At 35.5% G+C, this 144,179-nt stretch overlaps 1 long non-coding RNA gene and 1 other non-coding gene across 3 annotated transcripts; one reads left to right on the top strand and one right to left on the bottom strand.

Moving 5' to 3' along the window:
- The first annotated feature begins 65,205 nt into the window (after positions 1-65,205).
- On the top strand, positions 65,206-65,278 carry TRNAR-CCU. Its single transcript has one exon. It is a non-coding gene; the product is annotated as a tRNA-Arg (tRNA).
- Positions 65,279-70,037: 4,759 nt separating this feature from the next.
- LOC113938616 lies at positions 70,038-138,341 on the bottom strand. Of its 2 annotated transcripts, XR_003524911.2 has the most exons (4): positions 138,252-138,341; positions 129,775-129,975; positions 100,278-100,340; positions 70,038-70,342 (listed from the first exon to the last, which is right to left on the bottom strand). It is a non-coding gene; the product is annotated as an uncharacterized LOC113938616 (long non-coding RNA). The 2 variants fall into 2 exon arrangements; XR_003524910.2 differs by lacking the exon at positions 100,278-100,340.
- Between the last annotated feature and the right edge of the window lie 5,838 nt (positions 138,342-144,179).

Raw genomic sequence — 144,179 nt, 5'->3', positions numbered from 1 at the left:
TTGTAGTTATCTTCCTTTTTTCACCCAGCAGGTCTATGGTGATGCCAGGACTTGGGCCTCTATCTCCTGACTCCTAACCCTATAATCTTTCCAGCCCTATCCCAGCTCCTGCTGTAGGAAAGCCTGCCAAGGAACAGGCTATGGATAAATGTTGGCTTCTTTAAAATTTTATTTGGATTGGCCCAGTTATATTGTGTCCCTAAACTCGAATGTGTTGCCTTATTTTTACTGTAATTGCAAAATAAAATTTGGCTTGTCAGAAGCCAATCTGAATAACTGAATAACTGAATAACTCAGCAGAGGTATAGATAAAATTCTTCTGAATGGCACATTAGCTGTTATGATCTCTTGCCAGAGAAGAGAAAGACAATTCAGAAATAAATGAGGTTTAGGTCAAAGAGATGTAGAAACAAACCAGGATCCTGATTTGAGGCTTCTTGTCTTAGAACAACTCTAAATGTTGATGAGGTGAATACAAGCGTGATTGCAGCAGGTTCCATTTTTCAATGCAGAGTCAGGACGGAGAGGCTGGAAGAGACAAAGTATTTAGACATCCATGCAGCAGTCTCTGGCATTATATGAAGACTGATTTGACAGTCTGATAGAAGGTTAAAGCTATCAGAGGCAAATTCCATTCGTGGGGAAAGAATTAATTATGAACTAGGTAAAAGTTGTAAGAGTCTCAATAAATGTGCTAGGGTTTTAGACTGGCATTCCAGGGGGGAAAAAAATCTAAGCAGGGGAAAGCAGATAAAGTAATAGCAGGAGTCACATGCACAAGCTTTTTTACCTACATTCAGGGCAGAACCCAGCTTTTAGCCTCTGAAGGTAGGAACTAGATAAGAATGCTTTTGTTTGTTTGTTTGTTTGTTTAATTTTTTATTGTTATGTTAATCACCATATATTACATCATTTGTTTTGGTGTAGTGTTCCATGATTCATTGTTTGTTCATAACACCCAGTGGTCCATGCAGAATGTGCCCTCTTTAATACCTATCACCAGGCTAACACATCCCCTACCCTCCTCCCCTCTAGAAACCTCAGTTTGTTTTTCAGAGTCCATCATCTCTCCTGGTTCGTCTCCCCCTCTGACTTACTCCCCTTCATTCTTCCTCTCCTGCTATCTTCTTCTTTTTCTTTTTTCTTAAGATAAGAATGCTTTTAAGAACATTCACTGAAAGGCTGGTCACAAAGTCAGTAAGCCAACATTTTTTTACAATGTAAATTGCATTATTTTTGGTGTTGCGTACATGAACCATATTGGCTCTTGAGTGTTGGGGTTAAATAGCAAACCGACAAGGTCACATTCTGTCTCTCTCTCAGGACCCACATGTGAGGATTCCAACAATGTTGAAGGACTTTAGCCTTGCCTGTAATGTCCTGGATTCATCACGAGAAACTCATGAAAGATAATATTTCTCCATAGTCTTAATGAGATTTGCCTGCATCATTCCAAGGGCATATCTACAATTCTTTTAAGAACTATGGCATCAAGAGGGTCATTCCCTTTGTTTCAGGAGGAAGAAAAGTTAATTTTATGTTTTTAGCCACATTTATATCTCACAGAAAGGCATATGTGAAAAACAGATTCATTTTCTTCATACAGAGAGAGAGAGAGAGAGAGAACACAGACCAGAGGAAGAAAGCAATGCAGTTTCTCAATCCAATAATTTACCAAATAAGTTATTAGTTTGCCCTCTGTGGCAAAGATGTCCTTCAGTCTGTGCTTTGCTGGATAATATTTTAATTTTTTAAAATTTTTATTGTTATGTTAATCACCATATATTACATCATTAGTTTTTGATGTAGTATTCCATGATTCATTGTTTGTGCATAACACCCAGTGCTCCATGCATAGCATGCACTCATTAATACCCATCACCAGGCTAACGCACCCTCCAACCCCCCTCCCCTCTAGAACCCTCAGTTTGTTTTTCAGAGTCCATCATCTCTCATGGTTCATCTCCCCCTCAGATTTCTGCCCCCTTTATTCTTCCCCTCCTGCTATCTTCTTTTTTTTTTCTTAACATATATTGCATTATTTGTTTCAGAGGTACAGATTTGTGATTCAACAGTCTTGCACAATTCACAGTGCTCACCATACCACATACCCTCCCCAATGTCTATCACCCAACCACCCCATCCCTCCCACCCCACCCCCACTCCAGGAACCCTCAGTTTGTTTCCTGAGATTAAGAATTCCTCATTTCAGTGAGGTCATATGATACATGTCTTTCTCTGATTGACTTATTTCACTCAGCATAACACCCTCCAGTTCCAACCATGTCATTGCAAAAGGCAAGATCTAATTCCATTTGATGACTGCATACTATTCCATTGTATATATATATACCACAACTTCCTTATCCATTCATCTGTCATTGGACATCTTGGCTTTTACCACAGTTTGGCTATTGTGGTCATTGCTGCTATAAACATTGGGGTGCACGTACCCCTTTAGATCCCTACATTTGTATCTTTGGGTAAATACCCAGTAGTGCAATTGCTGGGTCATAGGGTAGCTCTATTTTCAACTTTCTGAGGAACCTCCATACTGTTTTCCAGAGTGGTTGCACCAGCTTGCATTCCCACCAACAGTGTAGGAGGGTTCCCCTTTCTCCGCATCCCCACCAACATCTGTTGTTTCCTGACTTGTTAATTTTAGCCATTCTGACTGGTGTGAGGTGGTATCTCATTGAGGTTTTGATTTGGATTTCCCTGATGCTGAGTGATGTGGAGCACTTTTTCATGTGTCTGTTGGCCATTTGGATGTCTTCTTTGGAAAACTGTCAGTTCATGTCTTCTGCCCATTTCTTGATTGGATTATTTGTTCTTTGGGTGTTGAGTTTGATAAGTTCTTTATAGATTTTTGGATACTAGCCCTTTATCTGATATGTCATTTGCAAATATCTTCTCCCATTCTGTCGGTTGTCTTTTGGTTTTGTGGACTGTTTCTTTTGCTGTGCAAAAGCTTTTTATCTTGATGAAGTCCCAACAGTTCCTTTTTCCCCTTGCTTCCCTTGCCTTTGGTGATGTTTCTAGAAAGAAGTTGCTGCGGCTGAGGTCGAAGAGGTTGCTGCCTGTGTTCTCCTTTAGGATTTTGATGGACTCCTGTCTCACATTTAGGTCTTTCAACCATTTTGAGTCTATTTTTGTGTGTGGTGTAAAGAAATGGTCCAGTTTCATTCTTCTGTATGTGGCTGTCCAATTTTCCCAACACCATTTTTTGAAGAGACTGCCTTTTTTCCATTGGACATTCTTTCCTGCTTTGTCAAACACTAAGTGACCATAGAGCGGAAGGTCCATTTCTGGGCTCTCTGTTCTGTTCCATTGATCTATATGTCTGTTTTTGTGCCAGTACCACACTGTCTTGATGATGACAACTTTGTAGTAGAGCTTGAAGTCTGGAATTGTGATGCCACCAGCTTTGCTTTTCTTTTTCAACATTCCTCTGGCTATTCAGGGTCTTTTCTGGTTCTATACAAATTTTAGGATTATTTTTTCCATTTCTTTGAAAAAAGTGGATGGTATTTTGATGAGGATTGCGTTGAATGTGTAGATTGCTCTAGGTAGCATTGACATCTTCACAATATTTGTTCTTCCAATCCATGAGCATGGAACATTTTTCAATTTCTTGGTGTGTTCCTCAATTTCTTTCATGAGTATTTTATAGTTTTCTGAGTATAGATCCTTTGCTTCGTTGGTTAGATTTATTCCTGGGTATCTTATGATTTTGGGTGCAGTTGTAAATGGGATTGACTCCTTAATTTGTCTTTCTTCTGTCTTGTTGGTGGTGTATAGAAATGCCATTGATTTCTGTGCATTGATTTTATATACTGCCACTTTACTGAATTCCTGTCTGAGTTCTAGCAGTTTTGGGGTGGAGTCTTTTGGGTTTTCTTCATAAAGTATCATATCATCTGCAAAGAGTGAGAGTTTGACTTCTTTGCTGATTTGGATGCCTTTGATTACTTTTTGTTGTCTGATTGCTGTGGCTAGCACTTCTAGTACTATGTTGAATAGCAGTGGTGATAGTGGACATCCCTGCCATGTTCCTGACCTTAGGGGAAAGCTCTCAGTTTTTCCCAATTGAGAATGATATTTGCTGTGGGTTTTTCATAGATGGCTTTTATGATACTGAGGTATGTATGCTCTATCCCTATACTCTGAAGAGTTTTGATCAAGAAAGGATGCTATACTTTGTCAAATGCTTTTTCTGCATCTATTGAGAGGATCCTATGATTTTGTTCTTTCTTTTGTTAATGTATTGTATCACGTTGATTGATTTGCGGATGTTGAACCAACCTTGCAGCCCAGGGATAAATCCCACTTGGTTCTGGTGAATAATCCTTTTAATGTACTGTTGGATCCTATTGGCTAGTATTTTGGTGAGAATTTTTGCATCTGTGTTCATCAAGGATATTGGTCTGTTATTCTCCTTTTTGATGGGGTCTTTGTCTGGTTTGGGGATCAAGGTAATGGTGGCCTCATAAAACGAGTTTGGAAGTTTTCCTTCTATTTCTATTTTTTGGAACAGTTTCAGAAGAATAGGTATTAATTCTTTTTTAAATGTTTGGTAGAATTCCCCTGGGAAGCCATCTGGCCCTGGGCTTTTGTTTGTTGGGAGATTTTTGATGACTGCTTCAATTTCCTTAGTGGTTATAGGTCTGTTCAGATTTTCTATTTCTTCCTGGTTCCGTTTTGGTAGTTGATACATCTCTAGGAATGCACCCATTTCTTCCAGGTTATCTAATTTGCTGGTATAAAGTTGCTCATAATATGTTCTTATAATTGTTTGCATTTCTTTGTTTTGGTTGTGATCTCTCCTCTTTCATTCATGATTTTGTTGATTTGGGTCATTTCTCTTTTCTTTTTGATAAGTCTGGCCAGGGGCTTATCAATCTTGTTAATTCTTTCAAAGAATCAGCTCTTAGTTTCGTTGATGTGTTCTACTGTTCTTTTGGTTTCTAGTTTATTGATTTCTGCTCTGATCTTTATTATTTCCCTTCTCCTGCTGGGTTTCGGTGCTATTTGCTGTTTTTTCTGTAACTCCTTTAGGTGTAGGGTTAGGTTGTATATTTGAGACCTTTCTTGTTTCTTGAGAAAGCCTTGTATTGCTATATACTTTCCTCTCGGGACTGCCTTTGCTGCATCCCAAAGATTTTGAACGGTTGTGTTTTCATTTTCATTTGTTTCCATGAATGTTTTTAATTCTTCTTTAATTTCCTGGTTGACCCATTCATTCTTTAGTAGGATGCTCTTTAGCCTCCATGTATTTGAATTCTTTCCAACTTTCCTCTTGTGATTGAGTTCTAGTTTCAAAGCATTGTGGTCTGAAAATATGCAGGGAATAATCCCAATCTTTTGGTACCAGTTGAGACCTGATTTGTGACCTAGGATGTGATCTATTCTGGAGAATGTTCCATGGGCACTAGAGAAGGATGTGTATTCCGTTGCTTTGGGATGGAATGTTCTGAGTATGTCTGTGAAGTCCGTTTGGTCCAGTGTGTCATTTAGGTCTTTATTTCCTTGTTGATCTTTTGCTTAGATGATCTGTCCATTTCAGTCAGGGTAGTGTTAATGTCCCCCACTATTATTGTATTGCTGTCAATGTGTTTCTTTGCTTTTGTTATTAATTGGCTTATATAATTGGCTGCTCCCTTGTTAGGGGCATAGATATTTACAATTGTTAGATCTGCTTGTTGGATAGACCCTTTAAGTAGGATATAGTGTCCTTCCTCATCTCTTATTTCAGTCTTTGGTTTAAAATCTAATTTGTCTGCTATAAGGATTGCCACTCCGGCTTTCTTTTGGTGTCCATGAGCATGGTAAATGGTTTTCCACCCCCTCACTTTCAATCTGGGGGTGTCTTTGGGTCTAAAATGAGTCTCTTATGAGCATATCGATGGGTCTTGTTTTTTAATCCAATATGATAGTCTGTGTCTTTTGATTGGGGCATTTAACCCATTTACATTCAGGGTACTATTGAAAGATATGAATTTAGTGCCATTGTATTGCCTGTAAGGTGACTGTTACTGTATATTGTCTGTATTCCTTTCTGGTCTATGTTGTTTTTAGGCTCTCTCTTTGCTTAGAGGACCCCTTTCAATATTTCTTGTAGGCTGGTTTTGTGTTTGCAAGTTCCTTTAGTTTTTGTTTGTCCTGGAAGCTTTTTATCTCTCCTTCTATTTTCAATGATAACATTTTAATTTTATTGAAATTCTCCCCAAAATACTTCTGATCAATTTTCTTAGAAATGAATTGAGTTTTACAACTAGGCTCTCCATTCTTTGCTTGTACACAGATGTTTTTTTCTGACCATATTCTCCCCAAGTGTGTGAGCTATACTCTTGATATCCCAAATCAGCATTTGCCACAAAAAGCTATAGCAAGTTTTCACGGCAGCTGTCAGTGTTACTTCCCCTTAGTTTGGCTGACTGGAAAATGCATTACTTTCCCTATTCCACAATGTACTTCCTTGGTATGTAAAACAATTTCTCTTCCATAATATACTTTCTTTTCCACAAGGTGAAGTCAAGGAATAGAAACAGAATTTAAAAAATAGTAATAATAAATTTTTTAAAAAGCCCTTCTATCCACAACAGTAAAATAATCATGGCTTAAGGTAGACTTTGCATACATGATATTTGGCAGTAAGTGTATCTGAGTCATAGGTCATTCGTGTAGAAGGGAGGGGACAGGGAATTCTTGGAAAAAAGTATCATTCAATAGTATTACTACCTTCAACTCTAAAAACTCTTATGTGACTTCCTGATCTTCATTTTAATAATAAAGACATTTATTCACTTAACAAATACATATTAAATTATTTCCAAATGACAAACCATGCTCTTGATACCTGAGCATATAACAGTAACATAACACACAAAAATCCCTGCCTTCATAGAAATTAAAAACTAATAAATAATTTAAATATAAATAAGGGTAAGAAAAGATAGCAGGCCAGATTAAGTTTAAACATCTTCACCAAGAAGATAATGCTCACACTAGAAATTGACATTTCAAAATTCTGAGTAAATTCCCCTGCAGGCAACCATGACTAAAGCCATTTTAAGCCCACCTATATTCATAGAGAGTAGAAAATTCATTTAAAATCAATTTGAACAAAAGGCATTTTATAATATTCAAGCCAAATCTCTGTCCTTAAAGGGTATTTGTTAATTAAGATATGAGTACAATTGTTAGTTCTCTCTGCCCATTGATGTCCCTCGAAAATATCCAACAACAATTGAGAATAAATTGTTTCCATTCCTTATTACAACCCAGGAATGTAGATTTATTTTATGGAGAGGTAACTTGAGAAATGTAAGTTTTCATTATTTCATAATCAGCATTGAGAGCCAAAGGTTGGGCCAGTCCTAATCTTGAGATGAAAGGATGAGAAGCCACAACTGGATCACTAAGATTGAATGAAAGGGCAGACTGTAGAGGATGAGATGTGGTAGGAGGCCATATCCTGGTAAGCTTGTCACCAAAATGTGGCGTGAAGGTGAGAGAACAAGAGCTGATTTGAACTGGTGCACATGAATATATTTTGAATGAGAAAAAATTGAGTAGACACGAAGCCAAAGCCAAACTGATAACTAATCCAAAATAAATAAGATAATAAACCTGAAGAATAAGCAACATTAACACTTTTCCCAATGTATCAGCTCTAAACCAACATATAACAAGAGTTTACATTTTCTACATTACTAATTTCCTCAAATATACTTAAAAGTTAAATTTTGAAAGGCAACTGATATAATAAATAATCTTCAGGAAAAAAAATTGTATTTCTCATAAGCAGTGGCTTCTTGATGTACAAGTAGGAATCTCTGGGCCCTGCCTCCTGATCTTCTTTCCCTTACTCCACTTTGGAAAATTCCCTATACCTGACCACCATGAACAAGTTGATGTATAAGAGCTTTGAGGACTTTTCCTTCTATAACTGAGAGTTCTGACTTGTAGCTTAAGAAGCATGAGCTAAGTGGACTGTGCTATTCATACCCCACCCTATTCCTGATTACACCTCTGCTTCTACCCCAACACCTGCCAGCACATATCTGGTGAATAGTACTCCTCGGTGGATTGCTTATCCCCACTCCTGGTCTTTCCATTATCTGCCATCTGGTCTTCCTGTGCCAGATGGAGGGTTCTTGGATGTTGAAGATGGAGGGGATGTGTAAGGAGAGTGAGAGAGATTAGAATGCTGAATCACCTGACAACAATGCAGTATCACCTGATCCTTTTTTCCTTTGGCAAGGAACTCTCTAGAGGACCCTTCTTTGCTTTGTGATGATGAAGAAACAATTGCAGTTCATTGAGCCAACTTGGCCACAAAGACTAACCATAAATTTTCCTGTTTCAGTCTAAAGCCTTTCCCTTGTAGTCAAAGTTGATAGGCTCTATTGCCATACATTATCAACTTAAAATAAGAAAAGAGCCTTACTGACATTTGTTACCCTTCTCTGACCAGATTCCCTTTGGGGGAACTGCTTTCTATCCTGAACACCATGTGATTCCAGTGGGATTGCCAGTGACAAATTCTTGCCAGACCAGTAACAACATGGCATAAGCCAAGCTAGCCACCATCCCTCCCTATTATCTCATAAACAGATGCTTTGTGACAGAATCCTGTTGTTTCTTCTGTGATCATACAAGCCTAGAACTATCTGTGGCTGTCCCTACGAAATGATTAAAAATTAATCAGGAATTTGAGAAAATGAGGTCAGTACAGAAGAATAAGGTGGAAAAATTAAAGTGTGCTGAGTCTCTGGAAACAGTGAGATCAGGTTGAGAAGACTACTATTATTTTGATCATTTTTTTTCTTTCTCTAAAATAGTTCAAGTTGGGTTAATTCTTTCACTATCTACATTAAAATACCTTGGATAATATATTCAGTTTAATTCTAGAAGACTTAACTTAAGATGTGAAAGTCCATTCAAGAGTTACAATGATTTATGATGTGCAAAGATTGCAAATAAGAGGGAAGTTACAAAGCTGTGGTTGGGGGCTCAATAACAAGTATGTTCTCTATTATAAGATATACAAATCTTTTAAGTGTGGTCTATCTTGAATCTATAGAAGCTGTTAAGTGGAAGTACCCTTTTTAAGTAGGAGTGATATATTTTGATGATAGATCAGGAACAAACCAGGATCATCCACCAAAGCTTTCCAATTTTAGTATATGTGCTGCCAAAGCGAGCACATCCACCAAAGCTTTCCAAGTCCACCTGTGTTGCTGTGATCCAAGTCACTGGACCATAGCATGCTGATTCTGATCATTGCAACTGTTTCTAATCTGCCCATATTGAAAATGACCAGCCGTATGGAAACTTTACATAAAGCTCAAGAGGCACATCAATGGCAACATTTGAATTGGTTGATTGCATGCAGGCAAGGATTAATCTGTAAAGGCCAGGCACAATGTTTTAGATATACAAAAGAAAAAAATCTATTCGGGAGGAAATATCCCTCTTGCCAACAAATTTAACATTAATTTTAAGTCTAATATTATAGGTTTACCAATCGAGATTTGCAATTGGCTTTCTATTTGATTGCTTGGTGTTATGTATGAAAAATTGTAGGTATGTTGTATTTCTTGACTTTCAGTTTAGCTTCTGATTTTTTTAAGGTAATTTCCTGAGTTTATTTAGGAATCTCAATTTGTGGAGAGAATTAGAAGAATGTTAATATCAAAAATAGTATTTCTTTGTGTTTTCTTCAACCATTATATTGTTATTACATGTTGGGTTAGAGCAAGTTTCAGATTCAGATCATGTTCCATTTTACAAAAGTATTTATTGAAACATTTTGAGAAAGTTTAATTTCTTTTTTTTCATTGTTATCCTTATGATGGATTTAATGATTTGTATATGACATTATTCTTTCACCAATTTTTCTGTCACAATTCTTGTTTCAGTGTAAATGATGTTTACATTTTTTTCAGATTAGCGACCTTTTCTCTTAGTAAGGAACAGAAAACGCAGATACAGGCATAGACAGCATCATTTGTTGGTTCAGATACTCTGTGTTTTGAAAATTCACTAAAGACCTTAACATTGTGTCTCAGAGATTTTATAATATGGATAATGTCTGCATTTATTCATGAGGGAAAAATGATAGGCAGTGTATATCTGCTGAATTAAAATTGTTTTTTTTCAAATAAATCACAAAGGTTAAGTCCCTAAAGACCTAAAAGAGTTCATATTCTTTAAGATACCTAAACCTCATGAGTGCTACAGAACCTACTAAACCTTTTTCTTTGTTGCATCCAGGAGAGGGGATATTTAATTCAAACTTAGTAGTGACAGAAATAAAGACGAAGTGTTATGTTCAAATTTGATATTTTGCTAAATGTGTTTCAAAAGACACCTTACATTCATTCATTCATTTATTCATACAACTGATTTTTAAAACTTTTTATTGAAGTCTAGTATACACAGAGAAAACTGCAAGAGAATGTATAGCTTTCTGAATTTTTCAAAGCTGAGCACATCTCTGTAGCCATTACCCAGATTTAAAAAGTAGAATGTAACCAGAACCCAAGAAGTACCCCTTGTCTTCCCTTCTAGTCAATGCCAATTCATTCAAATCACCCTGATTTTGAACACTATATATTATTGTTACTTGTTTTTGTATTTTCTGTGCATGGAATCATACAGCATGTACTCTTTTATATCTGGCTTCTTCCATTTACACAATTGATAAAATTCATCCATTTTGTCAATTTTCAGTAAGTTACTCTTATTGCTGTATAATAGTGATCTCCAACCCAAGTGATTTTGCTCCCAGGGGACATTTAGCAGTGTCCATCAAGGTGGTCAAGAGTGAGGTGTGAGGTGTAATCTCATTATGGTTTTGATTTGCTTTCCTGGTGATCAGTGATGTTGAGCAACTTTTCATATTTCTATCGTCTGTATGTATATCTTCTTTTAAGAAATGTCTATTCAGGTCATTTAAAAAATCAGATTGTTTTCTTGCTATTGTTTTGTTTGAGTTGCTTATATATTTTGGATATTTACCCTTTATCAGATATATGGTTTGCAAATATTTTCTTCTCATTCAGTAGGTTGCCTTTTAATTCTATTGATTGTTTCTTTCGCTGTGAAGAAGCATTTCCATTCAACATAACCCGTTTGTCTATTTGTGCTTCTGGTGTCATATCCAAAACAAAACAAAACAAAACAAAAAATCATTGCCAACAAATATTAGAAGCTTTTTCCTTATGTTTTCTTCTAGTTGTCTTATGGTTTCAGGTCTTACATTTATTTCTTTTTTCCTTTTTGTTTCATTTTTACATATTGTGTGGCATAAATCCAATTTCACTCTTCTGCATGTGGATATCTAGTTTTCCCAGCACAATTTATTGAAGAGACTATTCTTTCCCCATTGTGTGTACTTAACACCCATACTGAAGATCAGTTGACCATTTCTGGGCTTATTTCTGGGCTCTATATTCTGTTCCTTTCGTATATGTGTACGATTTTATGCCAATATTATACTGTTTTGAATACTGTTCTTTTGTAATATATTTTGAAATCCAGGAAGTATGAGCCCTCTACCTTTGTTATTCTTCCTCAAGATTGTTCAGGATTTTTGTGGTTTTGTATGAATTTTAGGTTTCCTTTTTTCTGTTTCTGTAAAGAATGGGATTTTCATAGGGATTGCCCTGAATCTGTACATCCCTTTGGGTAGTTATAGACATTTTAAGTATATTAATTCTTTGAATTTACAAACATGGATGTCTTTCCTTCTGTATCTTTTTTAATTTCTTTCATCAATGTTTTATAATTCTCAAGTATAATTATATAAGTCCTTTACCTATTTTATTAAGTTTATTGCTAAGTGTTTTCTTATTTTTGTTGTTCTTGTGAATTGGAATGTTTTAATTTCCTTTTTGGATAATTCGCTTTTTGTGTATAGAAATGTGACTGAATTATACATTGATTTTGTGTCCTATAACTTACTGAATTTACTTATTATTTCTAACAGGTGTTTCATTGAGTTTTTAGGTTTTGTACATATACAATCATGTCCTCTGCAAACAGATAATTTTACTCTGTTTACAGCTCAGATGTCTTTTATTTCTTTTCCTTTTATGTAAATGCTCTTACTAGGGCTTTTGGTACTATGTTGAATAGAAGTGGTAAAAGTGAGTATCCTTGATAGAAGTGGTGAAAGTAAGATCCCTTGTGCAGGATCTTAGTGGGGAAGCATTCAGTTTTTCCCCATTGATTATGATATTAGCTGTGGGCTTTTCACCATAAATGGGTGTTGAACTTTGCCCAATGTTTTTATGCAGCTGTTGAGGTCATTATGGGTTTTTTTTCTTTCATTTTGTTAACATAGTTTATCACATTGGTTTATTTCCTTATATTGGACTATCCTTGCAAACCAAGGATAAATTCTACTTGATCATCGTGTATAATCCTTTTAATGGACTGTTGAATTCAGTTTGCTAGTAGCTTATCAAGGTCTTTTGCATCTATAGTTTTCTTTTCTGGTAGTGTCTTTGTCTGGCTTTTGTATCATGACATTAGCCTCATAAAATCAGTTTAGAAGTGTCCCCATGTCTTCTGTTTCTTTGGAAAATGAATAAATTCCTGGAAACATACAATCTACCAAAACTGAATGAAGAAGAAACAGAAAGCCTGAACAGATGAATAACAAGTAAGGATATTGAAAACCATGATCAAAGAGCTCCCAACAAATAAAAGCCCAGGACCACATGTCTTCACTAGTGAATTCTACCAAACATTGAAAAAAAGACTCAGTATCAGTTCTTCAATCCTTCTTTACCCCTTTTAATGATATGATATGTTCATGACCTCCAAGGTGGATGACTTAAACATAGTGAATGATATTATCAGGAACATATTTTAGAAAGAAGCAGTAACTGGAGGAAGGTTGGGTTATTTGACTATTATGACCTTTCCCAGTCCTTTGATTGAGCATCCTGCCTAGTTCCACTTCACTGTTATGGAGGTCAGGTAGGGTGGATTGCACTGGTGTGGTTCCTGAAAGAGGAAAAGAATAAAGGAGGCACATTTTAAAATATAGCAGGTAGAAATCCAGAGCAAAAGTGCAAATCATCTTTCAAAGAGAGTGTTAGGTGCAGTCCTGATTTACTTGACCACAGAGTGAAAGGAGCAGGATTGGAGGTGAGCATGAATGAAGAGAAGGGGAAAAACAACACATCAGAAAATCAAATATAATTTAGAAAGAAATAACACGTTAGAAAAGGCAAGCAGATGGTGGTCAGAATAAATCTCAGGGCTAGGCTAGTACTCTTCCTGAGGAAAGTACTTGTTTGGGCTACATAATTTGTTAAAGTACTCTCTTTGAAAGATGATAATTTGGTAAAGCATGATCTACCTTGTAAGTTTGTAACTCCCTTACAAATGCTAATATCTAGCAGAATGTTGTGTAGGTAACCATGGCATAGAAAAATTATTTATTTGGGTAGAAAAGTTAGTATGCCAGGTCCTGTTCAACACTAAGATTCTATCTATTGTTTTATTGAATATTTACAATGTGAGGAGCACAAAAGGGTATGTGTGTATGTGTGTGGAAGTGATGGAGGGTTTGGGGATAATAGAGAAAAAGGTAGAAAATTACTAAAATGGCAGAATAAAGGTTACAATGCAGTTGATATATACTGAGTAATTTCTATGGATCAAATTCTTTCTAGGCAGGTTTCTATATAATTTGTAAAATTCATATTTTAATAAACTTTATTTTTAGGATAGTTTTGTAGTTGCAAAGTTGGTTCAGGAAGTTCCCATATACAGCACACTGAGCATCCCCTCTTATTATATCTTTCAGTAGTAAAATACACTTGTTGCAATCCTTGAACCAACATTGATACATTTTTTTTAAAGATTTTACTTATTTATTTGAGAGAAAGAAAGAGAGAGAGAGCATGAGCAGGAAGGGAAGAGGGAGAGGGAGAGGGAGAGGGAGAGAGAATCTCAAGCAGACTCTGCACAGAGCCCAAAGCCTGAGGCAAGGGCTTAATCTCACAACCCTGAGATCATGACCTGAGCTCAAACCAAGAGCCTGATGCTCAATTGACTGTGCCACCCAGATGCCCCTTGATACATTATTATTAACTAAAGTCTATATGTTATTCAAATTTACTTAATTTATAACCTAATGTTCTTTCTCTGTTGAAGGATTCCACCATGATTTCCCATTGCACTTACTTGTCCTATTATCTTAGACTCCTTATGGCTGAGACATCTTCTCAGATTATCCTTGTTTATAAGGACCTTGACAATTTTGAGGAGTACTGGTCAGGTATTTTGTAAAATTCCCCTCAAATGAGATTTGCCATATGTTTTTCTCATGATTCAATCAAGCTTTGGGTTTTGTGAGCAAGACCACAGAGTTTGAGTGCTATTTTCATCACATCTCAAGGGTGCGTCCTATCAACATGACTTATCTCTGTTGTTGATCTTGATCACCTGGCTCAGGTTTTCTTTCAGGTTACTCCACTAAATTTGAGACCCCTTCCTACCTTCTTTTCTATTCTGTACTCTTCACCATGCCCAGCCATTATGTCCCCACTCCTTGAAGGTGGAGTGTCTATGCAAATTATTTGGAGATATTCTGCATGGGAGATTTGTTTATTCTCCAAATTTATTTAAATTATTTATTCATTATATCAGTATGGGCCTAAGGATATTTATATTATGCTTTAAGCAATATTCCAGTACAACTTTATTTATATTGTTCTCAAAATGAATAAAGCTTTGGCCATTGGAAGATCTTTCAGTTTGCTTGACACATTCCAATAGTGTGTTTGTTGTTGTTTAGCATTCTCTTATTTCTGGTATGACAAGATGTTCCAGGCCCACTGTGTATATTTCCTAGACCAGTTCCAAAATCATCCATTTCTCCATGAGGCCCTGCTTCCTTTGTGTGTGTGAATGTTATTGAAACCAGGATCTGGGTGCTAGTAGTGTTTATTTCTACTGGGATATCATTGCTTCCAGGCCCTATCAGTTGGCAAAAGGAATGTATATATACTAACCCATGCACATACACGTATCTATAAATATTTCTGCATGCATCACTTTTATTTATGTTAAGATAAACATGACTTCATACTGATTTCCTCAACTCTAATATGGTAACCCGTGAATCATTCTGAATTTGTTCCCTTTTTATTTGTAACTCATACTTCAGTAGTGAGAAACCTAGTTCTCATCATCTGCTAATCATTTTCTTAATTGTTCATTTCCAATGTACATGAATTACAGTATCAGAATTACTAACCTGTTCCCCTGTGGGATACAACATTCTCAACAAGAGTACAGTGCTTATGCAGAGCTTTTTTTTTTTTTTCTTATGTTATGTTCATCATCATACATTACATCATCAGTTTTTGATGTAGTGTTCCATGATTCATTGTTTGCATATAACACCCAGTGCTCCGTGCAGTACGTGCCCTCTTTAATACCCATCACCAGGCTAACCCATCCCCCACCGTCCCCCCTTTAGAGCCCTCAGATTGTTTCTCAGAGTCCATAGTCTCTCATGGTTCATCTCCTCCTCCGATTTCCCCCCTTCATTCTTCCTTTCCATGCAGAGCTACTTTTATCTCCAGTCTGATAGAGCCACTCATTTTGTAAGTTATTTGTCAGCAATTTTTGCTTCCCCCCATCCTCCAGTAAGGTTGTTTCATGCATTCTTGAAACAGATGCTTTTGTCACTGTCTTCTTTCTATCATGGGATTCCTCAGACATCCTAAATGATTTTTTTTTAATTTGCATGCCTTAATATTTGCATTGTATATGTAAAATATTTTAAAGGTCAACTTTAGGGGCGCCTGGGTGGCTCAGTCATTAAGCGTCTGCCTTCGGCTCAGGTCATGATCCCAGGGTCCTGGGATCAAGCCCCGCATCAGGCTCCCTGCTCAGTGGGAAGTGTGCTTCTTCCTCTCCCACCCCCCTGCTTGTGTTCCGTCTCTTGCTATATCTGTATCTGTCAAATATATAAATAAAAATAAAAAATAAAGGTCAACTTTAAGATACTGATAGAAGTGTTGATAATAATAATAATAATAAACTTGTAGTGTAGAGAGATTAACTTACACCTGATTAAAATACTAGAAAATGATGAATAGAGATTTAAATCTACTGTATCACCGCTTCAGTTACATATATAAAGCAGTCTGCATACCATCAGATGTCAGGTCTAACTTCCTAAGAGGTGTCTTAGGGTCTAAATTCTGTAAGCCAGAAATATGAGAATGTTGCTCTTAATGGGCTGATTTTTTTTACTAGCAAGAAATAAGAGAACCAGGCAGCACATTTTTCCCTTTGCCATCCCTCTTATGGACTATGGCAGGTTAAATTCTGTCCTTCTAATACTTTTGGAGAAATGGAGTGTGCAAAGTAAACGGAACTGCTGAGCAACCTGTTCTGTCTCATTATGCTTCTTTGTGAATCAGTTTGCCAGCAAAGTTTGTATTGCATCACATTTCAATTACATCTTTGCTTAGTTTTCCTTTTTCCTTCATCTTCCTGGCCTTGGTCTTTTACAAGAAGGTAAAATGCTAAACCCAAAATGTGTTAGCAACTAATATTTGTCTCAGGCTCTACTTTCTAGAGAACCCAGAATCAGACAATGTTTAAACCCTTAATCACTAGGACTTCAACCCAACTAATGAAACAGTGATATTTCTTAGGATATTGTCATCATCATTTTTGAATTATGAAATGTTATTTTTGTGATTTGATTTGTGTGTGTGTGTAGAGAAAGAGAGAATTTTAATTCATACTACAAATTTAGTAAATCCAGTTTCATAAGGATTCAAAGACAATAAAATTAGTATCACTATTTTTATTTCTAATGTGTAAAAATAGAAATTATAGTGGTTTCACCTTCTGAAAACAGAATATTGCATCTTCTGTAATTTATGTATAAAGTTTACATCCTTCCATCATAGCATTTCTAATTATGTAGGGAAGACTGCATTTTCAGTGAATTATGACTTACTTCAGTTCTGCATCTAAGTAAAAGAACTGAAGACACCTATGAAAGAAACCATGTCCCAGGCACATTATACATTCTGTAGACCTGATAAACCAATGATACCCAGAGTTTAACTGCTATCTTAATGTCTTTTCTTTGGGGTTATTTTTTACCAATAATATTACAACTGAATACTATATATAATGCATGATTTCTTCATGTGCATGAAAATGGGAAAAAAATAAATTTTAAAAGTTAGATATTAAGAGCAATCTTTACACAAATGTACATACATACCTACACAGATTTCTTGAACTTGCCTTCAAGTTTCTAATTTTTGTATTTTATTTTCTCTGAGTGTATACTCAGGCTCTCCCAAACTATTAGATGTGAAGAAAACAGGCTTTGAATTTCCATGTTCAGGTTAATTAATTAATCAAACCAATCAAATTAATTGATTATTAATCAAATCAATTGATTTATAAATTTATTTCATTGTATACTATTGAGTATTATATCATTATATTTTATTCATTCATTTATTTATTTATTTATTTATTTATTTATTTATTTGATTGCATGCCAGTTAAGTCCCAGGCATGCAGCACTCTAAATTCCAGGAATCCCACAATGAACATTTTTTTTTAAGACTTTATTTATTTATTTGACAAAGACAGATGTAGCGAGAGAGGGAAAACAAGCATGGGGGAGTGGGAGAGGGAGAAGCAGGCTTCCCGCCGAGCAGGGAGCCCAACCCCGGGATCATGACCTGAGCCGAAGGCAGACGCTTAACCGACTGAGCACCCAGGTGCCCCCCACAATGAACATTAAGAAAGGGTCTCCTTTTATGGAGATTACAGTCAAATAGGGGAAAATAGATAATCCATAAGCAAAGAAACAAATGGTTCGATAAATAAGCAAGAGAGTATAGCTATGATTTAGAGTCATGGGTGTTGAGAAAGATGCTATTCACTAATAGCTAGTTAAGGTTGTTGGAGGATGACTAGAGAAGAGAGACAACAAAAATCAAAGGCAAATCAAGGATAAGGCCTCTGTACAAAAAAGGAGCCTAGAGAATTTTAGGAATTCTTTGAAGAAGGGCAGCTGGAAATTATTTTTAATAGGAAGGTCTGAACGAGGGATGTTTCAGTCAAGTTCACTGTCTTTCCTCCTGTCAGAGGGTTTTCATACTCAAATCCCCACCCATTATAGCCTACTCTAAAATACGAGGCTGGGCCATAAAACTTCAAGAATGGCTTTAACACACTTTAGTTTCAGGCACAAACCATAGACCTGAAAAACACTCACTAATATGGAAAATGAAACAAAAGAGAAAACATCTGACCTCTCAGGAGGTCTTGAAGATAATGTGTAGTGGTCAGAATATAATGTTAATCCCCCAACTCCCTTCCACACCCCTTTCTCCTGCCATGGACCCTTATCTCTATAGCTTATTCTTTATGCTTCTATTTAATCCTGGGGGTATATCTGAGTATAATGAAAAACCACAGGGACGATGTGTGGTTAATAGAGAATCTTGACAACCCATTCACTCATTCTGTAAAATAACAACTAAGAAAATAATTTGTATAACTTAAAGTAAAATTCAATTCCCATCTCTGAGTTGTTTCTCCAAGACCTATTGGGTACCACAGAGAGCCCCAGGCATTTTGTTTTGTTATTTGGATTGTTACTTACTATGCAAAGGCACTTGAGAGAACCTCTGTGATAATCGTGACGATAACCTCCATTACTCTGCTTCCCATCATGTCACTTTTTTTAAGTTTTTATTTGACAGAGAGAGACACAGCGAGAGAGGGAACACAAGCAGGGGGAGTGGGAGAGGGAGAAGCAGGCTTCCCACCAAGCAGCCACCCAGGTGCCCCCCCATCATGTCACTTTTATTTAGCATTGCAAAATTCTAACAGTAGCTCATTTATTCTTTCTATGATGCTCCAGCCGAGGTGAATAGGTGCATGCCACAGTAGGGAGAAGTGTGAGGAAGGAGGGAAAAGTCTTGTTTGATGTTATCCTTGATCATCTGCTGTCTTCCCAACAATGCTGAGATCACCGAGTATGATGAGAAACACATAGGAGACAAAATCCCTTTCTTATAACTTAGATGCACAACAGCCTGTTACAGGATAAACAGTGCAACAGAGGGTGAAATCAGAGAGGTTGCATTCACTACAATTTCAGTTGTTTCACTCATACATTTCTCTATCCTGTTTAAAAGTTTGAAAACCTTTCTCTAACCTTCTGAATACTTAAGATTAAAAATTCTTTGAGAGCGAAGACTAAATTTTATTCACCAATATAGTCCTGTTGTTTAACAACCTATCTGGGACACTGAATGCACTCAAGTATTTGTTCAATTAATAAATTAATTTCTATCAAAAGCTGCTGTGCCTCTAAAAGAACAAAATTGTGTAGAGGGATTTGAGGTAGATCACTGGTCAGCCTATTTCTTTCTTGGATATAAGTGGTCAATTTTGATTCCATCTGGCTTAGGGAAGAGGGAGGGAGAGTGACAGTAATAAGAGGGACACATTTCCACCTAATGACTTACACTTGAAAGTGGGCTGTGACTATAATAACATCCTCATGAACAGGAAACCTTAGTCTTACCCTATTCATCGAATTTTAATACAAGGAATATGGAAAAGTCCAATCTCAGAGTTTTTCAGAGCTACTACTCGTACCCAAAGTTGAAGGCCATTCTGAGAGTTTGGGAAATGTCTGAATCTTTATGTAATTGTTAATTGGCCCCACTTAGGGAAGGAGAGATGTAGAGATAGAAACCATATATAATTTGCCATAAACTGGTGTTAATCCTTTACAACATAGACATTTCTAGGGTTTGCTTAAACACTTGCAACGACAAAGGAAAAATAAAGGGAGGTAGTAAGAAAGGCCACCATTACAAATAATATGTTCTGTAATAGCTCTTTTAGGATCTTCTTCTTTTCAGAATCTTCAAAACTTTGTTGATTCTAATTCTATTATCTATTTAACATGAAATATTTCTGTCTCACAGTATAAAGCAGCAACTCTCAGAGTTTTCTTCCTACCAGACACAGACTTATATGCTTCCAGTATTCTGCACATATTTTCAAATTATGTCACCATCTTACTTTATCAATATGTCATTTAAATATGATGTCTTTAACAGTTTGAAAAGATAATTTGATTTTCCTCATCCCATAACGTAGTTGTCTTTTGCTTCATCTATTATACTCAGTACTGTTAAATGATCCAACTGTTATATACTTGCTGTGCTTGAGGTCCAGTTTATCCTTATATCAATCCTGACTTACACTGAAATGGTAGAATTAAAATAGATGATTTGTGAAATTCTAGTTTTAGGCATGTTCAGAAAAATGTATCACCTTTTCATATAAAAGTTCATCTTCACTGGTGTGATGTATACAATTCTGATTCCAGTGGAAAATGGGTGTCCCACATATCTTTTTTTGTATTTACACTTTATAGAGGACTAATTTTAATTGCAATGAGAGTAAAACTCAGTGGTGAGATTGCCTCTCAGAAAATGTTTTGGCCTTTTTCTGAGGTTTAGAGAGGAGGATTTTCTTACAGTAAGAAACCACTGACTCTTTAATGACATGGCTCTCATTTTCAATCACCTCTACAGGAACATAGGTTGGTTGGTGTTAATTTTATTCAGTTTTTTTTTTCCTTGTGGACATTGACACTCAATTTCCATTTTCCCTTCCCAAGATTTTTAGTCTCCATCTTACCATATCCATGGCAATTCCTATCCTTACTGAATCTCATTGAGAGTAGCTTAAATAATGATGCAAGTACCAGCACCCTCACTAGCATAGCCCTTTCTCTCATACTTCCCTTTTTTGACATATCAGCACACAAGATATTGCCCATTGGGTAAGAAATGGAGGGCTTTAAAATTTAAACTTGATATTTTGAAATTATACTGCATGTGGATAATCTTTGATAGCCTCACAATCAGGATGGAATCCTCAACTGGTCACTCATTTTTCAGTTCGGATGCCAGTGATTGAAATGCCCCACAGGTTCACACTATTTTTTCTCTCCCAATGTCACTTTTTACATTTTACCAAATTCTTTCAATCATATTTATTTATTTTTTTTAAAGATTTTCTTTATTTGAGAGAGAGGGAAAGTGCAGGAAGAGGAGCAGAGGGAGAGGGAGAGGCAAGCAAACTCCGTGCTGAGCGCAGAAACCCCACACAGGGTTCCATCCCATGACCCTGAGATCATAACCTGAGCAGAAATCCAAAGTTGATACTTAACTGACTGAGCCAGCCAGGTGCCCCACTTCAGTCATATTTAGAGACCACTAATATCTATCAAAAGTAGTTTGTTCTGGCCTCCACAGTACTTCCTTGGGGAGCTAATTCATTTATTCGACAGCTACTTCCCACATCAGGAATTTTTTTTTTTTTTTATAGTAATGGGGTATATAGAAATAAATTAAGCAGGCGATACCCACCCCCTCTTCCATAGCTCCTATTTTCTCTAGAGGGGGAATGAAGGACAAAACAAATATAATATCTGTTTCGGTAAAAATAAATGTTAAAAAGACACTTAAAACAGGTTAAGTGTCTTTGCTACCAAGATCCAGGGCGTGGGGAGGAGACCAGAACTGAGGAAGGGCGGTTAATAAAGGCTTCCAAGGGAGAGTGCCATATAAGCGGAGATGTGAGTTACGTCAAAGAACTAGTCACGGAAAAGCTAGCGGCGCAGCACTGAGAACCTCAAGTATCAAGGCTGTAAAGGTGGACAGGTTCCCTGTGGCTGCTATTTTAGGGTGTGCCTTACTCCTTCAGTGATTTGGGAGAGACTGTTTATATTTCCCGTCGCTTTATTAGGGTGGGATAGATTGAGAGTAAGCCCTTTAAAATGGGCCATTGTCTGGGCTGAGCCCTTTGTGTCACAAACCTTCATAGGGCATCATCCGTCTTCAGTGCAAGCTCATATTGGGATGGGGGCTCATCTTTGGTAATAATATCCTTCCTACTGCAAAGCCCTCAAACAGATGCCAAGTTGTATGCCCTCCACAGAAAATGAGAAGGAGCTTCCATACATCTATCTCATGTCATGATCCTTTACCCCCCATTAAGCAGTTGCCCTAACCAAAAGGACTGGAATATTACCCGATGAATCAAATTTCCTTGACCAACTATTTTCAATAAGATAATATAATGTAATAAATATAATATACATAATATATATACATACTATATATATTTAATTCTTAAAGATATGTATTTAGTTGTTTGGGTTTTTTTAAGATTTTATTTATTTATTTGACAGAGAGAGATAGCAAGAGCAGGAACACAAGCAGGGGGAGTGGGAGAGGGAGAAGCAGGCTTCCCGCGGAGCAGGGAGCCCGATGCGGGACTCGATCCCAGCACCCTGGGATCATGACCTGAGCCCAAGTCAGTTGCTTAGCGACGGAGCTACCCAGGTGCCCGATATGTATTTAGTTCTTAAAGACCAATATGTGTAGTCCCATTCATGCCTTTTTGAGGCCCTGTGAAGTGATTAGTACTCCAGGCACACCTTGTAAGTTGTTGCCGGCACTAATATCCAAAGCAGAGATGTAATTTTGCAGTTGTTTTTTATTTCCCTGCAGATAATTCCTTTTACAGGATTATTTTACCCAGTTATATAATTCAGAGGTCGGACAGGGTGATTTATCCACAGTTACAATCTCAAGATCACTCTAATATCCTCAAAGTGAATACCAGTGAATACTCGACATCTTTATCTCTCTCTAGCACATATTGTCAGATCCACCTTTTAAACCATCAAGAGATACTCATCCACTCTTGTAGACCTCTTCCAGGGACCAGCAAACGTATTTCATCTCTTTGGATACAGATTAGCAAAATTATGTCTCCATTTGCAATCACAACCCACCCTCCGTATGAAGCATGAGAGGAAACTCTCTACAAACCCTGCTGACTTTCATACCCCTCTTCTGCTAGTCCCCCAGCACATCTGATTTCTATGGAAATCCTCAAGGCTCCTGCTGAAACAAAACAAACAAACAAAAAAAGGGATGCCTGGCGAAGGACATTAGCACAGATAGAGAGGAAGACTTGCGGTTGCAGTTAATAAGATTTCCCCAGCTAGTGAAGATTATAGCCGTTGTTGGTTGGCTATTTTGAGTTTTGTTGATGTTATAGCTTCTGCTACATTTCTACAATATAGGGGATAGCTATTGAAAAATGTCATATTATACAGACCCAAAACTGTTTGCTATCCATTTGGGGTGACAAAACTCCCTCTCTTTTCTCTCTATAGATAACACTAATGTGTGCCACAACATATTTCTGGGCTACAATGATCCACAACACATTTTTTTTTTCTCCTGATGAGATAGATTTTCCTCCAGAGAAACTGAGTGTGCATTTCCCTCTCATAATTGCCTATAGAATGTATACTTCCATTTTGGACTCACATTGCTGTTCACAATTCTCATCTGCCTAATTCCAGAAATTCACCCAAGTTCCACATATCCTTCAAGACTCTGTCATAAGCAATGGCTATTTTCAATGTATATACAGAAACATGAACAGTTTTAATGTATCTTCTGCCTTGCACTGATTCTTGTCAGATCTGATTGCATCCCACCAGGACATTTTTAGATCCAGGCTCTTCTCCCTTATAAGGTGTTACATCCTTGGAAACGTGAGAAAACATGGAAAAGCTACAAAACAACATCAGTTCATACAACTTGTGATATCTTAACATACCTTCAAAGTTAGGTGACACCATAAGAAAAAATAAAGTGCCATTCTAAGTCTGTCTCAAAAGTATACATATTGACCCAATTTTATATAAATTGCAGAAACATTTTTCTCCTGGTTATAGTAGGAAGGGAAGTCTCCAGTTTCTCCCTTTTCTGGTCCACATGGTCTATTTGATGCCCACAACACAGAACACTCCAGGACATTTTCTGTGCATTTAAAATTTCTGTTGCCAAGGCTGGCATCTCACTTTTGAAGTCTCAAATTGTCTTCCTCAGTGCAAGTTGCCTGGTCTCCCTCAAGCACACAGAACCTGAATACAGACAGATATCTGGGCATTTAAGGTTTTCCAAAATTAAGTAACTATCCAAAGGGGAAGAAGGAAGAATAATAGAGTTTCTTCATGTCTGTACAATTTAGTCCATTTTGTTTTAGTACTAATGCATGTTAACTTGGTATTAAAAATCTAAAACTCACATTTGTATCTGACTACCAATATCTAAACAGATTTAGTATGTACTTTCCACTACCTCTTCCTCAACTTAAAATTACTGCAGAAGTTGATCATCATGATTGTTATAAATGCCCTAAGTGCAATATTGATAAGAATGCTGAATAGGACCTGAGAATAAAATCCAGTAGAATACCTCCAGGAGTTGGCCCATATTGAAGTTTCTCTACTTAGAAAAAGGACTTGTGTGCTTTTAAAAGATGGCTTATATACATATTTTTTTTTTTTGCATTTTGCTTGATATAGAATTTCAGCTACAAAGAGCAAAACTAAGGAGTTAGTATTAGATTCAGACATGCAAAAGGACCTATTATTATAGAGAAGAAAGTCTATCCTATCTTTGCAAAGCAGAGGCAGTGTTCTACAAAAAACAAGAACTTTCATCGTTAGTACAAAATGTTCCAGAATTGTATTATAGATGCTTTATCACTGCAACTAGTTTATAAGCAACTGGAGGCGAAAAGATACGCTTGTTTTCTAAGCCCTTCTTGCCTCCCACTGTTGGTCCCAGATATCTAACAAAATAGACACACGAAAACATGCTATTTCAGTTGAAGTAGGGAGAAAAGAGGACTGTATTTATTTTAAAATATAAAATCCCATTATATCTATATTTGTCTGTTCTTTTCATAAGATCCAGTCTTCCCAATCTTGCTATCTGCAAAATAGGAAAACAGGTTACTCAGGCCTTGACTAAATAGAACTTTATTGATTAGTATTTCCTCCCCTGTAAAGTGCATTGTGATGATAATTCTTGTTCTGAATAGTAAGCACCATGCCTGCTCTAGAGTCCCAAGTCCCTCAGGTATCATTAAAAGCCTGTCAAGTTCCTGCCTCTCTTTGAGACATATGGTAACTTTCCATTAAATAGGCAGTTGATTCATCTGAACAACCAATTTCCTGACAATTTCAAGAAAAATGAGTGGATAGTTATTTTCTATGTGATCTTTCTATAATCAGCTTCTCGTAGGGGATTATAAAGCAGGGGGCTTCTAACTGACCCCACCTGTCTCTTGCGTGTACCATTCACACCACTTCAGGTTTATATTATACAACAGTGACCCAATTATGCACTTTTCCCATCTGAAATTTTGTCCTCACTCCTTAGACCTATAGAATGAAGTCTGTAATGTTGATGGTTTAATTAAAAAACCTAAATAAAATTAGGCTTTGAACAACAAAACCCCCTTAAGCACTAAGTTTTATCCTCTGATTGTTACCCAGGTTATATTTTTAGAGATTTTAACAACCATATTTTCTTACTGATATATGTACAGGGCCACCAATCAGTAATTTAGATTTCCTTTTTCTTGAATTGTGTTGTAGTTATCATTACCTTACTTGATATATAAACTGCATTTAATCGTTTTATTCCATTTATAATGGGCATGCTGGTAGGAATGACAATGGAGAACAAAGAAAATGAACTTAAGAGTGAATATTTTCCAGGATGTTGAGAATATTCACATCCTTCCAAAAGCAGATTCAGTTATCCTAAGTGGTTGTTACATGTCACTAGATGCATTATAAATGTGCTGATTAAACAATGCCTGCTCTATGCCATAGTTTATCATTTAAAGCAAAAGAAGTTGAAGGCAGAAGTTTTAACTTCATTTGAAATTAAAAAAGAAGAAGCAGCATGCTGTGAAGATGGGCTCTACAAACTTCCAATAAAACAACCCCAGGCCTGCAATTAATAGGAGTCATTTGGGTTGCACTATTTGGGAAAACTGCATAAAAAATGAAAAGCAATTCTAGGGAGCATTCAAACCTTTCTGATAAACTCTAAATCCCACTCATCATGAAGCCTTAATTCACCACCAGTGAATCAGCACTCCTCTGGATGGTTGATTATTTCCAGATATATTTGAAATGGAGCCTTGCCTCCTTGTTAACTAGGAAAGCAACAAATTACATGGTATTTTATTAAAGCAGAGAGAAAGGGAATCTTTAGCCTAAAGGCAGATATAGGTATATATCTATATATATAGATATAAAATAGAAAGAGAAGAATATATATATATTTCCCAACTATATATATATTTATATATATATATGGAAGATATGAAACATCTTTTTAAAAATCAGCACTATTTTGAAGTGTTACACATCGTATCCCTATACCCAAGCAATTTTTAGCTTAAATAATGTACCTCTGTATGGGATGGAGATGAAAGTCTAAAGGATATGAAGAGGAATGAGACATAGTTTTCCTCCCAAGAGACTCGTGAGGGAGACAGATCCATGTCATAGAGGTAAAAGAGAAAGCTTGTTGAACCAAGAGGAGAGGGACCTAACTCAATTTGGGACTGTCGGGAGAAGTGTCCCAGAGGATAACATTGAGCATACTAGATAAATGACTGGTAATTCGGATTTATTAAAAATTATAGCTAACAATATACTGAGAACTTGCTGTGTGCTTGTTGTTGTTCTAATGCCTTAAGATCAGTTATCTAAATTAGTCCTAATACCATTTTGAAGTAGACATTATAATTATCCTTATTTCATAAACAGGCAAACAGATTGAACAACTTGTCTAAGATCACAGCTAATAATGTATGGGGTTTCTTCAAATTCATGCTATTATATGATAGGTAGTCTTCTAGGGACTCTGTACAAAACCTCTTCTTTAATAAAGTGGTGATTAAGATGGATATATGTCCTTCCTCTTTCTCTTATACATCTGAAGAGTCACAGTCATCCAGTAGAACAGTGGTGGAGGCAGAGTTGAATTCCATCTTTGCTTACATCTAGACTTCACACTTTTCCATTATAACACAGACTGTCTGCACTTGATTTAATCTATGTTTATTTGTTTTCTTAGAAAAAGTATATAGTCAGGTGGTATTTCTTTAACATGATAAAGTATTTCTCTTCATTTCACATCATCTACAAATTTCTTACATCATTTTGATGAAATGTCTATCATAAATTTGCAGTGTATAATCTCTACATCCTCCTACTATTTTATTTTATTGTAAACAAACAGCATTCAGAGTTTCCAAGTTGTTTCTAGAAAATAAATAGAGCATTGCCCAATCTAGTTTATCTTTACTAAGAACGTCATTAGAGGTACTAAAACTGCTCTTGTAATGTTTTTCTTCAAAGTTTGGGTTAAATGCAACACCTTCATTTTCAGCAAAAACAAAGCAACAAAATTTTCTTTTTTTAACTTTTTGTCACCATGGAATTGAGAGATTTAATTCAAGTCAGTAATTGTAACTCAGTGAAACAACTATTAACTTTGGCCTAAGTTTTACATAATCCCACAATCTGATAGTACACTAGTCATTAGGAACAAAAATTTAGTTCAGTGTCAAATGAAAAAAAAAGTATATTGAGAAACAATTGTGAAGTGTGCAGCTGGTTTGTAAAAAAAAACACATCTAACATACCTCAAAACATTTAAATTAAAAAAAAAAACCTTAAATTTCTAGCTTTTTGTCAATTATCACTGTGGTCTGAGAGATAATGCATTTGGAATAAATGTTTTGCCAAGCCTAACTTTCTAAAGTATGAAGCCCTTTCTTAATTTTAAGCTGTACTGACATATCTTGTATTTTTTAAGCTCACTATTTTTGAACCTAGATCACAGATGCTTTTGTTTTCTTGGTCCTACTCCAGAATTCCTCTATAAGAATGATACAGTTCTTTGCACCCGTGGAGTTAAGGCCACTTTACCATTTTAAGCATAACCATGACTCCCCTCTCTCCATCCCCACTGCACATCCAGAACAGAAAGACATTACCCGTGACTAATCAGTCACCAGGGTCAGTGGGAGACAAAAATTAATGATCTCATTCTCTTGGTGACAAAGTCGGATACTGCACATGTACTCCCTAAAAACCTGGCTTATTGTTTCCATCTCCGCTAAATCTGCCTAAATTCCTTAACTTTCCAACATCGCAAACAAAATCTTACTGACTCTAAAAGGTTCAATTACCCAACCTAGAATTAATTTCCCCCACCTGTAAATCCCACTTTATCTTCTATTAAACAGTTTCCCCTTAGGATACACATTGTGAAGTACATGGTTATAAAATACACAGGATCCTGCATACTCAAATATACTGTAGGCTCTTTGAGGAAAACAACTGTATCTTTTATTTCTATTAATCTTCCAACATCCAGTTGTCATTTCCTGGGGCTACGATGAATTATATACTTTTTAATAAATTATGTGCACCCATCCCCCATGGACTTGGCTTAAGGCTTCACCTTGTAGGGAAAAGATTTAGTTGTTTGGTATTTAATGTAGCAGCATTTTTCTAACTTTCAGTTCAGCTAGAAGCAGCCATGTGTATTTCTGGGGTTATTTGTTCGCTACCATAAATATTTAAGAATATACTAGCAAAAGGAGATCGCAATATTCCATACTGCATGTATATTTCCAGGTATCTCAGACTTCCAGCTGGGACTATAATATGTCACAGCATGTCAATCTCTTAATTGCTCCTGGGAAGTGTAAAAAAAAAAAAAAAAAGTTGACCTTAGTTTGCTCAGACACAATTTTCAATGCTAGATTATGTGCACATTTTCTAAGCACGATACAACAGATCTTAGTTTTTAAATAACTACGTTTTTTTCTAAAATTTGTAACTGCTTGTTATGCAAGGCATACTTTAAGTTCTTTAGCTATATTAATTATTTCAATTCTCACAACTCTATTTACTTGATATTATTGTTGTTATTGGTTTATACCTGATTAGACTTTATCTCAGTGGGAGTTAATGATTTATTTATGATCGTACAGCTAGTCGGAGTTGGGGGCAGATTTTTAACACAGTCTGATTTTAGATCCTGTATCTCAACCATTATTCATAATATTTGGTCTTTATCACAGTAATGTCAGTTGGTTAATACTTTCAAGCAGACCCTTTTAAAGATGGTCTCTTTTGTTACTCTTTTAAAATGCTAGAAAGTTTATGTTTGATTTTCCTGAGAAGAGTAGTTTATCTGAGCAAAAGTTTGCCCCAAATTTATGTTTATTCCATCAAAAAATTATTTAACTCTATAGGTAATATGTGTTCCTCTAGCTAATTGGACCATTTGAAAGAGGACAAAGTGAGTTTAAATGTGTAAACTCAGAAATCTTTAGCAAATATTTCTTTGATGGAGCAGAGAGCCTCATAAGTAACAAAACACTGCTGAGAGTAGAACTCATATTAGACATAACAGCTGAAGTTAGGGAAACAGATGAAATTATTATTTCTGACAGTCAACCACACCAGAATTAAAAAAAAAAAAAATCCACAGTGGAAGAAAAACAAACCTGTGACTTAATATTTCAAAATATATTTAAAATTTAGGAAAGTGAGCAAATTTTTCAAAAAGCAACATAAGATAGAAAATAAAGACAGTAAGGGCACCTGGGTGGCTCAGTCAGTTAAACAGCCAACTTTTGATTTCAGTTCAGGTCATGATCTCAAGGTCTTGGGATCCAGCCTCATATCTGGGCTCTGTGCTCAGCGGGGAGCCTGCTCAAGGATTCTCTCTCCCTCTCCCTCTGCCCCTCCCTCTGCTCATGCTCTCTCTCTCTCTCTCTAAAATAAATAAATCTTTGGTGGGGGGTGGCCGGGAAGGCATCAGAGACAGGAAGTGAAAGCCAGATAATAGAAGGATGTGCAGTGAGACCTAACAAAATTCAGAAAAGAATAAGGAAAAGAAATTCCAAATTGAAGAATAAATTACTAGGAATACAAGAAAAAGAGAAAACTTTAGAAAGTTCAAAAGACATTGCAGAGAAAAAAAGGAGTATGGAGAAAAACAAACAATTTAAAAATGGGAAAAATTATTTTAAAATTAAAAAAGAAAATAAAAGAAAACAAGCAAAAGATTAAAATTTAAAACCTTTGATTTTTTTTCTACATTAACATTTGATGCAAGAAAACAAATGAACAACCCCTTCTGATACTAAGATAAAGATTTCAATCACAAGAACTTATTGGGACAGTGATTTCCTATATTCTGAACTATTGATGGGACTGTTAGAGTTTTTTACTTTGTTTTATTTTTGTTTTTCATAGGGTTTATATATATAATATATATATGTATATGTATATATATACACAAATAATTTAGGTTATAAAGATATTTCTCCTTTCTTGCTAGAAAACTAGTTGAAAGTTTCTATCATCTAACACAAGCTTTATTTTTTTAAGGAAATGTTATGTATAAATTTGAATCCTAGTATTTAAATACTGTAGCTTACACTTAACATTTTGCTAAGAATGTAGATCTTATGTTAAATGTTAAGTGTTTTTATCACACACACACACAAATAGGGCTGGAGGAAACTTCTGGAGGTAATGGATATGTTCACGGCATAGACCGTGGTGATGGTTTCACTGAAGTATATTTATCTCCAAACCCATCAAGTTGTATACATTAAATATGTATAAGTTTTTGTATGTCAATTATACATCAATTAGGTGGTTTAAAAATAAGCTAAATTTTGCCAACAATCATAAAACCATTTTTTCACTCTACTTGTAGGAATGGATATAAATCTCTGAAAGACCATATATAGATTTGTAGTTTTGGGTGGTGATAGCAAAGAAAATATTTCTGGCCTTCTATTATTAAAGTCACATACAAAACACATATATACACAGGCACACTCGTACACACACATGCACACATATTTGAAGCTCAAATCTATGGAGAAAAAAATAATTCTTTCAATTCCAAAGTTTTTCTTTCCTAAGCCATTTTTATTTCAGGGTAGCACTACACTTTGTTTTCAAATTCCATTTACCTCTCCTTTATCTGGACTCTTCTGTTTCCTCAGAATGCCCCTCCCCCGCTACCTCCTTTTGCATTAACAAGAATGCTAGCTACGTGAACTTGAGCACTTAATGCATTACTCTGAACTTTATGGTTTTTTTCATAAAAGATTCTAACTTGCCACCTTCTCTGAAACTTACTTTGTTTCATGAAAGTTGCTAACTTGCCTCTGACATTATCTTTCTCCTCTCTGAGTGCTTCTATAATCTCTCTGCACTCCCTGATAACACAACTCTTACTCTTATTTATTCTGTGTTTTACAGTTGCTCATGTACATGCTGGTCTTCCTCTACTAGATTCCTTGGATGTAGAAACAGGGTCTTTTATGTCATTACATTCTTAGAGTAACATCTTATGCTTAGCAAGTATTCAGTAAAAAAATTTTTCATTGACATGGAATAAGGAACAGTGAACACTAAGAAAATTCTGCAGTTTTGTAAAATAAGTGTGGAATTGAGCAGATTTGTAACTACTTCCAACTTGATTCTTGTTTTAATTAACATCTTTGGAATTCTTTTAGGATAAATACCCACCACATTATACCTTTGGCTAATTTTTACCTCTACTTATATCAAACGCAGAAAAATATAGGTATATATTTTGTTATGAGATAACAAGTTAATGTTATTTTTTTTATTGGTTTCTGGAGTAAAATTTAGTGATTCACCACTTACATACAACATCAGATGCTCATCACAAATGTCCTCCTTAATACCCATCGCCCATTTAGTCCATCCTCCACCCACTTCCTCTCCAGCAACACTCAGTTTGTTGTCTATAGTTAAGTCTCTTATGGTTTGCCTCCCTCTCTGTTTTTATCTTGTTTTTCCTTCCCTCTCCCTATGTTCATGTTTTGCTTCTTGATTTCCACATATGAGTGAAATCATATGGTATTTGTCTTCTTCTGACTGACTTGTCTTAGCATAATACATTCTAGTTCCATCCATGTCATTGCAAATGGCAAGATTTCATTCTATTTGATGGCTGAGTAATATTCCATTGTATCTCTATACACCATTTCTTCTTTATCAATTCATCAGTCTATTGACATCTGGGCTCTTTGCATCATTTGGCTATTCCCGATAGTGCTGCTATAAACATTGGGGTGCATGTGCCCCTTCAAATCAGTATTTTTGTATCCTTTTGATAAATACTTAGTAGTGCAATTACTGGGTTGTAGAGTAGTTTTATTTTTAACCTTTTGAGAAACCTCCATACTGTTTTCCAGAGTGACTGCATCAATTTGAATTCCCACAAACAGTGAAAGAGGGTTCCCCTTTCTCCACATCCTCACCAACATCTGTTGTTTCCTGAGTTGTTAATTTTAGCCATTCTGACAAGTGTGAGGTGATATCTCATTGTGGTTTTGATTTGTATTTCCCTCATGCCAAGTGATGTTGAGCAGTTTCTCATGTGTCTGTTGATCATTTGTATGTCTTCTTTGGAGAAATGTCTGTTCATGTCCTCTGCCCATTTCTTAACTGGATTATTTATTTTTTGGGTGTTGAGATTGATAAATTCCTTATAGAGTTTAGATACTAACCCTTTATCTGATATGTCATTTGTAAATATCTTCTCCCATTCTGTGAGTTGACTTTTACTTTTGTTGATTGTTTCCTTCACTGTGCAGAAGCTTTTTATCTCGATGAAGTCCCAATAGTTCATCTTTGTTTTTTTTTTCCCTTGCCTCCAGAGATGTGTCTAATTAAGAAGTTGCTGCGGCTGAGGTCAAAGGGGTTTCTGCCTATGTTCTCTAGAATTTTGATGGATTCCTGTCTCACATTTAGGTCTTTCATCCATTTTTAATTTATTTTTGTGTATGGTGTATGAGAGTGGTCCAGTTTCATTCTTCTGCATGTCACTGTCCAGTTTTCTCAACACCATTTGTTGAAGAGACTTTTTTTTCCATTGGATATTCTTTCCTGCTTTGTCAAAGATTAGTTGACCATATAGCTGTGGGTCCATTTCCGGGTTCTCTATTCTGTTCCATTTATCTATGTGTCTGTTTTTGTGCCAGTACTATACTGTCTTGATGATTAATTACACCTTTGTAATACAGTTTGAAGTCCAGAATTGTGATGCCACCAGCTTTGGTTTTATTTTTCAACATTACTTTGGCTATTTGGGGTTGTTTCTGGATCCATACAAATTTTAGAATTGTTTGTTCTACTCTGTGAAAATTGCTGGTGTTATTCTCTTCCACTCCGCCTGCTTGTCTTCCCTCTCTCACTGTCTCTCTCTCTCTGTCAAATAAATAAATAAAATCTTAAAAATAATTGCATTGAATATGTAGATTGCTTTGGGTACAGTTTAATATTATTATTATTTTTTTTTAATGTTTTATTTATTGATGAGAGTCAGAGAGAGAGAGAGAGAGAGTCAGAGGCAGAGAGAGAAGCAGGCTCCCCGCCGAGCAGGGAGCCCGATGCGGGACTCGATCCCAGGACCCTGGGATCATGACCTGAGCCGAAGGCAGACGCCCAACCATCTGAGCCACCCAGGCGCCCTACAGTTTAATATTATTAAGTGATTATATATATATGTATATATATATATATGGCTATACACACATACATACACACTGTCCCTCAACTATCTTAGTGGCTAAAAAAAACATATTAAAAGTTTTAATGAGTATTATGGGAAAGTAGTAAATAAAATATGTCAAGTATTAAATCTGTGGGCTTTGTAATCCTATCTAACCTGGATTAAATTCTTACTTATTTTTCCCAGCTGTTCATATAGGCTACCTTATTAACTTTGGGGGGGGGGAAAGTGACAAATAATATAAATACATATAATAAAAAGAACACAAAATTATATGTATGAGTCAGTTATAGGATCTTATGGATAAAAAATTAGAAAAATTGCGTGAAATCTATTAAAGTATTTCAGAATGTTGGCCAATCCAAATTTAATAACAGAAATTTTCCACTTTACCAGCAACATTCAAATAGTTAATAAACAAAAATACATATCTTAACAGAAAATAATCACCCAATAACAATAAAATATCATGAAATGTAATATATCAACTATTTTATGCATTATAGGGAGATAAAAGAAAACGTCAAAAAGAAGAAAAATAGAGTAGCTTCCTGAGTAAGTCCTTATGTTTTGATGTACACAAATGGGTGAAAAACTGTCAATATCATTAGTAATAAACTAAAATTATATTTTTTTGCTGTTATAATAGAGATTTCTGAAAAACAAACAATAGTTTAACCAAAGTAATTATATAAAGTAATTAATGACACTTTTATTTTTTTCCTGTTAAAGTCTTTGCCTTGATAGATTTCTATGAATTTGGTTTGGTAACAAATACATAATAAATATTTAATTACTAAAATTAAATCCCATCTGTATGACTAATATGTTAGAACATTTGTAAAACAAAACAAAATGAAAAAACTACTTATTCACATGAGCTGAAAATATAAAATATTTAAGAATGATCTTGGAAAGAAAATTTCTATAAGAAAACAATAAAAGCTGTAAACTGTTCCTGACAGATAGAAGTATTTAATGAGTGGCGATCACACCATGATTAATAATTCTTTCAGGGAAAACTGAATATTGACATGATGTCAGTTCTTTCAGTAGTTTAAAGTAATGTTCAAATAAAAATCTTTCTCCTGCCGTTTCAGCTGAAGACTCAAAGGTCAAAAACATATTTGTTTTTCTAACTTTATTGAGATATAATTGACATATAACCTTGTGTAAGTTTAAGGTGTACAAGATGATGAATCCTTACCAATAACATAGTCAAGTATACATATTTTGTATGGTATATGTATTAGTATACATATTATTTACATACATATTATATGATGTATTCTTGCCACAAAGCAAGCTAGAGAAAAGAAAAAATGTTATTAAGAAATCATAAGGAAGAGAAAATACATTTACAGTACTGTACTGTATTTATTGAGAAAAATCTACATATAAGTAGACTCATGCTATTCAAACCTGTGTTTTTCAAGAGTCAACTATATTAATTTCCAATAAACTGGTTTTGAGGAATCAAGAATGCCCTTTGTTGGGGCACCTGGGTGGCTCAGTAATTATGCGTCTACCTTCCGCTCGGGTCATGATCCCAGGGTCCTGGGATAGAGCCCTGCATCCGGCTCCCTGCTCGGCGAGAAGCCTGCTTCTCCCTCTCCCACTCCCCCTGTTTGTGTCCCCTCTCTCGCTGTGTCTCTCGCTGTCAAATAAATAAATAAAATCTTAAAAAAAAAAGAATGCCTTTTGTTTGTTCATTTGTTCATTCACTCATTCATTCAGAAGTTGAGTATAACTGTATGCTCAGCCCTTCATGATACGCTCCTCTTATGCCTTAAATCATTCTGTTTCCTCTGCCTAAAATGTCCTTCCTATCCCTGTTCATCATATGTCTATTCATCTTTCAAGGCAAGTTCTACTGCCTTTACTTTTAAGCCCTAGCTAACTACCCATAGCTTGATATGCTCTCATTCCTTAGGATACACCATGATACATACAGATGCCTATGTGGTTAATTCCATGTGTTGATTTGACTGAGCCAAGGCGTGTCCAGCTATTTGGTCAAACATTATTCTGGGTGTGTCTGTTAGAGCATTTTTTGGATGAGATTAACATTTGAATGAGTAGACTGAGTAAAGCAGACTGCCCTGCCCTCCTGTGGTCAGGCCTTATCTTCCTTTTTATCTCCCTTTGAACTCAGACTGAAAAGTAAGCTTCTCCTGGGTCTCCAGGCTGCTGACTTTTGGATTGGAACTACAGAAATAGCTTACCTGGGTCTTCAGCTGTCCAGCTTGCCAACTGCAGATATCAGAAGCTGTTGGCCTCCATTATTGTGGAGGCCAGTTTCTTTCTGGAGAAACGTGACAAATATAATGCCTATCTTATCTATTTTATTCTGTATTGGCTTTTAGTTATTTATTTTCCCCCTGGCATTTTTGGGATCATGCAGTCCATTAATTAATATCCATGTAAATCTGGAAATAGCGTAGACTTTTTAAAAATATTTTATTTTATTTTTTTTATTTGTCAGAGAGAGAGCAAGAGCACAAGCAGGAGGAGCAGCAGGCAGAGGGAGAAGCAGGCTCCCTGCCAAGGAAGGAGCCCAATGTGGGACTCGATCCCAGGACTCTGGGATCACGACCTGAGCCAAAGGCAGACGCTTAATCCACTGAGCCACCCAGGCGTCCCATAGACTTTTGTTTGAATTGTATAGGACAGCATTCACGTTTCAATTCTACTTCTTAGTAAGTGGATTATTTGGATAAATCATTTAACTTTGGTTTATTTGATCCTAAAATGCCAATAATTATGATTTCTAAAAGGACTCTGACATGCTAATTTATACAGTAATAGGTACTCACTCCCTTTCTAGACTCTATAATACATAGTGATTCAAATGCATGGTGAGCCAGCTATATTAAAAATAGGATGTAGGTGTCTGTTAATGGCTTTTTGGCATACTATTTCAAAATAATACAAATTGCTGTATTAAGAGGGCTTTCAAAACCTTTGCTGAAATGCATTGTTTGTATGGTGGCGTAGTGAGTACTGTGGACTGTCATACGTAAAATTTTGAAGAATACATTGTCTCTTTCCAACATCACTCCACGTTTTTGGATCTTCTGCTTCTTTGCTGACTCTCAGAATTCCAAAGAACTTACATTATCACCAGCACAGCCTGTCTGAAACCTGCCAGTCAGGTGCCCAGTTAATGACTGATTTCTAAGCCTCTCTAAGATAAATTTCTTTTCCTTCTTTCCTACTCCCCACCCCAAACAAACAAACCTGTCCTTTGTGTTTTCTCCTCAGGTACGGGACTCTTAGTGAGCTAACTTAAAGAAAATAAAAAGTACTTAGAGATGATGTTTGCAAATAGATTAATGATTAGGAATCCTCAATTATTTGCCGTCTTTCTTATTTTCCCTGTAGCCCAAATGTAAGTTCCCTTCAAATTTCAAGTTAAACACAAATTCCTTGGGGAAATCTTTCCCTAGACCTCAGGCCAGTTTTGGTCTCATGATTATACACTTCCTCAGAACCCTTAACAATTCTCTCAAAATGTTTATCATTATATAATAAATGTCCTTCTTTATATAATTATTGCCTGTGTCTATAGCGCCACTAAATTGTAAACCTAAGAAATGTCAGTAACAAATATTTCTTATCAATTGATCTAATCCAAATGCTGGCACTAGTCAGGCTCTCAATTATGTAAGATAAAAGAAAAAAAATTAGAATGACTATTTGTATCATTTCAGGAGATAACATTGCAATCTATTTTGCAACATATCCTATAACAAAAAGCTATATAACTCATATTACTGAAGACTTTGATTTGCTCTAAAGAACTTCCTTACTGAGGAAGAGCAAGCATTTTTGACTTTTTTAGTTGATCTTAATTCCATCCATTGGAGCTTCATGGACTAAGATTTATTTTGGTATCAACATTGAATATTTAAACATTTAAAGGAAGATATCATTTATCCTCTATTTACTTTTATCCGAGATAAGATTCTTCACAACTTCACCATTTCCCTTCTGTGCTGCTCATTTCAGGAGGGCAAATAGAACTGAGTGCTGAAAAAAAGAAAATTATAATAATTTACAATTTAATTTAAATAATACTACACGTTTGCATGTATCTTTTGTATTTTGTAGTAGTTATTATTTTGTAGTATATTTGTCAATCTCTCTTTTAAAGTCATTGACTATTTTTGTCACATTTCTCCTCCTGATTTCTTTTGGGTCTCATATGAGAGTAACACTTTTCACAGCAAACGAATTAGGAGGAAACAAAGGAAGAGGAGACAGCATAAGCATATTTTCTGTTTATTAGTTTATGCTGCTGCCTGGCTAAATCGCAGTTCTGCTGTGCAGCCATCAGCCCAGCCCCCGTGCAGTCTGAGACTGAGGGAGAATTAGGGAGGAAGAGATGGATGGATGGATTCAGATATGGTAGGTTTAGGAGGTTTGTAGGGATTCTGATTCCCCTGACTCACTTTATTCATGCATATGACCACATTAAAGTTATTTTAATTCTTTCTTGAATAAAGCTCCAAGTGGTTGTATTAGTATAAAATTGTACTTAAATGAGGATATTCCTCCAGCAAAAATGAAAGAGGAAATGTTTGATGGAATTTGTTCTTTATATATCATTTTTGGCCTGCTTAATTATACACACACACACACACACACACACACACATATATACATATACATGTATATATATATAATCTCAGTATAATCTGATATAGTACTGGTCTCTTGTTACTGGTCTCAGTTTATTTAGTTAACATTTTAGAAATATGGTAATCAGAAATTTGTACCCAGCACCAAGCCTGGAAAGAAATGTTACATAATATCATTTTCCCTGTATGTTCTATCTGTAAAAGTAAAACTTATAGTTTCAAATGCTAATATTTTATTTTACTCAGGACTTAAAAGCAGTGGGTTTTTGTTTGTTTGTTTTCAAATGAAATCTATACTTTCTTTTTTTTAAGATTTTGTTTATTTTTATTTTATTTGAGAGAGAGAGAATGAGAGATAGAGAGCATGAGAGGGAAGAGGGTCAGAGGGAGAAGCAGACTCCCCGCCGAGCAGGGAGCCTGATGCGGGACTCGATCCGGGGACTCCAGGATCATGACCTGAGCCGAAGGCAGTCGCTTAACCAACCGAGCCACCGAGGCGCCCAAATCTATACTTTCTTAGCAGTTGTATCTTATCTCATGTAAGAAATCTTTCCATATTGGAAACAAAGAAGTAAAACTATCTCTACTTGCAGATGGCATTATAGAACCAACTAAAAGAGCAAACAAACAAAAAACTAAAGAATCAACTAAGAAATAAAAACTATTAGAGCCGATAAACAAATTCAGCAAGGTTGAAAGATACAAGATGCCACCTCAAACCTACTAGGGTAGCCATAATCATAATTTTTAAAAAGTGAAAATAACAAGTGTCAGCACGGATGTATGAAGAATCTTTATACATGGCTGGTAGGAATGTAAAATAGTACAGCTTCTGTAGAAATTTGTCATTCCTTAAAGAGTTAAACGTAGACCCAGGAATTCTACTCTTAGATATATACTTCAAAAATCAGAAAAAAAGTGTTCATACAAAAACTTTTACATGAATATTTATAGCAGCATTATCCATAAAAGTCAAAAAGTGGAAAGGACACAAATACCATCAACTGATGAAGAGGTAAAATGTGTCTATGGATGGAATGTTATTCAGCCATAAAAAGGAATGGAGTATTGATAGGGGCTACAACATGGATATGTTGTTTAAACATAAACATCATGTTTAAATGAAAGATGACAAACATTAAAGGTCATATATTGTATGTTTCGATTTATATGAAATGTCAGATTAGATAAATCCATACAGATGGAAAGTATATTAGTGATTGCCAGAGGTTGCAGGAAGGCTGGAATGGGGAGTAAGTGCTAATGGATATAGGTTTCTTTTTGATATGATGAAAATTTTCTGGAATTAGATAGTGGGGATGATTTTACAACCTTGTGAATATACAAAAACCACTTACTTGTACACTTTAGTTTGGTTAATTGGATCATATGCATCTTATTTCTTCCTAAAAATTAAATGCAGGTATTACCATTCAATTCTATGAGATATCTCTTTTAAATATTACTGTAAAAAAAAAAAGAAAAAGAAAAAAATGTTACTGTATTTCTAGAAGCCACATGGTATAGAAGAAAAGTCATATGATTTGTGGCTGGCCAGAATGGTTTTGAATAAGAATTCCATGATTTGGGAGCTCTGTGTGTGAGGACAAATTCCCTAACCTTTGTGATGTTGGATTTTCTCATCTGTAAAATATTAATACAGTTGACCCTTGAACAGCATGGTTTTGAACAGTACAAGTCTACTTACAATGCAAGATTATTTTCCATAAATACAGTACAGTGCTATAAATGTTTTTTTTCCTTCCTTATGATTTTCTTAATAACGTTTTCTTCTCTCTAGGTAACTTTATTGTAAGAATATGGTATATAATACATATAACATGTAAAAATATGTGTTAATTGTTTATGTTATCAGTAAGGATTTTGGTCAACAGGACACTATTAGTATTTAAGTTTTGGGAGAGTCAAAAGTTATACACAGATTTCCAACTGCGTGGGTTTTGGCACCATGTTGTTCAAGGGTCAACTGTAGTTACATTTACCTTTCAGGTTTTGGTGAGGATTAAATAAGATAATACATGCAAAGGGCCAGAGTTAGAAGTGCAATAAGCAAAACTCTATTTGCTCTCTATGTCCATATGTCTGCTTCTTTCTCTCCTTCCCTTCACATTTTATAGCATTAAATTATATTCTGCTCCTTGGATAAATTATTCAGAATGGGAATATTTTAATTAATTCATTTTTCTTTTTCATATGACCTATAATTATATTCTCCTGTCCTTCTTTATCCCTACTCCAATTCTCCTCTGGAAGAATGGACTACCAAGTGCGGTTCAGTGGGCTTGCCCCATAGTGGCGCAGTAGTTTTTGGTCCTAGTTTAAAAGGAGACACCAACTTTAAAGAAAAGAAATTGGCTCTAAGAACTTCCTAAAAGTTCTGGGTATAGAATATTTAGCAACTACATTGAACTTCTGTTACAAATAAATAACACTTTGGAAACAATGGCCCACAATGAAATGAAGACGAAGTTAAGATGACTTTGAGGTTATCATGCTAAGGGAAATAAGTCAGATAAGTCAGACAGAGAAAAACAAATATTGTATGACCGCACTTATATGTGGAATCTTGAAACAAAAACAAAAACAAACTCAGAAGCACAGAATAGATTTATAGTTGTCAGAGAGAGGCAGGGGGTGGTTGGGGGTGTGGCATGTTGGGGTAAATGTGTGAAGGTGGTCAAAAGGTGAAAACTTCCAGTTATAAGATAAGTTAAGTTCTAGGGATATAATGTACAACATGGTTACTATAGTTAACCATGTACAAAGTATTGTACATTTAAAAGTTGTTAGATCTTAAAAGTTATCACAAGACAAAAAATGTAACTGTGAGGTTATGAATGTTAATTAAACTTAAGGTGCTCTATATATAATTATTTGTTATATATAATAATTATCATTATTATATTGTATATTTTATTTATTTTATTTATACTTATTTTGATATATATATATATATAATTATTTGCTAATCATTATTATGTTGTATACTTGGACCAATACAATGCTATATGTCAATTATATTTTAGTAGAACTAGAAAAGGTTAATATTTTTTTAAAAAGGGAAAAAAAGAAGAAATGACAAAAGTACTAGTGACTTTGCTGACAGCACTGAAACAATTGTCTGAGGTGCCAAATATATACAGAGATACATAATTTTACCATTTCAAAACTGGTTTTTATTCAGAAAACATTAATGAAAACATTAAACATATCTGAGGGAAAAAAGACAAAGTTCATAATTTGTATGACATTTTTATTCCCATAAAAATTTCAGGTTTCAATAGCAGAAAAAGACAGAGGCAGGGAGGTGGTACTTTTGGATCAGGGGGTTTTCAATGTGGGGGACAATTGTACAAGCATCATTTTTGGAAGTTAAAGTATATTTGTACCAAAAATGATATTTTTAGAATTTTTTAGAACTACCATAAACAAAACAAAAAGAGGAGAACAACTCTGGGTTATAAGGATATAAACCCCCAAATTCCCCATCAAACAGCTCTCACATCCATTGGTGACCTCCAAAGGGTCTTCATAAGATATATTTTGCAAACAACTGTTCTAATGTAACTTCTTCATTTAAAAATAAGGAAAGGAGGGGCGCCTGGGTGGCTCAGTTGGTTAAGCGACTGCCTTCGGCTCGGGTCATGATCCTGGAGTCCCGGGATCGAGTCCCGCATCGGGCTCCCTGCTCGGCAGGGAGTCTGCTTCTCCCTCTGACCCTCTTCCCTCTCGTGCTCTCTATCTCTCATTCTCTCTCTCTCAAATAAATAAATAAAATCTTTAAAAAAAAATAAGGAAAGGATGGAGCACCTGGGTGGCTCAGTTGGTTGAGCATCCAACTCTTGATTTTGGTTCAGGTCATGATCTCAGGGTTGTGGGACTGAGTCCTGCATCAGGCTCTGCTCTCAGGAAGGAGTCCGCTTGAGAATCTCTCTTACCCTCTCCCTCTGCCGTTACCCCTGCTCATGCTCTCTTTCTCAAATAAATAAACCAATCTTTTTTTTAAGATTTTATTTATTTATTTATTTGAGAGAGAGAGAGCACAAGTAGGCAGAGTGGCAGGCAAAGGGAGATGGAAAAGCAGACTCCCCGCTGAACAGAGAGCCTGACACGGGGCTCCATCCCAGGACCCCAGGATCATGACTCAAGCTGAAAGCAGATGCTTAACTGACTGAGCCACCCAGGAGCCCCAAATAAATAAATCTTTTTTAAAAATAAGGAAAGGACATCTAAGAAGATTCAGTTACTTATTTAAGTCTCCCGAATTTGTCAGAACTGATCGTAGAATTTATATTTCTGGATATCCAGTAATGTATATTATTTCCACTAAACAATGTTGATTGTAGAGTAGGGGAAATTAAAAGAAAAAAAAGAAACAATTACCTAATTTAACAATAAATTAGTAGGACTCAGAGCCACTCTATTATTTAATTCTTACTAAATTTTTTATACATATCTGTATGTATCTCAGGGTCAAAGATAATCAAATGTACATAGGTTGCATTAGTCTTATTCTAGTGACCCCTGTAAATATCTGAATAGACATTCAGACCAGTTAACTAAAAAATTCACTGTAACAGTTTGTCTATAATTCAAGATAAGATGTGCTGATCACTATGAAACAGCTGGGAAAACCAGCACCTTCACAACAAGGTCTCCTAGTAATCTATAATAAGCTCTTTCTTTGTAGATTTCAAAATAACTATATTCAAGATTATGTTTTATTTTCTTTCTTTTTTCCCCAACAAAATTTATCTCTACTACATTTATTAATAGAAGACTTAACGTTAATTTGTACATATATCTAATTTTATATATTGAAGATATAGATTTCCAATTGACATATATAGTATATGGTATTGTATATATAATGTATGCTATATTATATAAAATACATACAGTACTTATAAATATAATTTTATTATATACACATACATGTATAATTATCGAATATTTCATTTTCTATATGTACAAAATATAATTTTTTAAAATTTATACTGAATTTTTTTCATTTAAATTCAATTAATTAACGTATAATGTATTATTGGTTTCAGAGGTACAGGTCTGTGATTCATCAGTCTTATATAATACCCAGTGCTCATTACATCACATGTCCTCCTTAATATCCATCACCCAGTTACCCCATCCCCCCACCTTACTCCCCTCCAGCAACCCTCAGTTTGTTTCCTATGATTAAGAGTCTCTCATGGTTTGCCTCCCTCTCTGATTGCCTCTTGTTTATTTTTTCTTCTCTTCTCCTATGATCCTCTGTTTTGTTTCTTAAATTCCACATATCAGTGAGATCATATAATTGTCTTTCTCTGATTGACTTATTTCACTTAGCATAATACCCTCTAGTTACATCCATGTCATTTACTTTAAGGGAAAATGACCAAAAATCCCCAAAGAAATATTAAGGATATATATATACAAATATTTGCAACTTAAATTTAATCAGTATGAAATTAGAAGGAACAAGAAACTTTATGGAATTTAATTTGGGAACTAATGGGATTATGCAAAAACCCCTTCAATTATACACATTGCAGTGAAAAAAATAATTCAAAAAAATGAGTTAGTGCATGCTTGGCCTTCATTAATCAGTCTTCTGAACATAGTGAATCTCTTATTTGTAACTTGGGATTGAAGAGGGTCTTAAGGATGACATACTGAGAATCATTACTCTTTTCCAGACTTCAATAATGAGGAAAGACTAGCGTACAAATGTGAACAAATCTTATAAGATATTCTGTGCACTGAAGAGCACTCCGCTGACATCTTCAGGAGTATAAAAAGAGCTTAAGTCTACTCTTCAAACTTAGAAAATTAAGGAGAGAAAGGTTCTCCAACACGGAAAGGAAACACTCCTTTGGAACTTCTTTTTTCAAAGCAGAAATAGATTCAGTCTCAAGAAAAAAAGAAAACAGTCTATAGGACTATGTAGTCCTAAAATGGTGGATGGAAATATTGCAAGTCTTTGTTCTAGTGTCCAGGCCTATGGACATGAACCAGACCAACAAGTCTTCTGCCCTTCTAGAACTTACATTCTATGGAAACATCATATATTCAACAATACTGGATTCCTTTAATGCTTCAACATACAATGTCCATATACATTTGTCTTTCTCTACACCTAATTTCCTCCCTCAGAAATTAATATTCCTCACTCTGAAAACTCCTATCTGGCTTCAAAGCATACAATGAATATTACTTCCTAAATGAACTGTTTCCACCTATTGTCTAGCATCTCACATTATTAGGTTGAAAGTGACCTTAAGATGACATAAAGTGACAGAACTTGGGTGTAGAAGCAGATTTACCTAGGTATCCCATGACATTCTGTGCTAATTCTAAATACTTGGTGTTTTTGTTAAATTAAACTGAAATTTGCCTTTCTTAGAACATGTTTCTAATTCTGGTCTAAGAGGCGACACGGAGAAATTTTCATTTCTCTTCCACATATAGCACCTGCACCTCCTACACTTCATGTTCTCTTTACCGAGATAAACACCCCAATTCTTTTACCTCTCCTTTAATATTACATGACTTTAAGCTACTTCTGTAGTCCATTCACTATCCTCTGGAAAATCCATTAATAAAAACTTCCTTAAAGTTTAACATCAAGAACTAAAACCACTGTCATGTCCACTGCCTATAGATAACCTATGACCACTCTATCTTCATGTATCTCTTTTAGTATAATCCAGGATTTCAGTGGTTTTTCAAATTAGGAATTTATGGGTTATTTAAAAAAATCTATATTACCTATTGTCATGATCACCCTATGAAGGCACACACACGAGTTGTGTCTTTCCAGTGTCAGCTTTATTCAATCACAAAGCAGAGTTAAATCACAATTAGAAAGCAGGTTCAGGATTCTAAACTCAAATGACATTTCACCATGTGATTAAACTTGGCTTCTTACACAGCACACAGAGCAGAACATAAGACAAGCCGCACAACAAACAAGCTAACAGAAGGGTGCAGGAAGTGAAGGAACCAAATGCGAAGTCAGTCTGTGGGCAAGCAGTTGAGATAAGGTCTCAGTCCCATCTGGGTCAGCTCTCGGCACTTCTGATAGTTCAAGCAGAAAGGCTCTTGGTTCTGCTTCCTTCTTCGGCAGTTGCCTTTTTCAAGTGGTCAGATGTAGAGGGGTCGGGTGTGAGGAGTCTAACAGTTTGCTGCCAAAATCCTTCCCCTTTTAAAGGGATTTAATTGGTCTTGGGCCCCCACAGACCTCCTCTGGTTCTGCTCATTTATCAGTTCTGGGAAGTCAGCTGATGCTGGTCCCGGTAATCTCTCCTAGCTGAGTACCTTACCTGCTTGCGTCATTGCTTGACACAGGCCCTGCTTGACGTGAGAGACTCCATTTCACTCTCTACACCTATATAATCATGATGTTGCACAGGAACAAGTCATGAAGCAAAATGAAATGTTTTTGCTGTAATCTACCATCTCTCAAGCTGTATTTAGTGGGAGAAATTTTACCTGCCTCTAGATAAAAATCAGGCTCCTCTTGACTTCTCTACTCTCAATAAGTAATAACATACTCTGGAACTCAATTCAAGAGTAAGAACGTTCTGTCTCATGAAATGGTCAAAACTTCAAACTTGGCAAATCCCTCTCGCCTTCTCAGCGTGAGCCTGCTTCAGACCAGAAGCCTATAGGGAAAGGGAATTAGCACCTTATATAACAGACATATCCTCTGCCGTTGGATGTACTTTAGCAAAAGAGTATGTGGTTGAGCATTGTGCAGTATCAAAGCTCCCTTGATGGTGACAGTATCCTAATAATCTATGACATTCTGAAATAAAGTGATAGACTGAGCAGGCTTTTTTTTTTTTAATTATCGAATATTCAAAAGTAACACATGACCCCATCAAAAAAAATCATTGGAAATTAGAGCTGGCAAGTGTTTTCTTCATCTTCTCTTATTTCAGAGATGAAGAACCTTTGAGGTTAAATATATGTAATCATATAGTCAATGTTACATAACTATCAATTAGTTGTCTGATTTCTTTCCCAGAAAAGCAGAAGTCTAGTGGCTTTATTTCTCCAGCAAAAGCCATGTCATCAAGGCAGAACCATCTCTGGTAAAAGGGGTTACTAAGAATCCCAGTGTTGCAGGATTGCCGCTACCATCTATGGACAGCAATGGCAGAGCAGTGGTGTAGCTGGTAGATTCAACCAACATCTCAGACATTATATGCAGTCAGAGAATGTTCTTAGGCCACTGAGAGTTGATAGGAATTGGAATCTGAAATTCCTCCAGTCATAGTTCTCTCCCAGCCCAGTCATTTCACAACTGATAACAGCAACAGGAGTTTAGAGACTCAACAGGCCGGCTGTATTGGATCAGGGTCACTATATTCAGCTATGAATTTAGGAAGTGAGGCTCCCAGAATAAAACCTGATCTCCATTTGCACATAGACTGCATGGATGAATGTAAGAAATAATGGTATATAAGCATGGGATGTAATGTTTTAGGGAAATAGCTTCCTAATTAGCTTCCTCAACTTAGAATACTTATCTACTAATTGCTGCCTTTAAAAATCCGCCATTAGAGCTGCAGTCCTTTAAGACAGGAATGCCTTTAAACAGCATTAATGCTATTCTGAGTTATTTATACCTCACTCTCAACCTCTTCATTACTCATGGAAGGCAGATAAAGTAAAAATTGTGAGAACAATATACAAGTACGTGCTGTTGAGAGAAACAAACCTAAGGTACTGAAAACAGTCGTAGCCAGAGTGAAGAAAAAGTTCACATCCATCATTACTTTAGGAAAAGGAGCGATTTCAAAACAAACTTTGAAGAAAGGCATTTATTTTCTAGACGTCACTGCATAGTCTGTTGTTGATTTGCTTAAGAAAGAAAATTATTTGTTCTTCGTCCAAGTGTCCATGGCTTGGACAGTAGGAGATGTCATCCATGTGACACATTACAATAAACTTAAAGAAAATGGACTCACCCATACATGTATTTGCGTATTGTTATTAATTGAATAAAATTCACATTTGAGTTAATTTAGCAACACTCAAGTGGGTTCTCGGCCATTGATAACATTTGTCATTTATATGTCACTTGTAATGAGAGGCCGTGCAGCTTGACCCAGGGAATGAGGGTAAAGGAAGCAGGGCAGAATGTCATGGTGGTAAGCAACTGGCCACAGAGCACTGTGAGTACTTGTTGCAGTCTGAGTGAAATGCAGAACCATCAGAAACTCCTATTTTTAACTTTTACTGAAGTATAACTCATGGAGAACTACCTAATTTATAAGTACACAATTCAATGAAATATCCAAAATTAACACTCTTAAGTCACCAATACTCAGAAAGGAATCAATGTTTCTAGCACCCCAGTAGCCTCCCCAGTGCCACCTCCCAATCACTACTCCCACTCTGTGTCATTGTTTTATACATACCCTTAAAGACCTGAATAAGTTCCATTCTACTCCTACAGAACTAAAAATTTTTGTCACAAATTTATGCTGAATTTTAGCAAATATTTTTATGGCATCAACTGAGATAATATAATTTTTTCTCCTATATTTTATTAATCTAGTGAAATACACTAATTTATTTTGAAATTGAAACTAAACTTGTGTTGCTGGACTAAACCCAGCATAGTTGCTATGCATTTTCCTCTTTTTAAAATATATTAACTCCAATTGGTTTGCCAACAATTGATTTAGGGTTTTCTACATCACTGATCAAAGAAATAGCTTATTATTTTATTTTTTTAATATTCTTGTTAGATTTTGATACCAACTTTTGTCTGCCTCGTAATGTACACAGTAGTATTACATCTGACAAATATTTGGTGGAAATAACTAAGGAGGCCAACTAGATTTGAAATTTTCTATTGAAAAAAATTCAAAATTTGGATTCTATTTAATAGTTATAGGGCTTTTCAGCTTTAATATTTCTTCATTTTAGGTTTCTTTTTGCGTGTTGGGTTTTCTAAAAAAATATATTTTCTTTTTGGTATTAGGTATTATTTTGTGTTACCTCTTCCTTCTATTCCTTTTTAAAGCCAGTTGCACTTTATGTTTATGCATTTTATTAGTTTTTTTTCAAAGAATCAATTTTGGCTTTATTTATTCATATATATATGATTATACACATATTTGTAATATATATGGAAATATATACTTATGTGTGTATAGATTATTGCCATTGTTGTTCTGATCTCTATTACTGCCATTCTTCTAGTTTCTTTGGGTTTAATTTGTTATTCTGTTTCTAGCATTTTTTTTTAAGGTTTTATTTATTTATTTGACAGAGAGAGAGACAGTGAGAGAGGGAACACAAGCAGGGGGAGGGGCAGAGGGAGAAGCAGGCTTCCCGTGTAGCACAGAGCCAGATGCCGGGGCTCGATTCCAGGACCCTGGGATCATGACCTGAGCCGAAGGCAGACACTTAGCAAATGAGCCACCCAGGCGCCCCAATGTTTCTAGCACTTTAAAATTAACACTAAGACCTAGCCTCCACCTTTAAGGCAATGCAATTTTCCCTCTAAATAGATTTGGCTTGTGATTTCTTCTTTGACCCATAGTTTATTTAGAAATACACTTTTTAAATAATTTTCAGTTTCATAAGATATCCTGCTTAATTGTTGTAAGTGCCTAACTACCTGAATTCTAACTTTGTCCAGCAACATGGACGGTATAAATTTGAGACATGTTTATAATCTGAACTGGGTTTTCATGAATGATTTGTGCATGCTTTAAAGAAAGTGTATTGATGAATGTTGTGTTGTCAATTTTTGTTGTCCTATCAATTACTGGGAAAAGTAGTATTTTCTACTCTATGTGTTCATCTGTATTTGTTTTAGTTCTCTTTATTCTTTATATATTAGAGGCTGCATTATTTATAAACAAGTTTATATAAATTAGAACATTTTTATCTTCCTGGTGGATTAAACCTTTATTATTATGAAATGTCTATTTCTAGGTAGAATTTTCCCTAAAAATCTAATTTATCTGACATCATAGTGTTTTTTACCCATCTCAGACTATCAATAACCAGTGTTGTGGTGGGACCAGCCCTTGTGGTTCTTATCATGATGTTAAGACACGGTTCAGCAGTAACCACCAGGGAACTTTGAAGAAAAAAAAAGAAAAAATTACAGGACTGGAAATTACACATCACACCTAGGGCCACACAGCTAGGTTTCAGATAGAGAGAGAGCATGCTTGGGCCTTGGGTTCTGCTTTTATTGGGGTTGAGAGTGGGGATCTATGGTTTTGTGGACTCACTATTGGTGAATTTAAAACATAAGAATAGTAATTCAAAGCATAGGAAGAGGGGGAAAAAGTGATCCCCCGATGATTAGTTATCCAAATCAACCCAGATCTCTAACACAAAAGAGCCTATGTGTAGGGAGGCAGCCCGGCTCCTCATCCAGCCCTGTAGCTGGCAATGTGTTTATTTAAAACAGGTATCTTTGAAGTGGATGCCTCTTTGAAATGTATGTCTTGGCAATCAGCTTAAGTTGTACACTTGCATTGCAAAAAGACAACACAAAATAGCAATTGTCAGGCTAACACTACACAAAGCCACAGTAGCTTTTTTTTATTATTATTCAATCACTTTTAACACTTTTTCATTGTCAATCAGTTATGACAAACTCTACCTTTTTATAGATCATTAGGTACATTTACATTTAACTTAATTATCACTAATAAAAACTGGTTTAAGTCTATAATATCACTCTTTGCATTATTTATCTTACATGGCTCGTCTCTTCTTTCTGTTTTGCGTTGCAATTTTATCTTCCCATTCCTCTATTGTTTTGTTAGTTATACCTTGCTTTAATTTAATTTTATTGGTTAAGATTACAAATTGAATCTTCAAATTTTCAACAACTATTAGAAATGATCAATGTTAATTCCTGTTGGAAATGCAAAGACCTTAGAGGTTTTTAACTTCACTTACCACTTAATCTCTGATTTACATGTTATGCTACTTATGGGTTTCAATTAGGAATATATTTTAAACTAATATGTTAATATTATTATTTTATATTCAATATTCATTTGGATTTGCCCACATATTTATTCTTTTTAAAGTTTCCTTTCTTTAAACAAGATGCTTCACTGTGGGCCTCCTCCTGATACATTCTCTGTTTTGTCTATTAAACTCCATCAGCTTACATTTATTTTGAAAAGTATCTTCTCTGGCTTTAGAATTTTGAACTGCTAGTTATTTTCTTTAAGGTACGTGAATATGCCACTCCATTGATTTCTGGCTTCCTTTGTTTCTCCTTCTGCCTATCAAGTTCTGTTTCTTATTATTCTTTCTCTGTTTGTTTTTATGAATTTCCCTTTGTTTTGTGGCTTTGCAGAAGTTTACTGTGATGTGACTAGGTGTGGTTTATATTTTTTGTGCTTCAGATTTGTAATCCTGCTTGAATATGTGGCTTTGATCTTTCGTCTATAAACTTCTCAGCTTTATGTAATTTGCAGATGTACTTGGACCTTTCTGCAAACAAAACAAAACAAAACAAAAACAAGTTACCTGTTTCTTATAAATTTTAAATATACAGTATAGTTAGCAAATGATTCAGCAAATGAAAATATATGGGTCACACAAACCTGGTGATAGCAGTTTTATTCATAATATCCAGAAAACCTGAAACAACCAAAATATCCATCATCTTGTGAAAGGATAATGCATTTAGGTACATCTGTACAATGGAATGCTACTCAGCAATAAAAAAAGGGAACAAACTGCTGATATACTAGTAACATGAAAAAAATTATTCAAAAGAATTATGACAAATGAAAGAAGCCTGAAACAAAACAATATATGCTGTATAAGCTCATTTATATAAAATTTTTGAAAGGGCACGACTGTAGTGACAGAAAACAAATCAGAGGTTGCAAGGGGCTTAGGTCGAGGGATAGTCTGTATTGCAAAGGCACAGGAGAAAAATTTGATGGAATACCCTTTAACACAATTGTGGTGGTGGTTACACACTATAGATTTCCACAAATTCATCAAACTGTAAATTGATGAATTTTATTGTATGTAAATTATACCCAATAACAGATTTTTAAATGTTTAAAATAAACAAATTAGATTAACTAATTAGAAATGTGTATATATTCTCATTTTGTTTAAGCACTTTACCACATAAGTGGATGTCCTTTAAATATTTTTATTAAGCAAACAAATCAGTACATCAATTGATATGCTAAATAACTTGGACAAAATCATGCGATAGTGATTTTAACTCAGTCTTATATTCAAGACTTGTTTTACTTTATTTTGTTTAGGAAGGTTATGTTAATTATATTCTCTAAGAGCTTAATATTTTTCCATCTCTGTGGACTTGCTTAACTAATTTATTTTTGATGGAATCATGCCATTTTCCCTGACAGTAATAAAACCACCAAACACATTTCCATTTTTAATCTCACCCTAGCTTTAAATCCTGTATCAAATGCGACATCCTCTACAAGGTAATGCGGAAGTCCTCACCACTAGAAGCAATCATTCCAAATTCTAAACAAACTATGTTATTACTTTTTTTCATATTTTATAAAACCTTTGAAGTCAGGGATTATATTTCTTGTAGAGACCAGCATGATGTCTTACAAATATGCATCCATTTTAATATTTTATGAATATGTTTATGTGATCTATTTTCATGTTGACTTTTTTTCAGACATATGGTATTGAAAAGAACTACTCTGAAACTTGATCTTATATAAAAAAAAGATACATATTGACTCAAAACAAGAGGCCAGAAATGATGACTGACTTAAATTAAGGTGTATTTGATCACATGGATATCTCAAAAGTGAGGTTGCTTGAGATACAGGCAAGTCTTTAAAGACATCACCAAAATAAACTCTTGCTAGTAAGTAGGTTAAATGTACAGCCTGAGGGAATTTTACAGAAAGTTCCTTTTCTGTGGTTATTTTTAAGAGATATTTTATCTGTGTCATAACTAGCCTGTCAGAGGGAGCCAATTTTGATTAAAGTGAACACTAACAAAGGAGAACAGCAATGTCTGATCCTATTTTCTGTTGATATTATGAAGATCCCCACATCTGAAAAGGGAGTATCTTTAAGTGCAATACCCCTTAAAAAGAAGAAAAATTATGGATTAGACTGTGTCATAGGGAAAAATGAACTAGGTAGAACCAGAGGAAAAGTACATAAAAACTAACTAGTGACGATAAAAGAATGCTCTGTGAGACAATGTGGGGACAGTCCCTAGCAACTGCTCAGTCAGTCCTATTATTACGTTTACTAGCCATGGATGATAGGATTTGCAAACATAATATGTTGCTGCATTTTGCAAGTCCTCAACAACTATCATGGCAATTTTCCAATATATGTTCAGATATAGGAGTGTTAAACTTAGAAAAATGTTATTATTTCTGAATGATGGCATGCTCATGATACTGAAACTTAGTGTGACATATTTAAGTAACCAAATTATGGGGGAACACCACTTCAAATGGAAGACTGGAGGAGTATCCAAGGGAAGAATGTAGAGTCAGGATAAAATGTCGATATCAAGCAGATATGTGCAGGAAAGAATTTTCATTGTTATACCACGGACATTCTTTACTAAGCAAAAATATTATTTATAATGGTGAAATACTCTAAAATTTTACCAGCAGTGAAATGTTAAAAAAAAGTTATTATTTATGCAATGGTCTGGCATTCAGTGATTCAGAAATATTTATGTATCTCTCGTCTTCTCATTAAATTATATTTCAGAGGTTTGGAAAATAGTAATAACAACAAAGACACAAGTTTATGCTTAGAAAACAAAAAGACACTTAAAAACCCTTAAATTTTAATATAGTTTTCCTATGGATGGTAGGTTTCATCATGACTAACATTTTTTGTTTCGTTCTGTTTTTATAGTTGTCTCTGTTTTTTTAAGTTTTATTTTGTTTTTTTATAATTACCATGGATTACTTTTAAAAACTTTTTAAAAAATGGATTCAGCCTCAGCATTGTCAAATAGTTAATACATAAATAAGAGTGGACCCATGAGCCACCTGATCAGGCAGGGGCTCCATATGTGCTAGACAATGTCCGGACTGCTGTTGGACACCCCCTATTTGGGCAGCATCAGGTGACTCTAACATGCAAATTTGCCAAGGATGGTAAGATGTATTCTGGATTTTCTTTAGTCTTTAGGGAACAGAGTTAGAACAGGAGAACAAATTGTCAGAAACCAGGGAGCAGCTCAATGTAGTGCAGCTTTGTGGGGTCTTAAGGCAGAAAGGTATTAAAGAGGGCACGTATTGAATGGAGCACTGGGTGTTATATGCAAACAATGAATCATGGAACACTACATCAAAAACGAATGATGTAATGTATGGTGATTACATAACATAATAAAATTAAATTAAAAAAAAAAAGAAGTTCTTTAGACCCAACTTCAGACCACAGTAAAGTGTAGTGAGCAACTGGTTGTGTGGAATGGAAACTAGGAATCCAGAAAACAGCAGGGAGGGTGTCCTGGGGAGGGTTGTAACTTGAGTGATGATTCAATTATATTAGAACTTTTTTAAGATTCAAGAGAGTAATTAATGATGGAGGCAATTTTGTTTTTTGTTTTTTTGTTTGTTTGTTTGTTTGTTTTTTATCTCTAGTTGGCTAAAATCATCCCCAACTGAGAACATACTCTCAATAAAACTCAGTTTGGATTCCCAGTACAGTAACTTGCTGTGTTCTGGGTCTGGTAGGGAATTTGCTTCTATAATAGGAAACTACTGAATCTCCTGCTTACTTTTATTGACTCACATTATCATTAAAATTATTTCATCCTTAGATGAACCCAAAGAAGCACTACTTTTCTAGCAGGAATCCTGTACGCTTCTTGTTTCAGTTCTTGCTAGACTTGCATCTTTTCCAACTCATGTTATTAACTTGAAGCCCCATCTCCACTGCCCATGCAAACCATCATGCACAACACAGGTCCTGCCCCTTATAGCTGAAAGGGATTTCTAGGATTATAATGCACTTACATTGAGGTCAAGAAATCAACCTCTCAGATGTGGCCTGTATGTTGTAGCTTTGTATCAAAAGTATGGCTTTTTGAACTCATGCATGCCTGAATTCAAATCATGACTCCTTTAATAATTAATCTTTGGGGAAACCATTTTATAATCTTAAATTGTAGAAAACTGCAGGTGCTACTATGTATCATGAGGGCAGACTCATCCACCAGAATACCATGATCTCCTCCTTTACCTGAATATTTATTAAAGCTGTATCATCAGATAAATTCTCTGGTAACTAGCATCAACTAAAATAAATTGATGTAATTATCAGAATTTAACTCACGATACCTCAGGCTGGGTATCAGGTTCAGTAGGAGATTCCCCTTTCCATAGCTAGAAGCCTCCCATTTCCATAACTCTGGAGCCATACAGCAACTGGGGAAATATAAATATCTTTACTTGGGATGAAAAATGTCCACACTATAAGACCCAGTTGTAACTCCAATTCACCTAGACAAAATATCACTTAAGAAAGAGATCTGATAAATGTTCTTGGGAAAATTCCCTAGTTCATAAGGAGAACAATCTCATCCTTGCCTACTGGGCCAGGATCTGTGGATACTCTACAAAATTGAGATGACATTTATAAACTCCGATGCAATAGGAAATTTCATCTACCAAGCTGTAGTCATCAAAAGTAGCTGACCAGTATCAATATAGTGATTCTTTATGTTCATTTTTTTTAAATGATTCTTTATGTTTAGATTCTACTAGGATATATTCTTCCTGTCTGCGACAGAGCCAGTTTCAGGCATGTGACCTCTGTACTAATACAGGCCCAATGTTTGATTTAATGCTTTACTCTTGCAGTCTTGAAATTCTTAATAACTTTTGAATAAGGAATCCCACTTTTAACATTTTTCAATGGTCCCCACAAATTATGTAGCAGCCTTGGTTGGAATTTATGATTTTGTCATATCCATAACAATTTGACCAAATTGCCCCCCTCTACTTGGAAATATTCTCTAATTGACACCGCATGGACTGGTGCTGTTTGTCAATAAATTTGCTTAAACGGACTCATGTGAAAGGGCTTTGTTGACCAATAACTCTTTATTTCGCCTTCCCTAGATGAGGTACCCTTCTTATTACCTCCCAACAGTTTATTCATTTACATTCCTATCACAACATTGACTATACATTTTTTTCCTAATTTTATAGACTCTCTTGGTATGCTGGTAAAATTGTTTTGTCTTTTCTGTCTGCAGCACCTTGCAATGTGCCCAAGACACACACAAACACTGAAATGCCTATAAAACTAATAAAGAGTTTGAAGATTATCATATGAGTGTCTTAATCCATCCAAGTTACTATGAGAAATGCCATAGACTGGGTGGTCTATAAATAAGAGAAATTTATTCCTCACATTTCTAGAGCTTGGGATGTCCAAGATGAAGGCACTGGCAGATTTGGTATCTAGTGAGGACCTGCTTCCTGGTTCATGGGCAGTCCTCACATGGTGGAAGGGGTAAAGGGAGCTCTCTCAGGCCTCTTTTATAAGGGCATTAATCCCATTAATGAGGGCTCTACTCTCATGACTTCATCACTCTGCAAATTTCCTATCTCCAAAAAACCATCACATTAGTGATTGGGTTTCAACATGGGAATTTTTAGGTCATACAAACATTTAGTCTGCAGCAATGAGCAACTACTCATTGCCTGATTTTATCTTAGGAAAAATACCTGGTTCTAGAAGGTACTATAATGTCCAACACCTCCTCATCACCCATGTGATATATTTCAATTCAGCAATGTAACTGAATATAAAACCTGATGACCTTAAAGTCAGCAATGTAACTGAATATAAAACCTGATGAAATATCAGGTACATCTAAGAGTATTCTATATTGACTGAATACTATGGACATTTTCTTCTTCATTTGCATCTTTGGCATATTTCCTTGCATCGTTTTCCAGCCATCAACTTTCATTTCAAAACATCTGGTAGAGGCCATGAACCCAAAATGCTTCTGTAACCATGGGACCATATCTAGTTCCACTTCCAGATTATATATTTCCTCATAGATTGGGTTATAGTTTTTAATCTTGTGACCTTTTCTTTTTTGCTATTTCTATGCAAATCCCCAAAAGATAGGCATTCAGTTTCTCTATGAGTGTCATCCGTCAATGTAGATATAGAGATAACACCGAAAACAGAAAACACAAGGTACACTGGATTATGGCATGAGATGGACTATATGTAGTTTAACAGTGTGGCAGAGGTACAAAGGAGTATCTGATGAGATTGACAAACACTAATAATTAGCACAAATGAAAGTGCCTCTAAAGAGCTAAAGGCATTAGGAATGGGATTATGGCCAAACGCAGTGAAATCTAACAATGTGCATTTATTGGACTCAAATAATGAGCTTTTTGTCACCAAGCCCATTAGTGCACAAAGCAATTGAGAAAAAGAATTCAGTCCCATAGAAACATAATCCAAGTTAAACAACAGTCTCTTACCAAAACTAAATACAGTTAGCAGATTAAATATCAGATTCACAGATTTAGTTGCCTATCTTTTAATCCATTGATGGAATCTACGTTCTGTTATAAAGAGTATCTGTGATGATCTAGTTCAATTAGATTTTACATATGAATAATTCTTATAGAGTTGTAGCTGGTCACCTAGAGTCACATGTTGATTTACTGTCAAAGCCAAGGAAAAGTCATAGCTTCTAAAAAATGTTTCAGTAGTTATTTAAATATTTATATACTATTTTGAGCTATATTAGAAAATAGTGCCCTACCAGATAGTGTGATGTCATCCAGACACCATTATCACACTTTTATGTATTGCTCTCTTCATTGTAGAGTGGACACTGGGAACTATGTTTCCCAGAATCCCCTTCTCCACAGGGTATTTGGTTTGAATTTGCAAAGCAGGAGAGCTTTGGAAGATGGAGAGGTAGAGGGTCTTTGTTCTCCAAAATTGGTTGCAGTCAGACACATTGGCAGCCATAAGAGGGATATACAAGATTCACAAAGGCTTAGTGAGGACTTTAGAATTTTTGCTAAAGTTCTGTGGTCTGAGACAAATGGTGAGAGGTTTTCCTGATATCCTTGAAAATCATGAAAGCTTCTTGTTGATCTCTTGACAACCAGCTGCTTAGATGCTTTAGCCCAATGTCCTAAATTGTTTCTTATTTAGGCTAAAGGTACAGCTACTACCTGAGGCATGATTGATTGTGATAAAGGACAGAATTCAAAATACCCAGGGCAGTCCTTTGCTGGGAACTGGCACCTTCACTTCTATTCCCATTCTGTTGTCAGAGATGGTCACATGGCCCTACATATACAGGAAATACATACTTCTCAGCCATGGGGTGGGGGGAGAAGAAAGTGACTATTTGTTAATGATTAATATAGTCTACCACACATTACTAATATGACAACATTGAAACAAAATACTAAGGTATATAAACCAATGGTATAACAAAATCTTTGTATTAATAAACAGATAATCAACCTCAGGTTATAAATGATTTGAACCTGGAATTTGATTCAAGTTCCACATGTGGGGATTGTCTGTTATTAAACCCTTATCATTACAATTGGGAAAACACCATGTAGTAAGTATAGGAAGACACTTAGTACAATAGTATAATCTGTGCACTTTATAAATGCTCATTTCTGTCCTACTCTAAGATAGTTAGAACCTGGACAATTGATTTTATTTATTATTGTTCTAAAATATGTTAAAACATATCTATTAACTAAAATTCAGAAAACATATAAATGTAAAGAAAAAACCTCACACAATTGTAACTGCACCATCATGAGATAACCATGCCATTTTTTCTTTAAGAACCTCTCTTCTTCTCTTGATAGATATCAAATGATGGTTTTATAAATAGAAGTGATATCACACTATTAAACTGATTTGTAGTGGCTTATTTACCTCAACATGTGTCAAAGAAATATTTCATATTAATAGAAATAGAAGAATAGTCATGTTAATTTACTATGTAACACAATATTGCATACGTGTACATTATTTTAATTAACCAATGTAGTATTGATGGCATTTAATTTGTTTTGATTTTTTATTATCTTAATTTTTTCTTGGTTAAGAAATGAAATTTCATATCTTTGATTTCTGGCAAGGTGACATTTTTTTCCAAATATTTATATGTGACTCATATTTATTCTATTGAAATTTTCCTCCTTGACTTATTCTTGATTTGTAAAAGCACCTTATGTAATAGTAATATCCAAATTTAATCCATTATATTTGTTGCCAATACTATCTTAGTTTGGCATTTGTCATTCAAACTTTCCCAATTATTTTTTATTCATTTATTTAATATCGACTGACGGTCTTATAGATGGCAAATCACATTCCACATCAACACAGTGAATGAAATAGTCCAGTGCATTGCCCTCAAGGAGCCTACATTTCTACATAGCTAGGATAGATTTTATAAGACTTTATAGAAAGAAAGAAAGAAAAAACAGCGCAAGAACAGGAGTTCTGGGGAAGGCAAGGAATTCTATGTTATCTAGAAAAATCAAAGAAGATACTTTACCATAATTAGGTAACATTTGAGGCAATGCTTGAAGGTAGTGAGGGAATAAGTCATTTGGACATAAGGGAAAGATTGATCCATGAAGAGGGAAGAGCAAGTTCAAAAGCCCTATGTCTGGAATATTCTTGGCTAGTTCCAGGAACAGCAATACCATTAGTTTGGCCAGAGTCAAGTATAGGAGGGAGAAACCAGAACAAGAGTGTGGAGCCAGATTATATAGGACTTTTTAGGGAATTTGGCTTTTCCTGTGAGAGAAGTGGAGGCCATCTGATGATTTTAAAGAATTGGGGGTGAGGGGAAGCTCGTCTGAGTTATGCTTCAAAGAAGCACCATAAATAGCAGCTATGTGAAATGTATTATCATCAGAGAACCAGAGTGGAAGCAGGGAGGCAAGAGAAGAGGCTATTAGAAACATTCAAGTGACTGATAATTGTGAAGCAGAAGGAATTAAAGTGGAGGGGGTAAAACGTGGTCAAATTCTGGAGGTATTTTGAGCTCACAGTATTTGCTAAAGTATTGAACATAGGTATAAAGGAAATAAGTAGAGGATGATTCCAGAGATTTGGGTCTGAGCAACCAAAGGAAAAAAAATGTACTTCACAGATTATTTTAGTTAATCATTCTAATTCAAATCTATCAATGTTATATTCTTACATAAGTGTACATAAATCGAGATATATCACTATATCTCTATTTGGAGTCTATAGGCAGGTAGTTTATTCCTGTTAATGGGAACAGTATGTACTGATTTATATACTTTTTTATGTAAAATATTTATTTCAATGTTTATCTTCCTTACAAGCAAATATCTGAACACTAATTAGCTCTAATAAAACTGCAAATAATTTGGGGGGTATATTCATGGAAGATAATCATGCTTTTTAAAATAATATTTTCCTGGGCGCCTGGGTGGCTCAGTTGGTTAAGCGACTGCTTTCGGCTCAGGTCATGATCCTGGAGTCCAGGATCGAGTTCCACATCGGGCTCCCTGCTCAGCGGGGAGTCTGCTTCTCCCTCTGACCCTCCCCCCTCTCATGTGCTCTCTCTCTCTCTCTCATTCTCTCTCTCAAATAAATAAATAAAATATTTAAAAAATAATAATAATAATATTTTCCTTCAGTCTTTATCAGGTTTTTGTACCTCATTTATTTTTTTCTTATCCCAGTGAATTTATTTGTACTTCTAAAATGGGGATAAGGATTTTCTATCCTAATAAATCAATATAGAAAAAATTATATTGGGGTAATAATATAAAATGACAAATACTCATGCTACATTTTTAAAAAATCATTATAAGCAGCAAAAGGATAAAACCTACATTATCAATTAACTTACTATTTGTTTGTACTATGCAATGGGCTATGTAATACACAAAGACAAAGAGACAAATTTTGATATTACAAAACTTTAAACTAGTTAAGGTTATCTTAAAGAAAATAATAGAAATTAGTATATGATGGATTTCTAATATGTACTGATATTGTGCTACATATCCTAAACATTTTATCCATTTAGCATTCATTTTATTCATATGAGATTTCTATTATTACCTCCATTTCACAAAACAAGGATTTGGATGTTAGATTAGGAGTAGAGGATTATGTGAAATGGCATATGACACAGTTCTCTGTGATTCAGAATGTAATTGACAGAGATAACCACAGGAGAGGCAGATTGAGCATGGATTACTTAGGCAGTCACAAAGGGAGCAATTGTGATATTGTTCAGAAGGAATTTAGATGGGGGGCGCCTCAGTGGCTCAGTCAGTTAGGCGTCTGCCTTCAGCTGAGGTCATGATCCTGGGATCGAGTCCTACGTCTGGCTCCCTGCTCAGCGGGGAGCCTGCTTCTCCCTCTCCCGCTTGTGCTCCCTCTCTCTCTCTCTCTGTCAAATAAGTAAAATCTTTATATAAAAAAATGAATTTAGATGGGGTTATAGCATAATGTAGTGAAAGTAATTATTAGTTGTGGCATTGGTTCTGGTTTCTTCTTCTGGTTCTGCTAATATTTGAGTGTTAGACTTTTGGGCAGTCATCAGTTCTGAGTCTCATTTAGTTTTACAATGATAGCAGATGAAACACTCCCCTCACAATGATGTCATGAAAATTAAAAGAGTTTTTTGTTTTTGTTCTTAATATTGTAAAGTGAAAAGGAAGCTATGTTGAGAAAGGAAAACATAGTAAGGCTCAGAAGACCTGAGGATAATATGGGAAGATCACATGATGGGGGCGGTATGGGGACCATGGCCGTAATGAAGAACAGAATGTATGCTCATCTGTTTTCTAATTTGGGCACAGAGCATTTACTGCACCAGCCATTTAGAGGAATAGATCTGTCTCAGTAATTCAGATCATGCACAGACAATACAGTTCAGGATGATGAAAGCTATAGCTGACATGGTGGGGATTGAAACCACATGAGTGAAATAGTCAGCCCAGCTAGTCCCAAAAGGGGAAGTAACTGTGCCCTGTGTTAATAGATGTGTAGACATTTTCTTTATGATCACAGTGAGAAAATATATTTCAGCCTAATGAAAAGCAGAACTCTGAGATCCCTTGGCCATTTGAGGGACTGAATGAAGTTTAGTTCCTCAGAGAAAGAAGGTTTCTGGTAGTATGGCAGAGGGGGATACAGGAAAGGCCCCTGATTTTGAAGGGCATTACCTGCCACATTTGGAGCATATACAATGGGTTTGTACTAAGCAATGCGAGTTCCATTTTTGTAAGATCGGCTGGACTAAAATACATCAGATGAAGTTTTAACTTTGAGGAGATGCCTTCAAATGACCTGGATAGTAAGATCCTGAAATAATCCAAGAGAATGGAAGTAAGATGGTCTTGAGAGATATTTAGAAACTCAAATATCCATTACTTGGTGGATTAATTAGTTCTGAGAATGAAGAAGTACGATTTGAGGAAAACATTAAGATTTCTGTTTTTAGATGCCTAGATAGTTGCTAATGCTCTTAAGTAAGTTTGGGAAAATAAAAGCTTAAGGTAGTTTGAGGCAAGGATAAATGAGCTGAGCTTACAAAATACTAATTTTGAGGTTTCTGTTGGACATGTGGCTCTGCTCCTCAAGAGGCGATAGCATGCATGGGAAGTACAAGTTCAAATGCTTTGGAAGCCAGGTAGTGAGTTTTTATTTGATATAATAGGAATGAAGGGGTCAGATAGATGTCATTAGGAACACCATATGATGATGGAGTGTTTTGGGGAGGGTGAAATTGGCAACGATTTATTATGTTTCTGCAAGGAGAAACTGATGGTAGGCGAGATGATGTTTCACTAATGTGCTAGAAATAGTTTTTGAATTGGTGTGTTTGAAATCTTGAGAGACTGAACTAAAATAGAAATTGTGGAAATGCATAGGATGCAAATGAAAGGAAATAAAACGATGTTAATTTTGAGTGCAGATTGCAACAAAAGAACTAGTAATAAAAGGTGTAACCAGATAATGGGCAAAAGAATGGAGCAAATGATCGATATTCTACATGTATAAGGCAGAAAGACATAACTTTGAAAACTGTTTTATTATTTATTATTTAGTAGTTCCTGCCATGCTCTAGCTCTAGGACACCCTTGTTGTTTCTGCTTTTCCCTTGACTTTCAGAAGGTGTACGTGATTTGCCAAGTCCTCTCAGACAATAAATAGGAGAGCTGGAATTTCAAACTCAAATTTCTCTGGTCCCAAAGCCCATTCTCCTTATTCTGCATCTGGTGAGAAGTGTACTAAATGTAAGAGATAAAGCAGAATAAACAAAAGGAAATGTGAAACAAGAAACAAAGAGAATGAATTGAAGACAATGGTGGAATAGGGAAAAGGTTTAATGCCAAAATTTTCTTTTTTAATCGCCAAATAAATATTAATAACAATAGGAAGAGTCACTTCCTTTGATAAAAATGTATACATTCAGGCATATGTATATAACACACATAAATATATAATAAGTGATACACATACATACTTAGAAACACACACACACACACACACACACACACACACACACACACACTCTTCCCTGCTCTGTTTTATTTAATAGTGATTGGTCTTAAGAGTGATTCTGGGACTTGCCAGTCTCTAAAATATTTCTATCTCATTAGTGGATGTTTCAAAATAATTTTGAAGGGTAAAAAGAGACAGAAGGATAAATTAACCTCGGAGACAATTATAATTTGAAAATAAGTTCCTCTGTTTGTGTGGATATAATTATCGGCCAGAAATAGAGGTTTGTTTGTTTTGGGTTTTTTTTGCTAAGTTCATATCTCAAAATTTCAGAGGATTTGTTAATATTGTTGCTTCCAGGATCTTCCTAAACCTATCACTTTCCACTGCTACACTTCTAATCTTAGGCAGCCAGTTTGTGAATTTGGCACGGATTTATAATTCTACCTGCTGAAGATAGAGGTGTATAGTATGTGACTGAAGATAATAAGAAACTGAAATGTATATATTTAACACAGTTACATCTTGCACTTACCACGTGCCAGATTCTAACAGAATACCTGGGTATGCAAATTTGTATATGATACACAGTTATTGCCATGTACAATTTTATTCTTAAGCAGAGTAGAAAGCGAGTAAACCAATAATCACAGAACAGGATAATTTGATAAAAATATAAAAATGGTGCTATATGATCAAAGATCAAAAAGTCACCAACCCTGTTGATGAAGAATGGAGAAGGCTTCCTAGAGAAAATCAAATTTGACCTGAGTATTGAAATCCCTGGATAGGTTATTGGTTAACAAGTATATTAGTAATGTTAACTGCTATAATTAGTGAAAGGAACAATGAAAAATTATTCATATCCTACTAAAATAAAACCTACTGAAAAAGAGCTATTTGAATTATTAAAAATATAAAGGAGCAGAGAACAAGAAGAGATATGAGTAATGGGTCTTCCAACATTAGTTAGAAATAAAAAATCTCCCCCACTTTTGAAATTGAAAAAACCCCAGGATTGAATTGAAAAAGACCAGAGTATATGTTCTTTCTTGTGCTGCTCCTACAGTCTCAGTAAAAGAACCTTGGACTGAGTTTGGACCTCAACTTGGTCTTCTCTACGTGGAAAATAACTTATTGGCCACTTCTCAGTCTACATGGTGGTCCATGGTTTTCCAGTTTGCTTTCTGTTATAAATCAATCTGTGTCTAAAATAAGGGAATATCAGCCAAGTTTTCTCCAATCCTGCTTCCTAATGGATGCCCTTGTCACTAAGGGTCCAAAACTGAAGAAACTCAGGACCAAAGTCTAACATTTCCTGATTTTTAATTTCACAGATACACACAGCTTTAAACATATCCAAGGTTTAAACATCACAGCTAAATTTTCAGTTGTTTATCCATAACTTGTGACAGTCTCTGTGAGTACCCACTATGAAAATGACTCCACTTAACCCTCACAAAGATTATGTCAATTCAGTTAACAGGTTAATATGGAAAGGAATGAATATATCCCCACAACACACAAAGAGGAAATCTACTAAACTGATAGTTTTAAAGCAAAAGATATACTTGAGGAAACAAAGAGAACTATCAACTGTTGATCAGTCTGGGCTTTTGTGTGTTAGTGGCCATTATAGCCCTTAAATACACACATAAACACATTCCTCCCTTACACAGAATTCGTGATTCTGAGTGTCACATCATAAAATGAAAATGTGTCTTTATTATGTATTAGCCTTGAAGGAATTAATATAAAACATCCAAAACAATTCCCATCACTTCCCACAACTCATAATTGACTGTGTTCTGAGGCTCAGGATTGGATAACTTGAATTTCTATAGTCCCATAGGCATGGTTTATTCTGACTTGAATGTCTACCTCTTTGGGACAAGGTTCATTCTGTCCATGAAGTTCAGAGAGCAGTTATTTCAACCATTTCAGATTTTTGGACAAAATCACACAACTACTATAAGACGAAGATTCAAAATCAAATTTCAAGAATAACAAAGACCTAATGGCAAATTAATTGTTCAATGAGATATTTATAGGGAAAACCAGAAGTTACTCTTATTAAATTATTACTACATGCTTGGCACTGGGCTGAATGTTTTATATCCCAATAATTGTGAGTGTCTCAGTTGCCAAGTTCTTTCCTGCCTCATTGCCTTTTGACCCTATGGTTGACCACTTCTTATATTTTTAGATCTCTAAATTCCACTCCACTTCCTAGATACTCAAAATTAAAATATGCTACACCTTATTACATTTTTATCTATTATAGCATCTCTTTACATTTTATTCTCAGTGTTATTAAATTTTTAATTTAAATATGTATCTGTTTGCCTACTTGTACATGGTCTCTTTCCCTATTTGCCTGTAAACTACATGAGGACTGGAGCACACTGTCAAAGCTGGCATGCCTAGGTTCTCAGGGTACCTAGCTGGCTCAGTTGGAAGAGCATGTGACTCCTGATCTCAGGGTTGTGAGTTTGAGCCCCATGTTGGGTAGAGAGATTACTAAAAAATAAACAAACAAACAAACAAACTTAAAAATATTTTAAAAAACAATGAAGTAGGTCTTCAATAAATACCTAATTTAACAATTATAACAATCTTATGGATAAAAGTTATCCTAGTTAACAGATGAGATTACCCTGAGTGGCAGAGTGTAAATTATTTCTCTAATTCCATCCGGTATTTGAAAGTAGTATGAGTTCACTTTTAATATGGGTCTGTCTGGATTGCAATTCAATGCTTCCCAATATGTTAAAGTCCATGGATATCATAGTATATCCAGCTCTGTCCATAAAATGACCCTGATCTTTGTCAAGTTACTCACTTGAGGAAGAATGAGGACATTCACAGAGGTAGAGGAAGAACATCTTAATCACCTTGAGTACTGTTTAATAGGGTGGACACTGTACTAGGGGTGAAGCTCCTAAATTTGCACTAACTCCAAACAAAAGAAAGTACTTCTTTCAGCCCAGTCGGTTGTTAAATAAGCCTAAAGTTATCTGGTGGCATTATTCCTCCTTTTTTCTCTACAGAATTGAATTATGGCAAATGTCAGGAGAATTCCGTTTTAACCAAGACAATGTACAAGCCATTCATTGTTAATCAAATGAATACAGAAGTCAGTACAATTGGGAAAAAAATCACATTTTATGTCATGGAAAATTAGTATCTGATAATGTCAGCCTATATTTGTGTCAGATAAGGGAGTAAATGTATCACTTTTTTTCAGTTTGGAGGCATTGTTGTCCTTTATTCTACAAATAAGAGATAGAAAAATTATGTTCCATAAACTTAATCCTCCCCAAAGGAGATACACCCCAAATTAAACCTAATCTCTTAAAGATCTTTAAAAAAATGGATCTAGACAAAAACACATGTGAATAGAAAGAAAGAAAGAAGAAAGAAAGAAAGAAAGACACAAAAACACAAAAATAGCATGAGTGTATTTCTCTTTTCTCTCTCTCTTTTTTTTTTTTTTTTTTCAGAGAGAAAGGGTTGGGTGGTCGGGGGAGCAAAGAGAGAGGGAGAGAGAATCTCAAGCAGATTCCACACCCAGTGTGGAGCCCGATACAGGGCTTGTTCTCACGACCCTGAGATCATGACCTAAGCCGAAATCAAGAGTCAGACGTCCAACCAACTGAGCATGAGTGAGAGCATGGCTATTTCCTCCCACTTCCCTTTTGCATGCGATAGTTCTATGACTGTCTTATATTTGGGAGTGGGAGACAGGAAAAGATGAGTCCTCCTTGTGTTGCCTGATGTTGCTTTTCTGGCAATGGACCACTGGTGCCCGGTGTATGACTGGTTTCTAAATGCAGGCTCTTTTATGGGGTGCATGCACAAGATATTTGGATTTTCTTTAGGAGCTCTCCCAAGTGCACAGTTTACTGAAGTAGAAAAATTCACTCCAGCAAGACCTCTCAAATACAATACTAGTAAGAGATTTAGGATGGCTATTTCCCATGAGGTTTAGTTGACCCACTAGAAAGCATTTGGCATAGCTCTGGCAACAGGCAAGAAGGCAGGCCGCTTGGCTATCACTGCTTTGCCATTGTCTACATCCAGTACCTGTAGGAGCAAGACTGATGGAAGACTGCTTGCTTAATTGGATATGTCTGATAGGAAAGTGAGATACCAATCTTCTTTACATTGCAAGTACTCCCAGTGTAACCAAACTGATGTGAGTTCACTTCTTGGTGAGTCAGAAACTGTACCAGGTGAGTCGTTGCACAAAGTTTTCTTTGCGGCTAATAAGGAGATCATGGGGAATAGCTTCCAAAAAGCCATGACTCCATGAGAGAGGGTGAATGGATTCCTTTTGTTTAGGGTTAGGTTGAATATTTAGATAAGGGAAGCCTTCTCATGGTATGTAAAGACCAGCATAAGGTCACCCCTGTGCCTTAGGGAAACATACCTATATGTATGTTGTATGTTGTGTAAATGAGGCTCCTTCTTGGGTGAGATATTAGAGTTATAGTGAGGTAAGGGTAGTTGTCAGTCATTCCAGGGGTCACTCCACAGTTCATCTGGGGAGACTGGAGTCAGGAGCTAAGCTCAGATTGTCTGGGTGGTCTGGGCTAGTGGGGGTTCTTGTCAGGGCAGTCACCATGGCCTGAGGGGTGGTTTCAGGTTTCATTGCTTTAGTTAAGAGGTAAACTAGAAAAAAGAGCTTAAGGAAAAATGTAAGACAAAGGTTAGTGAGTACAAGCAGGTAGGCAGTAAAGGTCAGTTCTTGGGGTCTAGCTGGTGACACCAGATTCTGTAAGGACCTCAGGACACCTCTCATTTAGTATTTTAGAACAAATTGCTTTATCCCCATGTGGAAGGACTCTTTTAGTTAACATGTTTTATCTTTATCTACAAAATCATCAATATCACATATTTAATGAGTCCTATCACAGGGAACGCATACTAGTGCACACACATATGTGCATTCATGTGTATAAAAGAGAACACAGTATGCCAGTATATAGTTAGTAATAAAAAAATAATCACAAAGTTAGGAAGGAAGATATTTAGAGTAAAAGGAACTGGTTTCATCTTTAAAAAAAAAAAGAAATTTTAGAGTGAGCAATATGTTAGCTCTGTTTTGAAGGTATAAACTTCCCCCTTCAACTCCCCCTCCAAAAAAAGACAATTCACTAAAAGCAGGGATTAGCAAACTGTTTCTTTAGATAGCCAGATAGCAAATACTTTAGACTTTGTGCACCACACATGGTCTCTGTTGCAGTGTGTGTGTGTGTGTGTGTGTGTGTGTGTGTGTATTTTTTACAACCCTTTCAAAATGTAAAAAAATTCTCAACTTGAAGACTACAAAAATAGGTCACAGACTGGATTTGACTTGTGAACTGGACATAGTTTGCAACTCCTGCACTTGAAAAAAAAGTATAAAGCTATTTTAAACATGTTGAACATGTTTAAAATAAGAGAAAAATGTTTTGTTTTATTCTTTATAAAAATAGATTTTACATTCAATTACAATGGCATCTTAGAAACCATAGGAACAAGCTTGTTCTTCAAAGAGACACAGTGCTCATTGTCTAGACCACACCATCTACATTGGCTGATTCTATAGGAACCCTGACAAATATTGTAAATTGTGGACATCTACATAAAGTCTGTGTGGTGGAAGGACACTTTGTCTATCCCTTCCTCTCCACTTGGAAAAAAACAAACAAACAAACAAACTACCAAAAGAACCCATTTTGGTCTCCATTACAGTATTTTTGCTTCACGAAAGTGACTGTTTTTTGGCTTCTCCTTTGAGTCGTATAATATTCTTGTTTGATTCTCTGAAGTCTTTAGGTATAAATTCACTATTTGAGCTTGTTTTATTAATTTAAAAAAGGAAAATTCCAATAATAAAACCTGAATATGTCAACTGCTACCATATCTAGCCTCTTGATTTCTAGGCCTGGGATTGACCTGAAACAAAATTCTGAAAATTAAAAAAAAACAAAAAAACTGTTGGATAATGCTCAAGTTAGAATCTAACTTACTAATTTTTTTTTACTTACTTTAAAATATTTTTTAATGTCCGTCTTCAATGAAAGAAATGCCAGGTGGGCAGAGTGGTGGACAACAACAGGAAAGGTCTAATGCTTTGGATTGGAATGGATTGCCTGCCTCTCATCAATCAAGTGATCTTCTTGGCTAACAGGTATGAATTAATTTTTTTTTAATATTAACTAAGTTCACTTATTAAAGGAAAGATTGACTAGCCTTTTAGGTTTTGAAAATTTTTGGATTTCTTATTGTGTTGAATGATACACATTTTAAAATTAGATTTTTTATAGGTTTGTACCATCTCTTTAAATATGTTAAATAGCAAATTTCTGATACATGTTTAGGGTATTTCCTTATTACATCATTTCCTAGTCCATCTTAATTGAGTTGTTCTTAGAGCTAAATACTTTTTTTTCTTTTATGTATGTTTTTCTTTCTCTTTTTTCTGCTTCATAGGCTCTTTTTGTGTATGTTTTTCTTTAAATTTCCTTCCATTGTTTCAGTAGTTAAAATCTGAGTCATAAAAGGACAAATACAAATTACAAATAAGAGGCTTACTTCTCCCTTTTGAAAATAAAGGGAGAGATTTCCCTCCCCTCCTTTTTCTTAGAGCATTTATCTTATAAAACTTGCAACTATAAGTGCTTTCTCCTTGCTTTGAAATGTATATAAATCCTTTTGAAGACTAGATAAGCCTTTTGTCAGCTTTTTGACCTGGGAATGTCTGGGAGCCATGTCTTTGAAATGTAAACCTGGAGAGGGGTGGTACCCCTCCTAAGAATCTTAACTTCAGTGGGTTCCTTGCTCCGATTTGTAAAACTACCTCCTGTCATAAAGATATGAGAAGTGTGCTTTTCCTCTGGAGAAAGCCTACTGGCTAACATAGGCGGTCACCTCGATTACCAGGTAAAGTTAAGATAAACTATATATCACAAATGGTGCTGTCAAGTCCTCTTACAAGAGGACTAGTTGTTTATCTTGAGAACATGTATATAATGTGTTATATCAGCTATTTCTATGAAAATCTGCTTGACCATATCACGTTTTGGTTTAATGCTTCAATAGTAAGGGTGTTTCTTCTAGTACCTTTGTGGAGATTTCTGGGTTGGAAGATTATTTTGTTTTAATTATAGTTACCCCACAGGCAGTAATGAACAATTTATTATAAACTGTGTTACCGAAACCCAAGTTCAGCTGCCGGTCACTTGAAAAGCCAACACTCAAGAGATGAGTTTGGATTGGAAAAAAATAATTGAGCTTTATTCAGGAGGCCGGCCACCTGGGAAGAAGGCAGACTCTTGTCAGAAGGCCAACTCAGAGGTTTCTGCCTGGCCCAGAGATTTTTCAAGGAGTTTGATCAGTTAAGGGAGTGCAGTAATCTGTGACATTTCTTGATTCTGTGCAGACTCCATGATGCCAGCTACACAGTTATCTAGGTGCTCGGACGTTATGCAAGAAGTTCTGGTTCCGTGGTACCCTGGGTGGAGGCTGTGCAAGAGAGCCTGGTGACATGCAGAAGAGCTCTGTTCTTTCTAGGAAAGAATGCATGATCTATAGATATACAAAGAAAGGTTTAGTTAATCATGCAGGCTAAGAGTGCTTGCTAAATCTTAAAGACTGCTAGGCTGGCACAAGGGGCTGAAGCCTTTTCAATTACACAAGTTTTTGGTGATTGTGAGTCAGATCTTTTCTTAGTTTTTGGGTTAGTAATTACTAATTATTACTAACATATAACAATGTTCTCACTTATGGACACTAATCTAGTACCAACCAATAATGGTGAGCTACCTCATTACCTTTTCTACCAATATGGTTATATTGTTCTTTTAGTACTATTAATCTTATTTATGATTATTAGTGAGTTCTTACTGTGACTGAAGTAAACCATTAATGTCTATATAAAATTGTATTTTATTAAAAATACCTCTAAGAAAAATTTAAAATAACAGAAAGTTGGGCAACATATCCTTTCAGAATCATTGGGAGCCCTTACACCTTAGTTATTACTCATTTATTTATTTGTTATTTGGTTTGCTTATTTTTGATACATTTGTGATTTTTTCCTTATTACTTCGTAAGTGAAGATAATTTGGACAAGGTATAGACTTTTTGTTTTATAACTTGTTTCCTCTAAACTGTGTAGGGATTTCTTTATTGAGATGAAATATCCTGATAGCAGATTCTATATTTCATTCATAATAATGACCCCAAGGTTTGTCTCGGGAGGTTGTTGGCTCAGAGCAAACTCTCAGCAAATATTTGGAAGATGGTTTCCCTGATGATCTCAGGATTAAATTTTACTCTAACGTAAATGAGCTATAAGAGAAAGTAGGTAACTATGGATTGACATCTTCTAATAAAGCTGCTCAATAAGGTAATTATAGCTTTGGACTATAGTGAAATGTATTTGAATATATTTGAATATTTGAAATATAAGTGTTTAGTGAAAGTATTGCCACTGGAGCTTTTAAGAAGTACACAGAAAAAAAAAAAACAGAAAAAATGCTGGACAAAATGTTAGCATGGTTTGGCAGGGATATTATAGATGAAATTTAGGTTTATAAGCATGGTACTTTATTCACATATGCTTCAAAATTCTGACCAAACCTATAATTTGAGTTTGTCATCACTGAATATGCGTCCACTTATTCTTGCTAAAGGATTTCTTTTATTCCGGTAATAAATTCTATTCACATATGTTCAGTCAGTAGTTTGTTGCCTATGACATATGACAACCTACATAAAGTAGCAGTTTTTTATACATTTGACTTTGCATTTTTATGAGGCTAATAACCTGATTTTGAAGGTAGTGCATAACCTTTGGGTTTTACCCTAAAATCAAGGTTAATCATATTAGAACAGTGATCTGGATGTTGAATATAAACTATTTCCAAGGTGTGTAATTTTTTGAGGTAAGTAAAATTAATTTGGATATTCAAATTCTACTAGATTCCTCTAAGCAACCTAATATTATACATCCCAGTCACCCAAAACATGGCATAAGATATGATTTAGGATCAATTCAATATATGGCTGTATGTTCTACTTAAAGTGTACTTTTGTAGTGTACTTTTTTCAGGGTTTGGGAGAAGACTGTAATTTCTGAAAACAAAATAAAACATGCAAACAAACAAAACTACCCAGTCATAGATTCATAATATGTAGGTCAAATCCATATCTTGTCACTGCAAGTTGTGAGACCTGTGGCAATATATTTAGCCTCTCTGAACCTTATTTCCCTTCTATATATGGTATTGATAATAACGTTAACCAAAAAACATTTTAGTGGGCTGTGAGAATCAAATGCGATAATTAGTCTACATATATAAAAGTTTTATTAAGATGGTGTTTTAAGTGTACTTCACTTTTTATGTAATTGTATCAATTTCTTATACCATCTAAATTAATAACTACTTATTTCATTTCTGTGATCCATTTCACAAAAGATAAAAATGCTTAGTTAAATCTCTAACCTCCTAAACATCTAATCCTCTGTGGCTAAGAAATCACTCATTTTTCCCAATGGGCACAGTCCAATGATCTCTGTTTACAACTCCCTAAACTTCACTGAATCCATTGATTTGGAAAGGACTTTGTGGTTGATATTTGAGTTCGTCTATTTAGCATCATCACCCAGTTTAAAGACCAGATTTTACTTGGCATTATTATATTAAGCAACATCAGAGAAGATTCCCACCAAATTAAACCCAGTTTTTTGCGAGATTTTGAAGTTTAATCCTGAGACCATTTTTTTCTGTACCCCTAAGAGCTGCTTGAGTACCTGTACCTCTCCTCGCAATCCCCAGATGAAAGCACAGAGGCATCGTCACTGCATTTGAGCAGATGTTATTAAAATCCTACTCATAATGTAAGTGGGGAGTAATGACATCCGTATAGTGAGGGTGCTCTCAGTTCATTCTTTGGTTGATTATTAAAAAATAAAAGTTTTGGGGCGCCTGGGTGGCTCAGTTGGTTAAGCGTCTGCCTTCTGCTCAGGTCATGATCCCAGGGTCCTGGGATGGAGCCCTGTGTTGGGCTCCCTGCTCAGTGGAGAGCTTGCTTCTCCCTCTCCCTCTGCTGCTCCCCCTGCTTGTGCATTCTCTCTCTCTCTTTCTGTTAAATAAATAAATAAAATCTTTAAAAATATAAATAAATAAATAAATAAATAAGGATTTTTAAAAATACTCTTGGTTTATATAATAAAATAAATCTATATTCAGTTTTTTTTTTTAATTTTATTTATTTAGGGCGCCTGGGTGGCTCAGTTGGTTAAGTGACTGCCTTCGGCTCAGGTCATGATCCTGCAGTCCCGGGATTGAGTCCCACATAGGGCTCCCTGCTCAGCGGGGAGTCGGCTTCTCCCTCTGACCCTCTTCCCTCTCGTGCTCTCTCTCTCTCTCATTCTCACTCTCTCAAATAAATAAAATCTTTTAAAAATAAATAAATAAATAAATAAATTTTATTTATTTATTTGACAGAGCGATAGAGCCAGAGAGCACAAGTGGAGAGAATGGCAGAGGGAGAGGGAGAAGCAGACTCCCCACTGAACAGGGAACCCGATATGGTACTCGATCCCAGGATCCCGGGATCATGACCTGAGCCGAAGGCAGACGTTTAATCATCTGAGCCACCCAGGTGCCCCTCTATATTCAGTTTAGAAAAAAAGTCTAATCATTGATAAATAAGAATAATGAAAAATTGCTTCAAAAATCAGGTACTCATCATGAAACTTGATTGATATTCTTTCAGATGCTTTTTTTTTCTGTTTGTGGATATAGATAAATGTATCCTATTCATTCTTTTAAATGCTATATTTTTAGAAGAGTTTTATATTTACAGAAGAATTGAGAAGATAGTAGAGAATTCCTAGTTTCTCCTATCACTAACATCTGATAGTAAGCTCTGTATTAGTAAGGTAATTCTAATATCTAATTCTAGATATATAATCATCTAATATTCTAAATATCTAATTCTAAGATAAGAATTATCTTACTAATATTGTCACAACTAATGAACTAATATTGATATGTGATTATTAAATAAAACTTGGTTTTCTCAGATTTGCTTAGATTTTACCTAATATCTTTGTTCCTGGATTCTATCCTGTCATGTCCCCTTAGGTTCCTTTTGGCTGTCACAGTTTCTCCAAGTTTCCTTGTTTTTGAGGAACTTGCCATTTTTGAGGAGTATTTTTTGAGTATTTTATAAGATATCCCTCTATTGGAATTTGCCTGATGTTATTTCCTTATGATTAAGTTCAGAGCATATGCTTTGGGGAAGAAGACCACAGAGATGAAGTAGTATTTTATCACGTCATGTTTAGGTTACATATTACCAACATGATTTGTCACTGTAGAGGTTTACTTTGATCATGTGGCTGTGGTGGTGTTTTTCAGGTTTCTCCACTGTAAAGTTACTCTTTCCCCCTTCTTCCAAGTAGTCTTTGGACATAAGTTACTATAAGCTGCCCACACTTGAAGAGTAAGAATTTATGCTATTACCTCCTGGGGAGTGGGTGGAATACCTACAAAAATTATTTGGAATTCTTCTGCATAAGACATTTGTCTCTTTTCCTTCCTTTATTTATTTATTCAATCATTTATTTGTATCAGTATGACTCCAGAATATTCATTTATCCTAAAGTTTATAATCCAATAGTTTTACTTATTTTGATGCCCAAATTGTTCTAGTTTTGCCCATTTAGAGCTCTTTCAGTCACCTCCTGTGACACTTTGTCATAATTCCAGCATCAGCATCATCATCATCATCATTATTATTATTAGCACTTTCTTGCTTTCTGGCACTTCAAGACACTTCAGGTTCATCCTGTCTTATTTTCTGTCCAGGTCCTGTATGCAGTCATTTCTCCAAGAAGCCCTGGTTCCTTTTATTGGAGAATGGTAGTAGAAATCATGATCTGGGTACGAGATTTTTTTATTGCTATGGCTATGTTGTTTCTTGTTGGCCTTTCCAGCAAACAAGAGTAAGAAAATATATGTGTGTGTAGACTAACTCACATACACATACATAAACATATATTTCTATATGTAAGCATCTGTATCAATATTAAGATAAACATGAGTTTACATTATCTCCAACTCTAGTTTTTTTTACCACCTAGATTATTCTAGCTTCCCCTTCTTGCTTATCTGTAAAAACTCCCTTTCCTACCATCTGTGATTCATCATAAATTGTTCAGTTCCAGTATTAGTAGCAGAATTGTTTCAGCATCCAATAGGAAACTTTATTAACTGAGTACAGGGCTTATGTGTAGTTCCTTTCATCTTCAATCTTATAAACTCCATCTGTGCACAAACTTACTTAAGTTTGTACCTTCCCCCCACCCTCTTCACTTAGGTAGTTTCACACATTTTGTAATTCAGTTAGATTCTTTTGTGACAGTCTGCATTCCTTCTTGGGAAACCCCATCAAAAATAATTTGTTTTTAATGTATATATACATTGTTTCACTCTTTGTACTGTAGTTTTAAGGGTTTTGACAAATGCATAATTTCTTGGGTCTACCCTTGCAGTATCATACAGAATGTTTTCACCACTCCACATCCTCTGTGCTTCACCTGTTTAGCCCCCTCCTTCCACCTGAACCCATGAGAACCACTAACTCTTCACTGTCTCTAGATTTTCCTTTCCAGAATGTTGTATAATTGGAATTACACAGTATGTAGCTATAACGACCTATCTTTTTTTTTAAGATTTTATTTATTTATTTGACAGAGAGATACACAGTGAGAGAGGGAACACAAGCAGGGGGAGTAGGAGAGGGAGAAACAGGCTTCTCGCTGAGCAGGGAGCCCGATGCGGGGCTCAATGCGGGCTCGATCCTAGGACCCTGGGACTGTGACCTGAGCCGAAGGCAGACACTTAATGCCTGAGCCACCCAGGCGCCCCTATAACAACCTGTCTTTTGCTCAGCAATATGCATTAAGTTTCAATGATGCCTTTTCATAGCCTGATAGCTTGTTCCTTTTTATTGTCGAATACATTACATTGTATAGATGTACCGCAGTTTGTTTATCCAATCACCCTTTGAAGGGCATCTTGGTTGCTTCCAGCTGCTATAAACATTCACATGCAAAGTTTATGTTACCAAAATTTGCAAATTAGGGGGATAAATACCTATGATGGGATTGCTGGATCCTAAGGTAAAAATTATGTTTAGCTTTGTAAGAAATTCTCAAGCAGTCTTCAAAGTGGCATTGCCATTTGTGTGCCCATCAGCATTAACTGAAAGGTCCTTTTGTTCTGCATCTGCACCAGCATTTGGCATTTAAAAAAATAATAATTCTAGCCATTGTAATTGGTGTGTAGTGGTATTATATTATTTCAATTGGCAATCACCTAATAACAAATGATTTAGAATTATATTTTTAGTTATAAAAAAGACATATTTGTCGCAAGAAATTGTAGATACTATGTCTCTATCTCTATTTCTATCTCTAACTATCTGTATTACCACCACCCAGAAAGTCAATGTTATAATTTTGGTATATATACTTTTGCACATTTTTAATGCCTTTATAACATAAATATAATGAATCTGTGGCCTGAGCTTTGATTTGGTCATTTAATTTTGCACCATTTTCATCAAGTCTAGCAGAACTTACTCAGTGGCTTTAGTGTGTGATTGTCATTGTTCCTACCAAAGGTCTTTACCACTCTTCTTGTCAGTGTTTTCATCTATTTTTATTGATTGGAAAAGACTAATGGAAAGCCTTATTTAATGTTACTGCTTTCTTCTAGCATAATCAAAGAAGAAAAACATTTCTGGCATGTCAAAAATTTAATGCTAAAACACACAGAGAACTACACCAAGTTTATACACTAAAGAATAAGAGGCTGAGAGAACAAACCATCAAGTTCTTCCTGGGACTAATCACAGCCATTCATACCATTTACAGCTTATAATTTTGAGGCTGGAAAAGATGTGGTATTGAGATAGTCTGCCACCTTATAAAACTTTCCAAAGAGAAGAAGGAAGTGAAAACTGATAATAATTGCTGCAATTTTCTTTTATCTAGCTGTTAGAGGTTTTGTTTTGTTCAGTTATTTTCCCCAGGATAATAAGGCAAACAATTGTAAGGGGAGGAGAAAGAATTAATTTATTTCATAACTATAGAAAAGCCCTACAAAATATAATTCAAATCACTTATATATAAAGTTTTTCCCCCTAAAATAAATGTATCTTTACTATTATAATTTTTACAGCTTAGGAAAAAATACCTATCTCTACATTTTTATATTGCAAAGTGTACTTAATAAATAATTCCAGGATGATTAAGAGATGATCAAATTAAAGAAAAAGAGTTCTAAACAAATTACAGTAAATCATAAAGTTATCTGTCAATTAAATGTAGTTTCAATATTTTTAAAAGTTATTTTTTATATTTGATTTTAATTTTTCAAAATCACAAATATAGTGGTATTAAAGTCCATATCAAAGCTAGCAAGAAAAAATAAATAGACAATTTCCCCATTTCCATTAGGTTCCTTTATGTTTTAAACAGTGAACAGATAGTGTTCACAGATACTTCCTCATGGTGACGGTATTCACAGAAATGTTAACACTTTTCTGTCAAAAATGTTTATGAATTCTTGGTAAAAGCAATTCCTGATGCTATGTTATCAATTCTATTTTGGAATACCTGGTCAAAGACTTAACAAAATTATAATAGCGATCTTAAAAACTGTCCTCTTTGTTATAATGGATATACTTTTTTGGTATATATCACAATCTCTGAAATATAACATTCATAATTAAAGGGTCTCACTAATTGTAATGGTTCCATTTTAAGTATTACTGTAGATATCCCCAAATATATTCAACTATTCTCTTATTATTAATTATTACCAGTATTTTACTATTAAAACAGTGATGTAGCACACGTGCACAATATCTTTGTGCATACATTTGAGTATATTAAATTACAGTGAATAACTATACTTGAATTATTGGGACAAAGAATATCATATTTTGATAAACATGGTCAAATCGCTTTCCAAAAGTTCTTTATGAGCCTACATTTGCATCAGCCTTGTATTTGAATACAATTTCCACATGACAAATCAACATAGGATATTATTGCTAGTTTAAATGTTTTCAAATTCAGTGGAAAATTATATCTAGTTCTTCTTTTTAAAAAATACACATTTCCTTAACATTATAAAAAATAAGCATATTTTTCAAAAGTCTACTAGTCTTTTACATTTCTTCTCTGAGTTGCTGAGTTATATCATATGTATATATATATATAGTTTTCTTGTCTTTTTGTAATTTATGGAACTTATTTTATGTTATGAATATTTATTATTTTCAAAATACATATTGCAAGTTCTTCTAGATCATTTTTTGTTTAAAAATTATGTTGATGTCAGATGTAAAGAATGTTTTGCCTTTTATTGCTGAAATCTGTTGCTCTCTCCATTTTGTTTTATATGCTCTATACCTTTATACATCATGTGGTTTGAAATTGGAGTTCGGAGCCAATGGCCAAGAAAGAATTCTTGAGACATCTTCAGTGCAAAAAGGTCGTTTTTTTAAAGCACAGGGACATGACCTGTGTGCAGAAAAAGCTGCATTGGGGTTACAAGGAGTGGCTGATTATATACTTTGAAGTTGGGAGGGCATTAGAAATAGTGTAAGTCTATAAGGAATTTTGGAAGCAAGATTTCCAGGACCTTGAGGGAGCTAGCTACTGTTGGGAAAAAGTCATTTATTACTGTCTAATAAAACCTCAGTTATGAGACCCTTTAGATGTATATTGGTGGGTCATGTGCTTGGGGGATGATTGCCAACATGCATCTTGAGGGAATAGATATAAAGGAAGTTTCCAAAGGAATTTTTATATGTTAAAGTAGACTTACAGGATCCTGGGGGCTCAGAATAATGTTAAGCTAAAATTGCCTTTTGCTCTTAGCAAAATATTAAAATGGAGGCAGCTGAGTTCCTAGAGGAATGTCACTCTGCCTGACTTGTGAATGGGCTCTAAGTAGTAAGGAAATTTATTTTTTTTTCTTTTCCTTTGTTTCCCACATCAACACAAAATGTCTAATTTTTATATCTTTAATATATCTATCAAAGATTTTAATATATATTAGATTTTTATTTGTAATACATGTTATGTGCAGTATTATTTAAGGAATTGTTTTCGTATAGAGAGCCAGTCATCCCAGCAATTTTAAATGCAGTTTTTTTTTTTGAAGTGATTATATATGAATTCACATAGAAGGCAATAGTCCCATTTATGCATACTTGTTTCTGGGCCCTGTTCTGTAACAACATACTGTTTATTTCCTGTATTATTAAAAAAGTTTAAAAAATCATGTTGGAATTTTTTCTTTTTTAAAGATTTTATTTATTTATTTGAGAGAGAAAGCAAGTGGGCAGTAGGAGGAGGGGCAGAGGGAGAAGGAGAAGATGACTCCCCATGGAGGGTGGAACCCTGCACGGCTGGACCCCAGGACCCTGAGATTGGGACATGAGCCTCAATCAGAGGCTTAACTGACTGAGCCACCCAGGCGCCTCTTTTTTTTTTTTTTTTTAAATAAGGGAAGATATACTAGCCTTATAAATAAAACAGATTGGCAATCAGCAAAAAAGTGGAGACAATCACATCTTAATTCTTCCTACATTATATTTTCTTTTCTTATAATTGAGTATAATCCAAGATTCACCACCTCAACCTTTTCTGGAACTTGCTTTGTGTTCCTAGGAAGAGAGATTTGCTCTCATATACATTAGAAAAAAAGGGGAGTCACAGAATTAATTCAAAGTAAAAGAAGACTGTGATTTTTGAATGCCTATTTACTTGGGTCTTGATGATTTTTCAAGGACATACAAAATTTAAGATGTGTATTTCTCTGTCTTCTCTTTGTTTTGTCTCTATCTTTGCCTCTGTCTGTCTCTTGGTCTTTGTGAGATGACTTGTTTTATATTTTACTTTTTAATATAAGTCATAAACTTTGTTGGTAATGGAAAATGGAGGGCATGATGTTTTTCGTATTTGCTAGCCAACTGTCTTTAAATTATCCTAACTATATGGTACATTGATGTTTTGATTTCTGGTAGGGAAAATTTATGCTCACCCCATCTCATTTATCTTTTTGAAATTAGTGTTTATTATTTTTGGACAATTACTCTTTTAGATTGCATTTAGAATAGTTTCTTTTAATCTATTTTAAGTGTTTGGGTGGGATATAGCTTATTCATAGAAAAGACTGACAATTTGAGTCATGATATCCCAGACCATGATAAAGATATATATTTATTTAGGTGTCAGTTTAAGACCTTTGAAAAATTTGATAGTTTCTGTATATGATTTTCATCCATTTCTTATTGAATTACTCAGAGTTTCTTTAGAATTGTTACTTGTATTATTAGTGATCCTTTTTGGCTATTATACATTTGTAGTCATTCTGGCATTTAGGAGACTATATGTATTTTTTATATGTTAATCTCATATGGAAGCCTTATTTTTTACTGTCACTATTTTTTGTGTTTAAATGTCTCCCATGAATGTTTTTGGTAGCAAATCATGTTGTTTGTGGCTATTTATCCTATTATTCTTATTATTTTTCTTATTAAATCAGCTAGAACCCCCATAGTACTTTTGCTTAGTGCAGATGATAGTGAACATTGCGGTCTTGTCCGTGTGTGTGTGGTGTGTACTCTAATTCAATATATTTTATCTTTATTTTCATTTTTTTTTATTTGAGGATAGTTGACGCACAATGTGGCATTAGTTTCAGGTGTAGAACATAGTAATTCAACATCTCTCTACATTATGGTATCTGTATTCAGCACCTGTCACCATGCAGCACTATTACGGTGTCATTGACTAATCTTCCCTATGCTGTGCCTTATATTCCCACGACTTACTCATTCCGTAACCTGCAACCTGTATCTCCCAGTTGCCTTCACCTATTTTGCCCCTCCCCACCCCTCTCTTTCCAGCAATTATCAGTTTATTCTCTGCATTTACAGGTCTGATTAACATTTTATGTCTGTTTGCTTATTCATTTGTTTTGGTTTTTTAGATTCTACATATGAGTGCAATTTTATGTTATTTATCTTTCTCAGTCTGACTTATCTCACTTAACGCAACATACGCTTGATCCATCTTTCTGGTCTTATTTTTAACTGTAAAAGGAATACTTCAGTAGTTTCCCTGTATTAATTATTTTTTAAGGTTTTATAGGTTTTTTATAGGTTTTTTTTTTTTTTTAATTTATGTATTTGTCAGAGAGCGTGCACAAGCAGGGGGAGCGGCAGGCAGAGGGAGAGGGAGAAGCAGACTCCCCTCTGAGCAGGGAGCCTGACATGGAACTCGGTCCCAGGACCCCGGGATCATGACCTGAGCCGAAGGCAGACGCTTAACCGACTGAGCCACCCAGGCGCCCATTTCTTCTAGGTGTTTATACTTAACTTGTGCTTTTTTTTAAATCACAACCTAATGTATAACTGAAAATTATTTTCCATCATCGAATAATAAAATCATAGGGTTATGATTTGATTCAATTAATTATGATAATATATCAGTTGATCTATTAATTATTATATTCCTAGGACAAATTCTACTTGGTCATGATACTTTATGCATAATTATAACTAGGCTTTATATGCTAAGGCTTTAATTAAATTTATAATTTACTTTAAAGTAATGATACTTCATAGTATCACGATGTACAGATTAATTTTATATTCACCTTGTCCAACTGTGGGTATTAGGGGTACCGTACCATCAAGGACTGATTCAAACAGTTATCTATCTTTTACTGTGATCTTGGAATGTTTACATATCATAGGAAATATTTTCTTGAAAGTTTGGTAGAATTCATCAATAGATTTACCTTATTTGGAGGCAGATCGTTGATAGCCTTTAAAGTTTTTTAAGTCTATGAAATCATCCCTTCAGGTTCTGTAACTGTTCTTGAGTAATTTTATGCTGCATGATCCCTCCCCCCTAAAAATTAGTCAAGATTTCCAGATTTATAATTTTGTAAGTCTTCTATGTTTCTGTGTTATGCTACTCTCTCATTCTTTATCTTTTATATATTGTCATTGTTATTTTTAGTGATTTGCATTACTCTTTCTGAAGACAGATAGATATATTTCTCCAACCCAGCATAAACTTTATTATTATCTGTCTGGTTCATCATTTTCTTTATCTTTATTAATTCATTTTTTTCATAATATTTATTGTGATGTTCTTTTCTTGCTGCTTAAGATTGCTTATTAGTTTATTTTCAATCTCTTTTATATTCTAGTAACTTTTTAAAGATATGCCTCATCTTCAAACTTATTTCTTAGCCCAATTCTCTGTTTTTATTGTGTAGTGCTCTCACTATAATTCATTTTCAGATAGTCCATAAATCATTTCTTTTTTCATTAACCTAAGAAATGCATTTGAAAAGAGGTTTGTGTGTGTACATGTATGGTGGTGTCAGTGATCTTAGACTGAAAGCGACATTATGTATTTTTAAATTGTGATGGCTTTAGAAAAACTAGCTCTAAAATTTCAGAGTTTTAATCAGAAAATAATAAAAAACAAGTACATTGCAATTTTTCATTTTGTCTCTTTTGTGGCCTTACATTAATAGCTATTCTAAATAGTGGAATGGTCTTAGAAAAGAATAATTCTTAACTCTATTGTCTGAAAATAATAGAGAACCCAAAGTTACCCAGATAGTTGTCCCTCAGAAGTGATGTGTGGATAAACACTTGCTACTCCAATTAAGACATGTACTGGCATGCTTTCTAAGTATGGTTTGCTATTCCATGGAGCTGAATTAGCTCAGTTTGAGGACTGTTGTCAACCAATAAGGTTCTGCTCTCTGACAGTAGTCCTGACATCCAGTTAAGAACAGGAGGAGAGTTTTCTGGTAAAAATAAAAAAAAATCTTCTATAGTCTGCTAACAGATTTTTTTCTGTTTAGATTTGTTGGTTTAAGAGGCTTATTAGTAGTAAACCTCTGATACTACTCTAACTATAATTTAAGTGTACATAAAATAACTTTATAAGCTCCTCCTACAAATTATTCATATGGCATTATCTTTTATCAAGAGTATCAAAAAGTTGACATGATTTTTGTTTTGGTATATATTTCTTTGGGTATATATACTAAATCACACCATTTCTGGGTATCATTGAGCCACCCCCTACTTCTCTGATTATTATTTTCACTTTTTTTCTCTAGTGTGTACACAAAAATCTACTTCTTAAAATGTTCATAATGACAGGCATACCATACTACTTTTTATCAATTTTTCCATATTGAAAATTTTTTTTTCAGAGAAGTGGTCTTATGGTTTCTTAGAATTTGTAGTAAAGGATGTTAGGTTTTAGAGTGTTCATTGAATGACTGATTTTTATTGAGATATATTCACAAATAATTGACATGTAATTAAAGTGCATTTTTAAGGTGTATTCTATAGCCTCCCTTGATTGAGCCAAAGTGTTCTTAATAGAATAACAATATAACACCCCTCCCCAATTACTCACTCTTTGCTGTAACTAACTGTTGTTACAGCTGGCAAAGCAAATTGACCATAGTAATTGCTCCAGGCTAGTGGATCTCATACTTGATTGTATACACTGGAATTACCAGAGAAGGTTTTTAAATACCCTGATACTCAGGAAAAACCTCAGGCCAATGAAATGAGAATCTTTGGGGATAGGACCCAGCCATCAGTAGTTTTTAATGATCTCTAGGTGATTTAACATACTGGCAAATTTGAGAATCACCGTGCTATTTCCTAAATCTCAAATCTCATCCAGGGATAAATATGTCTTTAGAAAAGTAGGTATGTATGTGTACGTGCCTAACCATTTGATCCCACATAATATCCCTAACATTGCAACTCACATAGTGTAAATTTTAAAATTTTGTTTATTTAAGTGTCCCTCTATATTGTGTGTTACAGTTTGGGAAGAGGGCAGACATGTAAGAAACTGTGGATATTGTGAGTGCATTATTTCCAAATCACAATGGATAAGTAACATCTGTGAGCTTTAGAAAATTATAAAGAGGTAGAGAAGGGGGGAAAGGAGAATAAGTTTTTATAGTAGAGAAACCTGACAGACACTCTCACAACCAAATGATCAAGGTTAGTATCAACAATGAAATAATATTGATATGATGAGATGAAAATAAAATTTACCTTTGTGGTCTTTCTCCTCAAAACATATAACCCAAGTCTAACCATGATAAAAACATCAGAAAAATCTCAATAAATGGACATTTTACACGATATTTAACCAGAACTCCTCAAAACTACCAAGGTCATAAAAAACCAGGAAAGCATGAGAAGCTGTCACAACCAAGAGGGGTCAAAAGAGACATGATGACTAAATGTAATGTGATATCCTAAAAGGGATCCTAGGCAAGAAAATGAATATTAGGTAAAAACTAAGAAATCTAAATAAAATATGGGCATTAATTAACAACACTGCATCATTATTGGTTCATTAATTGTGACAAATGTACTATGCTTTCAATTTTTCAGTAAATCGTAAACCCTTATAAAATAAAAAGTTTATTGGGATGCCTGGGTGGCTCAGTCATTAAGCATTTGCCTTCAGCTCAGGTCATGATCTCAGGGTCCTGGGATGGAGTCCTGCATTGGGCTCCCTGCTCCGTGGGAAGCCAGCTTCTCCCTCTCCCACTTGCCCTGCTTGTGTTCCCTTTCTTGCTATGTCTCTCTCTGTCAAATAAATAAAATATTTAAGAAATATATATTTGTTAAAACAATAAAAATTAAAAAATAAAAAGTTTATTAAAGAAAAGAGCTACAGAATGTGTTGGGGAAGGATTATTTCCTCCACCCTTCAAGGTCCTTCTAGCTGGACTAAGAATAAGATTGAGACTGATTAACAGGAGAAAATCAAATTTAATAGCATATGTATGGGGGAATCCACAGAGACATGGAAATTCCAAAAACAGTGAGGTGACATGATGCTTATATGAGCTAAGGAGAAGGGTAGAAGTCTGAGGATACAAAGGGGAGAAATACCCTCAGCAGGAAGGTGAAAGGAGATGTTTAGAAAACAAAATTTGTCCTATTATGTAGGTAAGTTTTGTAGGTAAAGAGGAATCTCTATTAATAGCTTTTCTCCTGCTATAAGCAGGCAGTTGGCGGGGGCATAAAGAACTTTTCCTGAATCTGCTGGGTTTTGATTGCTTTTAACTCAAAATAATGTTCATAACAAAGTTGCCCATTGTGGGGTGGCCTACCCATGGTCCCTACAAATGCTAAAAAGTTTTTTCACCCACATCATGAAGGCGGTATAAAGATCAGTTTTACTTGTAAGATTAATATGAAATTATGAAATTGCTTATTTTCTATATATCACTGGGTAAAGTGATGGCCTGGAAACTTCTACTAATTAAAAATACCCACCAGGTCTGCTATACCAAAGACTTCCTTTGGGTTTTATCATTCTTTGGCTTAACTAGTACTTCTAATTATTGTCATGTGGATGATTTCCTAATACATGTCTCTCCAGCCCTGCCTTCCCATGTAAGGGCATATTTGTAATATTGGGATATTTGTAATATTGAGGATATTTGTCATATCCCTGCCCTCCCTTCCCATGTAAGGAGATATTTTCAATATTTGGATATTTGCAATATCCCAAATCATATTTCCTTCTCCTGCAAACTTCTTTATAGATTTATGTATCAGATATTTGCACAGCAGTAATGTACTAGGAATTGTGTAAATCACTATGCCCCACTATCTTATCTAAAATGAATTTGTTGTTCTTCTTTCCCTCCCCTGCCCAATTCTGTACCTCTCAAAATGTCCTCAATTTCTCAACTTCAGAGTTTAAATTAAGTATATATTATTATTCAAGTCCTGTAAGCTAGAAAAATAACAAATCTTATTCACTTGCCCATAAAAATATTTCTGTAACTTTTCTTTCTCATGGACATCATCCTCAAATTCTGTGTGTGTTTTACTGACACTTTCTTTAATGCCATCAATCAACCCAGTAATCTACCTTTAGTATAGTCTCAAACTTCATAATCACATTCTTTCCATAAACAACCTGCAGTGATTCCCTGTTTCCTGGCAAAACAAGGAAGAATTTTGGAATGTGGTATTCAAGGTCTTTCATATTCTAGCTCAAACTATCAATATGATTTATTATTTTCCATAACATAAATGTCTTGCTCTGAAAGTTAGCACTTTATTGTCAAATAAACTTATTGTTTGCATTCCTGCTATTGTGGCTTTTTGTCTTTCTTTTAATTTCACAGCTAAATCTTCCACAAAATAATGGTTCTTTTTCTACCCCTATGGTTTCTTCACTTGCCATTTTTCATCAAAACTCTAAATATTTTCTAGCATAAAGAAGATAATTTAGCCTAATTATGTTATACCTTATTTTAGATGTTACTCAAATTTGAATATAATCTTTTTGAAAACAGATGTTGTTTTAAATGGTTTTCAAATATCTGTCCCCCTCCAAGGAATTCTCTATGAAAATTTAAATACCTCAGGGAGACGTAAATAATTCTGAATAAATTAACATGCATTTATACTCCAACAGGGACAATTTTTGTTTTTAGAGTAGTTAATAGATCCCAGAGGGAATGGGAAGTTAAATTGACAAGAAAAAGTCCAAAGATGTGGGAACTCTGTGGACAAGAATGGAAGACCAAAGTGGGAGACTCTGACAACCAAGTCACTCAGTTGACAACTCAAGTCATTCATGAAAGTAGGAAAACTAGTTGAGGAGTTATTGAGCATCATTCTAGTGTTGTCTCTTGTGAAAATATGAAATGTTAGTCTGTAGAACCTGTTAAACCATTAAAGGATAAAATACATTGACTCCAACCCTTGTGGGACTCCTGACCAGATGTGTTCCCTTTGTCATCAAATGTTCAGGTTTCCTAACTATCAAAGAGAGAGGAAAGCACAGGTGTCTCATATCTAAAGGATCCAATGGAGATTGCTAAATGTCTTTATCCTGATCTGGGAAGTACTGCCTACATGGAAGCAAATAACCTACTCTTTTCTGGGGACCTTACCTACTTCACTGATGCATATATATATATATATATATTTTTTTTTTTTTCCCTTCCATACAAATGAAACATCTATACCTGGAGTTGTCTAAAAGACCACATGGATTCCCATTACAATTCCATATTTACTACCATTAGAGAGAGTAAATAAAATGAAAAAAAAAAAGTGGTATAGATTTTGAAGAAGAAAAAATCTGCTGTTATCTTGCATTTGCATTTGATGCCCAAGTGCATTTGGTGCTCAAAACTTAATGACCTGGAGGCATTTTCTTAATATAAAAATGCTGGTTTAGAGTTAGTGAATTTTCCTATAAATCTAGCTTCATTTAACAAGCCATTAAAAAGGCCTAATACGCATGAGGGATACGGATGTCACCAAGAAAACAGGCAAGGATATCAATAAAATATGAAATCCAAATTACTGACACTAGTTACTTTTTATCAATAAGAAGAGTAGGTTCTGATATTATTATTAAAAGCTTGTAAATAGGTCTGGTCCCAGGAATTCAGCTAGATAGCCATCAGACCATTCTGAACACCTACAAACTCAACAAGAGATTGAAGAAAAGAATAGCAGCAGCTCTCTGAACAGAAAAGCGACCACTTTCTGGAAGAGTCATATTCTATCCCTTCATTGTAGTTAACCTTATTTTTTGTACATATATAAATTGTTCTCTCTTTAAAATTTTGGGATACAGTTTCTTCTAATAGACCAAAATATACCCTAAATCTCTAGTGTATGGCTTTGTTCTAGTCTCCTGCCTGGTCACATTCTCTCCCCCTTTTTTTTTTTTTTTTTAATTTCTCTTCTTTCTTTTTTGAACCAGCTTATTATCTTATCAATTCCTTTTATAAAATCTTTAATAATTTTCAAGTTTACAGTCATATTCCATCCCTTCATTGTATTTACCCATATTTTTGTACATATATAAGTTTTTCTTTCTTTAAAATTTTCAGAGGCAGTTTCTTCTAAAAGACCAAAATATGCCCAAAATCTAGTGTGTGGCACTGATCTATTCACCAGCCTAATCATATTTGATCATGTTCTTTTTTTTTTCTTTCTTTCTTTCTTTCCCTTTATTTCCCCCTGGTTTCGGGTCTCTTCTGATTTTAGTGTATATTTTTCTGGGGCTGTTGTTACCCTGTTAGTATTTTGTTCTCTCACTCATCTATTCTCCTCTGGACAAAATGACAAGACGGAAGAACTCACCTCAAAAAAAAGAGTAAGAGGGAGTACCGACTGCCAGGGACCTAATCAATATGGACATTAGTAAGATGTCTGAATTAGAGTTCAGAATGACAATTATAAAGATACTAGCTGGGCTTGAAAAAAGCATGGAAGATACTAGAAAAACCCTTTCTGGAGAAATAAAAGAACTAAAATCTAACCAAGTCGAAATCAAAAAGGCTATTAATGAGGTGCAATAAAAAATGGAGTCTCTAACTACTAGGATAAATTAGGCAGAAGAGAGGATTAGTGATCTAGAAGACCAAATGATGGAGAATAAAGAAGCTGAGCGAAAGAGATAAACAACTACTGGATCACGAGGGGAGAATTTGAGAGATAAGTGATGTCATAAGACGAAACAATATTAGAATAATTGGGATCTCAGAAGAAGAAGGGGGGGGCAGAAGGTATATTGGAGCAAATTATACCAGAGAACTTCCTTGATTTGGGGAAGAAAACAGGCATCAAAATCCAGGAGACACAGTGAACCCCCCTCAAAATCAGTAAAAATAGGTCAACACCCCAACATCTAATAGTAAAACTTACAAGTCCCAGAGACAAAGAGAAAATCCTGAAAGCCACTCAGCACAAGAGATCTGTAACCTACAATGGTAGAAATATTGGATTGGCAACAGACCTATCCACAGAGACCTGGCAGGCCAGAAAGGACTGGCGTGACATATTCAGAGCACTAAACGAGAAAAATATGCAGCCAAGAATACTATACCCAGCTAGGCTGTCATTGAAAGTAGAAGGAGAGATAAATAGCTTCCAGGACAAACGAAAACAAAAAGAATTTGCAAACACAAAACCAGCCCTACAAGAAATATTGAAAGGGGTCGTCGAAGCAAAGAGAGAGCCTAAAAGTAACAGACGAGAAAGGAATAGAGACAATATACAGTAACAGTCACCTTACAGGCAATACAATGGTACTAAATTCATATCTTTCAGTAGTTACCCTAAATGTAAATAGGCTAAAAGCCCCAATCAAAAGACACAAGGTGTTAGATTGGATAAAAAAAAAAAAAAAAACAAGACCCATCGATATGCTGCCTGCAAGAGACTCATTTTAGACCCAAAGTCACCTCCAGATTGAAAGTGAAGGGGTGGAAAACCATTTACCATGCTAATGGACAACAAAAGAAAGCTGGGGTGGCAATCCTTATATCAGACAAATTAGATTTTAAACCAAAAACTATAATAAGAGATGAGGAAGGACACTATATCCTACTTAAAGGGTCTATCCAACAAGAAGATCTAACAATTGTAAATATCTATGCCCCTAACAGGGGAGCAGCCAATTATATAAGGCAATTAATAACAAAAGCAAAGAAACACATCAACAACAATACAATAATAGTAGGGGACTTTAACACCCCCTTCCCTGAAATGGACAGATCATCTAAGCAAAAGATCAACAAGGAATTAAAGGCTTTAAATGACACACTGGACCAAATGGACTTCACAGATATATTCAGAACATTCCATCCCAAAGCAACAGAACACACATTCATCTCTAGTGCCCATGGAACATTATCCAGAATAGATACATCCTAGGTCAAAAATCAGGTCTCAACCGGTACCAAAAATTAGGATCATTCCCTGCATATTTTCAGACCACAATGCTTTGAAACTAGAACTCAATCACAAGGGGAAAGCTGGAAAGAACTCAAATACATGGAAGCTAAAGAGCATCCTACTAAAGAATGAATGGGTCAACCAGGAAATTAAAGAAGAATTAAAAACATTCATGGAAACAAATGAAAATGAAAACACAACTGTTCAAAATCTTTGGGAGGCAGCAAAGGCAGTCCTAAGAGGAAATTATATAGCAATACAAGCCTTTCTCAAGAAACAAGAAAGGTCTCATATACACAACCTGACCCTACTCCTGAAGGAGTTGGAGAAAGAACAGCAAATAAAGCCTAAACCCAGCAGGAGAAGAGAAATAATAAAGATCAGTGCAGAAATCAATGAACTAGAAACCAAAAGAACAGTAGAACAGATAAACGAAACTAGGAGCTGGTTCTTTGAAAGAATTAATAAGATTGATAAACCCCTGGCTAGATTATCAAAAAGAAAAGAGAAAGGACCCAAAAAAATAAAATCATGAATGAAAGAGGAGAGATCACAACCAACACCAAAGAAATACAAACAATTATAAGAACATATTATGAGCAACTCTATGCCAGCAAATTAGATAATCTGGAAGAAATGGATGCATTCCTAGGGATGTATAAACTACCAAAACTGAACCAGGAAGAAATAGAGAACCTGAACAAACCAATAACCAGTAAGGAAATTGAAGCAATAATTTAAAATCTACCAAAAAACAAGAGCCCAGGGCCAGATGGCTTCCCAAGGGAATTCTACCAAACATTTAAAGAATTAATACCTATTCTTCTGAAACTGTTCCAAAAAATAGAAATGGAAGGAAAACTTCCAAACTAATTTTTTATGAGCCCAGCATTACCTTGATCCCCAAACCAGACAAAGACCCCATCGAAACGGAGAATTACAGACCAATATCCCTGATGAACATGGATGCAAAAATTTTCACCAAAATACTAGCCAATAGGATCCAACAGTACATTAAAAGGATTATTCACCACAAACTAGTGAGATTTATTCCTGAGCTGCAAGGTTGGTTCAACATCCACAAATCAATCAATGTGATATGATACATTAATAAAAAAAAAGAACAAGAACCATATGATCCCCTCAATAGATGCAGAAAAAGCATTTGAGAAAGTACAGCATCCTTTCTTGATTAAAACTCTCCAGAGTGTAGGGATAGAGGGTACAAACCTCAATATCATAAAAGCCACCTATGAAAACCCACAGTGAATATCATTCTCAATGGAGAAAAACTGAGAGCTTTCCCCTTAAGGTCAGGAACATGGCAGGGATGTCCACTGTCACCACTGCTATTCAACATAGTACTAGAAGTCCTAGCCACAGCAATCAGACAACAAAAAGAAATAAAAAGCATCCGAATTGGCAAAGAAGAAGTCAAACTCTCAATCTTTGCAGATGATATGATACTTTATGTGGAAATTCCAAAAGACTCCACCCCAGAACTGCTAGAAATCATACAGGAATTCAGTAAAGTGGCAGGGTATAAAATCAATGCACAGGAATCAGTGGCATTTCTATACACCAATAACAAGACTGAAGAAAGAGAAATTAAGGAGTTGTTCCCATTTACAATTGCACCCAAAACCACAAGATACCTAGGAATAAATCTAACCAAAGAGACAAAGGATCTGTACTCAGAAAACTATAAAATACTCATGAAAGAAATTGAGGAAGACACAAAGGAATGGAAAAACATTCCATGCCCAGGGATTGGAAGAACAAATATTTTGTTGAAGATGTCAATGCTACCTAGAGCAATCTACACATTTAATGCAATCCCTATCAAAATACCATCAACTTTATTCAAAGAAATGGAACAAATAATCCTAAAATTTGTATGGAACCAGAAAAGGCCCCGAATAGCCAGAGGAATGTTGAAAAAGAAAAGCAAAACTGGTGGCATCACAATTCCAGACTTCAAGCTCTATTACAAAGCTGTCATCATCAAGACAGCATGGTCCTGGCACAAAAACAACATATAGGTCAGTGGAACAGAATAGAGAGCCCAGAAATGGACCCCCAAGTCTATGGTCAACTAATCTTTGACAAAGCAGGAAAGAATGTCCAGTGGAAAAAAGATAGTCTCTTCAACAAATGGTGTTGGGAAAATTGGACAGCCACATACAGAAGAATGAAACTGGACTATTTCCTTACACCACACACAAAAATAGACTCCAAACGGTTGAAAGACCTAAACATGAGACAGGAGTCCATCAAAATCCCAAAGGAGAACACAGGCAGCAACCTCTTCGACTTCAGCCACAGCAACTTCTTCCTAGAAACATCGCCAAATGCAAGTGAAGCAAGGGCAAAATGAACTATTGGGATTTCATCAAGATAAAAAGCTTTGGACAGCAAAAGAAACTGTCAACAAAACCAAAAGACAACTGACAGAATGGGAGAAGATATTTGCAAATGACATTTCAGATAAAGGGCTAGTATCCAAAATTTATAAAGAACTTATCAAACTCAACACCCAAAGAACAAATAATCCAATCAAGACATGAGCAGAAGACATAAACACATTTTTCCAAAGAAGACATCCAAATGGGCAACAGACACATTAAAAAGTGCTCAACATTGTTCAGCATCAGGGAAATCCAAATCCAAACCTCAATGAGATACCACCTCACACCAGTCAGAATGGCTAAAATTAACAAGTCAGGAAACGACAGATGTTGGCGGGGATGTGGAGAAAGGAGAACCCTCCTACGCTGTTGGTGGAAATGCAAGCTGGTGCAGCCTCTTTGGAAAACAGTATGGAGGTTCCTCAAAAAGTTGAAAATAGAGCTACCCTACGACCCAACAATTGCACTACTGGGTATTTACCCCAAAGATACAAATGTAGTGATCTGAAGGGGTACATGCACCCTGATGTTTATAGCATCAATGTCCACAATAGCCAAACTTTGGAAAGAGCCAAGATGTCCATCAACAGATAATTGGATAAAGAAAAATGGTATATATACACAATAGAATATTATGCAGCCATCAAAAGGAATGAAATCTTGCCATTTGCAATGACGTGGATGGAACTAGAGGGTATTATGCTAAGCAAAATATGTCAATCAGAAAAAGACAAGTATCATATGATCTCACTGATATGAGGAATTCTTAATCTCAGGAAACAAACAGGGTTGCTGGAGTAGTGGGGGTGTGAGAGGGTTGGGGTGGCTGGGTGATAGACATTGGGGAGGGTATGTGCTATGGTGAACGCTGTGAATTGTGTAGGACTGATGAATCACAGACCTGTACCTCTGAAACAAATAATACATTATATGTTAAAAAAAAAAAAAAAAGAAGAAGAAGAAGATAGCAGGAGGGGAAGAATGGGGGTGAGAATCAGAGGGGGAGACGAACCATGAGAGACTATGGGCTCTGAGAAACAAACTGAAGGTTTTAGATGGTGGGGGGATGGGTTAGCCCGGTGATGGGTATTAAGGAGGGCACGTATTGCATGGAGCACTGGGTGTTTTCGCAAACAATGAATCATGGACCACTACATCAAAAAACAAACAAACATACAAAAAAAAAACCTTGTAAATAGATAGTTATACAGAGTAAAAACTCCAATTTTAAAACTTTTCCCATTTAAATCTAGTTGAGCATTTTTGTACTGATCCTGTAGTGAAAGTTTTATTGTCCCCTGGAAAGTGTATTTTGGAAGTATTTAAGACCAATTATGATGAGTGAGCCCATGGTGGGAAAATCAGTCAGTAATTCTAGGTATTCAGAAGGTAAATGAGGACATTAGGTATCTGGGAAAAATTAAGAACATGCTTCAAGGAAACAGAGTAACAGGTAAAGTATGGGGAAGAAAGATATGGTTGACTTATTTAGATCTTGGCAAGTTGGTGATAAATAACTCTACAGATACAGCTAATTAGAATAGCAAGAGTTTAAATTGAAGATCCTGAGGATCAATCTAGTCAACTATTATGAAAGAAGGAAGAATAAAGGAAAATTTTTGTTCATTGATATTAAAATCCAAAGTCAAATATCTATAGTATTCTCATTTAGAAATCTCCTATTTAATTGGAAATGGATAATAAGATTCTTAAGTAAAGAACATTTTCATGGAGATTAATGCATTTATTTCCTTGAATGCAATTCAGCATCAAATTTAGCCATTCAGAAGCTATATTAACCATAATGATCCTAAGTATACATATCAATATACCATCCATTGAAGGCATGATTTTTTTTTCAGGAATTTCAAACAAACAATAATCAAGAGGGGGAAGAATATTTATTATGCTGAGTATTTTCTGTTTCCTCCTTACGTTTGTTGAGAGGACACTACATATAGGCTACATCAACAGTATCTTTATCTATCCTTCTGTTCTACAAAGAATGGGGAACAATTTTTGCAGAGTTTGAATGATTGGGAAGAGAGGTGAGGGGAATCGTGATTTCAAGTTTCCTGAGAGGTACAGACTGGGAAACTGCACTCACAATGTGGAAACTATCAGTATCTATTAGCAGGGAGTATAAAATTGTGTTAGCTAAAAATATTATTTATTACAAATAAGTGCTATATGATGATGTGTCAATTAAAGGATAGTTGTGCCCCATTCCTATAAATTGATATCAGTGACTGAGTGCTGTGGTTATAGTATTATAGAACATACATTTGACTGCAATCATATACATGACTTAGAGATGATGAGTAAGTTTGATATCAATATAAACACACACTTAAAATGGAAATGCAGTGTTTTATTTAAGCCAAGCCAAAAACACAAATCTCACACTATCAATTTAATTGAATGCTATCCCAGGCTTCTTGTGGTCTAATCTGTCTTCCACTCAACATAGAATTCCCTTCTTTAATATCTTTGGTAAATTACTTTTCTTATTCATTTAAGATATTTAATTTATAAATAAATGGTTATTTCTTAAACTGTGGAAATCTACTATCAGCAGATTTCATTGATAAAAATCTTCCTCTTAAGGAAATTAAATTTGGTACTATGAAATGCCCACATAATGATCCTAAACTTTGGCTGTCTGCAGCCACATGGTACAAATGTACATGACAGCAGGCCACTATATATAAGTAGGTACTATTTGAATACCCATGTTTTAGTTAGCTCAAGCTGCTATCACAAGTCCATGTACCATGGACGCATGGTTTAAACAACACTTATTTATTATAGTTCCGGACACTGGAAGCCCAAGATCAGGGTACTATCTATAGTTTCTGGTGAGACTCTCCCTGGCTTGTAGACTTCCCCTTTCTATCTGTGTGCTAACATGGCTCTTACTCTTTTTAAAAGGGCACTAATCCCATTATGAGAGCCCCACCTTCTGACCTTATCTAACCATAATCACCTCCAAAGTTCCCATCTCCAAATGCCATCAAATTAGAGGTTAGGGCTTCAACATGTGAATTTAAAGGAGACATGAACTTTCAATCCATAGCAATCTAAAGTGAGTTTAATTCATACTTCTTTTTGTTCAAATGTTATGGTTTTAAATAGCATTGTCATTGTATTTATGAACTCAGAAAACCACATTGGTTTGTCAGCATGACTCTAAAAATGCCATGCTTACAATTTAACTAGGTTTTCAGTGCTTAAACCTTTTTTTTACATCAATTAAATTATTGCTTCTGAAAATCTGAGCATCATATTGCATTGCTTTTATGATGTTTACATATTTCTTTTTGGTTTATTTTAACTTGTGGCCAAAATGAAATTCCCCAGATGTTGTTCAACTGCTGCCAAATTAGTTTAGTTTAGTTTTTCTAAGTCAAGTAATTTATTGAGAAGAACAGCAAAGACTAAAAGAGCTACTTATTTCTATTTATTCTTTAAATGATCCTGGCTTGCCCATGTAATTTTGCATTGAGAATTCAATTAAAACCATAGCAGATGTCTTTCCAGTGCCTCTGGAATTTATCTCTGCCACCTCCTGCTTACCTGCTCTGTCCCATTTCTTTCTTTCTTTTTTTTTTTCATTTTTTTTCACTGACTTAAGTATAACACCCACCCCCAATTTACCTTAAATTCTTAAAGAGTCAGAATACTCCTGTGACTAATCCATGTATGTTTGATTTTCAATCTTCTTGGTAGACTAGTTTACTTAGATAACAGATTTTCTCCCCCACAGCCAGCAGAACTGTGTAATTTCATTCCACTTGATTTTGATCATTTCAAAACACTTGAGAATGAAAGACAGTACTATGGATGATTACTCCAGGGCAACAGGCCTGAACTGGAACTGTCACTCATAAACTGGTTGGTGTGGCTATACACCAGAAGCCCAATCCTCACTTTATGATTTAAACAAACGACAGGTTTGTTTCTAGATTTTCTGCTTAGACACATTTTTGTTATCAAGAAAATAATATTATTAATAATAATACTCATTCTTGAGATGAGAGCAAAATATGCTTACTCCTAATAGGAACCTACTGACTTCTGTGAAACAATATTTGATCCTTACTAATATTTACTTCTGTGTTTTGCCTATGGGAAAATCCACCTTCTAGAATGGTTAGTCTAATTCTGCCTGTAATTTTTTTAATCAAATCAGGTAAGTAGTGTTTAGAGGAACATTTAAAGCTAAATAGAATTTATACTCAATCCTTAGTCTGATTCCAGGACCTTCCTTTTTTCACATTAATTGGCATTTGATAATATATGTGTTTAATATAAGCTTTGGTTTATCAAGATTCCTTTACTTCTCAGGTTACTCTTACAGGTTTATTCCTGTAAGATGTACCTCTTCCCCATTTTTCATTTTCTTAATGGTTTATATAAGTATTCTTCTATGGTGAAAAAAATTAAGAAACACAGTATTTTAGGGCAAGTATAATGGCATTCCTATACTACCAGAGGTAACAGAGCCAACAACATTACATGGTAGGTAAGACAGGGGACATTAAATTTATTTTTTTAGATGACCCTAACTACTTAACACCCTTTTCCATTAATATCTATTTGTCATTCCAGCAGTTTGGAGTCAATGCTACTATAAGCAATAGATAATATTATATAAGCTCCTCCAATATAGGTATATTGTCTATAATGTATGCATTCACAGCAGTTATATGAAATGAAGTACTAGTAACACTACCCAGACAGAACAGCCAAGTTCCTTGCTCTCAGACCCCAGGAGAGTACTTGTTTCCCAATGATAATACCTGATAGAAATGGGGCTTCTTTCAAAAAGCTTAATTTCCCCATCTTTAGGGGTAGTATTTTCATATCTTCCTCACAACTTAAGCATACGATATAGCAACAGCAAAGTTAGGAGGTAAATATATTTTTATTTTTAATTATTTTTAAAGCTTTTTGTTTTGTTTTGTTTTCAATAATCTCTACACCCAATGTGGGGCTCAAACTCACAAGCCAGAAATCAAAAGTTGCATGCTCTTCCAGCTGAACCTGCCAGGCACCCGATGGAGGTAAGTATATTTTCAGAAATGGTTGACAGAATTAGACTGAACTCTAATGACTACAAACTTAATGATACTGTTTAATTCTGAATACTGAAATATTAAATAAGCTCCATTTTATTATTTAAGAAAGTGATTTAAATCATTTTCATTTAACCAAAAGAAGTAGAACTTTGAAGATATTAGGATTATTTGCCCTATTATTAAATAAGACATACTTTAATTCCTCTGTATACTCTTCCATTTCAAATAATTCAAAAACATAAAAATAAAACACATACAGAAAGCAAAAACTTTAATTGAGCTCTCATTATACCTGCCAAAAATAAAAAGGCACAGTTTAGAAGAATCAGAAGGAAAAAACAAACTCTGAGTGTTTATAACTAATTACTTCCCTCGCGGACTAGGTGCTTGTCTTAGAATACAATTTCTACTAGTATTTCACTTGCAATTCAAAATCTACTAAGCCATTTGGTGAAAATCAAGGTTCTCTGTTGTTTTTATTTATCATTCTTTTATTTATTTATTTATTTATTTATTTATTTATTTATTTATTTTTAAGTAGGCTCCAACCTGGGGCTTGGACTCATGCCCCTGAAATCAAGACTCAGATGCTTAACTGACTGAGCCACTCAGCCATCTACTCTTTTTTTTTTCAAAGATTTTATTTATTTATTAGAGAGAGAGAATGAGAGATAGAGAGCACGAGAGGGAAGAGGGTCAGAGGGAGAAGCAGACTCCCCCCCGAGCAGGGAGCCCGATGCGGGACTCGATCCCGGGACTCCAGGACCATGACCTGAGCCGAAGGCAGTGGCTTAACCGACTGAGCCACCCAGGCGCCTCAGCCATCTACTCTTTATAAAGTAGATAAATGCTAGAGATCTATAGTGCTCTCTATTCTACTGCTTCTAACATCAGCATTATGGTGTTATAATCATTGAGGAGCCAGTGAACACTCATCTCAAATAACAGCCTCCTTTTACTGAAGATACATGACAGAGGTATGCAGAAGATGTATAAAAATGTAAGCTAAGCACTGTTAAATTTTAGATGGTCTTGGTTTCAAATATGGGAGGGTAAAGGAGATAAATTTGAGATGGACGTATGGATCACCCATTGTTTTCTAAGGTAGTTGAGCATTACTAATTGTGGTCCAACTAAGCCTGGATGCCAACAGACATGTTCTCTGAGAGGCAGCATATTAGACCAGGCATCTTCAATACAATAGCTTTAGATCAGTGCTTTATAAATGAAATATGAGTTACACAAGTGAACCACATATTTATTTTTAAATTTTGTAGTGGCCACATTAAAAAGTAAAAAGAGGGGCACCTGGCTGGCACAGTCGGTTAAGTGTCTGACTCTTGGTTTCCTCTTGGGTCTTGATCTCCAGGTTATGAGCCCCGACTCAAGTTCCATGCTCAGCGTGGAGTCTGATGGAGATTCTCCCCACTCTCCCTTTGCCCCTCCCACTCATGCTCTTTCTCTTTCTCTCAAATAAAGAAATAAATCTAAAAGAAAAAGAAAAAGAAAAAGAAATGTGGTTAATTTTGAGAACATATTTTATTTTACCTAATATATGCCAAATGATATAATTTCAATACAAAATTAATGTATAGTTTATTAATGGAATGTGTTACATTTTTTTCCATGTAAGTTTTTGAAATTCAGTGTGTATTTCAAAGAGCACATTTCAATAGATGCATTTCAGGTGTTCACAGCCACATGTGACTGGTGACTACAGTGCTCGATGACTCAAGTCTGGAACTAGCTTAAGGCCTGACAGTATATCTAAGCCCAGCTGCTGCTACATGAGAGATTAAAGAGTAATGGGTGAGTGAAAGAAGTGTTTTTCATCTTATACAGGTGCATAGCCCCTATCACTTCAGTAAATGGAAGGGTGATAATGGAAAAGAATTATAAGAAAAAAATAATTGACTGCTTTATCACTAATTCCAGTGAGTTTGAGAAAAGGAAAAAGGTGGTGGTGGTGATACTGGCAGCAGGGAGAGATGGTTAGGTATCTACTCATGAGATGGTAGAACCTGACTCTTTCACTTTTGCAATAAGGTGAAAGCTATCCTCCTGAGTGATTTTTGTTTTTAACTGTTATTTCCTTCAGCAATCTATATTGAATTCCAGCTCCTTTTCTCTTTTGGGCTAGTACTATTTTAGGACACTCATATTTCTGCACATCTTGCAACCAGGGACAATGACCACCTTTTTTTTTTTTTACTTTTATTTATTTTTATTTTTTTTATTATGTTAATCACCATACATTACATCATTAGTTTTTGATGTAGTGTTCCATGATTCATTGTTTGTGCATAACACCCCGTGCTCCACGCAGAATGTGCCCTCTTTAATACCCAACACCAGGCTAACCCATCCCCCCACCCACCACCTTTTTTTTTTTTAGGACTCTATTTTTAGGAATGCTTACAGAGCAAACCACCTTAGAAGATAGGAAAAAATGTTTCCTTCTGGGGCGCCTGGGTGGCCTAGTCAGTTAAGCAGCTGACTCTTGATTTTGGCCCAGGTCATGATCTGAGTCCTGGGTCCAGCCCCGAGTCTGGCTCTGTGCTCAGCACAACCTTTGCATCCACGAGCACCACTTGCCATTCTTTGTATGTTCCTGTGTGATTTGGGACAAGGAGAATAAATGCAGTCATGAAATTTATCCTTCTGTTTTTGCTGTATTAAAGTCTTTTGTTTTCCACCACTATTCATGAAACTAACCGTGTAACTTGCTAACTTACAAGTATGGTACAATTTCAGACCCTTGGTATTTCTTGACACCGTTGACCATTTTCTTTACCAATGTTTTCCATTCTGAAAATGGCAGGAAAGTTGAATAATGAGTTTTCTATGTAGAAACTGTTAAAGTGTTTAATTCAACTAATGGGCAATTAGTCAACAAAATATTCACTTAGGTTCTACTGCATTCTTAGCCTTTTTTAAGCACTATGGACAAATGAAAATAATGTCTGTGTAAAATATGATATAATATGTGATATAATATGGCATAGTATATGATATATTGTAGGCCTAGTCTCCTTAGATTATCCAAGAAGATAATTTAATTACAAAATTAATATGCATATTTTTGAAGAAAACTTAGCAGATAAATAATGGATACTAGGGCAAATTAGAAAGGCAAAGTACCTCCTCAAATTCAGTAAATGTAGAAGGAAATCTTCCATTGAAACTTAAGATTTGACAAGATCCCTAAGGGAAAAAAATAGAAAAGGGTAAAGGAAAGGTTAGAGCTACATACACAAGAGAAAGTATGGAAAAAATCATGAAAGTGAAAATTATAATATAGAGGTAGGGAAAACAATCCATATTGAGGAGCAAGAGCAGATGAAGATAGAACAAATGAGAACAGATAGCAAGAGGCCTTTAATCTCAGTCTGAGTATTTTTTTGCCCTATAGTTAATAAAGGAGTCATTGGAACCTTTACAAAATTATAAGTAAATATAGTTTTAGGAAACTGAACCTGAGATAGCCCATAATAAAGCAATGAGACTTTTTAATATCCTAGAATGCCTGGTAATCTTAAGGCTAACATATATGATATTTTTGTAATATTGGTTAATGGATATGTTGATAGTTACTGAATTATTTTCACACAATAAAAGCCACTATTGTGCTCTATTAATTTATGGTTGACAATGTATTTCTAAAACCCATTGATAGACTCCTTAAAATAACCAAAAAAGAAGGCAAAGTTAGAGGTTACAGAGGAGAGAGCTTTTAGCTCAATGCAGTGCATGATTAAATCGTTGCCTAGTAAATTTGTGTATGAATGGTGTGATGTTTTTATAGTCTCATAAGTTTCAATGTGTCAATTCAGAAGATGAAAGAATAGAGAGTAAAAATAGTAAAAAAAAAAAAGAAAGAAAGAAAGAAAAGAAAATTAATGAAAATGTGGATTAACTGTAGCTCTGTTTGCTTTTGCAAGTAACTTGTGTATTTTTAACAGCCTGTTCTAGAACAATGTTGTTTCTTTGTCTTTAATTCTCAAAATGGAGTCTAAAGATTATGATTGAATTTCAGTTATGGAAGAGGAAATAGAAGGTTTTCAGGCCCAATGTCACTTCCTAAGTGGAGCATTTGATGATACTTAAAGGGTAGACTTAAAGGTAATGCCCTTTTCCATTTTTCCATTTCACTAAGTCTGAATATCTAAGGGGTTATATTTATCACTTTATAGGCTTATATGAAATGAGTATAAGTATTTTATCTCATGCTATCTTTGTCAATACAACTTCATTTTTAAATAAAAACATAGAGTGTACCATTTATGACTGTCTTCAACATGACATAAATTGAATGGCATAGGTACCCCACAAGAAACAGATGAGAAAGATGAGTGTAGATTCATATTGAAAGAAATTACATTTGTAAATGACGCAACCAGAGCAAAAAATAAACTATGCTATATTGTGATCTCTGTAACACAGTAGCTAATTATTATTGGACTAAAAACAACAATTAGGATATTTTGCATTTTTTGCATACCCACCTACCTCTGTGATAATTGCCAATGAAGGAATTAAATGGTTCGCTAAGTACTGAATTCAGCATCTCAATACCACAGAGAACAATTCTTGCTAATTGAAATGTGATTCATTGACTGCTTGGCAATACAAAGATATTCTTTCTTTTCCTATAACAAATGTATACTGGTGAATGTGCCTAAATGTTACACTTCTTTCACTAAAGAATTATCAAAGAATTAACATTGAACTATTTTAAATTCTTTCTACACTTGTAGGTGAATTAAGTATATAATTATAGGTGTGCGCATGTATGATACATGCATATGTACATGTATAATGTGTATGTCAATGTCTACTCATACCTATATATAAATATTTGAATACATACATATTTACATAATTGTGTGCATATATGTGCCCACGTACATATTTATTAACTTATGGATAATGGATAAAATCAAAGGAGTAAGAATATATAGGAAATAAGACAAACTTGATCTCATTTCCACTATGGTGGCCACCCTACTGGCCATAAACAGCAAGCTGACACCTGCTCTGGGTCTTACACCTCAGGGGCCCCCATCCTGTGGAGTGCCTTTTATGAAATATGCTAAGTACCACACTGGTACCTGGACCTGTCTGGTTTGTAGAGATATCCTCTGCATAACAAGGTGTAGATCCTGGTCTCCAGGAGCACCTTTTTCAAAATTTTCTAGACCCTTCTCAGGTGGCTGGGAACAGTACAGAACAGTGGTGCCATTTGGGCAGGGCAATCTGAGCCTAGATCTGGACCCATGTGATGTTAAGTCTCTGTTTCCTCATTTCAGACTACTCTACAACTCTCTATTCCATGTCTGTAGTAAACCGTATGCCTCAAGGAGCATTGGGTTTATGCCTATGTGGTCTTCCTAGGTGGGTGACTTGGTGAGCTGATCAGATCCACTACCGGGAATGATATCATTCCTGGGATCAGAGGGCTGCCAGGATAGTGCAATGATGCCAGCTTTCATTGACTCTGTGATAGGAAGCTGGGCAGGGATTTAATCCAACCATGTGTCAAGGGACACGTGAGTGGCTCAGTCGGTTAGGTGTCTGACTCTTGATTTCAGCTCAGGTTATGATCTCAGAGTCGTGAGATCAAGCCCCAAGTCAGGCTCTACACTGGGCATAGAGCCTGCTTAAGATTCTCTCTCCCTCTTCCCTCCCCCCCGACTCCATGCTCACGTTCTTTCTCTCTCTAAAAAAAAAAAAAAAAAAAAAAAAAAAATTCCATCTATGTGTCCATGGGCCATTTTCTGGTCACCTATGTTCTCCCTGAAGCAAAAGTTAGATTTCTTCATTGGTCAGCTATACATAGTAGAGTAGTAATTTCACAGTGGCCATATTTAGCAGATATAGCAAAGTGATAGCAAAATAGTTTTGTTTGTTTATTTCTTTGTTTTTGTTTGTTTGTTTTTTAGGACTTTCTTAGAATTGTGTGTGAAAATGTATTTGTTTAGGGCCAGAGAGGGCAAAGAGAGACGAATTTCTGAAAAGAAGCCCAGTTCTATAAGGACATAGAAATTAAATATAAGTATCAACTTAGTTTTTAGTCCTAGATTAATGTGGTCAGAGATATATGAATTATATAATTTAGAGCAAGGGGCAAGACAAAGGTCTAAGAAACAAAGGAAGGTGGCTGGCTGATCATGGGGTGATCTTATTTAATATATAACAACCCACAGGATGGTAAAATAAGAAAGTAGAAGAAACTAACATTTAAAAATAACATTTTTTTAAGATTTTATTTATTTATTTATTTATTTATTTATTTATTTATTTATTTATTTATTTAAGGGAGAGACTGAGAGAGAACATGAGCAGGGCGGAGGGAGAGGGACAAGCAGACTCCCTGCTGAGCAGGGAACCCGATGTGGGACTCCATCCCAGGACCCTGGGATCATGACCTGGGCCGAAGGCAGACACTTAACCAACTGAGCCACCCAGGAGCCCCTACAGGTAACCTTTGAAAGAGGAACTCAGGGGCGCCTGGGTGGCTTAGTTGTTAAGCATCTGCCTTCAGCTCAGGTCATGATCTTAGGGTCCTGGGACCGAGCCCCGCATTGGGCTCCCTGCTCTACATGAAGCCTGCTTCTCCCTCTTCTACTCCCCCTGCTTGTGTTCCCTCTCTTGCTGTGTCTCTCTTTGTCAAATAAATAAATAAAATCTTAAAAAAAAAAAGAGGAACTCAGTTTAATACCACTGCTTCTAGTTATTTTCCTGTTAGACTCTGTCAACACCTTAAGAATATAGTGAAGATTTGTTTCCCCATATATGTGTTTTGGGGGAAATATTTGAAATGGCAGCCAGGACCTGTACCTTTTGATCTGCACCCAAATCTAATTTTATGAGACACCCAATCTAAAGGCATCCCTTATCCCATCTCCATGTGCTTCTTATAAAGCTTAACCAGTGGATCTTGGTGAAATGAAAAAGAGCAGCATTCTTCCAATTTCCCTAATGCTCTTTACTCAGGTTATTATTATTTTTTTTTACCAAAACAAAAGGTTTCTTTGAAAGATATGTATGAATCATTAAAATCTTGAAATGATAAGGCAGGTAATGGACAGACAGAAAAGCAACTGTCTTTCTGCAGACTCTTCCTGGGTCTTTCAAGAACTTTTCATCTGATTTCCCTCTGTAGGGTATCTTCTGGAGTGATGATTATTCCCCCACCAGCCCACATGTGCTTTATGAAAAATCTCTCCATGCTCCTCCACACAGGACTTTATTTTCAGCCCCGCACCTGGGGAGCAGGAGGCAAAGGGAACACTTACATAACTAAATTCCCGAGATGTGCAGTTAGTGTTAGTCAATTAGACTGCCTCTTACTGGGGCTAATCCACTGCCATTTGAACAAGCAGTTACAGAATTGCCCTTGTGCATAGAGATGGGTAAGAGTGACTTCGATGACCTGACTCGTTTTCCAGTGAGAAGCTTAAGAAAATACCCAACATTTCTACTCTGGCTTCCAACCCCATAGCTGGTTGATATAATAGGGTCAACTGCCTTGTTTAGATTTCTTTTCTGGAATGAACTTATTTGCTAAGAATTCAATAGGCCACAATCTGTCTCCTCTGATTTTATTCAGCCAAAAAGAAGAAAATGAAGAAAGTGTTTTTAAACAGATGGCAAAATAAGAGATGTTGATCTTAGAGACTGAATATAGATTCTGTGACCTCATAAGAGCTCGGTAACAAACATGATATAATGTAGCATAAAGGACATTTTTAAAAAGAAGTATAATTTCCCACAAATGTGTAAATGTAGGTTTATCAACATATATCTTTATAGGGTTATAGAGAAATTTATTTTGTTGTTCTCATTTTACATTAGAGTTACCCCGAAGGGAGGTCTCTCTCTCTCTCTCTCACGCACACACTGCACACACCACACACACTCACGCACACACTCACATACATACAAATCTCCAAATATGGAAATTGCTCACAAATGAGTAGTGCAGAGGGAGGATACCATCCTCTTCTACAACTTTTCTAAACTTAAAACCTGCATTTTTAATCTTACTTTGATAACCAGGTAATTCAAACTCAAGGGCATTTGCCTCATTCTTTTCTCACTTCAAACAAGCACAACCTGCATTCACTATTCCCATTCATGAAATGTGCTTACCACAGTTAGTCTCTGTGTCTGTCTCCTTCCCTACCTTTCTCCCTTCCTCCATATCTCCCCTTCTATCTAGTATTAAAGTCTAAAAATACTGAGTTTTATTCAACTCTGTCATTTCTTTAGCCCCTGGCTTAAATCAGACTTTTGTTTCCTGCCTATCCTTCCTACTAAGTGACTTTCTTAGTAGCCTCCTTTTGCTGCTAATTCATTAATTTATCCTAAATATTCTTATTTGAAAACACTCAGAAGAACAAAAACAAACATCTTCCAGCCTAGCCCATAGAAATGATCTTAGTCAGTCTTACAACAGAGTTACTGTTACAGATTAAGGTCCAGAACAGCAATTCTGGGATAAAATTTTGTTACAGTGATATAGGAATGGTATATTCTATATCTACCCCTGTCTTGTTCTCTTGAGATCCTTGCTCATGTAATTCAGTCTCCATGTTGTGAGAATGCCCAAAAAAGCCATAGGCAGATATTCCATTTGGCCTCCTTAGCCAGTATCAACCATCAGACCAGTGAGTGAGGAGATGACTCCAGCCTTGGCCAGTCTCTGACAACAACCATATTAGAGACCCCAGGAAGCCCCCAGAATGATGAGAAATAATAATAGTGACAATAACAAAAATCATAATAACTGATATTATTTTACACTTGTAAGTTAATTTACTTAAGCGTCTATATATAATATCTATACATTGCATCAAACTTGTTAATTACGTTCAGATTTTCTGTTTCCTTCCTTACCTCCCCTCTTCCTTCCCAAACATCTCTTGTTGTACCATACATTCTGTAACACTGTCAGAGTTTAGCCTTCCAGATTGTGAGTGAGTTCCTGAGGACATTTCCAAGGAGGAAGTGGAAACTAGCAAAGCCTCTTCTACATAGAAGAGGACACGTACTAGTCCTCTGTGTGAATTGGAGGGTTACCATGTAATAAATACATATACCTATACAGCTTTCTCACAACTGCATGAGTTCAGAGAAGTTTTTCAACAGATTATCTTAATCATCTTTTCTTTCAATAATGAAACGTCAATCGAGGCAGATGTTTCTGACAGGCTTTTCAAAGGAAGTAGAGAATGACTCAGACAATTTCCACAAGGTGGAAGAAAACTAAGGTTAAGTAGAGCAAGGACGACAGGCCAATACGTTAATCTCCAACAAATCTTATTCTTGATCTCTTTCTCTCTGTGTCTCTGTCTCTGTCTCTCTTTCTCAGTTGAAAAGCCAGTCTAAGCTATTAATACCAGTAAATACATCAATTAGGATGGAAATTTATCAGGACCAACATGCTGGTTAAATATCCTTTTAGGTTAATATAATGTATTTTATAGGAATGAATCAGTTGATAATCTGTTTCTAGTTCTACAATATTTACTCAAGAAATACTAAAGAAATAATATATCATTCAGATTTGGAAGAATCAAGTGCACTGTCTTTTGATGTTAAACAATAGTGCCGAGTGTTGGAAACACCAAGATCATCTTAAAAGATTTATAAACAAGGGTTTAAGTAAGAGGTTTTAAATCTAGTCCCAGCAATGTCATGTGTTAATTGGTTTCCTCATTGCTCTGGCATATACTTGTCATGCTACAGTGTTGGATCTATTTTCATTTAAATACAGATGTGAAATGACATAAGAGTATATTTATGTGCCTAGTTTGCTGTCACACACTAGAACAGAATTAAAAATGGTTACAAAGAACTTAGGGTGAAATTGATTATGACTAATTTCAAGGTGATTCAGGTTTTCCAACTTGTATATAGGTTTTATTTGTGGCACTCAAGGTCCTCTATAATCTAGCTCCACTCCAGCTTCCAAAATATACCCACCATTATTTAAGACCTACCTCCCATACCTGTGCATGTGAACAAACCACCTCCCCACCCCACCCCCCTTTTGTTCAGTCCTTCTTGTGGCCTCCTTTGCTCATGCCATTCTTCCTTTCAGGAAGGGTTTTTGTTTTTCATGGTTTTTCCTTCTTTGCTTTTTTTTTTCCTTACTCCATTAGATTAAAATCTACCCAGATTTAAAGGCACATGTGCAGTGATCTTACTAGAGTTGATTTATGATAATATTTCCCATGAGAATCCCACTCTGCTCGTCACTTGTTTCTCTAAACACTTGTAATGTGTGCCAATCTTTAAGCAGGCATATGAATTGTACTGTATTTTCACTGCTCCACTGGGGTTTTGTGTTCTATACTGACATTTATATGTTCCTTAATTTTATTAGTCTCGCCACTCTATGCATATTATGTAAGCTTAGCTTAAGGAGCACTGTTAAAATATCTCCTCTACTACTTAGAAGAGTACTAAGTGTACAAGAGTGAAAGTAACTGTTTATTCTCAATTGCCATCTAAATATCTTTCTAATAAAACTTAATTCTTCATACTGTCTAAGGAAAATATCTGTCATCTGATTTGGGACATTATCGCTAATGCAGAATAAGGAGAAGCTAGTGGAAGCAAAGAAAGAAGAATCAGAGGAGTCTGATGATGACATGAGCTTTGGTCTTTTTGATTAAACCTTTTCTGTAACTGTTCAACAAAAAGCTGAACTCTTTAAAAAAGACTAATTTTAAAGAAGTTTGAGGGTATTCTGAACATTTTGGGATGTTTTCTGTGGTGGGAAAGAAAATGCAATTATTTTCTCTAGGAATAAATCAGTGGTAATTTCCAGGGGCCCAAGTTTACACGCATGTGTTTGTGTGGGTGTGTGTGTGGGGGGGGGTGTGTGTATCTATCTATCTATATATACACATTTTTTAAAATAAACTTTAAAAAATTTTAGAGTAGTTTTAGATTTATGTAAAAGTTACAAATATTATACAAAAAGTTCCTGTGTACCTCACACCTAGATCTCCTTATTATTAACATCTTACTTCACTATGGTACATTTGTCATAGTTAATGAACCCATATTGACACATTATTATTAACTACAGTTTATACTGTAATAGATTTCCTTAGATTTCACATGCCTTCTTTCTGTTTCAGAATCTAACTCCAAAATAATGCATTACATTTAGTTGTTCATGTTCCTTAGGCTTCTCTGGGCTGTTACATTTTCTCAGACTTCCTTGTTTTTGTTAACATTGACAGTTTTAAAGAATATTGGCCAGGTGTTTTGTAGGCTGCTCCTCTCATGGCATTTGTCTAATGTTTTTCTCATGGTTAGACAGGGTTTATAGGTTTTGGAAGGAAGGCCATAGGCGTAAAATGCCATTTTCATCAGATCATTTGAAGAGTACATGCTATCAATACAACTTATCACTATTGATGTTGACTTTGGTCACCTGGCTGAAGTAGTGTTTGTAAGTTTTTACCACTGCAAAGTTATTCTTCCTCGCCTCCCCCCCCACTTTTCATACTGTTCCCTTTGAAAGGAAGCCACTATGTGCAGTCCATACTTGCAGGGTATCGACATAAATTATTTGAAATTCTTCTGCACAGGGAATTTGTCCCTTGTCCCTATTTATTTATTGATCCTATCATGTATTTATATATATCAGTAATGGCTTGTGGATATTTATGTTATATTTTGGGCTGTAATCCAATATTATGGGTTTTTTTTTTCCTGGGTTCTTTGTTCTTTTTCTAATTTTCCCTTTGGTCATTGGGAGATCTTCCTGTTTCCCCCTGTATCTTTCTGCCGTACTTCATCATTTGGTTTTTTTGAGTACTTCATTACTTTCCAGCACTACAAGAAGGTTCAGACTCATCCTGAATATTCTCTTACTTAGCCCTAGAATCAGCCATTTCTCCAAGAAGTGTCCAATTTTAAGCTCTTCAAAATTTTATAATGACTAAGTATATGTACCAATTTATCCCACTTCTGAAAGGAATTATTTTTTTGAGAGTCTAGACCCTCTAAATCCCCCAATCCTCCATTAACTATTACTCTTGTTGCAATTTAGAATAATAAAAAAACTGTGAATTTTTTTTCCCAACATGAAAAAATATTTTTAACAGTACATTGTAATTTCCTACAATGTTATGTCAACAGCAACCTCATTTCCTTTCCATGCTTACCAAGATTCTATTCAAATGAATCAACCTCATTTCACCTTATGATAGGATACAAGGAGAACATTAGTTGTTTAAAATTCAAAGATAAATGTAAAGTCACAATTTATGCAAATGTACAAATCTCCCTCATATGAACAATTTGTGTATTATCAAAGTATTTGTCAGACCTGTCAACTACTAGGAGAAATGTGTTAGAGGTGAATGACTCCTTTCTCCCCACCACTAGAAAGGAAAAGCAAGGAAAAGCAAGGGCACTAAAGGTCTAGGATTGAACTAGAATTCCTGAAGTATTTCAGACTTGGCCGTCTTCTCTTCTGGAAGGAAATATTAAAAGGAAGGAGTCATTCTAATCCTATTATACCTTTCAGAAATTGAAACCTAATGCTCTAAATAATCTAATTGGAAGGTGACTTGATAATACCTTCTATTCTTAACATAATAATTGCAAATGGAGTGGCTTCACTTCATTTCTCTGAAGTATGCCAAAACTGAGACTAAAGGAAAGAGACTTCATTCCTGAGTAAAGATATGAGAGAGGTAGAGTCACAAAGACTACAGGATAAAGCACATAACGAGTCAGCTCACATGCAGTTCAGTACCAACCAGGTCTATATTCTGGCCGCTCTATATTGATAACAAATTTCTCATTTTTAAAAATATTATTTCCTTTGCTAGACTGTAAACTTCTCAAATATATTTAAAGACTCATGTTAACATAGTGAAATTAATATATTGAATGTTTGGTACAGGTTTTTATGAACTGATAAATTATTTTGAAATTTTCCATATGTATTATCCATTTAAATACACATATTGACCTACAAAAATTCCCTACAAGAATAGCCTTTATCAGAAATGTATCCTTTCATGACTTTTTCTAATAGTCATTTTCTATGGAAATAAGACAAGAAAAACTAGTTGTTCCTCCTCTGTCTTTTGTTATAACATATATTTTGAACTTATCATGTGGATTTCCCTTTCAGGGTACCCATGCCTCAAATATCACTTCACTCTGCTTATTTCCTTCATAGAGCTCATCATTCTCTGAAATCATCTTGTTTACTTACTTACATTTTTATCTGCCACACTTCATTAAGTCTTTAATTACACATGGGAATTAAATTGGTCCTTTGATCATAAATGTTGCTCCATATCTAGAACAATGTATTACATATTTGGCATCCAATAAAAAGAAGTGAATGAATTTGTGAATTAAGAAAAGAACCTAGAGAGAAAGCAAACACTGCCAGAGGCTGTGCCTCTGCTAACGTAACATGCATTTGCTGAGAAAAAAAGAATACAATCATTGAATTGGATGCACTCCCACTGCACAGTTTAAGAGCTACAGGACCCAAGAGGAAGTCAATTAATTCAAAAAGCAAATATTAACTAAATGCTTCTTTGGTGACCTCAATGTAGCCAGACATTTAAAATTTAAAAATAGTAACCAGTGTCTTACCTTCACTGAATTCAAAATCTAAGCAGAAGGAAGAAAAGTCAATAGGTGTATTATGAAAAAGTGTAATAAGCCCTGTGTTAACCATAGAGAATTGCGAGAGCACAAATTTCTGAAAGTGGGCTGAAGGTTGGATAAAAGTGTTCTCAAAAGGAATCATTTAGGTATTAATTCTAGCTCGATAGCATTCATTAATACTTGCAAGCCCTCAGTTGCTGTCTCCTCAAATTTGTCTTAGCCCTATATTCTTTCTCTATTTTCATTTCCAGAACTCATTTCAAACATATACTGGATCCTTCTTCTATAATCCCCATGCCTTGTATTTTCTTTCCTATATTGTCAGTCACCACCCCCCCCAAGCTGCATTCTGAATAACTTGGTATAATCTTCTAGTTCACTAGTTCTTTCTACTCTGTCTGAAATTTGCTATCCCAATCCACTTCCAAATATGACCTTTACGGTTTTTAATTTTGGTTATTGAATGTTAAATTCTAGATTTGTTTTGTTCTTTTCAAATCAGCTTTCTCACTTTTTATAATTTCCTCTTTCCTAACAATAAACCCCAGCTTGGGGACGCCTGGGTGGCTCAGTCGTTAAGCATCTATCTTCGGCTCAGTTCATGGTCCCAGGGTCCTGGGATCGAGCCCCGCATCGGGCTCCCTGCTCAGCGGGAAGCCTGCTTCTCCCTCTCCCACTCCCCCTGCTTGTGTTCCTTCTCTCGCTCTATCTCTCTCTGTCAAATAAATAAATAAAATCTTAAAAAAAAAATCCCAGCTTGTCATTAGTGCTTTATGCATGGTAAGCACAGTTGCTTTAAAATTTCTGTTAATTCTAACATGTGCTATCTATATCAGTCTGTTTATACAGATTCTCATTCATAAGCTTTATAAGCCTTCATGCCATTTACCATAAGCCTGATAAACACTGATATTTGGTAGTCACTGAACTAGTTAAAAAATTTCAGAGGTAATCATTTGAGTCTACCTCAAAACACATTTCAGAGCTTGCACATCCACTGCCGACACAAGCTGTGTATATACAAGGTCACATTTGTGTGACAGGCTCATTTGATATCCCAGTTTCTTTGGGACTGCTCCCTCCCCCATTTCATTTTCTCTTTCCTTTTTATTTTCCTTCTTGGCTTAACATGTCCTCCAAAGCATTTTTGGGTTGAAATAAAAAGGTATATTTATTGTTGATTTGCTCTTTTCCTGAGGATTTGGCTTTTTTTTTTTTTTCCTGTAAGGGGAGGGGAGAGGGGAGAAGAGAACAGAGACCCTTAGCGATGAATGTCAGACCCTTATACAGAGATGGTGAAAAATGTGGTTTACCCTAGTTTGAGTAAACTATCTAAAAAACCGGTTGTGAAAAATAGCAAATATAAAAAAAATTAGAAACAAGAACCTGATATTCAGTAAATCATTATCTACCATCACTTCCTAAATATTGTATTTCTTACAAATAGATTGTATCTTCCCTCTACAAAAAAGACAATCATCATTACAGGTTCAGGCTTATCCTCTAAAAAAATCATAAGTAATTAGATTAGGAAAATAAATGCATCTCTTTTGTTCTATTTCAATTAATTGCCAGACTACTTTTTTTTTTAATTTTCTGGGAAGTTTTCCAATGTAAAACCAATAATGAGTATAAAATATAAGAAGATAAATATTATGCCATCTCTATTGAAGAGAAATAAAAAATAGATATTGTCAAAGTAGAAAATACTTCAGAGATAATTAATCCCATCCCTTATTTTTACCCATTTACTTCTAAGAAGTCACATCTAATCTTGCATAAAGAACACCTTACTATATTCCAACGAGTTTGTTTCACTTTGTTAACAAATTTAAAAAGGTTTTATGTAGATGTCCCTGATTCTGTAGATCTGAAAGAGAAGGATGGTTAAAATACTATGGAGAAAAAGGATTGCCCTAATTTGGAACCAAAGTGGAATTGCAAATAGATATAGATTTCCTTTAAAAATTCAATTGCTTCTCTGTGACCATCTGGAAAGATGTGTAGAAGACTGTGAGTCCATATCAGAGATCAAGACAGAAAGAGTGAAGGGTCAATTTGCAAGTTAGACCATGAGAATACTCTGGTGAGTGGCAGTATGAGTAAAAACTTTGACATCGTGAACCATGAGCTCTTTAAAGCTAGACTCATGCCTAATTAATATTCTACTCATCCCTAGCAGAGTGCCAGACACATGGTAAACAAACAAAACAAAAACAAAAACCTCAGTGGATGTTTACTGATCCACTGGATGATTGAAAGAAGGGATTAATGCACATTTAATTAGCACATTGTAAGCTGTAATAGGCAACCAATATAACTTTTCTATTTGTACCTTACTATAATATTATTATGTATATATTTTATCTGTTTTGTCTTTGTTGTTTAAAAAGTTACAGGAAGGGACAGATTAGAATGTTCTAAGGTGCTCTTTCTTTTATTGGGAAAAGCTGTAGACTTTGCATGTGAGATTTCATGGCTTTCATCTGAGGAGGGTTGAAATGCCGTAACACCACCTTTGTGAGAAGTCTCTTATACTTGGGAAAAGTGGAGAATCCAGTACAGTAGCGGGAGACAATGCCCCACTTATTCCAAGGCTGGTGCTCTACTAGTAGAGAAGATAGACATATCGGGGGAATTTTGGAGCCAACCTAGTTTCTTAGAGGTAGAGGGAAAATAAATTTGAAATGGAATGAAATGCCAATGACTGTACTAGAAAGGAGTTGCCTCAATTTTTAATTCTAAGGCTATTGAAGAGGAGTGAGAGAGCAAAATTTTTAAATAAAAGTGTATGTAATCACAGGAAGCAGCTTCAATGACTGATAATCGAAGTTAGGTCTCAGATGTAGTTTTCTCTTCCCCACACCAATTTCATAACCTCATCAGATAAATCATAGTTTATTGTAAAGTTGGCAAATAACAGAGCACCCTGGGAGATTAAGAGGAGATTAACGTTGCCTTTTTATTAAGTAGCTAGAGGCAAACAGAAGTCATAAAAATGTTTCAATAAATGACTGGCTTAACAGATCCTATTGCAGCAGCATCAAATATGTCCTCCCTCTGCCACACACAGACATACACTAATAGTGTACAATAGAATCTCATTTCTGTTCACCTTTGAATACAAAGCCAAGAATAGAAAACCTTGCCTGTGAGAAACTTTTCCTGAAACTTCTCTTTGTAGGTGGGAAAATTTTCTATAAGATGGATCTGAAAATATGTATTTGTATATTTTCAAAGATAATGCTTTCGGCATTGTATCTAAGAAAACTTCACTTAACCCAACATCGCAAAGATTTTTTTCTCATGATTTCTTCTGTAATTTTTATAGTTTTGAGTTTTACATTTAGGTCTGTGATCCATTTTAAGTTAATTTTCATATATGGTACAAGGTATGGACTGAGGTTCATTTTATTACAGATGAATATCCACTTTATTAAAAAGACTACTCTTTTTCTACTGAATTATTATGACACTCATGTTGGAATCAGTCAGTTATACTTGTGGGGCCTGTTTTCTGGACTCTTGAATCATTAATCTATTTGTCTATCTTAGCAATGCCATACTATCTTGATTATTTTATAGCTTTACAACAAGTCCTGAAATCAGACAGTGTTAATCATCCAACTCTTTTCTTTTCCAAAGCTGCTTTGGCAATCATAGGTTTATTTCCAATTATGTGTAAATTTTAGAGTTAATTTTTAAAATTCTATATTGTGTGTGTGTCTATATATATAATATACATATATGTAATATACATATATAAAAAGTTTAAGTTCTACCAAATATATATAATATATATTATGTAATTTTATATATTTGTGTTATGTATTTTTATATATTTTTGTAAATATTTATATATAACATAATATAAATATATTCACATATATAATGTATAATATAAACATGTGTATTATATGTTATATATAATAAATATATACTATGTTATATATATTATAATATGTAGCTTGCTGGACTATGGTAGAGTGCAAAAGATTGTGGTTGTTGTATCAAAGGTTAAACACATAAAGAATTTTCTTCCATATTTTCCAAGTTTCCCTTTTATAGGGATTGAATGATTTTACATTCTACTTGCATAGGATATATTTTATTATATAATTTCACTATTAGTTAACAAAGTGCAGCATTTCAAATTTTATATATATATATACACACACATACATATGTACACATATATATACATATATTTACACTTTTATGGTCTAATATGCTCTAATATGAAATAGATATTTTTTCCTATCCTATTTGAAACAGTTTAATTAACACATTTTTCTACCTATTGTACTCTCTACTTTAGCAATGGTATCTGGATTTTTTTTAAGTTTTATTTAAATTCCAGTTAGTTAACATACAGTATAACATTAGTTTCAGGTGTACAATATAGTGATTCAACACTTCCTTACAACACCCGGTGCTCATCACAAGTGCCCTCCTTAATCCCCATCACCTATTTCACACATCCCCCCACCCACCTCCCTTCTGGTAACCATCAGATTGGTCTCTATAATTGAGTCTGTTTCTTGGTTTGCCTCTCTCTCTCCCCTTTGCTCCTTTGTTTTGTTTCTTAAATTCTACATATGAATGAAATCAATCGTATGGTATTTGTCTTTCTCTGACTGGCTTATTTAACTTAGCATCATACTCTATTTAAATACAAATCATATTATTAGTTTATCATAGTCTGTATTTCCTTTCTAGAATAACTTTTTACATTGCCACTATTTTTTTAAATTTTATTTTATTATGTTATGTTAGTCACCATACAATGCATCATTAGTTTTTGTTGTGGTGATCCACGATTCATTGTTTTCATATAACGCCCCGTGGTCCATGTAGTACGTGCCCTCCTTAATACCCAACAGCGGAATAACCCATCCTCCCCCCACCAAAACCCTCAGTTTGTTTCTCAGAGTCCATAGTCTCTCATGGTTCATCTCTCCCTCCAATTTCCCCCCTCCTTCATTTTTCCCTTCCTTCTCCTAATGTCCTCCATGCTGTTCCTTATGTTCCACAAATAAGTGAAACCATATGATAATTGACTTTCTCTATTTGACTTATATCACTTAGCATAATTTCCTCCAGTCCCATCCATGATGATTTAAAAGTTGGATATTCATCCTTTCTGATGGCTGAGTAATATTCCATTGTATATATGGACTACATCTTCTTTATCCATTCATCTTTGAAGGGCATCTCAGCTCTTTCCACAGTTCGGCTATTGCGGACAATGCTGCCATGAACACTGGGGTGCATATGGCCCTTCTTTTCACTACATCTATGTCTTTGGGATAAATACCCAGGAGTACAGTTGCTAGGTCATAGGGTAGCTCTATTTTTAATTTTTTGAGGCACCTCCACACTGTTTTCCAAAGTGGCTGTATCAACTTGCATTCCTACCAACAGTGAAAGAGGGTTCCCCTTTCTCCACAACCTCTCCAACATTGTTGTTTCTTGCCCTATCAATTTTTGCCATCCTAACTGGTGTAAGGTGGTATCTCAATATGGTTTTGATTTGAATTTCCCTGATGGCTAATGATGATGAACACATTTTCATGTGTCTGTTAGCCATTTATATGTCATCTTCAGAGAAGTGTCTGTTCATGTCTTCTGCCCATTTTTTTGACTCGATTATTTGTTTTTTGGGTGTTGAGTTTGAGAAATTCTTTATAGATCTTGGATACCAGCCCTTTATCTATAGTGTCATTTGCAAATATCTTCTCCCATTCTGTGGGCTGCCTCTTTGTTTTGTTGACTGTTTCCTTGGCTCTGCAGAAGATTTTATCTTGATGAAGTCCCAAAAGTTCATTTTTGCTTTTGTTTCACTAGCTTTTGAAGATGTATCTTGAAAGAAGTTGCTGTGGCCGATGTCAAAGAGGTTACTGCCTATGTTCTCCTCTAGGATTTTGATGGATTCCTGTCTCACATTGAGGTCTTTCATCCATTTTGAGTTTATCTTTGTGTATGGTGTTAGAGAATGGTCGAGTTTCATTCTTCTGCATGTGGCTGGTCCAATTTTCCCAGCACCATTTATTGAAGAGACTGTCTTTTTTCCATTGCATGTTTTTTCCTGCTTTGTCGAAGAGTATTTGACCATAGAGTTGAAGGTCCATATCTGGGCTCTCTATTCTATTCCATTGGTCTGTATGTCTGTTTTTGTGCTAGTAGCATGCTGTCTTGGTGATCACTGCTTTGTAATATAGCTTGAAATCAGGCAATGTGATGCCCCCAACTTTGTTTTTCTTTTTCAACATTTCCTTGGTGATTCAGGGTCTTTTCTGATTCCATACAAATTTTAGGATTGTTTGTTCCAGCACTTTGAAAAGTATCATTGGAATTTTGATTGGGATAGCACTAAAGGTATAGATTACTCTGGGTAGCATAGACATTTTAACAATGTTTATTTTTCTAATCCATGAGCATGGAATATTTTTCCATCTTTTTGTGTCTTCTTCAATTTCTTTCATGAGTGTTCTGTAGTTCCTAGAGTATAGATCCTTTACCTCTTTGGTAGGTTTATTCCGAGGTAATCTATGGTTTTGGGTGCTATTGTAAGTGGAATCATTTCTCTAATTTATCTTTCTACAGTTGCATTGTTACTGTGTAAGGAAGCAACTGATTTCTGTGCATTGATTTTGTATCCTGCCACATTACTGAATTGCTGTATGAGTTCTAGTAATTTGGGGGTGGAGTCTTTTGGGTTTTCCACGTAAAGTATCATGTCGTCTGCGAAGAGAGAGAGTTTGATTTCTTCTTTGCCAATTTGAATACCTTTTATTTCTTTTTGTTGTCTGATTGCTGTTGCTAGGACTTCTAGTACTATGTTGAACAATAGTGGCGAGAGTGGGCATCCTTGTCGTGTTCCTGATCTTAAGGGAAAGGCTCTCAGCTTTTCCCCATTGAGGATGATATTCGCTGAGGGTTTTTCATAGATGGATTTTATGAACTTGAGGAATGTTCCCTCTATCCCTATACTCTGAAGAGTTTTAATCAGGAAAGGATGCTGTATTTTGTCAGATGCTTTTTCTGCATCAATTGAGAGGACCATATGGTCTTCTCTCTCCTCTTATTAATGTGTTCTATCACATTGATTGATTTGCGAATGTTGAACCACCCTTGCATCCCGGGGGTAAATTCCACTTGGTCATGGTGGATGATCCTTTTAATGTATTGTTGGATCTTACTAGCTAGGATTTTGTTGAGGATTTTGGAACCCATATTCATCAGAGATTTTGGTCTGAAATTCTCCTTTTTGATGGGGCGCCTGGTTTGGGGATTAAGGAAATGCTGGCCTCATAGAATGAGTCTGGAAGCTTTCCTTCTGTTTCTATTTTTTAAACAGCTTCAGGAGAATAGGTATTATTTCTTCTTTGATTGTTTGGTAGAATTCCCCAGGCAATCCATCAGGCCCTGGACTCTTGTTTTTTGGGAGGTTTTTGATCACTGCTTCAATCTCGTTACTGGTTATTGGCCTATTCCGGTTGTCAGTTTCTTCCTGTTTCAGTCTTGGCAGTTTATAGGTTTCCAGGAAGGCATCCATTTCATCCAGATTGCTCAGTTTTTTGGCATATAGTTGTTAATAATAATTTCTAATAATTGTTTCTATTTCCTTGATGTTAGTCGTGATGTCTCCCCTTTCATTCATAATTTTATTAATTTGGGTCCTTTCTCTTTTCTTTTGGATAAGTCTGGCCAGTGGTTTATCGATTTTATTAATTCCTTCAAAGAACCAGCTTCTAGTTTCGTTGATCTGATATACTGTGTTTCTGGTTTCTAATGCATTGATCTCTGCTCTAATCTTAATTATTTATCTTCTAATGCGTGGCTTAGGCATCGTTTGTTGGTTTTTCTCTAGTTCTTTAAGCTGTAGAGTTAGTTGGTGAATTTGGGATTTTTCTATTTTTTTGAATGAGGTTTGGATGGCTCTGTATTTCCCCCTTAGGACCGCCTTTGCAATATCCCATAGGTTTTGGACCGATGTGTTTTCATTCTCATTGGTTTCCATGAATTGTTTAAGTTCTTCTTTGATTTCCTGATTGACCCAAACATTCTTGAGCAGAGTGGTCTTTAGCTTCCAAGTATTTGAATTTCTGCCAAATTTTTTCTTGTGATTGAGTTCCAGTTTTAAAGCATTATGGTCTGAGAATATGCAAGGAATAATCTCAATCTTTTGGTATTAGTTGAGACCTGATTTGTGACACAGTATGTGGGCTATTCTGGAGAAAGTTCCATGTGCACTCGAGAAGAATGAGTATTCTGTTGTTTTAGGGTGAAATGTTCTGTATATATCTATGAGGTCCATCTGGTCCAGTGTGTCATTCAAAGCTCTTGTTTCTTTGTTGATTTTCTGCTTAGATGATCTCTTGCTGAGCATGGACTTTTGAGGTCTCCTACAATTAATGTATTGTTATCAATATGACTATTTTGGTTAACAGTTGGCTTATGTAGATGACTGCTCCCATGTTCGGGGCATAGATATTTACAATTGTTAGATATTCTTGTTGGATAGACTCTTTAAGAATGATATAGTGTCCTTCTGTGTCTCTAAATATGGACTTTAGTTTAAAATCTAATTTGTCTGATATAAGAATTGCTACCTCGGCTTTCTTTTGAGGTCCACTGGCATGGAAGATGGATCTCCATCCCTTCACTTTCAGTCTGGATGTATCTTTAGGTTCAAAATGAGCCTCTTGTGGACAGCATATGGATAGGTCCTGTCTTTTTATCCAGTCTGCAACCCTGTGCCATTTTATGGGAGCATTTAGGCTGTTCACGTTGAGAGTGATTATTGAAAGATATGAATTTATTGTCATTATGTTGCCTGTGAAGATGTTGTTTTTATAGATTGTCCCTGTAAATTTCTGCCGTATATCACTCTTGGGGTCTTTCTTCTTTTAAAGAACCCCCTTAATATTTCTTGTAGGGTGCGCTTAGTGGCCACATATTCTTTCAGTTTCTTCTGGTCTTGGAAGCTCTGCATCTCTCCATCCATTCTAAATGACAGCCTTGCTGTATAATGTATTCTTGACTGCATGTTCTTCTCGTTTAGTACCCTGAATATGTCTTGCCAGCCCTTTCTGGCTGGCCAGGTCTCAGTGGATAGGTCTGACATTATTCTGATGTTCCTCTCTCTCCGTAAGGAGTGTCTTCTCCTTAACTGCCCTTAAGATGGTTTCCTTGGTTCTAAGATTTGTGAGTTTTAGTATTACATGTCAGGGCTTTGGTGGGTTTTCCTTGATCTTGGGAGGGGTCCTCTCTGCCTCTAGGACACGAATGTTATTTTCATTCCCCAGATTAGGGAAGTTCTCAGCTATGATTTGCTCAAATATATCTTCTAGTCCTCTCTCTCCACCCCCTCCAGGATTCCAATAATTCTGACATGGGAACGTTTCATGGTGCCACTTATTTCTCTGATTCTATTTTCATGGATTCTGAGTTGTTTTTCCCTGGCCTCTTTTCTCTTTTTGTCTATTAATTGGTCTTCTAGGTCACTAATTCGTTTCTCTGCCTTGCTTACCCTAGCTTTAGATTATCTAGATTAGATTGAATCTCACTGATAGCATTCTTAAATTCTGCCAATTCCACTTTCATTTTTGCTCTTAGAGACTCTATCTTGCCATTAATTGATTTCTCCATTCTATCTATTGTCTTCACAGTTGCTAGCCTGAATTCCATCTCCGAGATCTTGATTATATAGGAATCCATTTGTAAATCTGTGGCATAAGCCATAATCTCTGCATCTTTCCTATTTTGGGAGTTCCTCCTCCTAGTCATTCTGTTGAGGGGTGGTTGAGGGAATGTATAGAGTCCAAATTATTGACCACAACCCAAGCAAGATGCACCTGTTTTATAGGGACCTTAGGGTTGCTGGCCTCTTGTTCTCCTAGGCTGTCTTCTGGCGGAGGGGCCTGCTGCTCTGTTACTCAGGCAACCCTGTTGGGCAGCGTTGCCCTGCCCCCCTGTGGCAGGGGATGGGCTCAGTGAAAACTGGTTTTGGGGGGTTTTTGTTCTCTGGCGGCTTTCCCAGGCAGCTTTCTGCATATCTTCCGAGAGTCAGAGCAGAAAAGACCGTTTCCAACCCTCTGCCTCAGAGCCAAGAAATCGCAGCGTGTTCTTCAGTGAGCTCTCCAGGGCACACTGTCTCCATTTCTGTCTGTGCTGCTATAAACTGCAGTGTCCTGGGTTGTGCACCCCTCAGCAGCACTCCCAGTCCTGCCACCAGGTCGGGCCACATCTCTGTGCTTTGTGCTCTAAAACCGCCACCTGCCCCCCAGTCCCACATGCAGCCCCGCCACTCTGATTTGTGTCTAAAGTCCTTTCCCTGCCGCTACTGGTCTGTGAGTCTGTGTCCTGTCCCCAGCGCAGGAGGCTATCGCTCACTGGCGGTGTATGATCCCCATGGCTGGGCTCCCTCCTGCTGCCATTTATCCTCTGATATCTGCCTGCAGAATCACGGCTCCCCACTTCATACCTCGAAACCAACCGCCTGCGATATTCTGTTTGTAGAGATCCAGATCTATCCTCTTACATCTCAGGCTGATTTTGTGGGTGTTTGGTGTTGTCTGGTAGATAGCCAGCTCAGTTCCAGGGACCGGTTGGAATAAGGTCCCCTACTCTTCCACCATATCCCCCCCCCATTTCCACTATTTTTAAATAAAATTGGAGTATTTGGCATCAGATAGTATGTGTGTTTATATGAGTGCCTATTATATGATTGATATACATAATGTGCTTAATACATTGATTTGAAGAATTTATTTCTTAAGATTTTATTTAAGAGAGAGTGAGCGAGCGAGAGAGAGCACGAGCGGGACAGAGGTCGAGGGAGAAGTAGACTCCACACCAAGCAGGGAGCCTGATGTGGGCTCAATCCCAGGACCCAGAGATCATGACCCAAGCTGAAGACAGATGCTTAACCGACAGAGCCACCCAGGCACCCCAATTCAAAGATTTTAAATGTTTAATTTATTATTACTCTTGTAATGAAATTTGCTGTTTTTATTTTTAGTTACTCTCAAATTTACCTTTAATAATTGACTGCATTCTAATGGCTATATTTCCCCAATAACTGTAATTTTACCCCTCACCTAACACTTACAAAAGCCCTATATGACTCAAAAAGGATTTCAAGATCTCCTCAGTATGTTAAGATAGGATATATGAAGTATGATGACTACTTTTGGATTTTGAAAAATGACATTCAACTGAGAAATGCAGATCTCTGTAGTCGTGGACTGATATACACCCCTGTCTGTGTCAAAAACTGTAGACTTCTTACCTGTGACATTTGGACATAATGGATATCATCATCATCCCAATGTTTTTGATCCCAGACCCCCCCCTGTTTCTCTCCTTTTTGACATGAAGTGTTTAAAGACTTCAATTTGTATGGATTTTCATAAGAGATGTGGATTCTTAATAATACAAAAATAGGATTTGTTAAATCTGAGCAGAGATTCCCAGCAACACGGTGCTTAACATCAGTACTTCACTCACTAAGGGAATATAAATTAGAAAATTGGTAAATCTTTTGCCTCAAAAAATATGCTGGAAGATGTTAAGAATTGCTTAGTCATATAAAAGAGAAACTGTATTATTCTTTTTTTCCCTGAAATACATGATTTTATTGATTCAATTTGATTTGATTGATGTATGTCTGATCTATACAGTTATAGTAGTTTCAGGTATACAAAAGAGCAATTCAGTATTTGTATATTTTCCTAAATGACCATCACAATAATTCTAGTTAACAACCAAAACTATACATAGTTACAAAGTTTAATTTTTATTTTTTTAAATGTTTTATTTAAATTCAATTTAGTTAACCTATACTGTATTATTAGTTTCAGGGGTAGAATTTAGTGATTCATCAGTTGCATATTACACCCAGTGCTCATTACAAGTGCGCTCCTTAATGCCCATCACCCAATTACCCCATCCCCTCACCCACCTTTCCTCCAACAACCCTGAGGTTGTTTCCTAGAGTAAAAGTCTTTTATGGTGTGCCTCCCTCTCTGTTTTCATTTTATTTTGTTTTTCCTTTCCTTCCTCTGTGTATTATTTTTAATCATGAAATTTGGCAGGTCTGTCTGCTAAAGTTCGGTGGGGAGGCTCCCCTGATATATATTCTATCTCTGTGTGTGTGCATATGCAGGTGTGTGTGTGTGTGTGTGTGTGTGTGTGTGTGTGTGTGTGTGTGTGTTTTAGTGTCAACTCCTTTTGTCCATTGAATTTTTGCTACTCAGTAGGGATGGGATATGTCAGCTCACCTTAACCACTCACATCATGACTTACTGTTGTTATCACCCAACAGTGTTTTTGGCCTCAAGGTCAGTGAACCATACATGTAAAGGAAACATAAACCCATACTTGAGGGAGGCATTTTATTTTTGTGTCAGAGAAGAGGCATATCTATAGCTATATCAAAATCGATACCGGAATCTATATCTATCTATCTATATACATATACAACAATTTAAAGTGTAGAAAGAGGGAATTAGGCTACATTTAATGTCCACAATTAATTTTCCCTTTATCTCCTCTTAGAAATGTGTGCTTCATTCTTATTTTATGCTGATTCTTTCCTATTGGGGAATTTGTCTCTATTTATCTCACTTAGTTCTCTATAGTCAGCTTCTCTGTATATTTTGTAATTTGGCTATCTTTTTCCTTTACGGCACTGATGGTTCTATAAAGCATTGGATTTAGCACAAACCCAATTAAAACCAGTGTAATTAGCTATGATTCTTTATGTTCTGTACAAATTGCACGTGTCTTTGTATGAAAAAGGCACTGCATAAATTCTTTAAGCCTTCATCATTTCAGGGCATGCACTTTCTGTGTCTGCTGGAACGTTTGGTACTAATATTTTCAGTCTTTCTCAGATTCCTTTTATTTGTAAAAAGTCCATGACTCAATGCCATGCTTCTGGGTGACAGAAAGCAAAGAATCTGCTTTGTAATGAAAACACAGCCCTTTGTGAAAGGGTTCAAGAAAATGTTTTTTACAGCAAATGAATAAATAACCTGTGAAAGTTTTCACAATTGAACATTATTAAGTTAAACAGGCTTATTAAGATTCATAAAGCAATTAGAAGCATTAGGCTGAATTCTCTTGTCATTTTCTTCTGCCCTTCCTCGTATTAAAGTCAATGGGAACTGTATGCTTTTGGCCGTGGGCAAAATGTGGCCCATTTTGAATAAGAATAGCATCTGCAATTATACTAGCTGAGATAAAAATTAAAAGGTCCATCAATTCTTATGCTTCAGAGCATAAGATTATAACCAGATGGTGCCAGAAAGTTTCTGCTGGGCATGAGGACTCACTAATGGACAGGTGCATTATGACAATTTTCTTTTGGCCTCCCTTATAATGTCTCACACACACACAGACGTGCCAAATATAGGACATCAAAACAAATGGGACATTTGCATTTTAACAGGACAAAAATCCCTCCATGGCCTAACAATATTGAGACTTAGAGATCCTAACAGGTGTGGGAAATTTCAATGAAAACATTTTAGAATTGCATCCAACTCAATGGCAATGCAACTTACTTTCTGCTTCTAACCTGGCTGTTTTTGTTTTTACATGCACCCTGGTAATTTACCTTAATCTACATTCACCTCTGGACATAACAGTATGATAAGATCCTTGAGAGGGGAAAGGAAGAACAGCTCATTGGAATTTAAAAACCTCTGCACCTAGATGTGAAGAATCAATTAATTGATACATATTCATTAAACATCCACTAGTTTTAGAACACTGGGTTTGTGAAAAAAGTAGAAGAAAAATAAGATACCATATTTTACTTCAGGGAGCTGAAAATTCTTCTTTTGAGCTATGTGAGATTTGATGGTTTATAAATTTAATAAGGAATCCAGAAAATAAAATGTGGACTGAAGCAATCAGGAAATGCCATGATTGTGTACCTGAAATTGGGGAGAACTGCTAAAATGCCAACAGATTCTTATTTGCTCTTATAAGTTATAGAGAACCTAAAACTAAAGTTATTTATTTTTATTTTTTAAAAATTCAATAAAAATTTCCAGGGTATTATTTTGTTAATTTCTGTTGTATTGTTATATATTTGCATAATATCATATCATAAAATTAATGAAAAATGTTGTTCATGTTAACTTTTCTTTATACTTCAGACACCCCGAGGAGTACAGTTGACTCTTGAACAGTAGAGATTTGAACTGTGCAGGCCCACTAATACATGGATTTTTTTTCAATAAATACAGTGCAGTACATACATGTATTTTCTCTTCCTTATGATTTTCTTAATACTATTTCATTTTCTCTTGCTTACTTTATTATAAGAGTGCAGCATATAATACATATAGCGTACAAAATATGCATTAATCAACTGCTTATGTAATCAGTAAGGCTTCTGCTCAACAGTAGGCTATTACTTCTTAAGTTTTTGGAGATTAAAAAATTGTGTGTGATTTTTTTTGACTACAAGGGGCAGCAGTGATCAGCATTCCCATGTTGTTCGAAGGTTATCTGTAGGGACGCCTGAGTGGCTCAGTTGGTTAAGCATCTGCCTTCGGCTCACGTCATGATCCCCAAGGTTCTGGGATCAAGTCCCATATCTTCTGCATGATCCTCAAGATCCTGAGATTGAGTCCCACATCAGGTCTGCTTCTCCTTCTGCCTGCCACTCCCCCTGCTTGTGTTCTCTCTCTCTCTGGCAAATAAATAAAATCTTTAAAAAAAAAAGATAATCTGTAATATATTGTACTTATATTGGGGGAGTTTAATCAAACTTCTTTGTATGGATGAGATTAGTATAGTGCTGATTTTGTTTTAATAAACAAATTATTTTCTAGAGAAAGCTAGTCGTATATTCTTTTCTTTTACCCTCATAAAACCTTGCGTTAGAGCATATATTCCCAACACTTAGCACAAAGTTTTATAATTTATTTCTTTAATGCAATGACCTATTTTGCCACATCGGTAATCAAGGAATCTGCTCTAAGAATGTTGATCTCTTTGGACAGATCATAGAAATTTAACACACATTGATTGTGTAATAAAAAAAGGATATTATTTTTAGTCTGCAGAGACAATAGTTCAGGCTGAATGAAATAGACCTAGCATTGGGAGATGACTAATGGACCCTGCCTTCTTGGGATGTATATGACCAAGAAGTCATTAACATTCGACCTTGGCTGCATGAGTTGTGTACTTATCACTCATATAAGCAATGCTCTTGTGCCTGTGATTTGATAATCCAAAAATAAAATCAACAACAACCACAAAAGAATTTATATTTTGATTTATCTATTTTGAAGTAACTGAAAAACAACAGTGATGACAAAATATCCTTCTTGAAGTGATGCATTTCTATCAAGGCTAGCTGTAATTACTTGATTTTTCCCCCTTGTAATGGAATATGATTACTAGTAGGTTTCAATTTCTCATGCTGCTCTGCTTCTTGGAGAAATACTATGAAAAATTGTCTTCTTGCATATAATAGTAGTTCCTCAAGTAGGTATAAACGTATTTGAATATCTCAGATTCCTTTAAACATTTCTACATCATTTTACCATGCTGGCCAACTTTATGTGGACAAACACCCTTTTTTGTCTTTGTTAGGTAGGGATTATTTAATTTAGAAAAAAGAACTTCAGGTATTTTTTGACAATCTTAAAACAAAATGATTAGAACAAAATAATTTGAAAATTATATTCTATCATAAAAGCAATGCAATTTTTATTAATGCAGCTTCTGTTTAGGTTTGCATGTTAGGAAGTCATTTCATTCATTATATTAGACTTCCAATGTCACAACACCCACAGATGTTTTTCACCCGAGCCATCCTAGGCCTTTTCACCCAATGCTACCATAATCAAAGTTGATTTTTAATTCAGATCTTTACATTTTATTTCTGTAAAACTTGCCTTTTCCATTCCATGCTGGTACTACAGATTGCCAGGTTCATTTAAAATCTTTATTTAGCCATCTATCATGTAAGCTGTCCCTCTCAGCTTCATTCAACTTCAGGCTTTAAAAAGCTGGTTTCAATGTATTCTTTTGTGATAAATTTATTTAAGAAATTAGATTGAAGTAGCTTCATAGCTCTTTACTGCATACCTCTCTTCTAGATTTCCATAGTTTAATGTCACATTTTAATAATGATTTTCAATTAGAGACAATTACATTTTCTTCAACTCACATTGTTTCATCACTTAAAAAAAAAAATGAAAGCTAGAGGTGCCTGGCTGGCTCAGTCAGAGGAGCGTGCAACTCTTGATCTCTGGGGTCCTGAGTTGGAGCCCCACATTGGTTGTAGAGATTACTTAAACAAACAAAATTTAAAGAAAAAAATGAAGGCTTATACTTAACTCCTCCACTCATATTTTATGAAAACCAAGTTTTCATGTATTAGCTAGATAAGAGAGATCAAATATAGTGAAATCTAGACAAAATTTGAGAAATGGAATTCAATCATAATCAGAAAAATTTAAATAAACTGGGGTTTTTGACATTTATTGACTCTTTCTGTATCTTTTTTATTTTTGCCAATTTGCTGAGCTCGAGTATTATATTTATTAGTAGTATTTTGAGTAGAGTGCAGAGATGTTATCTGATAACTGGATGTACAGTATAGATATTATGTATGTAGGAATAATAAGGTGATGAAAAAATACTGGTGAAAGGCTTGGCAGAATCCATGTTTAACCGCAACAAAAAGCCTATTTTCTTGAACTCTTGAAGAACGTTTTATAGAGAGGGAATAAAATGGGCAAACGATGACACAAAGTATCAGTTACATATGAATCTGAATTATTAATCTCCATTATTATGAATAATTAAAATATCGAGTATTTAGTAAAAAAAAAATCTTCCATGTCTTTAGAGCTTCTCAGATATGTCACATTTAAAGCAAACTAATAATCTCTATTTTATTGAAATTAAATCTCAAAGCCTAGTATCATATAAATATGATCTTAAAACAAATTTTAGTATCATTTTTTTACATGTTTTCACTAAATCCATATTGGTCTTCTTGGCATAAATTTGGGGAAACTGTCTGAAAATGTACTATTACTGGGGAGAAGGTATCTGGAGTTTGTGGGTGGGAAATAGTTATTAATAGGCGTGGAATCTATTCTCTTCCTTAATCAGTCATTAAGGGGAATGTCTCAGGTTGTTGGGGGGAGTTAAGGTGGCTTGACCAAATCTCATTGTAAACACGTTAATGATAGGCTTCCTAGAAGAAAAGCTAATGTTTTAATCTAATAGGAGAGCTTATATCTAGGGAACACTTTTAGCTGGGTATATCTGGGCTGTCTGGGACTATTTATAGTAAACAAACAAGGAATCTATGATAAATGGGCATATTCCTCAGAAAACATTAGGCTCTGTAAAGATCTGAATACAAAATTAATATATTCTGTGATTATTTTGCATAAGTCATGTAGCTACCTTATATGAGGTTTAAAGACCTCATACGTTAAACTGCACTTCCCGATGCCAGGAGAAAGGACATGCATGGGGAGCTGCATTAGCAGTACTGGACTTCTCCCTGATTCATCGGTGCCTCAGTATTACCTCTATCTTTTAAAATGCTGGTAAATTACTGGCAAGATCTCTGATTCAGGTGAACATGACTTGACAACACAATAATTGTAACATTTCAGGTTTTTGAAAAAGAGTATGGAACATAAAACTATAGAGGGTAGGTGTAATGGTGAGTCAAGTAATCATTTGGGGAACTTAAATCATGAACCTCAAATTAGCTAAGTCCCACTTGTTTTGATTGATCAGGTTCTATAAAGTAAGCACGACATTAAGTATGGTCAGGGCAAAGATACAAGCATAGTCTCTGCTTTCCAGCACAAGCTAATGAGAGATGGCCTCAAAAAACAACTCAAACTCATGGTAAAAGTGGACTCTATAATAAAGATGCTGTTGAAGATCAAGAAGGGAGGAGATGCATTATCACTGGAAAAGTCTCATGGAAGAATTATGACTTAGGTTGGGCCTTTATAAATGATTTTAGTTTGTGTAGGGTCAAAGGCTATTCCCTTCTTCCCTTCTAGGCATTTTAGCTGGCCTAATAATTAAATGATATAAGACAGATTAATAGGAAAAAAACAAATTTCATATGTATGAGAGTGCCAAAGACAGTCAATTGAGGTTTATATGCCATCCAGAGCTAAGAAGAAGCAGGGAGGGGGTCTGGGGCCTCATAGGGGAGGAAGACAGTTCACAGGAAGATGAGAAGAACAAATGTTTGGTAAATGAATGCTTGCCATATCATGCAGATAAATCTTCTTCACAAAAAGTTATCTTTAGTATTAGCTCTTGGTACAGGGCTTTATCTAAATTATTTTAAGCGGTGAAAGGGAAGGCAAACAGCTCTTTCTGAGTCTGTTGAGCCTTGATTATCTTCAGCTCAAAATAATCCACATGCCAAAGTGGCATATTTTGGGTCAAACATACTTTCCCCCCTTCCCCCCCATTTGACAAGTAGAGATGCAGAATAAAAGTGTCCCAGCTGGGAAGGACTGTTAAGGTGAAGAGGAGTGTATAAGACTCTAATCAGGAATTTAAATCACCTTTTAGCTCTGTTAAAATTTGCTTCGATGTATGATTTCTTTTTTAATGTTTACACCTAAAACTAAATAATATTGAGTGCATTTTTATCATATACATTAGAATTGCCTGTGGGAATAGATCAAATAGGATGTGGTGTAAAATATTGACATTTAGCCAGTTATACCCCATATTTAAATCATTCAGACTTTTCATTCAGTTAAATGCATTATTGAGTTTATCAACTAAACCGCTCAGGATAACTCAGCAAATTACATAAATCACAGAGCTATATCACAGAGAAACAATTTAATTTGTCAGTCTGTTATCAATTAGGATATTCCTGTAATGAAAACCTAATCCAAAAAATAGATTGAATATAAAAGGGATTTAGTGATGCACATACCTGAATGGTCCAGAAGGAGGGATTCATTTTGGGTCAGTTAGATTCACTCTCTCCTATATAGCATCAAGTTCTCACTGTCCTTTGATCTCTTTGCACAGCCTTCTACAACATTAGGTTTATGACACAACTGTCTTCTTTCAAGTTGATAAAACATTTGCATGAATGTGCTACTGTGTCTTCCAGAAGGTTATGGAGATTGACCTTGGGCAGTTAGAGAACAAGTAACAATTTTTCTAGCGTATTATTAGTCTGAGTTAGTTCACTACATTGGTTTACCAGACCTGGATGACACCACTAGATCACTGTGATATGTTTAGAACCATTAGGTTAACCCTTGGACCTGGGAGGAGGCTCAATTGTCCCCCCACTCCCAGGACCATTCTGCAACTGTATCACTAATACCTAGTAGGGAATAGATGCCCTAAGTTTTGTAAAACAATCACAGTGACTGCTACTTGCATATTCCTTAAGCAAAATTTATCTTTTTAAGTGTAGTAGGCTTTGTAATAAAAATAAGAAGTGGGGAATAATTAAGTGAGCATCTAAATCTATCCAAATCGATTGATCAATAAAAATATCAATTATTGATTTATCTGTCTAGATTGGCAATAATATGTCCAACTAACTTTAATACAGTTTTAAAAATCTCTGTTTAGATTTTAAAATCCCTTTTCTTCCTCTTTAAGAATTTCATTCACTTTAGCATTGGGATACCCTTTAATAATCTATATATTATTGGTTGAAATGTGGTCACCCATAGGCTTCCTCTGTCTAGAAAGCATGTTACTATACCCTGGCCCATATTTTGGATATTGGGATTGTCCACATTAAAAAAAAATGCATTTTTAACTTCTTTTGAAAAAGCAAAAGTAAAAATTGGAGAATATGAAAATAGTAGTCTCGGTATTCCACATGAAAATAATCATTTGGTGCTCAGTAGATATGCCCCTTAGAAAGGTTCTGAGTCCTCCAGTTTACTTCATTTCCCAGAGTTTTGTCTTTTTAGTATTATTACTTTTTACTGTTTTCCCATTTCTCATTTAACACATTTGTCAGATTTCTGTAAAAAATCTGAATAACTCTAATCTAATAATACTTCCCACTTAATAAAAACAATATCTTCCTTAAAGTTGATTGACTGATTGATTTATTCATTAATTTTTGTTTCCCTGGGAAAAATATTTATTAGATAACTTCTTACCAGGGATTCTATACAGATTCTGAAAGAAGATTCCATTCTAGTGCTCTTGGTATTTAATGAGAGAATATGAAAAGGCATAAGGCTTGAGAAAAAAGCAGAAGTCTGAATTTAGTAAACATCCCCTTTTAATATATAAGCAGATGAAGGGATAGAGCTCAAGAGAGAAAACAATGCAGAGGTTAAGTTAAGAGTTTCAAGAATGAGGTCAATAGACTAGAAGTGAAAAGCAATAAAAACAATAAGAAATCCAAGTATGATTGAGTTTTGCACTTTTAGAGTCTTTGATGACTTTTCTTGAGAAAAACATTTTCAATGTATAATGGAGGTAGCAGCCAGATTGCTGTGAATCATTAAGTAACCATGAGGGAGAATATATTCTCCTAATTCAAAAAGAAGAATGGCTAAGACGGAAACATGAGATGTTGAAGTAATGATTGCTAGAACAAAGAGGAGAAATAGAAGCCCCTTTATTTCCTAATTGGGAAGAACCAAGAAATCTACCCTTTGAAAGTACAAGGGGAGAATATAATTGATGGATGAAGGTCCATAAAAGGGGGGAGGGAATATGGATATTTAGAGTACAAGTGGAGAAACAACTTTTTTTCACAAGACAACCCTCCTCACCACTGAGGCTGGAGAGAAGGTGATAAGACTAAGTACAGATTGGATTGCTAACATAGGGAGACTGCAAGGAGTTGGAGAATTTTCAAGAAGATTATATTATCTCTGCATATTTAGAAAGATCAATTCACCAAAAATGATCAAGATAACAGAGACTGAAGCAGATCTTTTAGAATATGAGATTGAAGTCTAAGAACTTTCAGATTAGAAAGAGTGAGACAGTAATATAATGGAGGTGTCATAGCAATGCTGAACTGGGTATCTTGGAGTATTATGGACAAGAAATATAGTCTAGTTTTGTGTAGGACACTGTTGTTTGGACTTTTGTGTTAGAAGTTGAAGCTGTATTGGTTGTAACAAATATTCTATGGAAGAACAATGGTATAGCCTGTGGACTAGAAAAGCAGGTGCTGTGATTGGCATTGCCTTTTATCATTGCATGAGAAGAAGTACTATTACCAAAAGAAGGTAGCAGTACTAGACACAACAACAAAATATTCAATTTACAGATTTTTAATTTACAATTTAAGTGGTTAAAAATTTAAAAAGCTAACAAAGAGAAATTACTGTGTGCCAAAATTTTTCTAAACATTTTTATATTAGTGAACTTTCATTCCCCTGAAGTAGGTACTATTAATGTCTCATTTTACAGGTGAGGAACCAAGGCATACAGAGATAAATCATTTGCTCGGCAAAGATTTTTTTAAAGATTTTATTTATTTATTTGAGAGAGGGAGAGTGTGTGTGTGTGTGTGTGTGTGTGTGTGTGTGTGTGTGTGTGTGTGTGTGAAAGAGAGCACAAGATGGAGAGAGAGAGAGAGAGACAGAAGGAGAAGCAGACTCCCCACTAAGCAGGGAGCCTGACACAGGGCTCGATCCCAGGACCCTGAGACCATAACCTGAGCCGAAGGCAGATGCTTAACCAACTGAGCCACCCAGGTGCCTCCAGAGCAAAGATTTAAAACCAGGAAGTCTAGATCTAGAGTCAGTGTTTTTCAACTACTACATTATTTTCTCTTTCCCTCTGTCTCTCTTTCTCTCTCCCTCTCTCTTCTCTTTCATAATATTTTAGGGAATGAAACAATTATTGGAGATGTAAAATTATTGCCAGACATTTTTTAATGATTGAAATTGAATCATTCTGTATAGTCAAATGCTTTTTTTCCAGTGGTGTTCAGGAACAAATTCTTATATTATGTAGGATAAATGGCTTCTGTGATGGAGGGATTCAGGTTCTGTTGGGAATATAAAGCAGAAAAACAAGGAGAAATACTTTGGGGAGGGCTAGGAACAGAATCATTGGATTGTTGGCTGATACTATACAGATTGCATAGGAAAGGAAATGCACTCAAAGGAACAGTGATAGTTTTGAAGAAAATCGTGGGTCAAAGTATAGGAAGACTAAAAGGATAAGGAACCAAGTGAACTGTAAAAATAAGGGGGAAGGACATCATAGATTTTTCTTTTAAGCATGGAAAATTATGATAAAATTCATGTTGTAGCTATGGATATAGAAACTATGGTCATTGAAGTAGAAGAGGTAAAGACACTATAGAGGGAGATTATTGAATTAGCACTGATTTTTATTTGGGGTTGTTTGAAAAATACAGTTATGTAGAACTTGGTAGCAACTAAAGCAATTTGTTTCACTGAAAGAAAATTCTGTATATCCATAGGATGACTTAAAATCCAATTCCGTAAATCTGTAACTTTTATTCATTGGTACATCTTCTAATGATTATAGTAACAATTAAAAAAGTCTGTTTTCTTTGTTGTAGGAAAGCTTTAAAGGTAGATAGAAAGTATTTCTTTAATTTTGCTTTGTACAAGCTAAGCACACACATTTGTTCTTGCCTAGGTTTGATGTTATGATTAACACAGTGGAGCGTAAAATGGTGATGTGGGAAGACAAAACTGGATATAGATAAACCTGATTTTAAAAACTTATTCTATGATTGGTCTTAATCTCTCTCAGCCTCAGTTTACTCATTGTTTTATGAAGATTATGGAAGACAGTGTTGATTGTCTATCCAATAACAACTTTTTACTCCCTTATAGCTAACAGAACCAATATCCCACAATAAAGGTCAAATATATCACAAACTCACTTTGTTAGGCTCCCTTGTATCTGTAGTTTGGCTCTCAGACTCAATCATGGCCATTTATCTTGAGAGGGCTGTGTGGTGGAAGTCTTTTAGAAAAGATGGTTCATGATAAACCAGAGAAATTAAAAAAAAAAAAAAGAACTGTCTGTTCCCTGTGCTTTGGACAGTGTCTCAGGTGGGTTTGATGCTGGGTATTTCTGCAGCATTATGTGAACAAGGGGAGATATTACTGATATGCTGAGGATGGGAAGTTGAAAATAACCCAGAAATACCTACCTCAGACATATTCTTAAGTGAACTAATTGTACATTTTATTGTAATCCACTTTTAATAAGATACTTTATTACTTGCAGGCAAATATCCTAACTGATAAAATAATTTACATGAAAAAGGGAATGTTAATTACACAGGTAGCACAGTTTATATTGATTATTTAAAAAGGATTTTTAGGGTGTCTGGATGACTCAGTCGGTTAGGCGTCTGCCTTTGGCTCAGGTCCTGATCCTGGGGTCCTGGGATCGAGTCCCGTGTCGGGCTCCCTTGCTCCGTGTTCCCTGCTCAATGTTCCCTGCAGTGGGTTCCCTGCCCTGCTTCTCCCTCTCCCTCTGCTGCTCCCCCTGCTTGTGCTCTCTCCCTCTCTCTCTCTGTCAAATAAATAAATAAAATCTTTAAAAAAATGATTTTTATCTCTTTTAGGTAATACAGGTTTAAATACAAATTTCAAAAGTAGCCTGTACAACTCATCATGTCATCATGACCTACATGCTATCTAAAATTAAATGATTAATTTGAATTGCAAAGCAATATAATGTAATATTGGCTGATAATAAGCCATTCAGGGGGAAAAAAATCAAAAAGGTTCTGAAATAAACGAGAAAGTGTAGTGGTTGAGTGGTTGTATTTACATGAATTTAAAGAGAAGGACATATTCTCAAACAGTAAGAGTTTTGATTAAAAAATGAGATTAAATAGATAACTAGATAGATCAATCCGTCAATCTTATGGTAAGTGTTTTTATCACACAAAAACACAAAAAGAGAACAGGAAGAAATTTTGACAGAAAAAGAAAAGAAAAGCAAGGATATAGCGAGATAAATGTAACTTTAAAAATTACTGCAAGGTGCTTTTTCTGTTCTTTTTTTTAATTAACAACATCTAACTCTTCCTAAATAATGGCTATATATTTTTATAGACTGTTAATTTACAAATAAAGGTAAGAAAATGCATCATTTATCATTTATCATCATTTAATATATGATTGAAAATTATGTTATTTGTATTGAAAACTAAATATTTTTCTCTTTTTTAAAATATTTCATCCTACCTTTTAAACACAAACTTAAGACACAATTAGCAGTGACACTTTTACTCCATACCTTTGAAGTGGAAAATTAGACTATGGTTAGAGGCTCTGTGTTACATAACAACCTTTTTAATGCAGAGTAAATGTGCTATTTGGGGGCCTCCAGCCCACTTGTAGGAAGATGATGGGCTAATCATTTCAGGGAAAATGTCAGAGTGTTTTCCCAGCAGATATTGATAACAACACAGCACAGCTGCAAATATAAATTCTTCCATTCTTTCAGCTATGAGTTTAGTCCTAAGTCAGTTTTACTTCCTTCCTCAAGCCCTTTGAAATTTGGGGTTTGATACATAAAGATTGGTCCATACCACTATTAAACTGGTAGATATTATACAATCGGATTGATAAAGGCAAGATTACTACCTCCCCTAAACATTAAGCTCCGACCTATATTGAATGTTTGTAATTGTAAAGTTATTGACATTGGTAACTAAAATGCCTCCTTCTAGGATAGATAATTCACATATTCCTTATATCAAGTGTCTAGCAAAATCAAATAAGAAAAAGTATGCTCCCATGGAAACTTCAGAAGACTAAGTTCCCTATTTTTGCATAAATACCTCTAAGGGATTTATTTATGAGCCCAAGAAAACTTTGAACTCAACTTTAAATTGGTTACTTAACCTGAGTGTTTGAAAGTCTCTTATATATATATATTTTTTTTTTTTCAGGGTAAGAAATGACACTCGCTAATTCTTTACCTCCTAGAGTCATATACATATAATAGTTACTTTCAATATATATGAGTTCATTGTGTTTGCATTGGAGAAAAGCTTAAAGTCATTGAATTGTTTTATTTTTATTTTTTTAAGTAATTTCTGTACCCAGTGTGGAGATCAAACTCACGATCCCTAAATCAAGGGTCCCATGCCTGACTGAGCCAGTCAGGCACCCCTGAATTGTTTTATTTTAGAATTAAATATTTGAATGTTGAATGTAACTTTGTGTCTAAGAATGAATTATATAGATTAAGGCAAAATTTTTTGACTAATATTCAAGATATATATTAGAAAATATTTTTATATAGCCTTCCATGTCCTACCTTTCCAACCAGACATGGTTCACAGTGAAATGAGCCTTTGCTTCTTATTTTTGTTGACACATGATTTTGAAATTTACTTATTGACTGCTAGATGGAATAAATGAGTTAAGAGAGGTGCAAGTTGCAGAGGTTATTCCTTCAAACCATTAAATGCAAACCATGCAAACCATCTCTAAAATCCTCTTTGATTACCCATAAAAAATATTGTTTATACTCACATTTTTTCACTTAAACTATATTTTACTTCTTTCTCTTTCTAGCTGATTTAAATCCAATCTTCTTTCATATCACTTTTTATAGTAATTAACATGGTATTGAGCACTTTAAAGGTGCTTAATATATTTGTGTTGAATTGAATGAAGAATGCCGTAAAATGGAATGGAGAATTGATGCAAGAGGCAAGGGCTATTTTCTGTTCCTGATTCTGCCTCTAATAAACAGTATATTCTCTACTTTTGTCTTATTTTTTGCTATTACTATTGTTTTGACTGGCTTTGCCTTAAAAAAAGTCTTAAATGTAGGCTGGGTCTGTAATCTAAGGACTTATGTTGGCTGCTATTTTGTTAAATATTATCTCTGTTATGTCTGTTCTAATAAAAACTAGCGAAAAATCCTAAGAGGAATTTTAAGATTCTTGATATGTTCTCTAGGTCATTTAATTTATTTTTTTAAGATTTGTTTATTTATTTTGAGAGAGAGAGAGTGGGGTTTCGGGGGGGGCATAGAGGGAGAGGGAGAGGATCTCAAGCAGACTCCCCACTGAGCACAGAGCCCAGCATGGGCTCCATCTCAGGACCCTGAGATCACAACCTGAGCCAAAATCAAGAGTTGGAAGCCCAACTGACTGAGCCACCAAGGCACACCACTTCATTTACTTTTTTATTTGAAAATTACCATTTATTTTTGGGCTGCATTCTCAGATAATGGTGGATCTTCATCTTCCAGGTTACTATTTTTGTTTGTTTGTTTGTTTCTAATATATTCATCCTAAATTGTTGAGTAGAAGTGGGGTGGGTTGAATGTGATCTATCTTGATCATAGAATTCTTACAATTCCCTTTGTTATTCTGTTTATTCTCTGCCATTATTCAAATGTTACTTTTCTCTTTTGGCAATTCTGTCATTTGCATTTGTAACTAAAACCATGAACATTGAAATCAGCCATCCTCATTTTATTTTCTTGAACTCTTCCTCACACTCAGCCTGATGAGACAATAAATGGGTCAGTCTGGGTCCATTCGAAACATCTATTTAGTCAAAAATTTGATTCCAAAATCAGTCTTCTGAAGAGAGTAATTCTACCCAGAAGTTATGGTATCAGTTCACCACCTAACTATTGTGATCCTACTTAGCCACCCTTCAGTTGCTGGTGGGTTCATTGATTTTTTTTCTTAGATCCCTAATTCCATATATTTCTGACACCTGCTCTTTCATAATATATTTAATAATTGTTTCTCATCTACAATAATTGTCACTTCAAAATTCACTTAAAAATCTTCCTTTTCTTTATATCTAATTAAATCTTTTGTAGCTACTCAATTCATTCAGGGAAACTTTCTTACTATCTTTTTATGATTACCTCTCTATCTGTAAACTCTCAAGAACTTTCTGGGTCAGACTTTCTCTATAGAAGTCACCGCATTTATTTAAAAAAACAAAACAAGGGGCACCGGGGTGGCACAGTCAGTTAAGCTTCTGACTCTTGGTTTCGGCTCAGGTCATGATCTCGAGGTTCTGAAATCAAGCCCTGCACCGGGCTCTATGCTTAGTGTGGAGTCTGCTTGAGATTCTCTCTTCCTTTTGTTCTGCCCCTCCCACTCATGTTCTCTCTCTCTCTTTCTAAAATAAATAAACAAAACCTTAAAAAATAAAAAAAATAATAAAAATAAAAAACAAAACAAGTTAAACAACCAAAACAAAATTAGTCTCTTAATTTTTGAGACCTGTCTGAACCTCATTCATTCTTCTGGATCCTATAATTGTTTATAGTGCATAAGATATCTTGTTTTTCATCAAACTTTAAAAATATATAATTATATATTTAACATATCTTTTGGCATTACTCCTGTGATTTTTTTCATGTATGTTTAGTTGGACTCTAATAGACTCTTCTTGAGTATGTCCCTATCTTTTTAAATATACTCACCAGATTCATTCTTTGTTCTTTCCAATGCTAACACCATCTCCCGAGCCATATATTTCTTATGTTCATTTGAAACATGTTTCAGTTTCTTCTGTTTGTTGCCTAACATTCTGTACTGTTCCCATGCCAACCTGAATCCCATTACCAAGCCATTTCAAGTACAGAAGTGCAGGCTTTCTCTACTGAGTATAGGCTTTGCTTTGCTAAAATATTGCTCATCCGATTGTGAAAATGTCATTCAAATTTTCCTTTACCTTGGTCAGTTTGCATGCTGAAATTCTTATTAAAAGTGCTTGTTGTACATCTTACTCAGTGATTTATAAAATTCACCATAATCCAAGCAATCAATATGTAGGACCATGAATATACTACGGTGATAGCAGTTAGAATTTAGGTAAGATGTGCAGAGATCAAAGCCTAGACACAATTACTGGGATAATTTGTCCCTAACAATGTTTAAAAAATGAAGGAGGGACACCTGGGTGGCTCAGTCGGTTAAGTGTCTGCCTTTGGCTCAGGTCATGATCCTAGGGTCCTGGGACTGAGTCCCACATGGGGCTCCTTGGCCTGCTTCTCCCTTTGCCTGCCTCTGTCTCTCTCTCTCTGATAAATAAATAAAATCTTAAAAATATATATTAAAAAAATGAAGGAGAATTGATTTTCATGTTTGATTTTAATGACAAAATAACATTTATTGTTATATGGCACCAAATATTAAAAGATGAAAAATACCTGCACTATTAATCCAACTCTTGTAGCACATAAATCTACCTTTAAAAAAAATCCTTACCGTTGGGTGCCTGAGTGGCTCAGTCAGTTAAGTGTCTAACTCTTGATTTTGGCTCAGGTCATGATCTCTGGGTCATGGAACTAAGCCCTGCATCAAGCTCCATGCTGGGTGTGGAGCCTGCTTGAGATTCTCTCTCTCCCACTGCCCTCTGCCCCTCCCTCCATCTTCACTCTCTCTCCAAAAAAAAAAAAAAAATCCTCACCCATCTCTGTTCAGTAATGTTAATGGAAGACCTAAAGGGAAATGAAAACCTTTTTTTTTTCAGTATAAACCCCATTTAATATGCTGCCATATATATATATATATATATATATATATATATATATATATATATATATATTCAACCAATATAACAAACAGCCTTAACCTTTCCACCTGCTGCTTCAATCCCAAATATCCATCCCTATGTTTAATATTATAGCAAATTTTGTTGGGAGCTTAGGATAACATAATAACTTTCTACCAATTTCTACCCAATGGAGAAATGGTAGTAGAGACTAAAAGAGTACCAAAGGCAGTATTGTCTTCAGTATTTAACCTGTGCTGGAGAACATGGTTTACGACTCCTATTGAAAATGAGTCATATTGAAAATGATTTCTGCTCATGACTCTCCCTAAAATCATTAGACTAGAATTTAGGGCCCACCTGTTCACAGATATTCCGACTACTATAGCAAGCCCATTAACACTAAGCAGTGAGGGTAACTCTCTCCTTTCCTCCTTCCCCTCTACCTGGGTCTGAGACTCCCCTCCCCTACATGAAGACACCAGGCAGACAGGCATCATCAGCAGTGGGATCACACAACAGCAGACAGCCCAGGGGGTGCTCTCCTTTCCCCAAAGGCAGGGTGTGTCACACCATAACATGTGGCAGGCTAGGAAATCTCCTTTTCCCTCTGGGCCCCAAGTTCCCCTCTCCAACATCAACAGACAGGTGACAACAAGCGGGATGCTGTAACAAGCACCAGCCAGGCCTCGGTAGCTTCTCTTTCCTGTAGGCTGGAGATTCTTATCCTGTTTCTTGGGGTACCAGGTGGCCCAGTCTGGAGAAATTCCATCTGCTCCCTCAGGCAGGAAGATCAGGGACGAGTGAGAGCCCTAGTACCACCAGATAAATCAAACACAAAAACATAGCACTTCAATGACTCTGAAAATTAAATTGCTGTTGGAACCATAGCCCACAAACGTAGGCCAGAGCTGTGTGTTAAAGATACAGTTAAAGATTTAAGTAAGACCCAGAATTCCTTAACAATAGAACACAAAATCCATATATGAGAAAATAACTCTTTACACAAAGAAACAGGAAAATCATAACTTGAATGAGAAAAAGCAATTAACTGATGCCAACACTTAAATGAATCAGATACTGGAGTTATCTGACAAGGTGGAATTAGAGTGGCCTTAGTTTGCACTTAGTTTGTTCTGAAGTCCACATGCTACTAGGGCTACTGGGCATGAATACATTCCTTAAAGTGGTAGTGGGATTTTCCCTGCATGGATTTGCTTTTCTTGGGTCTTAATTACTATCATTCTGGAAAGGATGATGAACAAGTAATGAGGACTGGTGAGATAGGACTTAAATTAAAGGTAGGGTGAAACTTGCCTCCAGGCTTCATTCTCAAAATGTAGTCTGAGAAATAGGCAGGCACTAAACATTGTGGGGGTTTGGGGGGTGGTTTGGGGAGGTTGTTTGTTTTTTTGATGCAGATAGGGGGTCTCTGCAACATGTGGAAGCACGGTAGCCGAATAAAGAGCCCCAGATTAAGTTAAATCTGGACTTTTGAGAAATAAAATAACCACCTATTTACTTTCTATGTTGTACTTACATGCTTCTTAAAAGTAGCAATATGTTCTCTGTGATCATGGTAGTGATTTAAAGGAAAGATCTCGGACTGTATTTGGAAAAAGAGATAAGATGCATTTAGGGGTGCCTGGGTGGGGCAGTTGGTAAAGCCGCTGACTCTTGGTTTCCGCTCAGGTCATGATCTCAGGGTCCTGAGATCAAGCCCCGCCTTGGGCTCTGTGCTCAGTGTGGAGTCTGCTTGAGATTCTCTCTCTCCCTCTGCCCCTCCCCCTGCAAACTCTCTCTCTAAAAAATAAATAAATAAATCTTTTTAAAAAGGCATTTAATCAGATGTCTAAATGCACTGATGAGGATCTACAGAAGAGTCTCAAAAATTCTAGGAAAAAGAGAATAAAACTTAACTTCCTGTTCAAAGCAGCAGGGAGTTCTGCAGCTACTGCAATTTAATTTATTGACAGACATGTAATTTCACAGCTTGTTGAAATTGGGACACGAATAAAATTATGAGAGAATTAAATAATCCCATAGAATGGATTTTTTTAATAAAAAAGTACATTCAACCTACAAGTAAAAATGCATTTAAAGTCAAAAGAACTGCAGAAAAATTGAAAAACCAGAGATTTTTCAGGTAAGGGAGTAGCAAATTTATTTTTCATTATTCCACATCTACAAAATGGGAAAGGTGCTTTAGATTTAGCTCCAGGCCCATTTTTACTAATAAACCATGGTCCAGACTTATAATTCTGTATTATCCTCTTTCATTGGAACGGTTCCTACACTTTTGTTTTTATCTTGTGCTTGACTATGCTCAGGCATCCACATTTCCTTGTGCTATTTGGCTTGCAGGGGGTTATTTCTGGGACAGGAACTCTTCTCACAACCTGATATTTTTTAGTCCCTTATAATCTTTCTGCATTGTTCAATCCATGCCCTGCTAACCCCTAATGCTTGTGACATTTTGATTGATTGATGCCAGTTTAAAAAATACAAGCAAGACAGAACCTTTCTTCCGAAGATGATTCGGTCATTCATTTCAGTTTAATATTTGCCCTCATCCCCATTCCCATTTACAAGCTTTCCGCTTCTGGAACATTAACACTGAACTTCGCAGGAAATAAAAAGTGGCTGGTCATTTGAAGTTCTTAAAAGCATTCCATTGGGATTATTTACCAGGCCATTTTAAGCACTCATTTAGAACACAGGCATAGAATAATTCATTTGGAATCATTCTAATCATTGTAGAGCAGTCCACAGTCCAAATATTCTCGAACTCTCAAATACTCGGCATCATTAGGTGTACCTCCTTCAGCATCTAAACATCAGTGAAATCATCTGCTGAGTCATTAAAATCGAGTATTAACAACAACAACAAAAAAGATAAAATGTTGATGTACTTTCAAAGTTTCCTGTAATGAAAGCTGAATTTTAAACTTTATGTCTAATTTGTTCCCGTTGATATATATGAGCTCCTGGCCTCTAAATGGCCTTTAGAGTTTGCTCAGTAGCAAACTTCAGAATTTACTACCAACTTGATAGCATTTTTAATTTAGTGAAGCAAAACTGTAATGCAATAGTGTCCCTAAAGAAAAAGTAGTATCGTTATTTTGAGGGTGTTAAGTTCCTCTAATGAAATCAATTCCAATTTATGCCCCTTTTGTTATAAATTATAACTTTCTTTAAAGCCTAAATGTTTAGCCGCCTGTAATAATGGTATCTCACACTTCCATTCAGTGTCCTGGCTAAAGGGTTGATAACTTGAGAAGTGATGCTCAGATTCGGGGGCTGCTAAGGGGGTGGGGTCAAAATGTTTGCCTTGAGTGTACAAAATATTCACAAATAGACCTTTCCTTTTTGCTTTTGAGAAACGCAGGAAAACCTTTTCTTCCAATAAATACTAATAACAAAGCCAAGAGTCAGGGGAACTGCTGGTATTACTGAAAACCAGGGTAATGACAAAGCTGTGCTCATGTGTCCTACCATTCACTCTTTTAAAAATGCTGCCGCTGTTTTGTGATGGGTGTTTAACCTGAAAAGAACATACAGTTTAATGTTTTCAAAGGCTAAAAGGCCAGAAACTGTATTGAACGTGAATAAAAGTTAAAAATTCTGTCATTTGCAATATGTTTGGGCACTTGGTATAGGGATATAATGATGATGCTGGTGCCATTGAAGCAAGTATTTATTAATCTTGGAGAGATTTCTACTTACCTAGCCAATAATGGAATGTCACAATTAGGCTGCTAGGTAAATTATTTCTCCAAAAGTACCCAAGAGGCAAAGCAGAAGATGGAAGATTCTGGCTTTCCAACTTCTATCACACAAAATGTGGTTAAAATGGTTTTATTTCCCTCATAACTTGTTGTCTATAAAAATTGGTGGATAGGAGCAAGATTACTCTCTTCTAATCAAGATTTCTCTCTTGTAAAGGGTGATAATCCCCTCGTTCTTCCTTAAATAGTGGTGATGGCCCTCTGTCATGTGCTCAATGGCCTTAATTAAGCTTTTCTTGCTGCTGAAAATCATTTCAGGTGGCAATGCACAAGCTCCTTCACTTCCAGTGTCCATCTACTTCTTTCAAGTAAAAATGAGTAAAAATTAATTTAGTACATCTCGCCATTTTAAAAGAAGGTGCATACACAAGCTCTAAACTCTTAGCATCCTATATATATATATATATTAAGTAGGCTCCATGCCCAGCATGGAGCCCAATGCCAGGCTTGAACTCATGATCCTGAAATCAAGACCTGAGCTGAGCTGAAATCAGGAGTCAGAAGCTTAACTGACTGAACTGCCCAGGTACTCCACATCCAAGATTTTCTGATGGAGAAGATAAGTCCATTGGTCTCAGCACCCCTCACCCCAGTCCACTCTCCTCTCTAATGCCTTTCTGAATGTGATTGTTGAGAGAGTATATGTTGCTTCTTTCTCCATAAACATGACCACCTAAGTGCCCTTGCAAAGGAGTCCCACGTGCTGGGGAATGCAATCCTCAGGATCTTAGCTTCTTGAAGTCAACCCCAGCGGGAGTTTATAATAAATCTACCACAAGAGGTTAACTTTTCAAAATATTAAATGTGTGTCATCTTTCCCCTAAATTATCACAGTGTGTTTTATATACCTATTTCATGTCATTTGAAACATTCCTTAGTGGCAATATAGAATAAAATAATCACCAATCATTAGTTAATCCTATAGTAGTGCACAGCTTCTCCTAGCAAAAATCTATACTGATCGCTTCAAACACATAGGGGCCCCTTCGTCAAGGACCTCACAATATAACAGAGAAGCAAGTCAGGAAACCAACAGGTACACATTGTGATAAAGGCTGTGAAAGGAG

This window comes from Zalophus californianus, chromosome 8 (assembly GCF_009762305.2).
Source record: "Zalophus californianus isolate mZalCal1 chromosome 8, mZalCal1.pri.v2, whole genome shotgun sequence".
In the NCBI taxonomy this organism is placed as follows: Eukaryota; Metazoa; Chordata; class Mammalia; order Carnivora; family Otariidae; genus Zalophus; species Zalophus californianus.
Note: the sequence above shows the minus strand (reverse complement) of the source record. Positions and strands in the feature narration are given on the sequence as shown.